Source organism: Nelumbo nucifera, chromosome 1 (genome assembly GCF_055504915.1).
Source record: "Nelumbo nucifera cultivar China Antique chromosome 1, China Antique-T2T, whole genome shotgun sequence".
Classification (NCBI taxonomy): Eukaryota; Viridiplantae; Streptophyta; class Magnoliopsida; order Proteales; family Nelumbonaceae; genus Nelumbo; species Nelumbo nucifera.
The window spans coordinates 58164515-58308693 of NC_142649.1; the positions used below are offsets into that span (position 1 = coordinate 58164515).

The 144179-nt window shown below is 37.5% G+C and overlaps 3 protein-coding genes and 1 long non-coding RNA gene across 4 annotated transcripts; 3 read left to right on the forward strand and 1 right to left on the reverse strand.

Moving 5' to 3' along the window:
- The first annotated feature begins 4042 nt into the window (after positions 1–4042).
- LOC104585832 (uncharacterized) lies at positions 4043–15387 on the forward strand. Its single transcript, XM_010242837.3, has 2 exons — positions 4043–4523; positions 13227–15387. The coding sequence occupies exon 2, from the start codon at positions 13508–13510 to the stop codon at positions 15290–15292; it is 1785 nt and encodes a 594-aa protein (XP_010241139.1). The 5' UTR covers positions 4043–4523; positions 13227–13507; the 3' UTR covers positions 15293–15387.
- Positions 15388–17890: 2503 nt separating this feature from the next.
- On the forward strand, positions 17891–31140 carry LOC148803315 (uncharacterized). Its single transcript, XR_016083827.1, has 4 exons — positions 17891–18153; positions 18532–18673; positions 19806–23568; positions 23637–31140. It is a non-coding gene; the product is annotated as an uncharacterized LOC148803315 (long non-coding RNA).
- A 537-nt stretch (positions 31141–31677) lies between these two features.
- Positions 31678–97618, reverse strand: CTF18 (P-loop containing nucleoside triphosphate hydrolases superfamily protein). Its single transcript, XM_010242838.3, has 23 exons — positions 96892–97618; positions 74944–75005; positions 71887–72024; positions 71461–71736; positions 71152–71238; positions 70351–70452; positions 70212–70277; positions 55240–55347; positions 55101–55162; positions 54878–54922; positions 54675–54748; positions 53489–53556; positions 53332–53400; positions 53137–53237; positions 52973–53054; positions 52731–52809; positions 52557–52644; positions 52320–52473; positions 48797–48988; positions 48645–48704; positions 33451–33761; positions 33070–33175; positions 31678–32027 (listed from the first exon to the last, which is right to left on the reverse strand). Exons 1-23 carry the CDS (start codon positions 97466–97468, stop codon positions 31974–31976), a joined length of 2961 nt encoding a protein of 986 aa, XP_010241140.1. The 5' UTR covers positions 97469–97618; the 3' UTR covers positions 31678–31973.
- Positions 97619–131921: 34303 nt separating this feature from the next.
- LOC104585834 (putative vesicle-associated membrane protein 726) lies at positions 131922–137924 on the forward strand. Its single transcript, XM_010242839.3, has 5 exons — positions 131922–132214; positions 136473–136614; positions 136705–136825; positions 137042–137104; positions 137519–137924. The coding sequence occupies exons 1-5, from the start codon at positions 132025–132027 to the stop codon at positions 137660–137662; spliced, it is 660 nt and encodes a 219-aa protein (XP_010241141.1). The 5' UTR covers positions 131922–132024; the 3' UTR covers positions 137663–137924.
- Positions 137925–144179: the final 6255 nt, after the last annotated feature.

A 144179-nucleotide genomic window follows, 5' to 3' on the forward strand; every position in this document is an offset into this window, starting at 1 on the left:
GCACACAGCTGCACCATCTTCAGTTGGAGGCTGATTTTGGATTTGATATTGGGCGTGAATTACCATTCTAGGAGCTGTACACTATGGTTTCTGTAACAGGTATAATCAATTTTAATTTGGGTTTCAAATCTAATTAGGTCCAGTGCAAGACTGACCTCGAATTAATTTCAGATTTCAAAATCACTAGGAAACTAGTTCCTTAGTTGGTTAAAAAATTTTAAAAATTCAGCCAACCACTGGATTTGGTTTAGTCATGTCTAAGACTTGGCTCATCCTCTATCTCCTTCCAACTTTTTTCAAACCATCTCCTCTCAGTGGCTTCAACTAGTGGAAGGAAAGAGAAATACCCCCTTAGAAGTTCGATTCAAGCACACAAATGATGAAAGCAGTTCATTATTCATGACTAAGAAAGCCAAAATAAGGTATTACAATTTGTTTTTGCAACTAGAGAGGCTTTAGAAGGTAGATTAATTAATATTGGGCCATTGGAATTTAAGGGTCTCAACATTGAAACTCATGGGATGCCCTAGTAAGATTCCAACAACCCATTTATCTCACTCTTGTTCGCCACTTCTATGCTAGTTTCTCCTTAAACCAGACATATAAGTTAGATTCTTTTGAAAAGGGTGTTAGGGTTCAGTTAACCATTGTAGAATTAGGACATCTTTTGGGGATTCCATGTAAAGGCCTCATTAAGGGAAGGCTTTCAGGCTACACCCCCCAACCATTGAGGCACGTGGCTTTTTCATTTAGACACATGGCATTTTCTGAGAAGTTGTTGTTAAAGTCCACAACTCATTACCACCATTCAAACAAATTGCCTTCTCATTTTCTAGAAAGCTAGACACGTGGCAATTTTTAAGAAATTCTACTAAAGCCCACAACCCATTACCAAGCTACAGCTCCCCACCATTCATACACATGACCTTCTCATTTTTTTTTTGGAAAACTAGACATGTGGTATTTTCTGAGAAGTTACCCACTACCACCATTTTCAATCCAATCTTAAAAAAATGTAGAAAATGCAAAAGTGGTTATCCACAACCAATTCTACCTACATTCTATCAATTTCAGTTAATCATTAACCCTCTACGTATCATAACAAAAGAAAACTATCCATATTATTCTAATAGTTATTGAAAAGCTAGTTTTTGAAATAAATATTTCTTGAAAGTTTAATAATTATTTAAAATATTAATAAATATAAATTTAACAGTATTGATTCTATAATGTAAATCTAACATTACTGATTCCTTGTTCTTAGTAAGGAGTCATTCACTAGTGGTATATGAAAAAGAGGGGTTGTTATCATTCTTAACTTTGAGGGTGTTAGTTATCATTCTTATAGACCCAATTTTGAAAAAGAGGGGTTCTCTTGTATGGAGTTGCTTCTGCTGTATTATATCAAGACTGGAAGGCTTGTTAATTTGCCATACATCATTATGATACACATGTTAGAAGCAACATTGAGCAACAGTAGTCCATTGCCCTATGTAATGATATTGACCAAAATCTTTACTCAACTTGCGGTGAGTTTGAGAAATAAACCCAAAATAGCCACTAAGGATTGTAAACTCATTAATATGAGGACGTTGAAAAATATGAATCTTATAAGAATGTTGTAGGAGTTTGAGTTGACATAGGAAGTAGAGAGGATTGGCCATAAGTGGATGAGGAGCATAGTGAACAAGATGATGTGCTTGAATGTTTACAAGACAACTCTTATAAGAGATTTTTAAGCAAAAAGAGTGTTATCTTTGTGAGAAATTAAAAGAAAAAGAGTGATTTGAGTTTGAATTGTTTCTCACAGCAATGAAACTTGAAATCTCCCTAATGCCTTAGCATATTGGTTTGGGATTTCCATTATTGTGTTATATGTTAACACATGTATGCTTTCTTTAGCATAAATTTGGAAATTATCAAGATATTGAAGAATGAGCAAAACAACTACACTGTTTATGTCTTAAATCTTAGTTCAACTTTATTCCTTCCTATTTTCTTAGTAGTGATTCTTTTTAGAGCTTTTGCATATAGAATAAAAATATATTATGAAAGAGGGTCTCCTTATCTTATCCCCTTAATTGACTTAAATTTATTTGTCAATGATCCATTTATCAGCATTAGCTCCATCATCTAGTTGATTCATTTTGTCTAAAACTTAGTTTAATTAGGACTTTTCTTATAAATTCTTATTAAATGGGATATTGGGAAAATTTAAGAGAGGTAATCTGCGGGTAGTGACACTTAAGGGTGGACTTAAGTGTTGATTTTTAAAAGTACAAGGCAACTCATTGTCCAAGTAAAAGTTGAAGGACCTCTAGCGTCACTACCATCCCTAAAGTATAGGGTACCTCCCTAATTTTCCTAGGCTGTGTTTGGTTGCAAAGCAAATAAATTTGCACTATGTAAAACTAAGGCGGTGCAAATGATTTGAGTGTAAATTCTTAACTAATTTTGTTTGATTGTAGTACAAATGAAGTAAATTAAGACCTGAAGCAGAATAAAGTAAAACCCAAAATACAATTAAACGAGAATTTGCATTCTTTTCATTTGCACTCCCATGCATTTGTACTAGTGCAAATAAAATTGCACTGCAACTAAACACAACCTTAGGCTCAATTTGGCAAGAGTACAAATACAAATATGTATCTATGCAAATGCAAAGTTGGTTTAATTTTGCATTGATAAATTTACTTTCTTGCCAAAAGATTTTTAATTGTAATGAGTATAAACACAAATTCTTAGGTTGGAATCTATCTTTGTTTTTTTGTTTTTATATTGACCAACTTTGAGTGAAAGTTTACATTCATTTTTTGGATGCAAACATGCCTTGAAATTTGTGAAAGCTCATCTTGAGAGGGCTTTTGCATTGGAGGTGAGGTGCATTAATTCAGTTGTGATGGTTGAGCATCCATGATTCAAAGAAGCTACCTGGAGTAGCTTCCCATTTTAGTTGTGTTTCTCACATCCAGAATACAATACAGTGATTGGCTTTCAAGATTTTCACCAAACATAGCTTCTAGCATTCTCATATGGGGCCCAGCTTGGAATGTCAGAATCTGCATCCCGAAAAACCTTTCAAACCGGTGCTAAATGCATTCTTACCAAACACTAGCAAAATTGAACCAGAGTGCATATATGCATTCAACCGGCATTTACACTCCTAAATGGAATAAAAACAGAAAGTTTTGCACTGTACATCTTTGTACTTACAATCTTCTTAAATGGAGCCTTAGGTGCAAACTTTGAAATGAGGATATCCATTTTCTCAGGCCCCAATGTATTATCAAGTTTTCAGTAATAATTTTATAAATTAAATTATAAAGGTCGATAAGTTTGAAATAATTTAGCTCATTTGGATTTTTATTTAGGGATTAATATAATGTACACTTTGTTCATCTCTCTATTCATTTTACATTTTTACCGGAGTGAAAGAATGCATGTACAACTTTTATAATTGTGTCTTGTACTATGTCCTAACACATTATGTTGTATTTTGTTCATTTTACTAGAGTGAAAGATTGATGCACAACTTTTATAATTGTGTCATGTACTATGTTATGTCCTAGGGGTGAGCAAATGAGTATATTTATCCAGAATTAAATGGAACCAACCTCGAATCAGTCTTGAATTAACCTATCTAATACACTACTGGGTAGGGTTTAGTTCCAAATTCATGGAACTGACCTCATCTAAGAGGATTCTAAGGTTTAAGGGTTTACCTACCCAAACTAATCCAAAAAATGGCCTAAATTGGCTTTGGTAGAACCGACCTTGAATCGAATTAATTAAATAAAATGGATAAGTGATTAATTAAATAAAATAAAAAATTTTAAATTTATAAAAAAAAAACAAATTAAAAACAATAACTTTGGTGAGGTTCTCCTAAATAATAACGACAATCAATAGAAAGGGTATTGGCGTTTGTGTTTGACATGTCACTGGCGCCTGTTTGCACCCAATAACTATCTGCCACGTGGCAAATCAGCAAACATACATTCAAGTGGTAACACTAACAGGAAGCAAGGGTTCTCCCCGGAGCAGGATGATGCAATGCAAGTATGCAACAGCAAAGACCTGGAGCTAATGCTAACGCCTGACGGTGGTCCTACGCTCCCAGAGATAACCAAAATAAACGTTACTTCTACACGTGCCGATCACACATGGTAACTGATAGCAGAGACAGAGAGCAGGGGCACTTTCGTAAATTAGAAATGCTCGGAACTTCGGATATGGTTTCCATCGTCTCGTCAACTGCTGAATTCTTTTCTCTCTTTCTGGATTTCCTCAAATGAAGGCAGAGAGGGTTTCATCGTTCAATCGAGAATCGTTCTTTCAAATAATGCTAACTGTGTTGTAAATTTGTTATACAAATAATAATTAATAAATAAAGCTCTGTTGCTGCGATCTGATCTGATCCGATCTCATCGAAATTTTCGAATTCGGATTTCTCGCTTGTAGTGGGAAGGCATCTATGCCCCAACTGGTTCTTATTCGTTCTATGATCGTTGGTTCAATAAGAGGTAAGCTTATTTGTTCGATTTCATTTGATTTGTTCGTTTGCACACCAGCTCGTTTGTAAAAGGAGTTTGATTCTGATTTGGTTAGGGTCTTGTGTTGGATGAAATAACGAGGTTAAAGCTTAGGGTTCAGTGTGTGCGTTTGATTGGTATTGTGTTAGAAAAATTGTATCTAAGTTGCGGTTTGAGCTGAATAGGTTTCATGGTTATTAGTTTTATTTGTATATTGTTTGTGAGGATCGGAATTGATTGATTGCTTACTTGCATGTATTGTAAAAGCCACTTAATTGATCACTTGTTCAGAAGCCACTTAATTCATCAAGTTGGTCGAGCTGAGATAACAAGGTGTGGTTGTTCTATATGTCTGAACATATTATGGTCTCATTGATCAATGGAACTTTCGTGTAGTTTGTTTTGTTTGTTCCTTGTAGGAGCAAGCATTTTTTGACCAAGATTGAAAAGTGCCCTGATAGTTCAGCTATGCACCTGCAAAGGCTGAGTTTGTCTTTCGAAATTCCGATCTTCCTATTTGTTTTTTTTTTTTTTCAAATTCCATGTTTTTTTTTTGGCTAACTGGAGTCTATTCGTAGTAGAAAGAAGTCAACTAGAGAGTCTTTTGAAGAGATGGCAATGAATCTACTACCTTGGGATAATAACTCCTCCGATATCCGTTAGCTTCAGTGATGAAGTAGCACCATTGATATTTATTTTTACCTGCCATTTCCTGTAGTTTGTAGTTGATATGTCTGTAAGCTCCTTATGCATACACATTTGCACTTCTCCATATTTCTGTCAGATTGAAACTCATCGTAGAAGCTTTTAAGAACTATAAAATACTTACGGTTCTCCTGGATAAGCTTTGGGTTGATAATTTTCCCGGAAACACTTCCTAGATGTTAAGTTACTCAAATCGAGAAATGTTCCAAAGAAACTGAACAACCTTAATTCCTTCAAAGATACATTTTGTGGTCCATACTAGATCCCATATTGCAAATATCTATGAAATTCAACGCTCCCTCATTTTAAACACCATGAAATGTTAGGTTTTCTTTTTATGCAATTTTACCAATCAGGAAAAAAGGGTTAATTACTTAAATGTACCCTGTGGTTTTTTGAAGCTACTTAAATATACCCTATGGTTTTCAAAGCTACTTAAATATACCTTGCTAAAGCATTTAACCATTAACAGTAACAGAAAAAAATTATAAGACTAAAATGTCCATAATTGTTTTTCAGATTTTCAAAACATGAGCTTAGATTGTCAACTGATGGAGTGCCCAACAAGTACAGAGAAGAACAAAACCTCAGACTGGATCTTCTTTCTCCTTCTCGTCCTTCCATTTCAATGGTAACCAGGGATTTTAACATTCCTGAATTAACAGATCTAATATGCCACAGAATCTATGCAAAGAGAGGATTGAATGGACATGCTGTTATTGAATAAGCCATGAGAACCTAGCATGTTAATCACGCATTGGTGACATATAATAACCCAAATGCATTTGTTAAATCAATTAACAGATTTGATATAAAAATGACCAAAAAACAAAGAAATCATAGATCTGATATCACACTGTATAGAGCTCAAAACCTCTTTGATTCTATTGATCGAAATAGGGGCATATAGGATTAACACCCTTAAGAACTACAACAGGAGAAAATTGCCTTTCTACATATCTCTCTCTTACATACATTAGCCCCAATTCCTCCACAACGGAAATGAAAGAATATAAACCCTATTAACAATTATGATAATCTCCAATTGATTTGATCTTCTTCCTAATGGTCCGTTTGGTTGCTGAGAAGGGATGAGATGAGAAGGGATGGGATGGGAAAGGATGGGATGAGAAGGGAAAATTTATTTTCTCATTTTGGCATTCCAGTGTTTGATTGCTGAGAAAACTTTTTGCTTGATTTTTTATATTTTGACAGAAATACCCTTTAAGGATACCCAAAATTATAAAAATACCCTTATTCAGGAAAACTAAGTTTTTCATTTGATTTATTATACTGCTTGTCGTCCTCCTTCGAACTCAAACCAGTGGCATGGATGAGGTGAGTTCCAATCTCCCCTTATTTCTCTCTCTCTCTCCCCTCTTTTTTTCGATTTATTATACTGTTCATTGTCTTCCTCCCTTCGAACTCAAAACTAGTGGCGTCGACAAGGTGAGTTCCAATCTCCCCTCATCTCTCTCTCTCTCTCCTCCTCTCCCTCTTTCTTTTTTTTCCTCTTCTTCTTCATCTTTTTCTTCGCTTGCCTCTGCTACTTGAACCAGTGACGATAGCAAGACTTTTGTCCCTCCCCTTTTACTTGATTTCAGCCACCCCTGTTTGCCGCCTCATCACTTGCGCCTCTACCGGACTATCATCACTTGCGCCTCCACCGGACCTCTCTCCATCTCTGACAGCGCCACTACTATTTCAATGCAACTGTTTCAGTGCGCCTCCACCGGATCTCGATCAGCTTGACTTGTATTTTTCGCGTGTTTGCCGCCTCATCACTTGCGCCTCTACTGGGCTATCATCACTTGTACCTCCATCAGACCTCTCTCCATCTCTGACGATGCTGCTACTATTTCAGTGCGACCGTTTCAGTGTGCCTTCACTGGACCTCGACTAGCTTGACCGTTTCAGTGCGACCCCGCGTTCCAAGTTTTGGGAAACCACGTCTCACTATTTCTCGGTCCGTCTCACAAAACAAACAAATGAAAATGGGAATCTAAGGAGAATATTCCCATTTTCTCTTCTCGGTCACACCAACCAAACAGACTGTAAGTTCCCTATATCGAAGTATAAGAATTCCTCAATTCTAAAGCCAACCCACAAATTGTTCAACAAGACTCCCCTACCATGGTCCATGGAATCCAGTTGGAGATGTGGAGTGGCAGGAACTGTTCCCAATGTTTGGCAAGCTTGATTCAGAGGGCTGAATACTCCAAGGTGTTTTCTTGAATAAAGATCCCCACCAAGATTCAATCTTGTCTCCAATGCAAAGGTACCTGTTCAAAGTCAAATAGAGCTTCAGCAGTTTCATACGTTCTTCCTCCCCAGGGAGCGGAAACTCAATCACCTTATCCATCCAGTCTGTGATGACGCTGTCAAGTCCTCACAGTGAAATTGAAGCTGGCACCTACAGTGCAGCAGTTTTTGGCCAAAGCCAAAAGGCAGTAAGTGGGTACTAGGGAATTGTGACTTCGAACTTAGATTGGAAGTACTCTTCTGACTATCTGTGCCGTTGAATCTTCACTTCCTGTTTGCCAAAAACAGGGAGTGGGAGCTTTGGGTCCCCTGCAACAGTCTGAGAAAGCCCAGGTCACACAATTGAAAACACCCTGGCATTTGTTGTTTAGTGGTACCTGTTGAAGTTCTGCAGCAGGTAATGAGAAGCAAGATAGAAAGAGAAGAATCTGCTTTGTTATTCTCTAAAAACAGAAACTTAGTAGTTCAGGTTGACGGAGAAAGCCATAGAAGATTCATTCGGTGGTCAGAGAAAGAGAACCCAAATAGTTTAAGTGGGGGTAAAACTGAAATTTTAATAAAATAAAAAATACATGTGATATCACATGCAAATGGCCAGAAACGTTTGAGTAACGGATGGCGTATTTGTGTCAAGTGGGGCCATCCCATTAGGTATACTTAAATAGTTTTTGAAACCACAGGGTATATATTCAAGTAGTTTAGGCTCAGTTTGGAAAGAGTACAAATACGAATATGTACAGTATAAATACATAAAAATAATAGAAAATACAAGATTTTGCACTCTATGTATTTGTATTTGTACTCCTTCCAAACTGAACTTTAGTGAAATCACAGGGTATATTTAAGTAATTAACCCCCAAAATAATCTTTAATTCTTAAATGAAGTTCTGTTTATTGTTATTGACAAAACATGAGGTGTAATGATCCCCCTCAACACACATAAAAAAGGTCAGTCAATCAAGATCTCTTAAATAATGTTATATTTGAAGAGGAGGTGTTAATTTTCACCTGGTTTTTTTGCATAGTCGATGCAATGTCATGAGTCAGGGTGCCAGGACCTTTAGATGTATGAGGCATAAACCTCAAGACATGGGCTTAAGCCTCTTGAGCTATAACTTTTTTAAGGGAAAAACATGAAACTAAGGAAAGGTCACTTCTTTCCAATTTAGGCATTTAACCCATTCCAGATCTCTTAGATAATGTTATATTTGAAGAGGAGGTGTTAATTTCCACCTGGTTCTTTGCATAGTGGATGCAGTGTCATGAGGCAAGGTGAAAAAAAACAAAACAAAATAAGGAATGCATAAAAATATAAATGAACAAAAGGTTACTTTGTAGGAATACAAGGAGTTTCAGATAAGTTCATCATATTTTTAGAAGCCACTTAATGACTAGTAAAGAGCTTTAAATGTAAAATGGTACCTCAAAACTTAGATATGTTGAAACATACATACATGCGTAGATATATTAACATACACACTCATACATTTAAGCATCCCAAGTTGTGAAGAATGTGCCCTATACTTACAAGTGTGAGCCTCAAGTTCAGCCTTGAAGTGTTTTCCTTGAGCCATGTCTCAGATGAGTCTCAAGGCATAAGTTTCATATAAGTCCATTACCCAAAGCATAAGCCTCATATGTTTTTTAGAATACTGACTGGATGTTGTGCCTCTATCACTTTATTCATTATGAAATCTTCAGTTCAAATTTACTATCATCTTTTCTACAAATATATCATCTGGGTTTATATGGAAGAACAACTTTACTATCATCTTTTCTACAAATCTTTAGTTCAATTTTTGAAAGCAAAAATCAATGAGTGGAATTTGGTGGAGTTTGGGAGGATAGGAAAAAGAAAGGGAGATCTACTGGATAAGATTGAAAGCCTTGACTCTAAAGAAGAAAGGGGAGAACTTGGAGAGGAAGACATTGAGCTCGGGAGAGATTTAAGAAGACAGTTAGAGGATTGCTTGCACAAGGAGGAAATTAGCTGGAGGCAAAAATATCAGTGTAAATGGGTGCAAGAGGGGGACAAAAACACTAGGTTTTTCCACTCTCTAGCAGAAGGCAGGAGAAAGAAGAACCTGATCTCCAAATTGGTAGTAGATGGAGTTGAGCTAGTGCATCAAGAGGAGATTGCCGGGGCTTGTGTGGAGCACTTCAAATCTATCCTAAGAAGGCCTGTGTGTAGAAGGGTGTGGGTAGAAGGTTTGGACTGGCCAGATGTAGGGGTGGAGAACATGAGAAGGTTGGAGAGAAGCTTTAGTTTAGAAAAGATCAAGGAGGCTGTATCTTCTATGGATAGAACAAAAGCCCCAGGGCCAGATGGGTTCACAATGGGTTTTTATCAGGAATGTTGGGACATTTTGAAATATGATCTTTTGCAGGTATTTGAGGAGTTTTACAGGTGAGGAATTGTCAATCCGGGTGTGAATTCCACATTTATAGCCTTAATTCCAAAAAAGAAAGATGCTTCCCACCCGAAGGATTTTAGGCCAATTAGCTTGGTTAATAGCTTGTATAAGATCATTGCAAAAGTGTTGTCTTTGAGGCTGAAGAAGGTTTTGCCAGATATCATTGCACGCTACCAAGGAGCTTTTGTGAATGGAAGACAAATCACTGATCAGATTTTAATTGCTAATGAGAGTGTGGAGAACTTTAAGAGGGATAAGAAGAGGGGAGTGGTTTGTAAGTTGGACTTGGAAAAGGCTTATGACTTGGTGGACTGGGAATTTTTGAGGAAAGTTTTGACTAAATTTGGGTTCGGGGCTAGATGGTGTAAGTGGATCATGGGTTGTGTCCGGAATTGTCATTACTCAATGCTAGTGAATGGGACAGTGGTGGACTTCTTTCCAGCCAGTAGGGGTATAAGACAAAGAGACCCCCTTTCTCCTTTCTTGTTCATTCTAATTGCGGAGGTTTTGGGGAAATTGATTCACAGAGCAGATTCTAGGGGGCTCATTAGAGGCTGGAGAGTTGGGAGGGCGGAAACCCCTCTTACTCACTTGCAGTTTGCTGACGACATGATTTTTTTTTGTGAAGGCGGTAATGTGAGCTTTATTAGGAATTTGAAATCGGTGATACAACTGTTTGAGCAAATATCTAACTTGAAAGTTAACCTTGGGAAAAGTTGTGTTGTGGGGGTGAATTTGGAGGAGGGAGAGATCTGGGAGAGTGCTGAAGTATTGGGGTGTGAAGTCTCGGGTTGGCCTTTGAACTACTTAGGGTTGCTTTTAGGGGATAATCCCATGAGAGAGAGCTTTTGGAACCCGGTGGTGGAAAGGTTCGAAAAAAGACTAGTGTCATGGAAAAAGAACTACCTCTCTCTTGGTGGGAGAATTACTCTTATTAAGGCCACGTTTGCTAATTTACCTATCTTTTTCCTGTTGGTGTTTAAAATCCCAGTGAAGGTTGCTAATAGATTGGAGAAGTTAATGAGAGATTTCCTGTGGGAACTGGGAGAGGAAAAGAGGGATCATAGAGTGAGCTGGGAGATAGCTTGTAGGAGTAAGACTTGTGGTGGCTTGGGGGTTGGGAATATTAGGAGAAGGAATATGACTCTGTTGTGAAAGTGGTTGTGGAGATTCCCATTAGAGAAGGAGAAGCTTTGGGCTAGAATAGTGGCAAGTATTCATGGGCTGGAGCATAATGGATGGGACGTTGGAATCAGAGCTAGGACCACAAGCAATTCTCCTTGGAAAGCCATTCATGACCTACTACCAGTTTTCTCCCCTAATATCAGCTATGATTTGAATTCCGGTAACTCCATAAAATTTTGGGAACAAACCTAGGTGGGGAGTGCCCCTCTAAAGGATCAGTTTACCACCCCGTCCTCTTCCATTTCTGGGATTGGGTGGAACTTGGGTCTAAGAAGGGATTTGAGGGACTCAGATTTTGACATTATTTTGAGCCTTATTGCAATTCTTGATAACGTTGTCTTAGACCCCACTAGGGCGGACTCTAGAATTTGGACACCTTCTCCCAATGGCATTTTTACTTGTGCTTCTTTCTTCAAGGTCTTAGGTCAGTCCACCAGTCCTACCTCCCCTCCTTTTCCTGTTGATGAGGTTTGGTGCAGAGCAATACCTCCTAGGGTTGGTAGTTTTTGTTGGGAAGCCTATCTGGAAAGAATCAATAATGGTGCTTTACTCCAAAAGAAGAGACCCAATACTTGTTTGTCACCTCAGTGGTGTGTTCTTTGTAAAGCGGATGGGGAGACTGGTTTTCACCTACTGGCGTCTTGCCATTTTGCGAGGTCAATTTGGGAATGGGCTTTGTCCCTATTTGGTTGTTGTTGGAACCCCCCATCAGACTTGCAAGGCCTTTTTTCCCCTTCTTTTTTCAGGTGGCGGATAAAAAGGGGAAGGACAATGTGGAGAGGACTAAGGGCTGCAGTATGTTGGACATTTTGGGAAGAAAGAAATTCCAGGATATTCTCAGAAGCTCAGAGAGGAGTAGCATATCTGAGGGCTATCATTCATATTAGGGCGGTACAGTGGCTGAAATCTTTGGAGCTTTTCACAAATTACACTGTGGATGACATGTTGAGGAAGTGGGGTGAAATTGCAAGTTGCACACAAACTAAGTCAGTAATGAGTGTGGCTTGGACCCCTCCACCTAGTGGATTCGTGAAATTAAATTTTGATGGGTGTAGCAAGGGAAATCCGGGACAATCGGGGATTGGGGGTGTTTTTAGGGATGAAAATGGGGTCATTTCTGCCATGCTCTCAGGCCCAATTGGAGTGGGTGACTCCCTTAGAGCTGAGATCTTTGCAGTTATGGAAGGAGTCCAAAAAGCTAAGGAGTTGAATATCAGGAAACTCTTAATTGAAGGGGATTCAGAGGTGGTGATAGGGTGGCTGCTTAAAGATCACAATGGCTTATGGAAGTACAATAATGAGAGGAGGAAATTCAAGTGGCTGGTGCGGGAGATGGAGGTTAAGATACGTTGGGTTAAAAGATCGGTTAATTCCCTAGCTGACGGTTTAGCTAAACAATGGGCAGAAAGGGATTCACTTTTTTGGGCCAAGCTGTAACTTTAGTGTGTTTTCTTTCTTTTCTCTTTCCTTTTTCCTTTTCTTGAGATTCTTTGTTGCTCTTGGAAGATAAGCGTGTTTGTCTTCCTTTTGTAAATCTTCTATTGATGAATTAATGAAAGTGTTATTGATAAAAAAAAAAAATATCATCTGGGTTTATTGGTAACGAAGCTTCCATTTCCATCATTCGTCAAAAAAGGAAAAATGCTTCCATTCTATCTGCCAATTGTGGCACTAACTTCCCGTAATCTGGAATCTGATATTCCATCTGACCTTTGCCACCCTTAAATTTGAGTTTGATTGTAAAACTTATTATATGTTTTGATTCATATCCACAACTATGAATGTATACTTTGTCTTTATGGAAGGATCATCCCTTGGATCCTCAGTCTCTATGAGGAAAAAAAGAATCATTCCTTCTCTCTTTGTGGTTCTTATTTTTTATCTTTTCTTTTTTTACAGGTTTTGTGTATTTGTTTAGTGTAGTGAATATACAAACCACTTGAGGCTTTTAAACCAACAATGGGATCTTTTTATGTTGGATGCCTTTTGACCATAAGCAAAAAAGTTTTATTTCATTTCAATATGGACCAACTAATCTATTTGGTATAATCCATGTTTCAGATTTCATTTATCTTGTTTATGTTGGCCTACTATTATCTTTTCTTAATTATTTACAATTATTTTGCAGCATTTTAACTTCACTCTTAGAATGAAACAAGACATGTGGCAATTTGTCAAAACTACACAAGTGCTCCAATTATCAGCAATGCCTTTTCCCCAAATTGTGGTTGACTTACAGACCAAAACTTCTCATTATCTACAACCTACACTAGGGATTGTCTCTCAAAGGGTGTATGCAGTAATTATACCCTAGAAGAGTGCACCTTGGGTAGCACACACTATCCGAAGATGGCATGAGTTCAATCTTTTGATTTGTTGAATACTGGAGCTGTTTATTTTATTGGATTTATGGCCAACCTTTCTTTAACTGGATCTGATCAGCAACTAGTTGCAGTTGACCATTCCTTAGTTATTGGACAAGAATTCCCTGATGTTGAAACATGTAGAAGGACACTCAAAGAGATAGCCATAGCCTTGCATTTTGATCTTCGGATTGTGAAATCAGACCGGAGCCGATTTATTGCCAAATGCTCCAAGGAAGGATGTCCATGGCGTGTCCATGTAGCAAAGTGCCCAGGTGTTTCAACGTTTTCAATCAGAACTTTGCATGCGGACCATACTTGTGAAGGAGTTCGCAACCTCCATCATCAACAAGCTTCAGTGGGTTGGGTTGCCAGATCCGTAGAAGCACGGCTTCGAGATAATCCGCAGTACAAACCAAAAGAAATATTGCAAGACATCCGTGAACAACATGGGGTTGCTGTTTCTTACATGCAAGCTTGGCGTGGAAAGGAACGCAGCATGGCTGCAGTTCATGGAACCTTTGAGGAAGGATATCGCCTCCTTCCTGCATATTGTGAACAAATCAGAAGGACGAATCCAGGAAGTATTGCATCAGTGTTTGCTACTGGGCAGGAGAATTGCTTCCAACGCTTATTTATTTCTTACCGAGCTTCAATCTATGGCTTTATAAATGCATGCAGGCCACTTTTGGAACTTGACAGAGCACATCTAAAAGGAAAATACCTAGGTACTTTACTCTGTGCTGCAGCCATTGATGCTGATGATTCATTGTTTCCACTGGCATTTGCCGTAGTTGATATGGAAAGCGATGAAAATTGGATGTGGTTCTTGTCTGAGTTGCGCAAACTTCTTGGGGTTAACACTGAAAACATGCCCAGGCTAACAATATTATCCGACAGACAAAAAGGCATCGTAGAGGCAGTAGAAACACATTTCCCAAGTGCTTTCCATGGATTTTGTTTGCGCCATGTCAGTGAAAATTTTCGTGATGAGTTTAAGAATACAAAATTGGTAAACATATTCTGGAATGCTGTGTATGCACTCACTGCTGCTGAATTTGAAGCCAAGATTGCTGAGATGGCAGAGATTTCACAAGATGTCCTGCAATGGCTTCAGCGTTTTCCTCCCCGCCAATGGGCAGTAGCATATTTTGAGGGGGTACGCTATGGTCACTTTACCTTGGGTGTCACAGAACTGTTGTACAACTGGGCCCTTGAAGGTCATGAGCTTCCTATTGTGCAGATGATGGAGCATATCCGTCATCAATTGACATCTTGGTTCAATGAGCGTCGTAACATGGGCATGACCTGGAACTCAATTCTTGTACCATCCGCCGAGAAGCACATTTTAGAAGCAATTGCAGATGCTCGTTGTTATCAAGTACTTCGCGCGAATGAAGTGGAATTTGAGATTGTCTCAACTGAGCGGACCAACATTGTGGATATACGCAGTCGCCAGTGTTCATGTCGCCGTTGGCAGATTTATGGTGTACCATGTGCACATGCTGTTGCTGCACTCATCTCTTGTGGCCAAAATGCCCATCTATTTGCCGAGCCTTGTTTCACAGTAGCAAGCTATCGTGAAGCCTACTCACAAATGGTAAATCCTATTCCAGACAGGAGTACCTGGAAAGATCCTGGTGAGGGAACAGAGGGTGGGGGTGCTAAAGTTGACATCACAATACGCCCACCCAAGACTCGTCGCCCACCTGGCCGACCCAAAAAGAAAGTCCTTCGCATAGACAACTTTAAGCGCCCAAAGAGGGTTGTTCAGTGTGGCCGTTGCCATATGTTGGGACATTCTCAAAAGAAATGCAGAATGCAAATTTGACATTAATTCCAACTAAATTTTGCTACTTGTTGAAAGTTTGTATTCTTTTTTGCAACTTTCCAGTGGCAATATAGAATCTATGGTGTGGCTTGTAATTCTTGTATTGTCTTTAATTGTTTTCTTGTGGTTTAGCCGAGCGTTTAGGATTTCCTCCATTTATGATCTTTATGCAATGGTAGCCACATTTGTTGCATATACTTGTCGTGTTGGCTTCTCCTGTGCAGGAAAGCTAGCTATAAAGGGAACAACACTTCATAACCAGACAAAAAGGAAGCTGGCATTGCAACTAGAAAAAGGTACAGGAGGCAATGGTGCCATATTTATAAATATGCATTGGTATTGAACAACACTAATACCCTTTGGTTTTATTATGGTTTAAAGATATCATATGTTTCTCAAAAATATTTTTCGAAAAAAATAAATATATTTCTCAATTTTTTTGATAGCTAGCAAAAATTTATTAATAGAATAAAAAGGATCAAAGTACAAAGATACAGGATGCCAAGATGGAATTATGTATACAAAAACATTCGCCTCAGAAAAGTGAAAAGGCTTGGGGAACCCATGGCCCTTGGGAATTGGGGGTGTTTCAAGGAATGCAAATGCCAGTATAGTTGCTTTGTTTTCAGGTCCCATTGGTGTGGGGGATTCTATTCGAATCAAAACTTGCTACAGAGTTGAACATTGATAGACCGTTAATCCAAGGGGATTCGAAGCTGAAAATTGGTTGGCTAAGGAATCTAAATACTGTTATATTTTTTTGGTATTCGGCTAATGGAGGGGATGTTTGGTATGACTTGCATTTATTTAAAAAATGTTTGTACTTGATTTGTCTTCAAAATCGAGAAAAAGTGGTTGGTAAATGTTTTTTTACTGTTTATTAACAGTTAGACGCCATTAGACGTCATTCAATGCCATTAAGTTCCACATAAGTGGAATAGTAAATAAACCTTGGTGTTGGAGAAAATATTAAAATGAAGTTTTCTCTAACGGTTTGCTTATACGCAAATCAAGATAAATGTTTATTGGATAAACAAACTTACTAAATAACATTTTAACATTTTAGTACAAACGCTTACATGGCAATGAGCTGGCACCGTTTATCAAAAAAATCCAAAGCCATACCAAACACCATTAAAATAGCTAACTCTTTAGCTAAGCAAGGAATACATCGGGATCATCTTTTCTGGGCTAATTGTAATGTAATGCTTTTTAGGAGGCTACATCTCACCCCTCCCCTCGGGAAATGATACTCCATTAATAAAATAATTTTTTATTATTGATAAAAAAAATCTCTTATTGTGTACTACTAAAAAAATAGAATTTCCATCTATTGAAAACCTTCAACTTGTCCGTACAAACTCCAAATCATTCCCGAGGAAGCCGGCCCTCTTTGCATCTTCATTTTGCCCTTCCTACTGCTTTCCACTACTCCTTTCCCCTCATATTCCCATTCTAATAGCTTTTGAGCTTCTCAGCATTCTCTATCCAGAGCAATCCTCTTCCTCTCCCTTACTTCTCCCCTCCCTCCCTGCAATATTCACCCTTCCCTAGACAAGCCTTTTTTCCCTTTGGTATTCCTTTCCTTTTTCTTTTTTTTTTGATAAATTTGGTAGTCCTTTCCTTAGAAGAAGCCCCTTGAGACACTTTAGTTGCCAGCTCTGCCTCTTACTTTTAGGGGGTGTTCTTTTTTTTTAGATTTTGAGAGGGGGAAAGTTGGTCAATAAGATTTTGGTTCCCATTAATCAAGAATCCTATGTTCATTTTTCAGATTTATGTGGGGACCAGGAAAAGTTTATTTTCCTGGGTATCACTTACCCGAATAAGTGATACCCATTTCCTAGGTGGGTAAATAACTTTCCCACGTAGGGGAAAGTTGCTAACACTTGAATGAGACAAAAATGCCTCTTTTAATAATAGATTTTTTTATGGTTAAAATGGTCATTACCTTATTTACCTAGGAAATAAAAGAACATGGGTAAATGCACTTATCCGAGTAAGTGTTTCCCATGAAAAACTTACCCAGGTAATTGCATTTACCCGCGTAAGTACCTTACTGAAAAGCGAATGGGGCCTTAATGTGGTCTCCTCCTTCACTCTTTAAAGTTTGATATTGGCTTTTCTTTCCTTGCTGTTCTCCTTGTCGTATTATTCAATCTCTACCTTCTGATCTCTTGAAACATTCCTTCATTTTTTTTTTTTTTTTTATCAATAACAATTCAAAATTTTATTAATGATCAAAGGTAGAAAGGAGTACACTCATCAAAAAAGGAAAAAAAAAGTAGTAAGGAATACAAGATCTGTATAGAAAGGAAGCTAGTCACCTGTTCTAATATCCCTCCATTTTTTGCTTCCCTACCCATGAACCCCCTCTCTTTTATTGCTTCATTACCAAGCTCCATACGTCTCACTATCTCAACCAATAATATGGGATTTACCAAGGTTTTAAAAACTGACCCAGAAATGGAACCGTTCTAGCCACCGGTTTTTGGGTCAGCATTTCGACCGTCCGGGTCAAACGGTTCAGACAGTTTGAATATTTTAACAGTGATATGTCATCTTACCCATTAGATTGAAATATTAGGGTAAGATGCATATAAATATAAGAGAAAATAAAGATGGAATGAGAGGTATTTGAGAAGTCGGCTGAAAGAGTTTAGAGGAAGAAGAAGATGAAGAAGGAAGAGGAGGAGGAGGAGGGCTTTGAAGGCTGCAGCGGCGACGACGGTGGCGACGGCGATGGCGGAAACAGCGGTGGCGATGGTGAAAAATTAGATCTGAGATTTCTCAGTCTCAGATCTCATTCTCTCTCTCACAGATCTGTCATCTAGAGTCTAAACTTCTCTCCCAGATCTCTAAATGTAAGATCTCTTCCACTGTCCCACACATCTCTCTTAGTAGATCTCAGATCTCAGATCTGAGAGACCTTTTTCCCTTTTCATTTTGTTGTGACAAGTTAATAAACCGCAAACCGTTTTCTGGGTCGAATGATTCACCGATCAAACTGTTCGGATCAATGATTCATTAACTAATTCAACGATTTTTTACCAGAGACCGGATTAGGATAAAACGGAACTGATTGCCTGAACAGTTTCAGGTCCGAACGATCCGATCATCTGGGTTAATGAAGTTTCGAAATTAAAACATTGGGGTTTACTATCCATTACCCCCTTTCTTTCTGGTCTTCCGTTTAATCCCATCTTCGTCATGTTCATCTTCTTTCTTATATATCCTAGCAGATGGTAACCCATCGAAAAGACTATATGCCATGGAAGGTATTGAAGGAGAGAAAAGCATGAAGACGTTCTAGCAGGCCATTTCTTATCATTTTAATTCTGTACAAAAGATCAGCTGCCCAGTACTTCACCGAAATCAAGACAGGTGCCACTTACAGCGGTTTTCCTGTTGCATCTTACTCTTTCATTCTTGAGTAATATATTTTCAACCATTTTTTTAATTTCTTTTTTTTTTTTAAGTTTTACAAGATTTGACTATCTAATTATGGATATAAATCTTAAGGAATGACTATGTGAAATTATTCAGATGCAAATTCAAAGTCTCATTCTGAGATGTTTGAAGTTAACGGGGAAACCACATTTATTAAACACTTTTTTGGTGAAAAAGATTAGTTTCTTATGCTTCAATTCTGTATCTTATGTAGGATTTTTTTACATATAGTTGGGCTCATTGTCAAAATGATTTATGATTCGAATCATGAATCCCGGTTTTGATTTGAACCTTATGCTTGAATCAATTTCTAAACAAATCTTATGGTCTATATTTAATGCCTGAATCAATTTCTGCGGTTTACTATGATTCAATTTTATCATTTTTTGTTCATATTTAGTTTTGTCAAGGGAGACTTGCTTTAAAGCCTTTACAAGAAAATTATTTATTTATATTATTTTCCATCAAATGCAGGTTAAAGAGCCATTACATATGAATTATTTCTGATTCAAATAAAGTCGATGAAGAATTAGTTTTCCACTTTGTCATTTTGTGTTTATATTTAGTTTTGTCAAATAGAGTAAGAAAATGATTTATTTACATTTTTTAAGACTAGCCATTGGCTTTATTTTCCACCATACATAGGTTAAAGAGCCATTGTATATGGATTATTTGACTTTCAAGCCAAACTTTATTATATCATCTTAGACTTCTATTGCAAGTGATAAATTTATATTAAACATAGATTAAAAATAGGATTAAATTACTTTCATATAATATATATATATATATTATCTTTTAACAAATTTATAAACATAAAAAAAATCTTATGATTTGCAATTTGATTTGATTCCACTTAACTTTTTATGTGTATGACACGATTACAATTTTCAGAACATTGGTTGGGAACTTGGGATAAGGCTTGGACGATGATAATTGATTTTTCTACTTGTTTCCTATAGCAAACAGTTGTAACTTTGGTGCTATAATTGACAAGATTAGCAATTGATATATAATTAAGAATGCTCATTGATGATGTCGTGCTTGGCTGGGTCGAGTTGTACAGGGCTGAGCTGGTGGATAGCCAAGCTGGTATGCGGATGATCGAGTTGAAGTATGCTAGAAGGAGAAGAGGATGAGAGTGCCCGAGCGTCTTTCACCCGGGGAGGGCACTCTGATGCTTAAGTCAGTAAGTATTTGAGAGTTCTCTAAGGGATTGAGAGAGCTTAGAGTACTTAGTGCACATACATTTCCAAGTGGAAATAGGTGCCTTTTATAGGCATCAGTGCTCAGGGCCCCCTTGGTAACAGGCCTAAGCTCTTCGCGGAACTGTTACCGTTTTGTCTGGTGCGTTAATGCGTCAGTTGCAAGTCCCCTGTGGAGGTTACGGTCTGCCCAATAAAATCAGGCGCGCAATATGACGAGCTGTTGTAACGGTCGAGATACCAGCGCTTTTGGTGACGCGCTGCTGGGCATGGTTAGCGACCTCTTCCTCGTAGGTAGCCTTGGACTCCTATAGCCCGGCGGGCTCCTAGGACAGGTCGTTACAGTCTTACAAGGTCTACTAGTTCGCCTTGAACGAGGTGGAGGTCGGCTTAGCCGAGGTGCTTCAAGCTAACTTATTGAGTTGTTTTGCTTATTAAGCGCCGAAGTGTCGTCTAAAGGCCACATGTTGCTATACAATTGGATGACCAAATTACCCCTCTTTAATTGCCCCCACTCTCGAGCCGACGTCAGCTCAGTGAAGAGAGTAGCTCTTAGTAAGGGTAAGTGGTTTGGCTAGTCCATGGGTCACTTGGCTTGCTTTATTAACTCGGTTCGAAGCTGAGTGAACCACGACTTCTCTTTCAAATTTCAAATCCGGAGAAAGAAGGGAGCGCGCGCTGGGGAATTTTCAAAAGTGGCACACGCATAGGGTGCATGCTAAGGGTGTTCACGGGTCGGGTTGGGTCGGTTTATTGGGATTTTCCCAACCAACCCGTCCTGGTTGGGTTAGCTAAGGTGGGAACCGAAACCGACCCACTGACAGGCCAAACCGACTTGGTCGGTTTGAGTCGGTTTGGGTCGGTTTCGGTTTTGCTCCTGTACAAAGCCAAATAATTAGTTGATAATTTGATATTCAAGAGTCCAAGATAAATCTAAATTTAATTCAGGTAAAGAATAAAATCAATAAATTCTTCATGTAAAACTGAAATATCTTTATTTAATAGTTTTAAATATAAAATATATTTAAATTAAAACCGAAATATATATTTAAATAGATTAGGTTTTTCATAAAAACTGAAAACTGAAGTTTTTATTTTTTAAGATATTTTCTGGAAATATATTTAAAACTGAAATATGTATTTTAAAATATATATATATAAACAAAAATGTACATACAAATAAAATATATTGGAAATTTGGAAAATATATTTTCTGGAAATATATATCTCATATATTTCAGAATATATATTTTTTAGATATGAAAATTTTCAGATATTTCAGTTTTTATGTAAAATTGAAATATCTTTATTTAATAGTTTTAAATATAAAATATATTTAAATTAAAACCGAAATATATACTTAAAATTTTAAATAGATTTGTTTTTTCATACAAAACTGAAGTTTTTTGTGCAAATATATCATCATTAACTGGATTTTTTTTCAAAGTTTAAACTTAAACAAAACACAAATAAAATATATCAACTTGTAACATGCATTAAATTAAAAAAAATAAATAAATACTAACCTTTGAATGACTGAAGCTGAGACTTTGAGTCTTTGAGAATGAGACTTGAGCAGTTGAGCTTGAGCTTGAGCTTGAGCAGAATGAGACCAACCAAGTTAGAGAATAGAAGATTTTAAGAGAAGACAAAAGTGGTCAATAAAATAAAAAATTAGAAACCTTCTAAATTCTAATCTAGGTAAAAAACTAAAAAAGGACACCTAATTGAATTCTAATTGTAATTGCCTAATGGGCCTTCTAGAGTTCTAGTTTTAGTAGAAGTCTAAAAGTAGAAGACTAGTAGGAATTAGGAAACTACTCAAACTAGGAAGTAAGAACTACCAAACTAGTAGAATACTAGTTCGGTTCGGGTCGGGTTGGTTTAAGTTTTCACGCAAGAAAATCAAAACCGACCCGAGATTTCGGTTTATGTATGTGCCCAACCCGAAACCGACCGGTACGGATGAAAACCCGGCCGACTCGGGTTGGGTCGGTCCGGGTTGGTCAGTTTGGTCGGGTTGGGCATTCTTATGAACAACCCTAGTGCATGCTAATTTCAAATTTGAAAAGAGGGCGCTCGGCAAGTGTACAAATTTGAGTTTAAAAACATCCCGTGTGCACTGCTAGTTGTAGCCTAGCTGTTGGCGCATCTACACTGCTCATCTTCTTACTTGGTGGATTATAAGTATGGGGTCCCCCACCGAGGTCCCCACGCACACTGTTCTTCTTTTGGAGCTTTCTGGGTGGTGTTTGGTCAGAGGAAGTTGCGAGCCAAGTTGGTCCGAGTTACGCTCTCTACCGGGATTCTGTAGTCGCCATCGCCAGTTTTCTTTTATTTTTCCAATGAGTATTCTGGTCTTCACAATGTCTCGTAGTTCATCTAGGGGTAGGTTGTCTGATCAGAGGTCGGACAATGAGGCAAGCTCCTCGAGGGAGGACTCATATGGAGAGTACTGTACTGGTTCTTTGGTGAGAAAGAGGCACGAGGTTGGGCGGGTTGTAACCATGTTTGGTCCGATCGAGCTATCTGGGGAGTGGATAGTCAAGCTGTGTCATAGGTACCAAATCCCTAGTTAGTACAACTGGATCAATCCGCACGCCAATCACTTTCCTTGGGACCATGACCGAGACGCGTTGTGTGTCTATGAGAAGGCGTTGGCCGCTAGTCTCAGCTTCCCCTTTCACCCTTTCATAGTTGTTGTTCTAAGGCGTTATGGTGTATCTCTGGGTCAGCTCGCCCCTAATGCGGTCTGAACTCTGGTGGGGCTGATCAGCTTGTGCCACCATCGTAACATCCCACTGAATCTCGAGGTCTTTTTTACTTTAGTTCACATGAAGAGAATCCCTGGTCCTTTCTACTTCTATCTCCCTTTTCGCAGCGGGTGCAAAGTGTTGGTCGACTTCCCCAATAAGGTTAAGGGGTGGAAGAATAAGTTTTTCTTTCTTGCTAAGGACGCTGGTTGGGGTATGGACACCGTCTGGTATAGCAACTCTCGAAGTTTTGTTGAGAGTGAGGATAGCGAGTTGCGGGTTGTGCTTCAGGAACTCGTTCGTGAAAAGGTCCAGGTAGAAAGGGTTTTGGCTGAGCCCATGCTTATACAGGCCGACCTGAGTCGTGTAGGTAGGTCAGCCATTGGGACATACGTGTCTACACTTTATATTTCCTTTGTATTTAGCTTGATAGCTCGGTTAACAGTTTTCCTTTTCTTCATATATGGCAAGCTTGGCTTCCATGCTGGCGGCTGACAAGGAGAAGAAGTTTTCCAGGAAGAAGTAGAGGGCAGTTCTTTGTTCTTCTATGGAGGGGACCTCGGCCAATGTTGAGGTGAGGTCGCCATACTCTGCTCCTCTCATCGTCGACCTTGAGGGGGGCGACGAGCTGATGTGCACTAATCAGTACCCAGCGAAACCTGTCGCCGCTCAACCTCAGGTCAGCCCCTATGTCTCAGACATCCCTCCCTTTGTTCCTAACGTCGTCAACATCTTGGTGATAGATCGCACAAACAACCCTCATGTAGCCCTTCGGGTAGCCAAGGGTATGCTCCTCCCTAAGGATGTGCTCTACTACAGCAACTTGGATCCCATTGATGTCAGAGCTCGAATGACCCAGTGCATCATTCAGGTTTGTCTTTCTACACATCCTTTTTCTTTGCTTTTGAAGTATCTCATTATGACTATGATTTTTTGTAGGTGAACGCCATCGGGCAAGTTTTGCTGGACCACGTTCATTTAGGCCATAAGGAGAGAGATAATATGCAGGCGAGCATCAACTTGCTTCAGGCTGAAATGCAAAAGCTTCAAGTCGTTTCTAAGGAGGACCGCCAACACTTCTATGAGGTGAACCAGAAAATGTAGCGTGAGCTGACCGAGGTTCAACACGGGCTAGCGGAGGCCCAAGCTTAGCTGGAGGAGAGGTAGTCAAAGTACGCTTAGGATATGCATCGAGCCGGGGAGGAAGCTGCTGCTCGCTTCTTAGAGTCCCCAGAGTATGAGAAGAAGAGAATGGAAGACAACATCCCTTTAATGAAGAGGGGCTTCGAGTTATGTCACCGCTATTTGAAGGCGCTGCATCCTTCCTTCGACTTTTGCTCTTTCTTCGTACGTGATGTGTCAGGCGACCTCGTTACATAGGTGGATGAGGAGCCCTTGACTTCCGAAGAAGAGGAGGAGGATGGTGAGGAAGGGGATGAAGAGAGCGGCAACGACAAGGTCCAGGTGGTGACGACGACGAGTAGCTCGGCTAGTCTGTTGGTGATTATCTTCTGGTGTTTCCGGGGACCTTTGTGCTCCTGTAAGTTTCTCTTGGGCCTGTATGCCCTATGTTCGAACTGATGAGATTGCCCCCTTTTTTTTGACATATATGTATGGCCACAGGCATTCTATTTCAATTTTTTAATGAAATGTAGTTTTTGCAACTATTTCTTCTTTTTCTAGATGGAGCTCTGTCTTGCATCTATCGCTTAGCTCGTCATACTTAGTCACGATTGTAGCTCGGCGAACTCGCACATGCAGCTTGAAATGCTTCTCTTCAAAGATAATACCTACGCAGGTTGTCTATGTTTCAAGCCCAGGGTACTACCTTCCCTTCGAATGTTTCGAGCTCGTATGTGTTTCTACCTATCACTTTAGATATCTTGTAGGGACCTTCTTAGTTCGGGCTGAGCTTTTCCACACCGGGCTCATGCATCATAACCTTCCTGAGTACCAGGTCACCAACTCTAAATTGGCATTTCTTGACTCGGGCGTTATAGTACCGAGCCACACGCTGCTGGTATGTTGCGGTTCGAATATAGGCCAAATCTCTTCTTCAAATCGGTTGAGATTTGCTCATAGGTCTTCTTCATTGGACTCTTTGTCGAATGCCTCAAATCGTAGTGTTGGTACTTCCATCTCAGTTGGTATCACTACCTCGGTTCCATATGTTAGATTAAAAGGCGTTCACCTATCATCGTTTTAATAGTTGTTGGGTAGGCCCATAGCACGTTGGGTAGCTCGTCCACCCACAAATCTTTAGCTTGGGAGAGTCGGGTTGGTGGAGGATGTTGGCATGTCACTGGCACTTGTCGCATTTCTGGACCAGCTCGATCGCGTCTGCTTTCATGGTGGGCCAATAGTACCCTTGTCATAAACCTTTCTGAGCGAGGGGCCTCCACAGAGCCCTTCATGGATCTCATGCAATACCTGCTCTTCTTCAGTTCAGTGTAGGCGCCGTAGGTAGGGCAACGTGAATGGCCTTCTGTAGGGTTGCTCGCCTATGATCACGTAGCGAGCTGCTTGTCTTTCTATTCGCCAAGCTGTGTTTCATTCTTTAGGCAATATGCCTTGGCATAGGTAGTCAACGAGCGGATTTACCCAGCTCGGCTCTATCGTTGTTATTTGGACGACCTCCTCTATAGTCTTTTCTATGGAAGGGTGAGGAGTCTTCTATACAGAACCGTTCTTTTGGTCGAGTCGATCATGCTAGCTAATCTGGAGAGAGCGTTGGCCTCTGTATTCTCCGATCATGGAACTTGTTGGAGATGCCAAGAACGGAAGCTAGGCAGAAGTTCCCTTACCTTAACCAGATAGGCCGACATGGCGGGTTCTCGTGCCTCATACTCACCATTCACTTAGTTTACCACGAGTTGTGAGTCACAGCAGACTACAAAATGCTTGGCCCTGACCTCCTTTGCCAATGATAGCTGGCTATAAGCGCCTCGTACCCAGCCTCATTATTTGAAGCTTGGAATAGAAATTGGAGCGCGTACTCCAGTTTCACCTCGCTGGGCCCGTGGAGTATCAACCTAGCTTTGCTTATACTCTGATTGGACGAGCCATCCACATGGAGTATCCATGTCTCCTCATCCCAACTCGCGATCTTGCGGATTGGGGCTGGCGCCGCACTAGTTGAAGCCTCCGATGTGGGCACAAGCTCGACAACTTTAGGGGTTGGTGAGCTGAAGGTGAAGTCGACAATGAAATCTTCTAGGACCTACACTTTTATTATTGGTCGTGGCTTGTAATGGATGTCATATTTGCTAACCTCTACTGCCCACTTTGTTAATCTCCCCGAGACCTCAGACTTCTGGAGAATCTGCTTAGAGAGTGTGGGTTTGGAAATAGGGCCTTAGTTTTCGGGCCGCCAACACAAGTGCAAAGGCAAGCTTCTCTATATCTAGGTACTTTGTCTCAGCAGCGTGCAGAACTTTGCTCATGTAGTATATAGGTCGCTGAACTTTATCTATTTCTCTTATCAGGACCAAGCTAACTATCTTGTCACTCGTACAGAGGTAGAGCTTGAGCTCGTCCCCAAGTTTGGGTCTAGTAAATAGGGGAGGCGAACTAAGGTATTTTTTCAGCTCGTCAAAGGCAAGATGACAGTCTTTGGTCCACTCAAAACCTTGGTTTTTCTTTATATCTTTAAAAAAGGGTAAGCACTTCCTAGCCAATTTAGACATAAATCGGTTTAGGGCAGCTATTCGGCTAGTTAGTTTTTGGGTTTCCTTAACCATGCTAGGAGGTCACATATCTAAGATTACCTAGACTTTTTCTAGGTTTGCCTCGACACCACGTTGACTGACGAAGTACCCAAGGAACTTACCCGAGGTTACACCGAAGGCACACTTGTTTGGATTAAGTTTTAAGTTATGTCGTCTTAAAACACTGAAAACGAGGTTAAGGTCGATGACTAAATCATTTGAAAAATGAGTTTTGACTACCATATCATCAACATAACACTCCATTTTATTTCCAATTAAGTCAGAAAGTACATGATTTACAAGCCATTGGAAAGTTTCTCTAGCGTTTTTTAGTCCAAAGGGCATGACTTTGTAGCAGTACAGGCCCATCTCAGTTACAAAGGCCTTTTTTTTTGGTTTGCTGGTTTCATTAGGATATGGTAGTAGCCGGAGTATGCATCCATGAAACTCAACAACTCAAACCCTGAGGTCGCATCCACCAGGCAATCTACCCAGGGTAGGGGAAACTGTCTTTGGGGCAAGCTCGATTTAGGTCTGTGTAGTTGACGCGCATGTGCCAGTTGCCATTGGCCTTTTTCACCAGCACCGGATTTGCTATCCAACTCGGGTACTGGACTTCCTTCACGAATTCCACAGCCAGCAGCTTCCCCACCTCTTCATCTATTACTTGCCATCTTTCCAGGGCGAGGTTCCTTTTCTTCTACCGGATTGGTCTAATTGTTGGGTCAACATTCAATCTATGAGTTATAAGTTCTGGGTCTATGTCGAGCATTTCTACAACCAACCAAGTGAACACATCTACATTATTAAGTAAAAAACTTACCAACTCAGAGTGCACTAGCTCTGTTAGGTGAGCTCCTATCTATAGTGTCTTTTCTGGCTCTGTTTTGGAGATTGGAACCAGAATGGTTTCTTCGGTGGGTCGAGTTTGCTCTTCTGTATTCTCAGGTGGTGGCTCTAGGTTGATGTTGACAGCAATCTTGCCCATTTCCTTCAAGGCTGCTACGTAGCACATGCGAGATTCCAGCTGGTCACCTCGCATTACTCCAATGCCTGTGTCCGTAGGGAACTTTACTGCTAAATGATATGTCGAGATGACAGCTCGTAGGGTATGTAAGATAGGTCGGCCTAATATGGCATTGTATGGGGAAGGGGTGGCAACCACAAGGAAGTCGTGATCAAACCACATTGTATGAGGAGGCAAGCCCGCCTCGACTAGGGGTGATCATTTCCGCCCAGCCCGAAAATTTTGGGCTTGGGCCTAGGTTTTGTGTTCAGGCCAGGCCTAGGCCCGGACCCACATCAAGCACGCAAATTTTAGGGTCGGGCTTGGGCTTAATACTTTAAGCCCGACCCACATATATTTTAACTTACACATTTTGTTTATAATGTATACATATGTATACATGTTATTTTACATTAGATTATATATTTTATATATAAATATTATAGCATGACATGTATAATTTATATTATATAATGTATAAAATAATTTTATATGCATGTTATGTCATTTAATATAAAATATTATAGATAAGTAATGTTTTATATATGGAAGACATTGGCCCAAAATTAAGCTCGGCCTGGCCCGGGTCCGTGTAAACCTAGGCTAGGGCTTATGTTTCAGGCCCGGAATCCCAGGCCGGGCCAGGTCCAACCCAGCCCATGATCGCCCCTAACCTTGACTGGTACTCTTACCTTAACAATAGGCCGAACTACCTCTCTGCTGAAGCCTATTAGAGGGATGTCAGCGGGCTGTAGATCATCTTTCTCGAGCTCCATGCGCTCAAAGGCCTCTAAGAACAAGATATCGGCCGAACTATCGGAGTCGACAAGAATTCATTTTACCCTGGAGTCGTTGATAAGTAACCTTACCACCAAAGCATTGGAATGCGGGTATTGAATTCTGCACATGTCGTCCTCAGTAAAGTAGATTACCTCTTCTCTTTTTGGGCGCTTCGATGGGTTGTTATCCTCTTGTTCCAATTCTCTGATTGAGTTTTTACCTACCGAGGTGGTGCATCCAGCGATGATCGATTCTCCTGTGATCATGTTGATGGTCCCTTGGACGGGTCGTTCTTGCTGTTGGTTCCTGGGAGCTCCTCCTGCTCCCGAGTGGTTTGGGGTGCTTCTCTGCCTTGATCTTTAGGTTGGCGTTCATCCTTGACGTACTGCTTTAGGTAACCCCATCTGATTAGGTCTTCTATTTCATTCTTAAGGTTCTAACAATTCTCAGTATCATGGCCAACATCGCGATGGAAGTGACAATATTTGTTGGGGTTCCTGGTGGTTGGGTAGCCCCTCATCCTAGGCGACGACTTTACATAGTCATTGGATTTTATTTGCATTAAAATTTCTCCCCTTTTTGAATTCAGGGGAGTGCAAGTTCTATTGTACAAGGGTGGGGTACAACTTTGTTGGGTCGAGCTCCGAGGTGGCGACTTGCTCTTCCTTTATGGCGAGCTGCTATGTTTGCTTTTCGGTGACCTGCTTCTCTTAGGAGACTTACTTCTCCTTTTGGTCTTGTTGTTGCTTGCCTCTTACTCAACCCACTTTCTCTTCCCAAACAGCTCAGACCTCGACCCCAGGGCCTCTTCGGCCTTAATGAACTTGTTTGCAATGGCGAGGAATTTCTCCATGGTGGTTGGTGGGTTCAATTCAATCTCCCAGCATAAGTTGGGGTGACGTATGCCATTTTTTGCCACAGTGAGATAAACAACTAGGTCTAAGTCTGGAATCTACAGGCGTTCCATATTAAACCTTTTTATATATTCTCTCAGTGTTTCATTTGACTTTTGGATTAAATTGAATAAACATGTGGCTGATTTAGAGTGTCTTTTACTGGTGGCAAACTGACTAACGAGAACATCTGGACGAACTGGTCCCAATTCTTGATGGATCCAGGGGCCTAGCTTGAGTACCAAAGCCAGGCCTCTTCTTTCAAAGTGGTGGGGAAGGCAATGCACATGCTCGCATCATTAGCTCTATGAAGCAGCAAGAGGGCTTGGAAGCTGTCGGCATGCTCAATTGGGTCTGTCTTACCTTTGTAGGTCTCGAGAGTCAATGCCCTAAAGTTCTTCGGTCTTGGGGCTTGGAGGATCTCCAGTTCCAATGGTGATTCACGGGTTAGGTGTGGTTGTTCAGACAGAACATCCGGCTTGCTTGTTGCTTTATTGTCCGCTCTTCTCTGGGTTACGCTCCTTGTTGGAGCGAGCTGGCTCTTTTTGGTGGCGCGGTGTGCACATCTCTTGCGCCTTCTTTTGGACTCTTCAAATGAGGTGGCCGCCTCAGTTCCAATAGCAGCTGTAGCTAGGCTTTTTACCGAGAGTTGGTTGTTGTTGTGGGCCACGTTGTCGATGTGGGGCTGGTTGTTGTCGTGCACGGGCACCCCATTGGAGACCTAAATCTGGTTGTGGACCTGGGGTGGAACCGGGTTGGCACGGCTGATCTGATTCAGACCGGTGTTCTGTTGAGGTACCCTGGGGACCTGCTGGGGAGGTACCTATTGCTGTTGTTGTTGTTGCTACTGCTGCCCCGCCACGGAGGAATATTTGCTTTCCCAGGACTTCATCTGCTCACTCATGCCCTATACACATCGCACCAGATTATAGAACTGGCGCGCGTTAACTGTTGTGGGAACCGCTGCTGGCTCGACCATAGAGGAGGCACGTTTACATTCTCTGGTGCAATGGCTGGATGCAAGGGAACATCTATTTGGCCAATGGTGACAATGGGGATTTGGCCGTTGGTGTTGTTATTTGTGGGCAAGTTGCTTGAAAATGTCATTTCTTAGCTTTCAAAGAAATAAGAGAGAACTTAACCTTTTGTCACAGTTTTCCCATAGACGGCGCCAATTGAGGTTGCACAATCTGGAAGCTCCTTTGTGTTTGATGACTCGGACTCCGACTTGGATGTTTGCTTGGTTGGGCTGAGCTGTACAGGGCCGAGCTGGTATACGGATGACCGAGTTGAAGTATGCTGCAAGGAGAAGAGGATGAGAGTGCCCAGGCGTATTTTACCCGGGGAGGGCACTCCAAAGCTTAAGTATTCGAGAGTTCTCTGAAGAATTGAGAGAGCTTAGAGTACTTAGTGCACGTACCTTTCCAAGTGGAAATAGGTGCCTTTTATAGGCATCAGTGCTCAAGGCCTCCTTGGTAATGGGCCCTGTAAAGTCGAGGCGTGCGGTACGGTGGGCTGTTCTAACGATCGAGATTCTGACACTTTTGGTGACGTGTTGTTGGGCATGGTTAGCGAGCTCTTCCTCGCAGGTAGCCTTGGACTCTTGTAGCTTGGCGGGCTCATAGGACAGGTTGCTGCAATCTTACGAGGTCTACTAGTTCGCCCTAGCCGAGGTGCTATTACAATTGGGAGGACCAAATTACCCCTCATCACTCATAAAGAATTAAGGAAATATGGGGCATTTAAAATGCTCAAATGAAAAATTTAGTAAAGTGTTTTTGTTATTCTGCTGTAGAATTGTATTTTATTAGTTTGGGTTATTTAAGGCTGTGTTTGGTTTGAAAGATAAGGCAGGGAAAGGAAAGGAAAGGTAGGGAAAATAGAATTTTCTAAGGACGTGATAGAGAGGGAATTTGGCCAAATAAGTTGGCCCATGGACCTAAAATTGTCTGCTCCTGTGGCCTGCTTTCAACTGGTATTAGGACTTGTACAACTGTGTAGGAGATCTTCCAAAATTACAAGAATGAAAAAAAGCACCAGTACAGAACTTTATCTTTTAATTTGAAGGCCTTGTTTCTGATTTGTTGAAACTATCCTGTTTTTAAAGGTTATGCATGCTTGAGTAAGGTTTAACTTAGAGGTCAGATGACAGGGTGAGAGCGCCAACCTACGACTTCAGATGCTACCAAAAACGACATCATTTCTCCATTCTTATTATTATTATTATTATTATTATTATTATTATTATTATTTTATTTTTTTTTTTATGTTTGGTGGTGCGCCTGTATCCCCATAGGGGCCGTTGAGCATACGTAGCCTTGAAAAGCAGGAAAGTTCCAACAAATCAGAAACATGGGTGAGAATGAAGTTCCCATCATGTTTTACTCCCTTAATAAACTGACCTGCATCTGGTAGAGGTACACAAAAAATGAGTCATTAATGTCAATTGGGCTTGGACCTACATCATAATTGGCTTGCATTGCTGCCATAAAGTTGCGTCTTCAAAGCTCCCAAATCATTTTAAAAGGAAAAAAAAAAAATGACAACGAAACATAGGCATTAATAGCATAGTAGCGAAAAAAAGAAACAGAATAAATGGAGAAGAAATCGTTTCTCTGTTGGAATAATTGCAAGGTTCATAGAAATTAGAAGAGAAAATGTCTTAACAGTTCCCAAATAGAATATATCAGGGTCTTAGACTCAAGTCACTCAACTATATATTATTACATCTGGCAATATACATTTGGGAATGCTACGTTTATACAATTGAATAATTACAAAGGCTAAACAATCAAGGGTGAGACTGAAGGATATCAAGAAACAAGATGGTACATCAAAAAATAAAGGTCAAGAATTCCACGAGTCCTAATTCTTAATAAACATGCCTTTGTCAAAGAAGCAATTCACGCATCCGCACTGGCCTTTTTATTGCATTCGTGAAGCCCTGACATTTGGAAAAGAGAAAAAGATGGCAAATATAAGTTCCTGTTCATTCTATCTATGAATTTGGCACATGTTTAGCAAAGAAAAAAAAAGCTTACATTCATACTCTTACATCATAGATTAGTGATACAAGGATTATGTGCTTTCATTCTCAAAGTCATCAACCGGCCAAAGGCCTTGTGATGATGCAACTAATCTCTTTCCTAACTCAAGCTGAGGGATTTAAAGTCGGCATTTATCAATTTAACAGTAGTTTCTTGCATGCCTGGACTTGTGGTATTTAATGAACCTATGGATCCATGTTCTGGGCACTATTTTTGCAGAGTCCATTCATCAATTGCAAGAACCGTCTTTTTCAATTGTATCAATCTGAGCCATTCATTTAGTATGCAGAGTGCTAGATTTCACTCATCACAAGCAATGGCAACTTGGTTGGCGCATGTTTGAGCTATGCCTTGTTTAACATTTGAAACAAAAACGGAATAGGTTAGATTATTGAATCAACCACAGTTACAACATGACACCACCGCTAACCAATGGCTCAAGACCATGTTTACAATAAGATAGTATGTATACACCAACTGAACTCCAGAATGCAATTACACAAGTCTATGCACAGACAGGGTGCTACAAAGAGTTTCAAGCATTCACTTGGCAGACCCGTTGGATTAATCAAATTTCGATATACACAGCACTGGAAAATAAGCAAGAAGTTTGAATTGCAGTGACAGAAAGTTGAAAATCAAGGATGGTGAAATGGATTATAGATTGTTGAAGAACAGAATTTAACATGCTAGCTTCAATTTTTAACAATTGTAAACTGAACATCATGTACTAGTTTTGGCACTAAAGCATGCTTAGCAGTAAACATAAAAATGAATTCCATACTTCCTATCATCTAACATTCTAACTTGCGTAACTCCATACTACTACTCTGTACCCATGCCATAGCTTTATGTGCATGGACATGCATGTGTTTTATGGGCATGATTTGCATCAAAATAAAGAATCAATCTCAACTATGATCTGGAAACAATAAATACCTCGTTAAACTTGAATAGAAGAGGATGTGCATCCCTCGCAAGTTTTGCTGGCATTTGTAAAGAATCATTAGCACTTTTTGGCACTTCATTTCTGGACTTTCTAAACCTAAATTGAGAGGAAATAGGATGTCAGAAAGATAACAAAGTTGAATTCAGATCAAATTTTATGTTCATCCAATTTACTTTGGTCTGAAGGTATCTTTTCCATTTGACTGAAAATAATGGAAATGGCTGTATTGCCTGAAGGGGATCTCATAAGGGCATCTATTCTCCCAAGTTCCATCACGAATTTTTCTATTTTTAGTTTGCATATCCTCTTTCCTTTGCAAAACCAAATGAAAATGATTTCTAAGAAATATGGCCACAAGAGCACAATATTACCTGTCAAAGAAGCTAGAAGAGCCACCAGATGGCCTCTTTACATCTTCAGAAGTAGCCAGTTTCATGCCTGATGTGGCACTTCTGTCAGAATCTAAGGCTGATGGACTTTTGGAAGTACTGAACTTCCACTGCGTCTTAGTCAACTTATCCTTTTCGTTTTCCATGTACTGGCATTCCACTGCACCATCTCTTTTGGAAGAGGGTGCCTTGTCACTTTGTTCTTGGTGTAAAGCCTGGTTTCTGCAATTGTTTCCATCATTTGAGGGTATTGATCTGATGACACTTTCTCTCAGAATCTTTTGCTTTTCAACCTGAAAATTCATTTATTCATATAACATCAAGCATCAAGATAAAGACACTGGATTAAAAAAATTAAGGAAATGTATGACAGCCCATGCTAAAAGAACATTGCAACAACTATCATCCTCAATATGCTGGAAATAATTTGAAGTAACTGAAGTTCAATCTTAAATAGGGCTCAACATAATTTTGAAACCAATGTTTATGATCATTACAACATCAATAGGAAATGATTTCAATCAACTCCGTAAGTCATGCACACTCATTTGTAACTGTATGAGAAAAAGACATACAGTAATTAAAATAAGCAATTGATGACATCAATTCAAAAGGCAATCATTTTCTCATATTTAAAGTTGTCTGCAGCAGGGTTAATATTATTGTAATTAAGAAATATCAACAAAAAACAATTGTTACATTTTCTCTTATACATACATGCATTGCATATACGGTGCAAAAACTATGATGCCACTAAAGGTATGCTACCAGAAGAACTTTGACCAATCAGACCCTCCTGCATGAATTTTGATGAATACCAGCTGATTGGTTGCCACTTTTATGATCCATTTGATTGGTTATAAGTTTTTTAGGTATTATGTCTTTCCAGTATAAATAGATACAACAAAGGGCCACTTTGTGCAGAAAAGGAAAAAAATTTCCAAAGGTTAGGTCTGTATCCATTCTCTATCCCAATACACAGATAGCTGTGACTATCATTGGGCAATAGCCTTTTTATAAACACATGCACACAGCCACACTCAGAAAAGATATGTCAAAAATAACATAAGATATCTAGATAGTATATTGCCTATAGCTGATGACCCAGCAGTCAAGATGGTTGCATCACACCCCCTCCATTTAGGAGACACAGGATCAAACCTGCAGAACTGCACGCTCTATGTGGTATGCCAGTGGGCCTCATGTGCATCCTGCTCTGGCCCACCCCTGATTCTCCTGTACCCAAAAAAATATTGCCTATAGACCTGGCATTATCAAAGAAATAAAAAAGCCTATCCATGTATCTAGAACGAAGTAATTCACATGTATTCATTTGATTCCATTTTTTTTTAATTTTCCATAAAATCTCAAGAAAAAAAAGACTGTTAATATCAATCTCATTTTATTAAAGATCCCATGGAGTTGTTATAAATATTGAATACATGTTAGGGAAAAAACAATAAGGCCTATGAGCCTATATTCATCTTGAGCATGTATTGGGTGAAAAGCAAGACCCACTTTTAGCAATGTTGTCAGACTTGGAATGGATATGAAACCATTTTTGGTCACTGGGTCATGGGTTGAACCTTTCAACAGTCCAGTTTGACCATTCAGCTCAGTCAAACAAGAAAATACAAAAAAAGATGAAAAAGGAAAATAGAAAATAGTTTCAGGTTATCTTGTACAGCTATATTACATCAAAATAATTTTAAAATAATAAATACTAGATGTTATAATACCCGTTAATACATGAATTCGGATTTGGGTTATGTTTGGCCAAGTCAACATTCTAAGAACCAGAACCCAAAAACCGTTTTGGCTGTGCTAGTTCCTAATTCAAATGATCCAACTCTCGGGTCTAGTCTGAATCTGACAACACTGGGGGCATGGAATATTAATTCTTTCCTTTAATTCATTTTGTGATATATTAAATATTAAAGGGTTGGTCAGTTTTGGTGTAATTGTCTAATGATGGGAGGGCCTTTAATGCTCAGAAATGGGAGAAATGAAGATCAGAAAGGGGCAGTGTTTTAACAGCGCAAGGCGCAAAAAAAACACAAAGGCCAATTTGCGCCTGAGGCGCAAGGCGCAGAATTACAAAAAAAAAAACTAAAAAATAAAAAAAAAATTGTCAGAAGATTCCAAAAAAATGCCAAAAAATGAAAAAAAATGCAAAAAAATTTAAAAAATATTAAACAAAATGTTAATAAAAATATAAAATTAAATTTTAAAATAAATGATTTTAAAAACCTATTATCTAAAATTAAAATACATATACATAGCATGTAAAGTGTATTCAAACGAAAATTTAAAAATAAAAGCAAACATATAAAGCATTTTCAAGCATGTAAAACCCACAATCTCTTTCTTTCCTTAATTGTATTGCTTCAAGTAGTTAATGTGATGTAAAACATATTGCATTTGTAGAGAAGATGGGCCGAATGGCCCATAGGCTGTTATTCTATGTTATATTTATGTTCTTTTCTGTAATGGGCCTTATTCTGGGCCCATCCTCTTCTATGCCGTGTTTTTTGTAATTTCTTGCCCAACCAGGGGCCTCTCTTGTAATTATTCAAGAATTAACTTAATAAAATTGTATTAGAGTGTTAAGAGGGGGAGATTAGTTCAAATCTCTCATCCTCTAACCCTTCTTGCCGCCAACTCTCTCTCCATCTTCACCAATCTTTTCAGCTGTTTGCCTTTTCTGGTTTTTCATCTAATCTTACACAGTCCCATACTTCGAAGGGCTGTTTTTCAACTTGGTATCAGAGCAGGCCTGAGCTTGGCATGACTCTCATGTGGGTATAGTCCTGCCGACTGCATGAGGGTGTTCTAGGGCTGGAAGTTTAGACTCATTCGCCTGATTCTTGGAGGTCATTGGAGGGTGCCCAAGACTCTAATCGCTTGGAGAATAGTTCGATGACCAGGAAGAATCAGAAAGAAGGATTGTTCGGCCTGATTTGGAGCTCGAATCAAAGATTGATGAAACTGTAAGTTGCTTCAGTTATTTCTGGGTTATATTTCTGATTTGGGGGGACTGTTAGAGTGTTCGAAATCCCTCTAAATCTGTTCAGCTGTTCAGCTGTGGTCAACCTGATTTAACTCAGAGATTTCTGGGTTGGTTTCTCATCTTGTTGGACTGTCAAGTGGCCGAAACTTTTTTGGACTCAGTGGCGCGAGTTCCTACTTCAGTTCAGTTGCTTCTTGGACCTATACTGACTGCTCCTGAAGTGGTTCTTACTTGGTGACAGTGGGGTGTTCACTGCTGCATACATAGTGTTCATAAAAAGGCCCCTTTAATTACTGTGGATTGTGTTTTGCTCTCTTTAAGGCACCTATTGTTGGGAACCTGGAATCCCTAACTAGGAAGCTACTCCAATCAAGTACACAGTGTTTGGAGGTCTGCTGGTTATCTCTTGAAGGCTGAATCAGGCCTTCTTCTTCTTGAAAGAGCTGCCACCAAGCTTGGTTCTCACGGCTGTCAGGTCTGAACTGGCCTTGTGAGTTGCTGTGTTTTGTTGCCAATTTAACCCAATCTGAGTTCATCAACATTCAGCACACTAGTAGAAGTTGACCGAAACCCTAATTGAAGTTTTTACATGATGAACTCCTCAGATATTGAGAGTAAGAATGTTGCTGAATATGGACATGCTTTGGGAACCTCAACTGATTCTTTGTTGACTGTGACCACGGTTAAACTGGATGGAACCAACTATCTGGCATGGTCACAATCTGTGAAAATTTATATTTGTAGTAGAGGAAAGTGGGGGTTTATCTCCAGGAGCAAGAAGGCTCCCCCAGAAGATGATCCCTCTTATGAGAAATGGATGCAAGAGAATTACACCGTTATTGGGTGGCTCGTGAATTCAATGCAGCTACAGATTAGTCAACGTTATCTATGGATGAACTCAGTTAAGGAAATTTGGGATAGTGTTGCAGAAACCTACTCCCAGAAACTAAATGTAGCCAGAGCCTATAAACTGAGGAGTGATGTGAAGAATTTAAGACAGGGGGAGAAATCCCTTGCTGTATACTTCTCAACCATGAAATCTCTGTGGCAAGAAATTGATCTAATAGAGGCTGTGACTTGGGACATTTCCAATGATGCAGAAACCTACAGGAAATTAGTTGAAAGGAACAGGGTTTCTGAGTTCCTAACTGGACTAAACGCTGAATATGACATCACAAAACAAAATATTTTATCCAAGGAAAGTGTCTCATTGTCACAAGCATATGCTTTGATCAGCAGTGAAGAAAGCAGAAGACAGGTATAGGTTCAAGGGGTTGGCACTAGTGATCACTTTGCAAATATGGGGGTTAAACCCAAAGGAGTTGTAGGGGCTCCTAGTGGCTTTGGAAAGAAGGACCAAAGACAAGTGCTGGAAATTACATCTTGGTCTTGTTCCTGTTCGATTCCAGAAGAAACATGATAGTAGAAAGACAGGGAGTGCAAATGTAGCCACTAGTACAGATACTGAAGTTGAGTCTGCCTGTGCACAGTTGGCGGCCATGAAAGTTGAGTATGAAAAATTTGGGAAGATGATCAGTCATCTCGAAGGTGTAACTTCATCTTCCAACCCTTCAGGAAGTCCAACCACCTCTGCATTTGCTCACTTAGGTATAAGAGCTTCTGCTAATCATGCAACCACCTCAGGTAATCTTAAGACCCCTTGGATCATCGACTTAGGTGCTTCTAATCACATGACCAACCTTTCTACTTTGTTTGCTTCATATGATTTGCTCCCTGGTCATGATAAAATCACCTTAGCCGATGGCTCTCTTGCCTCTATTTCTGGCAAAGGAATCGTCAAGGCTACAGACTCCTTACTCCTACCTTCCACTCTTCATGTACCTAGATTAAATACAAATTTGTTATCTGTAAGTAGCTTAACCAAGTCATTAAATTGTTGTGTAACCTTCTTTCCTTCCCACTGTGTTTTTCAGGATCTGGAGTCTCGGAAAGTGATTGGGAGTGGCCATGAAGCGAATGGAATATACTTGCTCGATACTCCTGGACAATGCCTTGATCAGCCTAGGAATGCTGCTTTTGGTTCTACCTCTTCAAAGTCAGACAGTCGAATTATGTTGAGTCATTGTCGTTTGGGTCATTTGCCTTTTTCTGCTTTAAGTCATCTATTCCCTGAATTGTTCAAGGGAACCAGTGTGTCCAGTCTTAATTGTGAATCATGTCAGTTATCAAAATATTGTAGAAACAATTACCCTTTGAGCAATAAAATATCTTCTTTTCCTTTTAATATTGTGCACTTTGATGTGTGGGGGCCTTACCACTTATCCTCTATAGGGGGCTGCAGATACTTCATCTTGTTTATTGATGATTTTTCTCGATTCACTTGGATATTCCTAATGAAATCTCGTGATGAAGTTCCAAGACTTGTGAGGCAATTACATGAATATGTTTTAACCCAGTTTGATACCAGGATTAAAATTTTCAGATCTGACAATGCAAAAGAATATTTTGAGAATAACTTATCCTCGTATCTCTCTAACATAGGGGTTATTCATCAAAGTTCCTGTGTTAGAACCCTTGAACAGAATGGAATTGTTGAAAGGAAAAATAGACATATTGTTGAAGTTGCAAGGAGCCTTTTGTTTGCCTCACATGTTCCTATAAGATTTTGGGGTGATGTTGTTCTCACTGCTACCTACCTCATAAACCGTATGCCATCCAGGGTTCTAGGGTTTAAATCACCCTTCAGTCTTCTTCATCCAGACAATGACCTCTTTCCTATTCCTCTTCGTGTGTTTGGCTACACCTGTTATGTACACATTCCAAGTGCCCAGAGACATAAATTTGAACCAAAAGCCCACAAGTGTATCTTCCTTGGTTATTCCCTATGAAAATTTGAGAGAAAAAATGAATTGATTGTATTGTCTTGGAAGGAGCATATACACAACTTTATATAGAATTACAGAGCTAATTTACAGGGTGATAAAATAGGAAACTAACTTTTCCTAAAAAACTAATTTCTATATCAGTGGGATTCTCCAATTAATATCCCATGATTCTAGGATATCCCATGATTCTAGGAAATTAAGTTTCCTAAACTGATGGACCTAAAATTATGGAGAATCAATCAAAGAGTCAATCTTCTACTTTCCAACACTCCCCCTCAAGCTGGTGAATATGCATCTTTCATTCCTAGCTTGGAGATAAGTCCTTGGAATGCCACACTGCAAAGCCCTTTTGTCAGCACATCTTCCAGTTGACCATTCGTTGAGACGTATGGAGTGCAAATTAATCCACTATCCAGCTTTTCTTTTATGAAATGCCTATCTATCTCAATGTGCTTTGTCCTGTCATGTTGGACGGGATTGTGAGCAATGTTAATAGCTGACTTGTTGTCACAGAATAATCTCATTGGACCTTCCCATCTGATCTTTAGGTCTTCCAAAATTATCTTGAGCCATAGTAATTCACATACTCCCTGAGCCATTGCCCTGAATTCTGCCTCCGCACTTGATCTAGTTACCACATTCTGCTTCTTACTCCTCCATGTCACAAGATTTCCTCCAAGGAACGTACAGTAACCTGTAGTGGACCGCCTATCCATGAGAGAGCCTACATAATCTGCATCGGTGTATGCCTCTAGGGTTAATCTAGTATTTCTTTTAAACAAGATTCCTTTGCCAAGATTAGCCTTTAGGTAATGTAGTATCCTATAGACCGCCTGTAGGTGAACCTCTTTCGGGTTGTGCATAAACTGGCTAGTCACGCTCACGGCATATGCTATGTCAGGCCTTGTATGGGCAAGATATATAAGTTTTCCTACTAATCTTTGGTACATTTCCCTATTCACGGCTAGATCTTCATTTGCTTCTCCCAATTTGTGATTTGGCTCAATCGGTGTGGAGGATGGTTTGCATGCTAACTTTCCTGTCTCTCTTAAAAGATCTGTTACATATTTCTGTTGTGAGATAAAGATGCCTTCTCTGGAATGAGCTACTTCAATCCCTAGAAAATACTTCAATCTCCCAAGTTCTTTTATTTCGAATTCTTTGACTAGGCATCTTCTCAAGGCTTCCTTCTCCTTTTCATCATTTCTTGTCACAATTATGTCATCGACATATACCAGAAGAGCCGTGACTCCCCCTGCATCCGAATGCTTTATAAAGAGTGTATGATCTCCTTGACTTTGTTTGTATCCGATGGCAAGCATAACTTTAGTAAATCTTCCAAACCACGCCCTAGGTGATTGCTTGAGACCATATAGTGCTTTCTTCAACCTGCAAACTTTATTTCCTTTTAGATTTCCTTTAAAGCCTGGAGGAATATCCATGTATATCTCCTCCTCTAAATTACCGTGAAGAAAAGCATTCTTTACATCAAATTGCTCCAAGTACCAGTCGAAGTTAGCTGCTAGTGACAACAAAATTCTTACCGTATTCATCTTAGCCACTGGAGCGAATGTCTCCTGATAGTCAACACCATAGGTTTGTGTATATCCTTTTGCCATGAGTCTTGCCTTGTATCTTTCTAGAGAGCCGTCTGACTTATACTTTACTGTGAAAACCCACTTGCAGCCCACCAGTTTCTTTCCTGGTGGTAGGTCAACAATTTCCCATGTTTGATTCTTATCTAGAGCCTGCATCTCTTCTCTCATAGCATCTTTCCATTTCTCATCAGATAATGCCTCAGATAAAGTATTAGGAATATGAATGGTGTTTAGACTAACTAGGAAACTCCTATGTGATGGTGAGAATTTTTTAAAGGACACAAAATTTGCTAAGGGATATAAGGGATGTTTAGTGCATTCTCTTGTGCCTTTCCTAAGAGCAATAGGAAGATCTTGGTCAGATGCTAATTCAGAAGAAATTTCTGGAACTGTATTTACCTCATTCTCAGGATTAGGAGTTGAATCTTGAACCTGCACAAGATTAGGATCCTGGTTTCTTCTTCTTGAATATACCTGCAATCTCATAGAGTCACAAAATTCATTATTCTCTGTCATGGGTCTGGTATGAATGGGTGAAGAAGTTGGTTTGGTTTGAGGTGGTTCGATAGGTGCAGATACGGATTGAACTGGTATAGATGCTGAGTTTGGGTGTTGAGAAACTGTAGGTAGACCAAGCGGGAACAATTCTCTGTCCTTATCTTCAATGAATGACAAAGACTCCCCCTGAAGATAAGGTTGAGTGAAATATGGTGTTTTTTCTTCAAAAGTGACATCAATAGAGACAAAGAATTTTTTAGTAGGTGGGTGGTAACACTTATAACCCTTTTGGGTGGACGAATAACCCACAAAAATACACTTGATGGCTCTTGGATCTAACTTCCCTCTATTATGGGTATGAACATGGACAAAAGCAGTGCATCCAAAGATTCTTGGGGTGAGATTATTTGTTGTACGTAGATCGGGATAAAATTGAGAAAGTGTTTCCATTGGTGTTTTAAATCCCAACACCCTCGAAGGTAATCGATTTATAATGTATGCGGCTGTAAGCACAACTTCCCCCCAATAGGTTTTTGGAACATGCTGGTGGAAAAGTAAGGCTCGGGTTGTAGCTAGTAGATGACCATTCTTCCTTTCTACTACTCCGTTTTGTTGTGGAGTATTAATGCAGGAGGATTCATGGATAATCCCTTCTTTTTGAAAATATGGGGATAAAGTTTGGTTGAAATAATCCCGTGCATTATCCGATCTAAATCTTTTGATTCTGACCCCAAACTGATTTTGGATTATGTTATGGAAATTTGGGAGTACACTACTTACATCTGATTTAGATTTAAGAAGAAAGATCCAAGAGACCCTAGTGCAATCATCAATAAAAGAGACGAACCATCGTGGGCCAGACACATTTGGAACTGTGGAGGGTCCCCATATATCACTATGGATCAAAAAGAATGGGACTGAACTTCTATTGTTACTGATTGGAAAGGGCACACGCTTGTGTTTTGCAAATTCACACACATCACAATGAAAATATTCAACACTCAATCCTTTAAACAAGGAGGGAAACATAGTTTTCAGAATTCCAAAAGATGGATGTCCTAGTCTAAAGTGATGAAGCCAAATGGTGTCTTTGTTGGATGATGAAAGGAATGACAGAGATAACTTATCATGGACAATATTTGATTTGCATGATTCTTCAAGATAGTAGAGTCCATTCTTCTCCTTAGCAAGTCCAATCCTCTTCCCTGAATCCTGGTCCTGAAATATACAGTAAGAAGGATAGAAAAGCACATTACAGTTCATGTCATGGGTGAGTTTTTGGATGGATATCAGGTTAGTGAACAATTTTGGAACATGAAGGACACTTTTTAGTGTAAGTGATGGATTAATATGGATATCCCCAAGGCCAGCTACGGTAGTAAGGGAACCGTCTGCAATGGCTATTTTTCGATTGCTTGGGCAGGGGGTGTAAGTGCTAAAATGTAGTGAGGAGTGAGTCATGTGATCTGTGGCTCCTGAGTCAATAACCCATAAATTCCTAATAGGTTCATCTGAGACATTTAGCCCGTGAGGAATAGAAAACTTACCTGAGATTGCAAGAGAGCCTGTACCACTAGGTTTCTCCAACGATCCCAGAAGCCCCCTTAACTTTTCGATCTCCTCCTTATTGAACTTGGTCTTGTCTGGAGGCTTTTCTTGGCTCGGCTGATTTGTGGTGAAGTTAGCTTGACTTCGACTCTTCTGTTGTCCTCCTCGATAGCCCCATTCCCTATTCGATGGTTTACCATTCAGCTTCCAACACTTCTCTTTGGTGTGCCTTGGTTTCTTGCAATAGGTACACCAAAGAGACTCCTTGTTGTCCCGTGCAGAGGACAAATCTGTCTTCATTCCTTCCAGTATTTTCGGTTGTTCCATCCTTGTAGTCATGGCTGAACCTTCTAGTACTTGGGGTTCAAGCATAACCCCCCTACGGCTTTCTTCAGCACGAATCAGAGAAATAATCTCATTTAGAGATGGTACCTCTTCTTTGCCGAGAATCTGGACCCTAACTTGATCAAATTCTGCGTTGAGTCCTGCAAGAAAGTCATAAACGTGATCTTTTTCGATAAAACTCTTTAGGATTGCTGCATCTGCTGCACATTTAGTCTCAATGCACCGATAATGATCGAGTTCTTGCCACAGGTTCTGCAGTAAATTTGCATACTCGGTAACTGTCTTGCTGCCTTGTTTAGTTGCTCTAGTCTTGACTTTGATTTCGTACACTTGTGCTGCATCACGTGCTTTTGAATATGTCTGTCGGACGGCATCCCAGATCTCTTTAGCCGTGGATAAAAACATACACGTGTCGCTGATTTCAGGGTTCATTGAATTCCATAACCATGACATGATCATGGAGTCAGCTTCGTCCCATGCATCAAATCTTGGATCTCCTTCCTTCGGTCCCGTCCCTAAGAGATGGCTAAGCTTTCCTTTTCCCTTTAAATATGTTCGAACAAACTGAGACCACTTCAAATAATTTTTCCCGTTCAACCTATATGCTGCCTGAATGTTTTGCAGGTCACCAGATGCTTGATGTGAGGAAACTTCTTCCGATTGTGCAGTGGTATTTGATACGGTGGCTTTTGACATATTGGGTGGGCTTCAAGAAAGAGAGAAAAACAGACAATGAAGGTCTGAAAAACTTAGTAAGGGTTGGCGATGAAGGCCTAAAGAATCTTTCAGCCAATGTAAAAAAAAAGGTAACTGTAATGCTCCACCAAACTGAAGAGTGGATCGAAACCACTCAAAATCAAAACTGATCCAAATGAAACCAAAGGGATTCAGTAAATCTGCTCTGGGCAACACCAGATCTAAGATTTCAGACTGATCTGATGTCTCTACAAAGAGATCCAAGAAAAAAGGATGAATCCGATGGCGCAACAGTCCAGAAGAAGCAAAAATGTAGAGTTCAGATCTGTAACCGATCTCGAAGAAGAATCAAGGACACTCAAGAACCTCCCAAATACTGTTTGAGAGTTCTTGAACCAGTAGCAGAGATGACCAAAGAGATGCTATGTGTGGATTAGGTCGTAACCTGGCTCTGATACCATGTGAAAATTTGAGAGAAAAAATGAATTGATTGTATTGTTTTGGAAGGAGCATATACACAACTTTATATAGAATTACAAAGCTAATCTACAGGGTGATAAAATAGGAAACTAACTTTTCCTAAAAAACTAATTTCTATATCAGTGGGATTCTCCAATTAATATCCCATGATTCTAGGATATCCCATGATTCCAAGAAATTAAGTTTCCTAAACTGATGGACCTAAAATTATGGAGAATCAATCAAAGAGTCAATCTTCTACTTTCCAACATTCCCCCAAACAGAAGGGTTACTGTTGTTTTGATCCAAAGACTGGCACTCAATATGTCCCAATGGATGTTACCTTTGATGAATTTTCTCCTTTTTATGGTTCCTCTCAGGAAGGACATTGTCCACAGGGGGAGAGTTTGTCACAAGTGTTTGCTCTTCCTCTCCCTGTCCCAGTTGAGTCTCATGATGAGCCTGTGTCCTCTCCAAATGAATCAAGGGAGGATCAGTCACTCCATTCTCCTTGTCCTAGTGTTCCTATCTCTTTACCTCCTCGTCCTACCCACAATCCTAAGGTGTATCAAAGGCAAAGATCTAGGAATGAGCAGGTTGTTTCCCTTCCAACAAGTGAACCTCATGCACTTCCAATCACAGATGAGACAACAGGTGCTGTTTCAACCCCTTTGGAACCATCTTTCCCGGATCTTGATGTTCCCATTGCTGTTAGGAAAGGAAAACGGAAGTGCACTGCACACTGCATTTCAAAACACCTTTCTTACAGTCTGCTTTCTCCTTCATACTTTTCTTATCTCTCTTCAGTTGCTTCTAATCCTATTCCTAGGTCTGTGTTAGAAACTCTTGAGATTCCAAAATGGAGAGATGCCATGAAATCTAAAATGGATGCCCTACACAAGAATGATACTTGGGAAGTGGTGGATTTGCCTGAAGGGAAGGATCCGGTTGGTTGCAAGTGGGTCTTTACCATTAAATACCGGGCTGATGGGACTATTGAGAGGTACAAGACCAGGCTAGTTGTAAAAGGCTACACACAGACGTATGGGATTGACTATCTGGAGGCCTTTGCACCTGTTGCTAAGATGACATCTGTGAGGCTTCTCTTATCTCTGGCAGCTCACTTTGACTGGCCCCTTTATCAGTTGGATGTAAAGAATGCATTTCTGAATGGTGACTTACATGAGGAGGTTTATATGTCTCTCCCTCCAGGAATGTACAGAAGTGATATGCAAGGAAAGGTATGCAAATTGAAGAAGTCCCTTTATAGCCTCAAACAGTCTCCTAGAGCCTGGTTTGAGAGATTTAGAGCAACACTTGTTAACTTCGGCTATGCTCAGACACAGTCTGATCATACTCTTTTTGTGAAGAGAAGTGAATCTCTGGCAGTATATCTCATTGTGTATGTTGATGATATTGTTGTGACTGGTAATGATGCTTCAGGAATTCGTGCTCTCAAGTCTCCTTTGTACAGAATTTGAGATTAAGGACCTGGGGGAGTTGAGATACTTCCTTGGCATAGAAGTTGCTAGATCCAAAGATGGGATCCTTATCTCCCAAAGAAAGTATGTCCTTGACTTGCTTTCTGAAACTAGGAAGATGGGTGCTAGACTAGCTGTAACTCCTATTGATACGAGTAACAAACTTTCTGCTTCAGATGGAACATTGTTGGAAGACAAAGGGGTCTTTCAGAGACTTCTTGGGAAACTCCTGTATCTGTGCATGACTCGGCCAGATATTGCATATGCTGTCAGTTGTATTAGCCAATTCATGCATGCTCCCCGAGATACTCATATGGCAGCCGCAGAACGAATTCTGTGTTATTTAAAAGGCTCTCCAGGAAAAGGAATTCTGTTTACCAAGCATGGCCATATGAAATTTGAAGCCTATACTGATGCTGACTAGGCTGGAAATATTGATGATAGAAGATCTACTTCAGGGTATTGCAGTTTGGTGGCTGGTAATGTTGTCTCTTGGAGGAGCAAGAAACAATCAGTTGTGGCTCGATCCTCAGCAGAAGCAAAATATAGGGCCATGGCACATGGAGTCTCTGAACTATTGTGGCTAAGGTCATTGATGGAGGAACTTGGGATTGAGTATGACAAGCCAATGATGTCGTACTGTGATAATCAGATCGCCATTAACATTGCCCACAACCCAATACAACATGATAGAACTAAGCATATTGAGGTTGATAGACACTTTATTCGAGAAAGAGTCTCTTCGGGTGAAGTGTGTCTTCCCTTCATCACTTCTGAAGGACAATTGGCAGATTTTCTCACCAAGGGCATTCCCAAGGCAAGGCTTCAGCATGACACTGGCAAGCTGGGCATGATTAACATCTATGCTCAGCTTGAAGGGGAGTGTAGAGAAGATGGGCCGAATGGCCCATAGGCTGTTATTCTATGTTATATTTATGTTCTTTTCTGTAATGGGCCTTATTCTGGGCCCATCCTCTTCTATGTTGTGTTTTTTGTAATTTCTTGCCCAACCAAGGGTCTCTTGTAATTATTCAAGAATTAACTTAATAAAATTGTATTAGAGTGTTAGAGGGGGAGATTAGTTCGAATCTCTCATCCTCTAACCCTCCTTGCCGCCAGCTCTCTCTCCATCTTCACCAATCTTTTCAGTTGTTTTCCTTTTCTGGTTTTTCATCTAATCTTACACAGTCCCATACTTCGAAGGGCTGTTTTTCAACTGCATTCTTGATTCTATGAGTTGCTTTTGTAGCACGCCCCTCGAGGCAAGCCTGAACAAGTCTATGTTAGGGTCTGAAATTCTTATTTATCACATAAAAAATAATAATTTTACAACTTTCATTGCCGTTTAAGAAGATATTTTATTGCAATGAATGAATGAACAACATAAGCAAATAGGGGGTGGCTAACAGCAAAAAAGCAAAAAGCGCAAAATTTTAAAAAGGCGCACGCCTGGGCTGAGGTGCAAGGTGCATCAGGCGCATGCCTAGGCGCACCAGGCGCACACCTTTTGAAAGAGGTGCACCTAGGACCTGGGCGAGGCGCATACCCCAAAATGCGCCTCTCCTGTGTGCGCCTTTTAAATCATTGGAAAGGGATCCAAATTATGTATTGTAACTTACCATATAATATCATAATTAACCTGTGGTAATTATGACAAGTACTAATATTATATGATATAAAACGATAAATTGAAGGAGTAGAAGGGCAAGGGCAGACCAAAGAGGACATAGATTGAGGTGGTAAGAAATGATTTAAATGCTCAAAATTTAACTCTGGACATGGAACTAACAAAACAGAATTCATGTAGCCAATTCCCTATAGTTGGGATAAGGCTTAGATGATGTCATAAGTCGCTATGTAACAATAAGTCGCAAATCTACAATACGTCCAGTTCCAGAGAGATATTTCATCTGTGTATTTTCTCATTTGCCACATGGTACAAATATGTAACATATGATACAGAACTATATGTTGTAATATTCTAAAACATTGTAAAAATTCATTTTAAAGAAACAACAATATTTTTGACATATTTTAACTACATGAATGGTTCTTCAAGCAACTAGGCCTCAATTTTCCATACTGATGAAAGAGCATTTTGTAATAAGAAAATATGAAACATGAAATACAAAATGAGGGAACGAGTAGCCACCTATAAAGAATAAATTGTTTCCATCTTCTTTCTGTTGCAGAATATGGATCAGTTAACTTATCTATAAAGCAAGATCTTTACTGTATAATGACAATACTTGCCTTGGCTTCACATCCAGGCCATAATAATTGAATCAGGATATTTTAATATAATCATATAATGTCAATGCTTGCAAACAGCAGTTCTCAATATACATAAAAAAATCAGTAATCCAAATATTTTTATCTGTAAGTCCAATCACCAAGTTAAAGCATTTAAAGAAATACAGTAAATAAATATTTCTAAATCTATGTCTTTTCATCTTTTTACCCTTTTATTATTTTTTTTACTTGGACATGCCCTTCTACTGGTTTCATTAAAATGGGCACAAATTTGGCTAGCCTAGAAATTAAAACCCGTATCATTTTGGTTAATCAAGAAATTAGCATTACATGCTAACAGTTTGGCTTTCACTTAACTGAGCTATTAACCATGGAAAACCGAGTGCTTAAAAATTGATTAATGTAAGAGAACAGTTAATTCTGCTATAGATTCATCATTTACCTCATGCACCAGAACTTGCTTCATGGGTAAAGGTAGTACATAATGTCCTGATGTATAGCCCTGTTTAACACCAGAAAAATGTTCAGTTCAAACAATCAATTTTATACATGTTATAATCACATGCACTGAAAGGTGAAATAAACAAGTTAAACCTTGAAGTTAATGAAGTCATGGATGGGAGGTTCAAAAGAAAGTTCTGAGGTATCCAACGATGTTTCATGTCTTGAGATAGCTGACAAAGGCTCAGGTTTAGTATTCTTGTACGTTATAGAATATGAGACCATTGTATCAACTAACTGAGCCAGATCATCCTTCTCTCTCTCTGACAGTAAGTGCAAGGCCACCTGAGAAGGAAAAATACCATTCCACAAACCCGAAGCAGAAACAGAATCACATTTAAGATGCTTGTTACATTGAACCAAAAAAAAAAAAAAGAAAAGAAAGAAAGAAAAAGTTCTCTGCCATAGACCATATGCAGCAAAAGCATAAAGAGAGGTATGATAAACTTGGTTTGCAGTCCTATCTGGAAATGGTAAAGATCATTCTTCTAGTCATTTTATGCCTCAGAGAACATCAAGTACAATACAGATTTCACAGGTTTCTATTCAATTTTGTACTTCTACAAGTCCATTTCTATTATATATCACATTAAATTTTCTACTCATGCACAATTTTCCTACCAGAGGTAATATCAAGATTTTTGTAGCATAGAAGCATATGGACTACTTGGATGCATGTATTATATGAAGCTTTCCAATGACAACCCATCACACAGTTCAGTTCCATGTATCAAGTACAATACAGATTGTTAGTTTAACTGAGCATCAACCAAGGATTAAAGCATCGGTATCAAGTATCGTATCGGATCAATTGGATACAGATACGGATACGAAAACACCTTGGAAACGCATGGATACGAATGAAAAAATATGGAAACGCTTGGATACACTAGGAAATGCATATAAATTCCACAAATATATTAATAACATTATATTTAAGGTCAAAATAACTATAATTAATGTATAGATATAAAGCAAATGTATATTCTAATGGTATATGTGAAGAGATACATTACAATTAATATTGCGGGATACATAGAAATCATACAATTTTGTTGATAATGTATCAATCAAGAGTGCTAGAACATATTATATATATTTTTGCAAATTAATACATGCACAAAAACTATTATTATATTATTTTCTATTGAAGTTGAAGGCACAAAACATATGCAACTATTATATGTGAAATATTATATCAATTACTTCCTATTTTACTATTTTTAGTTTTTAACATTAACAAAAAAGTCAAGTAAAATTAATTTTCAAATGTTTGGTAAACAATATTTTTATTTTTATAAACAATAAACATGTTACTATAAAATTTAATTAAATTTCAATTAATAATTTATAAAAATATATAATCTTAAAATATATCAAATATATTAAAATTTCTAAGATGCATATCATATGAAACTTCACAGCTTTTAATTACTAAACTAATTATTCTATTATTAATACTTTTATTTATATAAATTTTATGAAATAAAAAATCTTTTTGATGTGAAAATAAATTAGCGGATTTGACAAATTCAATTTATATTATATTCTCAAGTATTTCATAAATAATATTTTTATTTTTTGTAAATAATAAATATGTTGCTATTTAATGCAAATTAAAATATTAATTAATAATTTATAAAACTTTAAGATACATATCATGTTCAAATTTATAAATTTTAAGTACTAAAATAATTATTCTATTATTAATAATTTTTATTATATAAATTTCTTGACATTAAAACAACTTTTTGATATAAATGTGGATATGAGAAATTATTTATTCTATTAGTTTATAAAATAATAATTTTGAATTATATTTTTTTCATCTTTAGTTGATGTTAAACATAAATATAAGTTATTTGTTGGGATTACATTTAGATGTTTGAATTGATAAATGTTATTATCACAAGATCAAATTTGGCCTAGTGGGTGAAGTTTGTATTTAAGGTTTGTGTGCTGGGTAATTTGGGTTCAAATCATCCCACGTGCATATTTTAGATAAACGGAACAGTGGAAGTTGAAACACTCTCATTATTGTATTGTATCAACGCGTATCGGCTGATACAATATGATACAAGCCAATACAAGCACATATCAGAGCGATATGTACGATTCAAGGGATACAGGTTTAGTTGTAGCGTTTCCCATATCCCCCTTGACCAATATGGATATGATATGCCCCATATCGGGCGTATTGTGTCGATATTTAAATCCTTAGCATCAACTTTTGCAAGCAGATGTGCTTCTTATATATATAATAAATTAGGCCACATCTATAGAATTGTACATACAGTCCTAAGATTGTCAACATAATTATGATTGTAGTGACAGGGGCTTTGCACTCACAAAAAAAAATGTCAATGTAAAAATAGCCAAGGAAGATTCCAACTGTTCCAGAGCACCATATTTGGGTTTTACTCCAGAAATTCTGGATCACCAGCCCATAAACTCTACCCTTGTTATAATGTCTTTGTACATTAGCTTCAAGTAGGAAAACTTTAACAAAAAAATAGAAAGGAAATAAAATAAGATCCCTGATATTTATATTCTCTTATTCTAGTTATCAAAGTTGTCACTGTGATCATTCTTTTCAAAAGATAAAACTGTTGTAGAGCACCATATTTGTGTCGCACTCTAGAAACTATGAATCACCAGTCCATAAACTCTCCTTGTTATAATGCCTTGTACCTTAACTCAAGGAAAGCAGGAAATTTTACAGAAAAAGAAAGAAAAGGAAACAAAATAAGATCTACAACATTGATGTTCTCTAATTCTAGTTGTTAAAGATGACCCTGAGGTAATTCTTTTTTAAAGATTTGATATATTTATATTTTTTGGGTAAGATCTAAAATATTTATATGCAATCTACAGCTCCAAAGGAAGAAGTGATCTGTTGCAAGTTGAAGGGGCTAGAAGGACTAGAAGCAGACCAAAAAGGACATGGGTTGAAGTAGTTTATTGAAACTTCAAATCTGAATCCGATCCGAAATCCAATATATCAGATTACATCCGAATTGTGTTTTTTTCAACTTTATTGTGTTTAAAACAAAGAAAGATTAAATAAGTTTAAAAGATTAATTAGTTTTTAACTTATACATATATAATAAATTTAAATAAATATAAAATATTGAATTTATTAATTATAAACTTCATATAATAATATATAATATCTATATGCATATAGAAAATAAATTTTAATCAGACATGGATCTTAATTGGATAGGGTGGGGTCAAATCCACATCTGATCCGATTATTAAACGGATGCAGGTTCCAAGATCCAAATCTGAAATTGTCTGATTGGATGTCAGGTCGGATTTCAGACCTTCAAAGTCCATTCAGTAGTAGGTCAAACATGCTGACATAAAAACAACAAAAGGAAGTAATAGCGATGAAATCAAACAATATTGTGTGTTCTGTTTATATCCAGGAATCCCTCTATTTTTCTTTTTTTTTTTCCTTTTATCCAGGTAATTCAGGGATTTTTTGATTGGTGAGTTTAATGCAAGGAATTTGAAGGCTTCTTTATCATCTAAAACTCCCATTACCAATACAAAATAAAAGTGTCAAAAGAAATATGGAACAAGAAGAAATGAATAAAATTTCAGCAGTTACCGGCCTCAGAGTTGGTGGTGACAAAATATGTAACAATTGAGAAATGGCATCTTCTACAAAATACCCAGCTGACAAATGCCTTGAGATAGATGGTGAGATTTTGTGATGCCAAGACCTTAAAAGATCCCTCTTTTCCATGAACAATGCTCGGTATCTGAAAGAATGCATTGAGATGATAGCAATAAATAATTACGGTGTCACTGGCAATGAAGTTCATGTCTGTGGGAAGAGAAGTACCTTTGAAAAGATTTTGGCCACTCAATATTTGGTTTTTCAACCTGAGCTATTAAATTGTGTATTGCTATTGCAACAGAGGATTGGTAAACTGAAAAAGAAGATTTTGAGGAAGTTCCATTAACCAAATCATAAGTATTGGATAGTAAAAACTTAGAATGTGCTGCTTGCATTTACCTCGTAGTTGCATCTGTTGAGTCTGCATAACATACTGATGCATGAAATCAGAAACGCCAAGATTGTTTAAGCACTTGACCTTAAAATCATTACACAATAGTCAAAATATATATTCTTTAGTGGTCAAATGCCTTCTTTTTGATAATGCAAATTTTTGAGAAGCTAGACCATAATCACACACACACACCACATTGCACATGGAAAGAGAGAGAGAGAGAGATGCAACAGCACTGGGGACTCACAGTCTTTTGCATCAGTGGATCATGATAATGGAGCTGTAAAATGTTTTCATGAATCCCATCCATGGTCAATTCGTATTCACCACTGTACAGCAACATTCACATTGTGAGGGAACTAGAATACCACTTAAGTATGCAAAGTGAGATCACTGGAATTCCATACCTACCGGTTAGATATAAGGGAGTCCAGAAAGTCAAAATTACTTGACGTAGTTCTGAATCTATTCATGGATTTTCTTTCCTGTTTCACTTTCCTCTTTTGGAAAACCTTTAAGGAACAAATATCTTCAAAACTTAGCCACCAGATATGATAGTGAAGCAATCAAGAAAGGTGAGGAAAGGAATTACTAGTTTTAGATTACCTCCTTCCAGACATCAAAAGCGCTTCTTGACATATCCTTTCGGCCAACCACTTGACAGCTAAGCTCCAACTGAATACAAGCAGTAAATAAATTAAATGCTATAAAGTTCACAGGTTTATTTTAAAACACCATGCTTTAGGTGCACTTAATAGCATACCACATTAAGTGTTTCTTTCTTCTTGTTGAGAAACTGAAGTGTATTTAAGCATGAGCGTATATCACATTCTGGAAAAGATAAACAAACTGAGATAAATGAAAATAGCAGGGCACATAAAAAAAATTGTAAGTAATCCATAAGCAAATTCTTACAATTATTAAATACATAGCATTTCCATAATGTTGAAAGTAGTAGTAGAAGTGGAACTATTAGCTATTTTTAGTTGCTACTTTTCTTTTATTTAGTTTATGGGTTTATTGTTATTGGGCCACAGGTCTATTTTAGTTTTTACAGGTCCTTTATTAGGGGCACTTTTGTAATTTTTACATATTTACGGCAACAATATAAGAGATTGGGGGTTCATTATGAGAACTACGAACTGATTTTTTCCTCCTTTCTCTTATTCTTCTCTCTGTGATTTTCTTCTTTTAATACCATATTTATTTATTCTTTAATTGATTGTTGCTGATTTATTCAACATATAACCAAAGAGATAATCTACAAAACCAGAAAATATGTGATAAACCAACAAACTAAGGATTCCAAGTCTCTAAAAGGAAGAGGAAGTGAAAAGTGAGACCATAAATGATCAAAACCTACATGCAAGTGCTGGTTCTGTACAGCCCTGATGAATCAGCTGTATCCCCTTTCCAACCATCTCACAGTTGGACCAAAGGATAATCACCAGTTGTTACTGATTTAGATAGAGCTGTGTTCATGAAATTCCTGCCCCTTCCCGTTAATAAACGAGAACATCCTTGTGAAAGTTAAGAATGTATACAGCAAGGCAAATCAAGCAGTTGGTTTCCTCACCAGTCTCAAGCTATGAGATAAACTTCTACCTCATTGGTTTAGCTAGGATTGTCTTTGATGGTGTTCAAGGTTGCAACCCCTTTTTCCTGTTAGCCCTCATCTAAATTATGAAAACAAGAAATGAAAATCCTTTTTCTTTTCAGGAAATAGACTTTTTATATCAGATTAGAAAAAAAGTTTCTCATAACCAAAAGGAAATAACTGAGCAGATATTCCTGAATATTTCTTGGTTTTACTTGAAATACAATTCTATGTTTCAAGGACTCATTTGGCAAACCTTTTTCTTGTTCAAAGCTATAGTGAGAATTGCGAAAAGAGCAAACGAATTATTTACAGTAAATTTTCCCATGTGAAGAGGAAACTGCTAACTTACCAGTATACTCAGCAAGTGCAGTTAGTGCAATAGAACTTGTCCTGAACCCTTCCTTATTACAGATATGCTTAAGCCTACCATGACCACATTTGGAAAGGAATGTAAATATAGTCAGATGAAGTAATTATATACAAGGAGAGGTTCTTTGTCCTAAATGAAAATGTCAAACCCCCAAAATAGAAAATCAGTATCTGTTTTATTACCTATTCACCACACGGCTAATTGTTGGGTGAACAAATATATGCACCCTAGTAGAGCAAACAAATAACTTAATGTTATTAAATCAAAATACTTCCATGATTTCTAGTGTCTAAAAACTGAAATACAGGAAGTGTAACGCTTCCACTTGGACTAATACTACTAACCAACAATAAAAATTCAAAATAAAGTTGTATTAACATTTTGGGTGTACTGGTAAAAACTTACTTTGCTACCTGGCGCAATGGCCTCAAGGCAGGTGCAAAAAGATCATTGCAAATACAAATCACCTTCGTTTCAGATAGTAGATTCATCAGGTCATTGCAAAAGGCATAAGAAACAAAAATGCAGCTATTTGGAATCTTACAGGTCTTAACAGTGATGCAGTTTTACGTCCCTTTTTGGAGGAAGTCTTGCCTTGTTCCTCTTGAGCAATATTACCCTTTCCAATTGCAGATTTCTTTTCAGCAGCAATCTGCTTGAATTAAATAGTGTGTTTTAGTTGGACAAACAAGCTTTCTAATGGTAAGGAAATGCATAGCTCAAAACTACTACAGGAAAGAGGAAAAGAAATAGGACATCTCTTCCATTTAGAAACCAAGCAAAACAAGATAAATGCAAATTAGCATCAACACAGTAACAAAATCTATTTCATCAAGATACTGTCAGGACATGACTTCAAGGTGCCAGACATAAATTTAAACTAGGAATTGAAGTGTTTGACATGATAAGAGACCTATGTACAGGTACCATGATATCATATAATTAAATAGCATTGGTTTAAAAAAGAACTCTACATGATCAAACAAGCAGAGACTAGGCTGGAAAGCTAAACATCTTGTTTAACCTATATAGTCTGAGTCAGGAGGGTGGGCATTCCAAAGGTTGAATTTGTACTTATATAGATATCATGTACTGTGTAACCTAACTGTATAATAAGCAATCAGGGTAACACTTTGTTGAGTTGTTGAGTAGATATATCTTACACAGCCTAACAATTCAATATCATTGGTTCAGAAACAAAAAGTAAATATCAACTTCAAATTATAATAAAGTATTCACTTTCTCGTTCAAGCTTTTGATCCTTTTCTTAAATTCCACCTTTTTAATCACATGATTAGGGGTGTTCATAAAAATCCAAAAAGCCGATCCAAACCAAGAAAACCAAACCGAAAAATCCGGTTAATCGAACCAATCGATTCAGTTTCAGTTCAGTGCTTTTGAAAAACCGAAGGATCAGTTCAGTTTTCAGTTAGCCTAAAAAACCAGCAATTAACTGAACTGACTGGTATATATCATAGTTGTCAAGGTGACACCTAGGCGAAAAGGCACCCTTGAAGGCTCGCCTCACCTAATCGCCAAGCAGTTTTCTATGTTGTGTTATAAAATACTTTTATATTTTTAATATTTTGAGATTATAATTATAAAATAGACATTATTAAACTAAAATATTCATTTTGTGTTTATATACTAATTTATTTTTATTAATTTCTTATTTGTTAGTGTTTAATCAACACAGACATTGCTAACTGCTGTATTTTGAACCCTCAAAGGCTTCAAAACCTGAACCAATAAGCAAGGAAGAATTTGAAATTTTGTCTAATCAACACATTTTCTTCTCCCACATCTTCTTCTTCCACCTTTTCTTTTCTTCTTTTCCAATAACAAAAATAGGGGTTCAGCCCCTCTATTCTTTGAGTTTTCTTTCCTTTCTTTCTTTTTCTTCTCATGAATATGCTGATTTTCTATACTTTAACATGAAGCTTATATTTTTCTTATGAAAGTTATGTATAATTATTAAGGAAATATGGTTATGGAACCTAAGGAACTACCCTAGGATATATGTTCTTTCTTAAAAAAAAATCTATCACCTAAGCAACTAGGTGACAAGGCGCCTCCTATCATCTAGCCTTGCCTTGGCACCTTGAAAACTATATATATATATATATATATATATATATATATATATATATATATATATATATATATATAACATGCATTATATATAAATATATTATATTTATAATAATCTATTTTATAATATAATATAATATATATTTATACATTTATTTATACAATATATACTATAAATATAAAAAATTGACAAACCAAAGAACTTCACTCTCAAAAAACCAAAACTGGTAAACTGGTTAACTAGTAGATTCAGTTCCAGTTTGGGGATTTTCAAAAACCGGTAGGGAGTAAAGGAATGGAATAATATCTGATATGCTGAGAAAAGATAAGGAGTTATGCCAGATTAATTTTCCAAAGACATTTTAGGGTAGTTAGTAGTGTTTCTAGCAGGTCAAGAATCCCACCCATTAGAGCCCAAGCTATATTTGCTTCAAATCACCAAATGCCACAGCACCACGTTTTCCATTGGGAATCTCCAGAACCATTTTCCTAAAAGTGCAATGTTTTTTTGTCATTTATTCTCCCAATTCCAAGCCCCCTCCCTAATTTTGTCCATCAGTTTCCAACTTGCCAAATGATCCTTTTGTCATTCCCTAGGTCCCATAAGAAATCTAATTATCTTTTCAATCTCGTTCACTACCTTCTTTGAAGCCTACAATTTCAACAAAAAAAAATACAATAGGAGGTTTGAAATAGTCGATTTTATTAGAGTGATCCTCCCCACTTTTGATATGTAATTCTTATTCCATGCTGCCAAATTTTTTGAGAATATTTTAATAATGACTTCCCAAAAGGAACATCTCTCAAATTACCCCCCAAAGGAAGGCCCCAATATTTAAGGGGCCAAGCCTTTGCTTCACAGCCCAAAACTGCTGCACCCCTCTCCACCAAAGATGGTCCAAATGGATTACCACGAAGCAGCATTTTGAAAGATCAATTTTAAGTTCAAATACCTTTTCCACAATCTCCTATTGTTTTGACAATTTAGGAATAAGACTACAATAATGGAACCATATTATATATAAAATTCCATGCTACTTTCACCCATGTCCTCTTTGGTTTACTCGTAGCTGTTCCAAACCCTCTAACTTGCAATGGATCACTTCTTACTGGTGTCGCATATTCTAATGCACATGGCCAAACCATGTTAGTCTACTTCCTCTCATTTTATCACCTCTTGGGGTTATCCTAGATTCTAACAAATATGCACATTTCTTATCCTATCTATTCTAATTTCCCTACTCATCTCACCATCCACATCTCTGCCACAGTCATTATATCATGTTACTTGACTGCCCAACACTACCCAATACAACACTGCTGATCGAAAAAAAAGAAAGAAATAAAAAAAAGGAAGCTGTTGAAGTTTGACCTGCCATAGAATTCTGTCTTGTTCGTTGAGTGTAGAGTAAAGTAGACAGCAAGAAGTAGGAGAGGAAAGAAGAAAAGAGAGAAGAGAGAAAAGAGAGAAAGGCTGGTTCGAATTAGGGAAAAAAGTTAATCCCTTGATTCGGCCAGACCTGTTATTATATTATTAACTTATTGGAAAAGACTTGAGTGCCCTTCTTTAAGTAAGAGGCACTTGAACTAATATAACAGTACACATCAGCATTCTCAACAAGTACAAAGACTGAAATACCCCTTCACTAACACCACTAACACTCCCCCTCAAGCTGGTGAGTATATATCATATAATCCCAGCTTGTTACATATGTAGTCCACTCTCCCCCGACTCAAGCCTTTTGTAAACAAGTCTGCCCACTGGTTTCCCGTACTAACATATGCAGTTTCTATCACCCCATTCAGCACCTTCTCTCTCACAAAATGACAGTCAACTTCGATGTGCTTGGTTCTTTCATGAAACACTGGATTGGAAGAGATATGAACCGCTGCCTGATTGTCACAATAGAGCTTCATTGGAGTACTGATGTCATATCCTATCTCCTGTAGAAGGTTCCTCAGCCACACTAGTTCACAAGCAGTATGTGCCATGGCCCTATATTCTGCTTCTGCACTGCTTCTTGCCACAACTATTTGCTTCTTACTTTTCCATGTTACCAGGTTACCCCCCAGAAAGGTGCAATAGCCTGTGGTAGATCGTCTATCAGACATAGAACCTGCCCAATCAGCATCGGTGTATCCTTCTACTACCAATTTTCCACCACTTCTGTACAGCAAACCACGACCAGGAGCTCCTTTCAGATACCTCACAATCCTTAGCACTGCATTCCAATGTGGGACCAAAGGTTTCTGCATGAACTGACTCACCACACTAACCGCAAATGAAATATCTGGCCGAGTAATGGTTAGATAGTTTAGTTTGCCTACAAGTCGTCGGTATCTGCCAGGCTCTTCAAACACTTCACCTATATCACTGCTCAGCCTCGTATTTGTTTCCATAGGTGTCTCAGCCGGTTTGGTACCCAACAATCCTGTTTCTTCCAGTAAATCAAGCACATATTTCCTCTGGCACAAATTAATGCCATGCTTAGATCTTGCTACCTCTATGCCCAAAAAGTATTTCAACTTGCCAAGGTCCTTTGTCTGAAAGTGTTCCTGTAGGAATGCCTTCAATCTGTCAATGCCCATTTTATCATTCCCAGTCACAACGATATCATCCACATACACCACCAATATTATTTTACCTGCCGAAGAGTCAAGACTGAAGACAGAGTGATCAACTTGGCACTGTTTCATACCAAACTTCTTGACCACCTCACTGAACCTACCAAACCATGCTCAAGGGGACTGTTTAAGTCCATAAATAGCCTTCTTAAGTCTGCATACCTTACCATCCTCCCCCTGAGCAACAAACCCGGGTGGTTGCTCCATGTAGACCTCCTCGAGCAAATCCCCATGCAAAAAGGCATTTTTGATATCGAGCTGATGGAGAGGCCAATCAGACATAGCTGCAAGAGAGATGACGACACGAACTGACCCTATCTTAGCAACCGGGGAGAACGTCTCCGTGTAGTCAATGCCATAGGTTTGGGAGTACCCTTTGGCAACCAGCCGCGCCTTCAGGCGCTCAACACGACCATCTGGCAAGTACTTAACACTATACACCCACTTACAACCGACAGCCTGCTTCCCAGGAGGAAGAGCGGTGAGATCCCAAGTGTGATTATGATGCAAAGCAGAGAGCTCTTCTTCCATAGCACGGCACCACTCTGGAGAGGTAAGGGCTTCCTGGACATCCTTAGGAACAACCACGGAGGATAACAAAGATATGAACTGGCGATGGGAAGCGGAGAGGTGGGTAAGTGAAACAAAATTGGAAATAGGGTGAAGGGTGCAAGTACGTTTACCTTTCCGTAAGGCAACAGGAAGATCTAGGTCGGAGGCTAGTGTCGGAGCTGGAGCTGGATCTGTCGACGGTGATGAAGCTGGAGGAGCTGCAGCCGGTACACGTGGGCGATGTGTATACACGTGACGGATGGGTGGACGGTCAACCAATGGTGGCACCGGAGGCAAGGACGTAGGCATGACTGGAACCAGAGGAGGTGGATCAGCCACAGGAAGAGGAAGAGGAGGTGGTGATGTGGGGGAAGCAGCAGCACCGGACCCCACGAAGAACGGAGTAGACTCGAAGAATGTAACATCAGCACATACCAAGGAACGACAAGAACTAGGATGATAACACTTGTACCCTTTCTGAATTCGGGAATAACCAAGGAAGATACACTTCACGGAACGTGCATCTAACTTGTCAGTCCCGGGACTCAAATTATGAACGAAGCAGACACACCCAAATACCCGAGGAGAAAGCGGAAACGGAGACATGTTGGGGAATAAGACACTAAAAGGAGAATGACCATCAAGGATAGACGTGGGCATCCGATTAACTAAGAAACAAGAGGTGAGCATTGCATCGCTCCAAAAAGTTTTGGGAACATTCATGTGGTGCATGAGGGAGCGTGCCGTTTCTACAAGATGGCGGTTCTTTCTCTCAGCAACCCCATTTTGTTGCGGAGTATAGGTACATGAAGTTTGGTGTATAATGCCATGTTGGTCCAAGTATTCTCGAAAAGATGAAGACAAGTATTCACGACCATTATCAGAACGGAAAATTTTGATGTGAACACCAAATTGATTGCGGATCTCAGCATAAAATTTCTGGAAGATGGAAAATAATTCACTTTTTTCTTTCATTAAATAGAGCCACGTCATTCTTGAACAGTCATCAACAAAAATAACAAAATATCGGTATCCACTATATGACATCACTTTATAAGGACCCCAAACATCTGAATGAATTAAAGAAAAAAGACTCGACACATGGTTATCGACCCTAGAACGAAAGGGAACACGATGGTGTTTCCCAAATTGACAAGACTCACAATCTAAAACAGAAAGTTGACTCAATGAAGGGACTAAGGACTGCAACACTTTCAGCGAAGGATGACCAAATCTACAGTGCCACTGGAGAGGAGAAATGGATGACTGAAGAGCCGTTGACGTTCGTCCACCACCATCAAGATAATACAGTCCACCGGCTTCATGCCCTCCACCAATCTTCATCCCCGTCTTGAGATCCTGAAAAACACACATAGAAGGGTAAAAAGTGATGGAGCACTTAAGGGACTTGGTCAGCTTACTAACAGACATAAGATTAAATGGAAGCTTAGGTACATATAAAACAGAGGATAGGGATACAGGGTCTAGGTCAACATTACCAACACCACAGATAGATGACGTGGAGCCATTAGCAAGGGTAATAGATTGTGATGTTGAGCAATGAGTGAGAGATGAAAACACACCTGGAGTTCCCGTCATGTGATCGGAGGCTCCAGAGTCAATAATCCAGGGGTTGGGTGTGGATGCCAAACAAGCCATACCTGAGTGTGCAAAGGAAGCTGTGTTCTGCTGCGACTTGGATTGAACAAACCTCTCATACTCATCACGAGGAACACTCACCATCTCCTTGCCTGGACCATCCGAGGGAGTAGAAGGCATCGGGTCAGCTGACCGTTTCTCCTGTGTAGAGCTGAAACTGGTGTCACTAGTCATGGCATGGTTGGCCCACGTCGAGGGAGGACCATGTAAGTCATAGCAGTAGTTAATGGTATGTCCATCCAAACCACAGTGAGTACACTTCCGTGGACCCGAGCCACGTCCTCTACCACGAGCTCCCCCTGAATCTCTGCCTCCAGTACGACCACCACCACGGATATGTGTAGATCCACCACTACCACTCCTGCCAGGCTGGGTTCCTCGAGTCCCACTTCTGCCACCTCAGCCTCTTGACACTGCAAATGCTGATTTATCGGAGACATTAGAGTCCATAGATCCAATGGAAGCTCTCCGAAGACGAGCAAACACCTCCTCTAAAGATGGAAGAGCAGATCCCCCTAGTATCTGGGCTCGTACTGGTTCATACTCAGACTTCAGCCCCACCAGAAACCGTGTCACATCAAGCTGCTCTCGCTGTTGCTGTTGAACTTTGACATCTGAAGTGAGAGGATGATAGACATTTAACTCATTACGGATATTCCTCACATTGGCATAGTACTCCTCAAGGCTCTGATTTCCCTATTGCAGATTGAAGTATTCCTGATACAGTTGATATACCCTAGTGGTATTATCCTGACCTGAATACAGTTTCTTAGCATGATCCCACACCTCTTTGGCTGTGTCAAGAAACATGAAGTTCACACTGATTTTGGGTTCCATACTGTTCCACAACCATGTAATGATCTGTGCATCTTCCTGTTCCCAGTCTTCATATTCCTGAGAATTAGTAGGGGGTTTCTCCTCTCTTATATGCTTCACTTTCTTCTTCGCCTTCAGAAAAACCTCTACAGACTTGGCCCAAGGGACATAATTCTCTCCATTCAGTTTAATGGAGGTCATTTGGACATTCAGGTAGTCAGTAGATATCATGACACTAGGTTTACTATCACTGTTATCTGCCATTGCCGAACTCCCTTAATTCTGAGCACTGAATTAGGAGCACTACACACTACACACTACACACAGACACTTCACCGAAATCTGCACACTGATTTCAACAGCTGAGAACTGCAACACCACAAACCCTACTCACCGAAATCTGTACACTGATTTCAGCAGTATTAAATGCTGAAAGCTACAACACCACAACCCCTACTCACCAAGGTCTACACACTGATTTCAGCGATATCAAAAGCTGAAAACCACACTTGTAACACCACCAACATTAATCCACAACTATAGGAAGCTTCACCATTCAGTAGACACTATTGCCATTCGAATCACACACAAACCAGAATAAACCCTAGCATAAACCCTAGCATACTGCAATCTGAAAACCCATCATGCGAACTGTACTACACCTCTCATGTATTCCATAACAAAAAAATATATATAAAAAAACTTTACCTCATCGCCTGAAGGCCAACCATACGAAGGGCTGAGACACCACTGCACCACACGTACCAGCCCTAACTAGGGCTTAGAAACCACAGCAACCAATCACCAACGACACAATCGGAGGCATAGAGACCTCCTAGGGAAGAGGGCGATCACTCCTTTTCAGCCCTTTTCCCAGTCTCCAACTCACAACTGAGAACCCCAAGTGAAACCCTAATTCGAATGCGCAGAAGGCAGAATTCTAGCAAGTCTGATTTGGTGAACCTAGCTCTGATACCATGTTGAAGTTTGACCTGCCATAGAATTCTGTCTTGTTCATTGACTGTAGAGTAAAGTAGACAGCAAGAAGTAGGAGAGGAAAGAAGAAAAGAGAGAAGAGAGAAAAGAGAGAAAGGCTGGTTCGAATTAGGGAAAAAAGTTAATCCCTTGATTCGGCCAGACCTGTTATTATATTATTAACTTATTGGAAAAGACTTGAGTGCCCTTCTTTAAGTAAGAGGCACTTGAACTAATATAACAGTACACATCAGCATTCTCAACAAGTACAAAGACTGAAATACCCCTTCACTAACACCACTAACAGAAGCCATTCTATTAAATTTTCCTTTTACCTAAGCGGCATTCTCCAATCATACAAAACTCAGGATGCACCTCTACATTTCACCCATCCCACTCTAATTCTATGGAAAAAGTTATCCTCATTCTCTCTCTTATTAGAAACTATTGAACTAATGAAACGTAAACTGAGGCATCCATAGGTCTCCAATTTGCATCCCACTTCTCACCCCTACTATTATTAAATTAACATTGCATATAGTCCATTTTAGTCCTACTTATCTTTAAACATCTTGATTCAAGAATATTCCTCCATAAATCTAATATCTATTTTAATTGCATTCTATTTTTGGCAATTAATATTATCTCATAAATAAACAGAATAGACCATGGAACATCCTCCTCAACAGTCCTAGTCAATTTATCCATGGCTAGTGCGAAAATATAAATGCTAAATGCTAACCTTGATGAAGATGTGGTTACCCACAATTAACCAAATGCTTGATCTTAGGTTTCCCCAATTTGTTGGACTTGAATTTCACCCTTAAAAGCCATCTTCCACCATACAACTTAAAATTTTATTACCTACTAATAGATTCTATGATCCTTCTATCCCTGAAAATTGATCCTATTTAGATGGATTATATTCTCTTTGGTTTTGTCTTTTTTTGATCACCCAAAGCATGGATTTTATTTTACCACTAACAGATCACAGCAAAGGGTCATTACCCAATGTTGGTCTCAGCTCTAGGATCATGGAGGGTTGGACTAGACAGGATAAATGCCTAACCTTTGGGTGGATTTTTACATGATGTTGCTGCTCTCAGACTGGAACCTGCATTCTCACACTTGTCAGCCCAAGATTCTGTAATTGCACCAAGCAATTACCCCTTGTTAACAGATTACAAAATATTTTATTAATTCATGAAGAGAAAGAAATAAATGAAATCAATTAATCAAAAACCAGACTAAACATTGGAGTGGAGCAGATAGGGCCCTAGTTTATGGTTCAATCCTTTCAAACTCTGACATCAAAAAGACATCATAAATAAGTAAATTTTAAGATATAAAAATACAAAATATAAAGCAAGGTTCAAAGTATTGATATGTATCCGCCGATACGGGCCGATACGTATCGTGCCGATGGCTTACCAATATGCCCTTCCAGGGGTTGTATCAGGTCAGCCACCGGTTCAGAGGGTAGCCAGGCCTTAAACCGACCCCTCTGAACCAGTTTTGAAAAAAATAAATAAAACTAAAAAAATGTACCAAGGCGTATCGGCCGGTGTCGATATTTGGAACCTTGATATAAAGAAACCCAACTCAACCAGATCTTGGCCAAAGTCAGTCTTTTGCTATATCCCTGGTGGTTAATATTTCAGATCTGGAAATGGTCCAATTTCTAGTTGGACTTGGTTCAACCAGGTGATGCTGTCTAGTCCAGTTTCAGAACATGAAACACAGCAGGAATACAGAATCCTAGCTTGTCAAATAATAATGCAGTTGAGCCATCTGGCTCAATAACCCCATTTAATGCTACACACAAATCCACTCTGCCTACATTAGGTTGGAAGGTCTACCAAAGAGTTGATGCAGGAGACAACAAGCCAAATATGGAGTTTTCTGCATTTTTATGTATTTTTTGTCATTTTAGATGTATGTGCAATCCTGCCTTAAGTAGGTTTTTTTAGTTATATTTTAAAGTTTCAGAACCAGTGGGTAAGTAGTTAACAGTAATTCAATTTTCTAAGGACAGTGGCAATTATGTAAGTTTTAGTTTCCTAGTTCTAGGATTGGCCACCCCAATAGCATCTATATGCATGTATATGTGTAGAGTCAAAAACATGGAGACAGATATTGGAGTGCTATTTGGATGTTTTTTCTGCATGTCATCATCATCTAAGCCTTATCCCAACTATATTGGGTAGGCTACATGAACCCTGTTTTGCCATTCTATTCTGTTTGTTACCATATCCATTGTTAAATTATGAGAACGTTTTTGATCAATTTGTTAAATTATGAGCATTTAAATCATTTCTTGCTACATTGGCCCATATCCTTTTGGTCCACCCCTAGCCCTTCTGGCCCTCCAACTTGCAACAGATCACTCCTCACAGGTTCTATCAATGGTCTTCTATGCATGTGACCAAACCATCTTAGTCTACTTCCACTCATTTTATCACATACTGGAGCTACGGTTCCTTCGAATGGCTTCTTTTCTGATCCTACCCTTTCTAGTTTTACCACTCATCCATCTCAGCATATATATATTTCCATAACACTCATTTTTGGGCATGTCCTTGCTTGACTGCCCAACACTCTGCCCCATGACAGCACAGTTTTCTGCATATTATGCTTGTGGTGAGTCATTCCCACACCTTAGGGTGATTCTACATTCCTAGTACCCTGTTCAGTGATTCTCAGTTTTCTCTCTCTACTTTCCCTTTAATCTCTTTTGTCATGAATTATTTTCTCTTTAACCTTTCAAGAGGTCATTAGGCTATCCATCCATAAGTTCTTCATTGAAAGGTATTCATTCAACATCCCCAGAGGACTGAAAAACTGGTTAAGTTACCTTTGAAATTTCATCAAAACCTGAAATTTTCCTATTCTGGCCATTTTTTTCTTTTTGCTAAAACCTTCTCCAATCACTCCCATTCTTTAAGATAATCAAAGAAAAGGAACTTCATTAAAGAAAAAAGAGAGTACATTAGGAAGGTGATAAGACATCACCCAAGAGAAGAAAACTAAACACCAAAAACACAACTCAAAGGCCTTTTGTAGATTGATTTAAAGTGATCCACAAGGATTCTTGAAATCTCATCTTGAATCTCGAACACCTCCCCATTCATTTCCATCTTAGTCACCAAATTCCTTTTTTCTACCATTGGCCAATCCGTGGAAAAATTTAATGTTTCCATCTCCCTCCTTAATCCACTTATGTCTTGACTTTTGCCTCCAACCAATCTCCTCTCTAAGAAGATTTTGTTCTAGCTCCTTCCTCAAGTTCCACCTCAATTGTCTCTCTTGTTCATTATGGTTCCCTTGGTGCTCTTTTTTTGATAGATCTCCCTTGGTGCCCTTTCTCATCTAATTCCTCAATCCAGGAACTCAAACTAAGCTTTTATTGTTCTAACCTCCCAAAATGATCCTTGTTTCACTCTGTTATTTTGGACCTAAGCCTTTGTACTTTCTTTTGAAATTTAACCCCCTTCCACTTTACCCCCCTTAAATGTGTAGAAGAGATGAAAAGATCAAGGCAAGAAGGTTTTGTGTATAAATTGGACCTTGAGAAAGCCTATGACTTGGTGGTTTGGTCTTTCCTTCTAGAGGTGCTGAGTAACTATGGCTTTGTAAGGAGATGATGTAATTGGATGAATTGTTGTATCAGCTCTTGTCATTACTCTATCTTGGTCAATGGAATGGTCGGGACTTTTTCCCAGCTTGTAAAGGATTATGACAAGGTGATCCCTTATCACCTTTCCTATTCACTCTTGTAACAGATGTATTTAGAAGGTTAATTTCAAAAGCTGATGGGGAAGAGTTGATAAGAGGTTGGAAAGTTAGAAAAAATGAGATTCTAGTTGCCCATCTTCAATTTGTAGATGATACTACAATCTTCTGTGAAGAGGGAGACATTAAGAAGGCTAGGAACCTAAAGGAGTTAATTAGGTTTTTTGAGAGGATCTCTTCTGAAAATCAATCTTGAGAAGAGTTGCATTGCATGTGTTAATTTGGAGGAAAGGATTTTAGAATCTTTAGTGGATTGTCTAGACTCTAGAATGCTCTACACCTCTTGGCCTTTGACTTACTTAGGTCTTCCCCTAGGAGCTAACCCTAAGAGAGCAGATTTTGGAACCCGATCTTGAGAAGACTAAAAAGAGACTGGCTGCTTGGAAAAAGAATTATATCTCTTTGGGAGGTAGAATTACATTGATAAGAGCCATTCTTGCTAATTTGCCTATTTATTTCCTTTCTGTCTTTAGGATCCCTCCTAGGGAGGCAAAGAAGCTAGAGAAAGTCAGGAGGGATTTTTTGTGGGAGTTGGGAGAAGTAAAAAAGATCATCTAATCAAGTGGGGGATTGTTTGCAAGAGTAAGGAGGGTGGCTTGGGGATAGGGAATGTGGTCCAAAAGAATGCAGCCTTGTTAGGACAGTGGTTGTAGAGATGGGCTTTAGAAAGGGAGAGATTGTGGCATGAGGTGGTCCCAAGTATTCATGGTAGTGTTTTAAAAGCGCAAGGGCCAATTTGCACCTAAGGCACAAGGCACAAAAATACAAAAAAAAATGCTAAAAAACAAATGTCAGAAAATTCAAAAAAATCCAAAAAAAAATTCAAAAAATGCAAAATATAAAAAATATATATATTAAACATAATATTAATAAAAAATATAAACTTAAATTTTAAAATAAATGTTTTATAAAACCTATTATCTAAAATTAAAATACATAAACATAACATGTAAAGAGTTTTAAATGAAAATTTAAAAATAAAATCAAACATATAAAGCATTTTCAAGCATGTAAAACCCATAATCTCTTTTCTTTCTTCAATTGCATTACTTCAAGTAGTTAAAGTGATGTAAAACATATTGCACTCCTAATTCTATAAGCTGCCTTTGTACTACACCCCTTGAGGCAAGTCCAAACAAGTCCATGTTAGGGTTTGCCTCGAGGGGCGTGGTCGGGGGTCCAGGGGTGGAGGCCTTGGCATAGCCGCTAGGTTAAAAAAAAAAAGCAAAAAGCGTAAAATTCTAAAAGGACGCATGCCTGGGCTGAGGCGCAAGGCACATAAGTCATGCACCTTTTGAAAGGGTTGCGCCTAGGACCTTGGTGAGGCGCATACCCTAAAATGCACCTCGCCTGTGTGCCTACGCACGCCTTTTAAATCACTGATTCATGGTTAACTAAAAATGGATGGGATGCTAGTGTGTCTCATTAGGCTACTTTGGCAACTCCTTGAAAGGAAATCCATGGCTTGCTTCCTCAGTTTCTTAGGTTTGTTAGGTATGATGTGTGTTCTAGAAACTTTGTTTATTTCTAGGAGGATGTTTGGGTTGGTAACTCTGCTCTTAGGGATCTCTTCCCCTCTTTTGTACTCTGTTTCCCTTTATTAAAAAGTAGGTTGTCTCAAAAGCCCTTACACCTCTTGTTACTCCATTGGGGATGAATTGGGATTTTGGTTTCCGTAGAGGGTTAAGGGAGGAGATTGATGCCATAAATGGGTTCTTGAATTCACTTTCTAATGTTTACTTGGATCCCCTTTCTTCAAATAAAAGGGTTTGGTCTCCTCATCCTAAGGGCTCTTTTTTGTGTGCTTCCTTCCTCAAGTCCCTTTGTCAATCCTCTAAGGCTCACGTATTTCCCTTCAAGGAAGTTTGGTGCAGGCCTGTCCCCTAAAGTTATTGCTTTTTGCTGGGAAGTGTTCTATGGGAAGGGTAAACACATTGGACAACTTGCAAAAGAGAAGACCCTCTCTGTGTTTATCCCTGCACTGCTGTACTCTTTGCAAATCTAATGGTGAAGATTATTAACACTTATTTATTTCTTGTCTTGATGCTGCAGAATTATGGGATTGGTTTTGCTCTGTTTAGGTGCAGGTGGAATTTGCCCTCAGAGATAAGCCTACTATTTGACCTGTACAAGGGCTGAACTGATTTGGTCTATTTGGGAAGACAGAAATGTATGAATTTTTCATGAGAAGGAAAAAAGTTTACAAGAACTCAAGGAGTGTGCGTTGACCAGAAAAATACATGGTGAAAAACCTTGGACTACTTTCATCAGTTTTCTTTTAATGATATTTAGAGAAACTGAGCTGCGATAGAGCAAGCATAGTCTGGACACCACTGCTAGAAACTTATTTGAAGTTGAACTTTGACAGTAGTCAAGGAAACCCAGGCCCCTCTGAAATAGGAGGGTTGGTGAGAGACAAGGATGGTCTTATTTTTGCACTTTACTCAGGCCTGGTGTGGAAGGTAATTTCTACAAGGGCTGAACTGCTTGCTACACTACAAGGAATCCAGATTAAAAGCAGCTAAGTGTGGAGAAGTTAATAATTGAAGGAGATTCCAAGGTGGTGGTAAGGTGGCTGCAAGATCCGAACTCTGTCACTTGGTGGTATAGAGATGAAATCAAGAAATTCAAGTGCCAAACAAGGGACTAATAGGGAAATGTTGTACTGAGCTCAGTTATAATTGGCTTTCTTGTTTAATTTGTTTTTACCTTTGTTATGGGAGAAGTTGCAACTCACACCTCTCTAATGGTTGTTTGTACTGACCTCACCCTTGAACTAATCATTTATCAAAAAAAAAAAATTCTATTTCACACCCCTAGTTTGTTTCTGCAATTGTCTTTACTCTTCCGCCTTTTTCTTCTTTTGCCAACCAATACGTTACCTCTTTGATGGTGTGTGTGTGTGTGGAATAAAATAAAAGCATTTACTACCAAGACTACTTAGTATATGCACCTAGTACCATCCAACAAAACAATATTCATCATTTAAGAAAGCATATCGCTTACCATCTTTAGAATAACCTCAACAGCACCCTTTCCTTCACCAAGAGCTCCATCTATTTCATCAATTACCTGTAATAATATAATAAAATCATTACTCATTCTAGAGACAAATTTATCATGGAACATTGAAAATGAAACCCACCAAGCACTTGGGTTTTGAATCAGCTATGACAGAATTCATCTGAACTACATCAAGGATTTTTGCTTCAATTGTTGATGATGACCGATCATCACTAGCATTAATCTGTGCAAAAAAAAAATGATGAGTTCTCCAAAGCCTTTTTTTTGGAATGGATAAAAGATATTAAGCCACTCAACGGAAAAAATGAAGAAAACAGCAAACATATATATACATATTAAACAGACTAAGGATGAGAATCTGGTTGGGCCATACTGGGAAGGGATGAACGATGATTTCACTTTGTGCTGCTAAAGGCTGCATTGGAAATTGGTTTTCTCCCATACATAAACACCTTTAAACTTCACCTTTTCCCTTCTTTTAACAACATTCTTCTATTTTCAGCACCCACCAAGTGTTAGTGGGAAGGTCTATTATCAACCCTACATCAAGATCAGTCCAGCCCAAGGCCCAAACTGAAACTTCAAGCTAAAGCTGGGCAAGGACTGGTGCCAGGTCCGAGCATAGCCCAATCTCATACTTCATGCCTCCGGCCAAGCTATACTTAGGTTATAAACAGTACCACCTGAACCACAAACACGTCACAGTTGATGTACAAAGCATGATATATACCTGTCCATGAGATTGTCTCCTGGACATTGGTCCACCAAGAGAATTTTGGTGTGATAAAATTTTACCTTCTAATGAATCAATCATGACATTGAGAAGCAACAAAAAGACAATGACAAAAAAATACAATACCATGAAATAAAATAGTTATACAGATGCAAGAAGAAAAAATGGATAGAAAGAAAGATCTGACACCTCTACAACACGGTAGCCACAGTGTTTAGCAGCTACATGTGCAAGTGTTGTCTTTCCAAGACCTGGGGGACCACAAAGTAAAAGAACCTGCAAAAAGGAACATGTTCAGTTAATAACCATGGGATAGAGAAGCTTGCAATTATTAATATCAGACAACATCCAAACGGTTAAACAAGTTCAGAACATAGAAACACTATATATTGGACTAATGGCTTAACCAACCATATGCATCAGTTTCTGTTGCAGTAAAATGAAAATGAACTGAAATTCATTGATTTCTGTTCAACATAAATAATTCACACAGCTCACCTTCTGCTCTGGTGGACCATTAAACCTTGACTTCTTGTTCCAGAATTCCCGGATGTCCTCTAAATTGGTATTTTCTCCCTCCAAATGGTTCAAATGTTTAAATGTTCTATTGCTCAAATGGAATCCTTTATTCTTTCCATTAGGAACCATGTTAGAGGGTTTTTTTTGTTGAGTACGTGAAGAGTGTCTTCTCAAAGCAGACAATACATCATCTGTAGTGCTCCTAATTTCAGATCCAAATACACAGGAATCCCATTGCTTCAACCATAGGAGGACCTAGAAGACAGAAACAATGTACCATGAACTATTGAAGCCCAAACAAACAAATAGCATTATTAGATAACTCCAAAAAATAAAGAAGCCCCTAAATTTTTACTTGAAAGGAGTTTCAGCATAGCATTGCAAATTGTCAAGAAATCCATGTACCTCACGATTTGTCTGTTCATCACTTAGAAGCTCAGTAAACGAATTTGGAGCATATTTATCCACCCAAAGTTGTTCAGTAACGACTGGCATTTCAGGAAGGATAGAATCACCAGGAGATGCAGAGCTTACTTGCAAAGCCTTCAACACCACAACCATGATCGATTAGGGAATGTCTAATACACATAAGTAAAGGTACCTACTCCCTGTGCAGCTTTCAAATATAAACTTCAAAATGCTGTTTACAGTTTACCATCAAATAATCCTTTACAGTTTTATGAATGTATCAACTAGTCAACCAACTAGTCAGTTGAGGGCCAGAGAGCTGCATCACTAACTAGTTGGTTGATGATGCAGTCACTTAGGATGACTAAGTGTCAACTACGTTTACTAGTCAACCACAAAGTCATTTTAAAGCTTTATGTGTTTGTTTTATACTCTAAATTATTTGTGTTGGAACATGATTGGAGGATGATATATAAAATAGAAAAAAGCATAAAACAAAACAAGGCAGCAAAGGAGTTCTTTTTAAGTTTTCTTCCAATCAGTGGCATGTTAGCATGGAGTTGCCACAAATAAAAAACATAGCCAAAGTTGTACTCTTTCTTTGGAAAACAAAGGTTGTGATTCCCTATCCAGCCTAGCTTTTTCCTTTGTTTGCAAAACAAAGGCTGTAAACTAAATGCCCAATATCATTCTTTTTCTTGCACCATTGTAGTCTATATTAACTTGTTTATGAGATTGCATCAATATCTTAATTTTTTTTTGATGAATGAATATAATTTATTAAATCAGAAATATGAAGAAATACAAGAGACCCAAGAGGAGGCATGAGTTGTTACCTCTTCTAACAAGTATTACATCAAGTTAAAACAGAATTGACCAGAATTAACCAGAACCAAAATTACAGAGCAGCCCAAAATAAATGTTCTCTTGAAGCCCCTTGCTTAGCTAACCCATCCACTAAGGAATTTGCTGATCTTCCCACCCAAAGAAAGGTAACAGTCATGTTTCTTGTGGTCCAGTTGACTTTCCTTAACATATCTCTATGTCGCCACATAGCTGAAGCTCGTTCTGTCAGCCATCCCACAACAATCTCAGAGTCCCCTTCAACTACCAAGTGCTGAACTCCTAATTGTTCTGCAATCTCAGTGCCTTGTACCACCGCTAACATCTATGCTCTATTGGAGTCTCTTATTCCCACAGGGCCTGAAAACAATGCCAATATTCTGCTTTCATTATCCCTCAGCACCCCTCCTATCCCCGATGGGCCTGGGTTTCCTTGGCTGCTTCCATCAAAATTCAGCTTTACCCATCCTTCAGGTGGAGGCATCCACACTACAGATTTCCTGTCCTTCCTTGCATGGCTGTTAGCCACCGCTATCCAGTTTCCCCAAAAATCATCAAAGGAGAATGTATGAAATAAGTCCATAGTTCTTAACCAATGAATGGCCCTAATTAAGATACAGTCCTCAACAGCTAGAGTGCTTCTTTCCTCCTCCTTAAATACCCTTGCATTCCTTTCTTCCCAGATTGTCCACAAGGTGGCTACTCTAAGACATCTCCACATTAAATTTAGAACATATCTTTTTTTATTGAAAAATCAGTGCCTAGGCACTGACTATTGAATCAACCAAAGAAGACAAAATGACTAGTCATCACTTTCACCACATTGACAACACTGATCTTTTAATCATATATTAATGTAACAAATTGAAATTTGACCAATATTCAGTTCCAAGAAGTAAAACAGGCAAAGCTTAAAAAGGTTAATGTATTTTGTACTTGCAATTTTTTCCTCAATAAAGGATCAACTGTTGATGCTTTTGAAGGGATAACTCATGATTTTTTCACTGTAAACTTTTGTTAATTCATCGCATCATTCAGACTTTAGTGGACTGAAATTTGAAGCTTCTATTGTTGAGTATATTACTTTACTAATTTGGCTCCATATATTACCTCATAAAACCTATTTGAATTTGTTCTTTTTGTTTTTTATAGATAGAAATATTAAAGAGAAAGGAGAAAAGCAATATAAAGAAAGGGACCGGAAGAAAGCAAAACAAAAACAACCAAGGGAACCACCTCCTAAAAACAAGACTGCTTAGGGCAAAGCAACAAAGCACCTAAAACCCCAAAAAGAAAATGCCGAAGTTAAACCCTAAGTTCCACCACTCAAAGACCAAAAAGAAAAACAAATGGACTAATGGTAAGAAAATGCAACTTTCCTCAACAAACCACATGTCACCAACCAAGAAGCCTTCACTGAGTACCATCCAACAGCCTTGCAGAACCATCATCGAAATACAAAAGGCACCTGGGCAATAATAAACTCATCTTGACGATGAGACAGTCCCTTTCTTCCCCACACTCTCCCTCTTCTACTGTTTATCTTTCAAATGCTACATCTCTCAAACTCCATTCTAGTAAATTTTTAACTTCCCTGAAATTATAACCTCTCATTTCTAGATCCTCAGTGCTACAAACCTAAAACCCCTTCCCTAACCTCTTCTTTCCTCATCTTCATAGACTCCCTATCAATTCCTAAGCATTCCATCTTCTGTCCTTCTAGAGCTTCATTCAAGGCCCCTTAGGTCCTTACCCATCCCATTTATTTACATCAAGGAATAAATCACCAACAAATGCATTCCCTTCTAGAGTATTTGTATAAGACATAATTTCCTATTACCTTCTTCCAAGTTCTAATACTTGCCTACCTCCACTTCATACAAAAGGAGAAGATTAGTTGGATCTTACTGATGAGATGAGTGACTAAGATTTTGATCAAATCTCCTTGGACAATGGAACATATAAATCAACAAGAAAGAAACTTTTATTTCCTGATCAGGAGAAAAATAAATATAGAAATTGTTTCAGGGGTGTAACCAGTATTTGTGATTAAGCAAGGACCAACAACAAAAGTTTGGACAGCGGTTTGGAATATTGTGGGAAGTGTCTCTCAAAGATGAATTGGAGTGTAATTTTCTAAACTTTTATCTCCTTGCATGCATATTTTAGATGGTTCTCAACATGTTTCTTAGATTTACGTGAACTGTATACCTTTGTGAAAGCCTCTTGTTCTGCTCTTTCCATTAGAATACCAATTGGCTCCAAAGTCAGACCTGCATAAAGTACAAGTTGAAAAAACAAAATTCATATCTAAACAAATTGTTCTACCAAATAGTAATTGGAGGATCATGATTAAGCTATGGCAAGGTGATTAGCATGGATTGAAATACTTTGCACAAAAGGTGCATTGCTAAGTAATGGAAGGCAACACTGAGAAGAATTGACAATTAAAGTTCAATAATATACCTTCTTTACATAATTGTCAAGGTATAAAGGTGATTGTGAGACACTATCACCTAGACACAAGGATTACGAGGGAAGAAAACTAAATTATTGGTGAACTCCCTAGTTTTATATGCCAATCAACATGCATACAAATTGGAAAATTAATGCTACTTTTTACTAACAATATTGATTTTCCTCCTAAAACATGACAAATCATCATATCTAGAAATCAATAGCATCTTAAATCTATTACTTTATATATTTCAAACACAAGACTATAAAATAGTAAAGATTTAGCAAAGCAATCACAATTTAGCTTCACAACCCCCTCCTGATGTGGAGGCGGCCCCAGTGGGAGGGACAGACTTTTATGAGAAGAGTAAAGACAGATACATTTCTCTACAAGTCAGTCATAGAGATCTCTTTGAACCACCCAGAATTCACACTCAACATGTTGCAAAGGTGAGTTATGTGAAATCAGCTCTTCAACCAATCTAGCCTTGTTATAAAAAATTTGGTTGTTTCTTTCATCCCAAACACCCCATGTAACAGCATGGGTCACTGTTGTCCAATGAAGTTGTCCTCTTCTACTGAGCCCCCTACCTTGCCATTGCCAAAGATAGTCCCTGGAGCAACCCAGCTACAACCAAAGAGGTTTAACAAATGATTCCAAATTTTGTGTTTCCTAACAGCGTATTAATATATGATCTACAAATTCTCCAGTCCAGAGGCACAGAATACAAGTATAGAGCAAAAAATACAGTTAGCCACCATTCTTATTTTGTATTAGGTCTAAAGTGTTGATTCTCTTCAAAGCAAGCTTCCCAAACACAAACAAACTCCAGGGGGAATGTGAGAGAACCAAATCTTCTTTGCAGGAAAGTGGGAGTTAAGCTCTTCAGTAATCAATACCTTAAAGAAAGGACTTGGTTGAGAAATTACCAGTAAGGTGAAGGTTCCAAACACGTTGGTTGGGTGTCAAAGGTGAAATAAGACCTCCCTTGAGGATTGGAGGAGGTTAGTCACCTCAGCAATTTCCACATCCCTTAAGGGCCTTCTAAGGTACGGGTTCCAGTTGTTTGATTGTTTCCTTGGGAAGGAGAGGAAACATAGGCCAAGATAGTGGCTTCTTCGTTGAGGGAAAGGTTGAAAATCCTAGGGAATGAAGCTGCCAAAGTAGACTCACCCCACCCTAAATCAGTCCAAAGCTTTATTCTATTCCAATTGCCGACTCTGTATCTAATGAATGGAAAAAAGGTGTTAAAGATATAAGTTATCACTTTCCAGGGATTGGTTGCTTTTACCTGATTCAAGGAGTCTTGCTATCCAATCATTAGCCTCCTTCTCATACTTGCTATTGATGACTACAATCATTAGGGCATTAGCTTCTAGAGGGAACCTCCACAACCACTTGCCAAGAAAGGGAAATATTCCTTTTTTTAATGCGACCAAGACCCAAACCACTAAACTCCTTGGATTTACTCACTTAATCCCAACTCACCAAATGACAACCCTTCTCACCACCACCTTCCCAAAGGAATCATATTGAATCTTCTCAATCTGTTTTTTTTTTTCTTTTTTATTTACTTTTATTGGGATCTAGAACACAGAAAGGTAATAAATAGGCAGATTGGCAAGGAATGCTTTAACAAAGGTGAGCCTGCCCCCCTTTCAGAGATTAGAGATTGAATTGTTTTACCTTTTTATTGGAAACAAATAAAAAAGAAAATTCATTGAATTAAAAAAGGATATAACAAGGTGATAAGATAGCATCCAACAAGAGAAAACAAACAAACCCAAATACTACTAACCTCCTCTAAGGTCCAAAGATACCAGCTTCCCAAAATCAACAATACAAGACACCCAAAACAGAAACCCATCATCCTAATAGCATCAAAACCTTGATGACACATGAATAATCCTCCCCTAATACAACAAATTGCCAGAAGAACCAAACTACAAAACCATCAAAAATTCACCAAAGAAAAGACCTTCCGAAGAAGAAGAAGAAGAAGAAGAAAGTTTCAGGAGAATAGGGTGTGTTACAGTTCACACCCAGAAAGTTCCCTTTTAACTTAATAACGAAAATTACATCCATACCCCTGAATGGGCGCCCAAATACAATAAAATAGAAAGACAATAATGCCCCTGGCCACAATACATAGCCTCAACACTCCTCAAGTTGAGCATAGATATCTATCATGCCTAGCTTGCCTAGGTTTCTATCTAGCTTCAGCTTGTGGAGACCCTTGGTAAGACAATTAGCAAGTTGATCTTTTGACTTCACAAAAGGCACATGTTAAAATAATTTAGTTGTTGATGTTAGGGTCTGTTTGGCTAGTTAAAGTGTTTCTCTTATTTCGTTTTTTCATTTCTGTTATGTCTGTTATTGTACTCAGGGGCACAAGGGTCTTTTCTCTTGTTATTTTTGCCACCCTATATATATTATAATAAAGGCTGGCGCCGCCAGCACTGTTACATTGCAAATCCCTTCTCTCTTCTCTCTTCTCTCTTCTCTTCTCTTCCCCTTATTTCTGGCCGGCCATACTGTCAAGATGGTATCAGAGCGGGAATACTGATTAAAGAGAGCAGATCGAACAACCTTTACTAAGAGAACAGATCGAACAGATTTGCTGAACCTGGGCGGAACAGAAATCTGAATCTGGACTGAGAAAAACAGCTCTACAACTGGTACAGTTCTTCCATTTTCTCTTCTTTACCCTCCTTGGTCGTGTACCGAGTGAAAAACCAAATGAATCTGGGCTGCTGAATGCTGTCAGATCTGTATACCCCTGTTTTTTTGGATCGTGTGATCCTGTTCATGTGTTAAGACGACTGTAGGTCAAGGATGACCTGTCATTTCAATAATTTGATTTGATTATAAGTGATAAGGATCTCTCCTGCTGATTAATGGCTTTTAGACATTCTGGAATTCTGGTAGGTTGGGACTGGTAAAACTGTACAGGTCTGAAATCTGCCGAATATTACCTCTGTTTTGTCATGAATTTGGTACTGTTTGTGCTCAGACTGGTTTTAAATCCAAGTGTGTGGGTGTGGACTGAGTGGAGCATTGTTTTGTAGAGTAAGGAGGGGTCCTAAGTCCGGTGTTTGGGACTGATTATCTGTTTGACCATGTCATCTGAGAATTCTACTACTTCAGAGATTTCAGGGAGCCACAATGGAGTGAGTGGGGGAATGGATATGAGCTTTCCCATGGCTGTTATTCCCTTTGATGGTCTGAACTACCTTGAGTGGTTTAGGGGAATAAAACTCTACATCACTGCTAGAGGGAAAATAGGATACATCAATGGGAGAGTGAAGGAACCGAAGTATGGAAGTGCTGAATATGATAGGTGGAACCAAGAGAATAGTATGGTGATGTCTTGGCTCTTGGTTTCCATGCTGCCACAAGTAAGGAAGACTTTTATGTGGGCTGAAACTGCTTGTGAGATATGGGGACAAGCGAAGTCCACCTATTCAGAGCAGAGACACTATGCCAAGATATATCAACCGCAAGCTGAATCCTCTACTTGCAACCAGGGGGAGAGGAGTCTCTCGATGTACTATTCTGATTTGACATCGATATGGAAAGAACTTGATCACTATCAGAATGTGAATTGGAAGTGTGAAGAAGATGCAAAGGCATATAAGTCACTTGTATCTCAGCAACGAGTTTTTGCCTTCCTCCTAAGGCTGAATCCTTCGTATGAGTCCATCAGGGTGCAGATCTTGGGTAGTAAAGACTTGCCATCAGTTCAGGAGGTGTATGCCTTGGTGCAGTCAGAAGAAAGTAGAAGAAGTGTGATGAATGGTGTAGAAGGGGAGTCAGTTGCCCTAGTTGTTCGGGGAAATTCAGATACAAATGTCGGAGGTGGTTTTAAAAAGGGTGACACTTAGAAAAAAACAGATGATAAGAGCAAACATTGGTGCACTCACTGCCAGAAGACATGACACATGAGAGATACATGTTGGGATCTCCATGGAAAACCTAAATGGGCACGGGATTTGGGTAAGAAGTCAACACCTAATCCGGGCAAGAAACCAGGCCAGCAGAATCAAAAAAGGTATAACTCAGCTAATATGGCGTCGACAGAGACTAGTCCTTTGGTAACTCAGGAGAGGCATCCCAATTCTGACCCTAAGGAAGATATTATCAACTCCTTTCGTGAACATTTGGAATTGTATGGTAGGACTCTCCACCAGATGGATTCTGGTCCTACTCCCTCTACCTCGTTTGCGTCTACATCAGGTAATGCTGTCACAACCTTCCATGTGTCATCTCATACTACTGACTCTCCTTGGATTATTGACTCCGGAGCTTCAAACCACATGACCGGTAAGTCAATTTTGTTTCAGACATATAACCTTCTCTCTGGGATAGATAAGGTAAGACTAGCTGATGGTTCTTTTTCTACCATAGCTGGCTGAGGTACCATACCTCTCCCACTTGGCCTTACCCTTCCTAATGTACTGCATGTTCCGAAATTACCTATTAATTTGTTGTCCATTAGTAGTCTAACTCACTCCTTGAACTGCTCAGTCACTTTTTTCCGTCTTCATGTGTTTCAGGATTTGGCCTCGGGGAAGACGATTGGTAGAGGAAGCATGGTGGATGGTCTCTACGTGTTGGAGAATAATGCTGGTCTTGTGGCTACAGAGTTCATGAGTTCGTCAAGTGAGAGTCAAGCCTATTTATGGCATAGTCGTCTAGGTCATCTTTCTTTTGAGTCGTTAAAAGTTATGTTTCCAAAGTTGTTTGAGTCCTTGTTAGTGAGTCAGTTACAGTGTCAGACTTGTTAATTGAGTAAGCACCGTAGAAGTTCTTTACCTTTGCGAAATAAAAGATCTGAATTTCCATTTCATATTGTTTATGCTGATGTTTGGGGCCCTGCTACTCTACCTACTGAGGTTGGCTATAAGTACTTCATTGCCTTGATTGATGATTATTCTAGATACACTTGGGTTTACCCTATGCAATCTCGAGATGAAGTGCCACAAATTGTGAAAGATTTTCAACGCATGGTGTTCACTCAGTTCCAAACGGAAATCCATATCTTCCAGTCGGACAATGCGAAGGAATATTTCCATAGTGATCTCACGAAGTTTTTTGCTTCGAGTGGGTCACTTCAGCGAAGCTCTTGTGCCAGGACACCCCAACAAAATGGTGTGGCTGAACGGAAGAACCGCCACCTTCTCGAAGTCGCTCGTGGCTTATTAATTCATATGAATGTGCCAAAACGGTTTTGGATGGATGCAGTCTTGTGTGCTACGTATATCATCAATCGCATGCCCTCTCGGCGACTAGAGTATAAGGCCCCACATCAGCTTTTGTTCCCTATAGCCCCGTTTGTCCACCATTCCGATGCATATTTTTGGGTGTTGTTGCTTTGTCCATAACCTGTTCCCTACTCGTGGTAAGCTTGATCCTCGGGCTATTCCTTGTGTCTTTCTTGGTTACCCTTTATCTCAAAAGGGGTATCACTGCTATGATCCCACATCTCGCAAGTACTATGTCTCCATTGATGTCTCATTCTTTGAGAATCAACCTTTTTTCTCGGTTTCTCCTCAGGGGGAGAGTAGGGTTGAGGAGAAACAGGCGACTCAAACTCAACTACCGCCTTTACCCGATCCTCCTCAATTCCGGGTTTTTCATTGTTGCCATAAGCGCTAGCAAAGTTCAAGAGCCGTGGAACCTGACACTATGCAACCAACACCATCGGATTCACCCGAGGCAGATCCGTCTCCTCAGCCAGGTATACTTGCTCCTATTGATATGTCTATTCCTCTAAATGTTGATTCACCTGTCATCAATGATCTTAATATTCCTATTGTTAAGAGAAAGGGTGTTAGGTCTTGTACCACTAATCATCCTATCTCTAATTTTGGGTCCTATGAGCATGTTTCACCTTCATACCGTGCCTTCCTCTCTTCTGTGGACAGTGTCCCCGTTCCTAAGACTGTGGCAGAAGCTTTGTCTAAACCTGAATGGACAGATGCAATGCAGGAAGAAATTGATGCTTTACACAAAAATGGCACTTAGGAGTTGGTAGACCTTCCTGAAGGGAAGGAACCAGTGGGTGTTCACGGTGAAACACAAGGCTGATGGAACTGTTGAAAGGTACAAGGCTAGACTGATAGCAAGAGGCTTTACACAGGTATATGGAGTGGACTATGCAGAGACTTTTGCTCCAGTAGCCAAGATGAACTCTATTAGGATTCTTCTTTCATTGGCAGCAAATCTTGAATAGGAACTTCACCAATTGGACATCAAAAATGCTTTCTTGAATGGTGACTTGGAAGAGGAAGTATACATGACCCAACCCCCAGGGTTCTGTGCCAAAGGTAGTGAACAAAAGGTGTGCAGGTTAAAAAAATCTCTATATGGGTTGAAACAATCACCTCGGGCTTGGTTCAGTAAGTTCCATTTAGCAGTTCAACAGATGGGGTTCAAACAATGCCAGTCAGATCATACTCTATTTGTGAAAAGAGGTGAAGGTAAAATTGCAACTCTTATTGTGTATGTGGATGACATAGTGATCACAGGAGATTGGGAGGCTGAAATACAGAGACTAAAAAAATTCTTAGCCACTCAATTTGAGGTGAAGAATCTAGGCCCCTTACGTTACTTCCTTGGAATTGAAGTTGCCCGCTCTCACAAGGGCATCTTTATTTCCCAACGGAAATATGTACTAGATCTACTAGAAGATACAGGCAAGTTGGGGGTAAAACCAATTGATTCACCAATTGAATCTAATCATCATCTAGGAGACAGTCAGGGAGAATTTTTGAAAGATGTAAAGAAGTTCCAGAGACTCGTGGGGAGACTTTTGTATTTGTCTATGACCAGGCCTGATATTGCCTATGCAGTGGGTGTCCTCAGTCAATTCATGCACAACCCTAGGACAACTCACTTTGAAGCTACAGAGAGGATCTTGAGATATCTCAAGAAGTTTCCCGGAGCTGGTTTGTTGTTCCAGAAACATAGTCACTTAAAGGTGGAAGTATATACTGATGCGGATTGGGTAGGAGCAGTCAATGACCGAAAGTCTACCAGTGGGTATTGTGCCTTTGTAGGAGGAAACCTGGTCACATGGAGAAGTAAAAAACAAAGTGTGGTGGTTAGATCTAGTGCTGAAGCAGAGTATAGAGCGATGGCTCATGGCGTTGCGGAAATCATGTGGATAAGAAATCTGTTAGGTGAACTGGGTTTCGCAGTGAGCAATCCTATGTCACTCTACTGTGGCAATAAAGCTGCCATCAATATTGCTGCTAATCCAGTCCTGCATGAAAGGACGAAACACATTGAAGTGGACAAGCATTTTATTAGAGAGAAACTTGAAAATGGAGAAGTGTGTACACCATACGTCAACTCAGAAGAACAACTTGCAGATATCTTCACCAAAGGTCTTCATCATGTGCGGCACAAAGATTTGTGTGACAAGTTGGGCATGATTGACATCTATGCTCCAACTTGAGGGGGAGTGTTAAAATAATTTAGTTGTTGATGTTAGGGTCTGTTTGGCTAGTTAAAGTGTTTCTTTTATTTCGTTTTTTCATTTCTGTTATGTCTGTTATTGTACTCAGGGGCACAAGGGTCTTTTCCCTTGTTATTTCTGCCGCCCTATCTATATTATAATAAAGGCTGGCGCCGCCAGCACTGTTACATTGCAAATCCCTTCTCTCTTCTCTCTTCTTCTCCTCTTCTCTTCTCTTCTCTTCTCTTCCTCTTATTTCTGGCCGGCCATACTGTCAAGAGCACACATATTTCTCCACTGGCTATCCTTTCTCTAATAAAGTAAATATCAACCTCAATGTGTTTTGTGTGATCATGTTGGAGTGGACTATGGGCAATGTTTATAACAGCTTGTTTATCACAATACAGCCTTATTGGAACTTCATCTTGGATTCCAATCTCAAATAACAAAGTCTCTAACTAGAGTATTTCCAATACACCACGAGCTACAGCTCTATATTCTTCTTTTACACTAGATCGAGATACAATTTATTACTTTTTTACTTCTCCAAGATACAACATTACCTCCCACCAACACATAGTAACTAGAGGTGGATCTCTTATAATCCATAGAACTTGCCCAATCAACATTAGTATAAGCCTCAACCTTGAGATGTCTATGGTTAGAGTACAACATTCCTTTGCCTAAACACTCCTTTAAGTAGGAAAGAATCCTATTAACTACCTGCATATGTGAAGTTCTAGGACTATGCATATATTAGCTCACCACACTTTTTTTTTATCGATAATATCAAAGTTTTATTAACAAAACATTAATTGATTGTACAAAGCATAAAAACAATAGTGAAAATGGTAAAAGGACAGTGACAACAAAAAACACTTGTCTCTCCCCACACCCACGTTCCTGGTTTACAACTATGCCCAAAACAATGTCTCTCTTCCCACCCCTGGTTTGGCTAAAGCATCAATTACAAACTTAGCACATCACTTTATCCAATTAAAAGAGATTTCCATTTCTCGTCAACCACCTAAGTTTCTTCTTTTCATTGTTGTAATTCCCATTTTCATTTCTTCACATTGTATCCAACTCACTACCAATTTCAAATCTCCCTCAATCATCAGTTTTCTAATGCTCAATTCTTTCACCCTTTGTATACTCTCCATCAATGCTAAAACTTCTCTCTAAAAGAATCTCCCTCCCTAACTGGTCCAGAATAAAGAGTAATTATCTTTCCCTCCTCATCTCTGAACACTACGCCAATACCTGATCTTCCTAACTAACCACACTTATGGCATACGATATATCAGGTTTGGTCAAGCACAAGTAGAGAAGCCGACCAACTAGTCTTTGGTAGACATCCTTGTCTAGAAGAATGTCTCCATCATCAACACTTGGTTTATGATTGGGGTCAATAGAAGTTTCAATTGGCTTGCACTCCAACTTGCCAACCTCATGAAGGAGGTCAAGCACATACTTTTACGAAGTGAATATACTTCCTTTGACCTTGCCACCTCAATCCCAAGAAAGTATTTGAGACTCCCAAGATCTTTGATCTCAAATTTAGAAGCAAGAAATAACTTTAATTGAACTATTCCAAAGTTATCATCTCCAGTGACAACAATATCATCAACATACACTATCAACAGAGTCACTAAGCCATTAACCCTTCTTATCAAAAGAATATGATCTGCCAATGATTGAGTGAATCCAATTTTAAGAACAACATTTCTGAGTTTGTCAAACCAAGCTCTAAGAGACAATTTGAGACCAAAAAAGGATTTCTTCATACAATAAACCTTCCTTTTACTGTTAGGGAAGAATACTCCTAGGGGACGATCCATGTAGACCTCCCCTTGAAGATCTCCATTAAGGAAGGCATTCTTTACATCCATTTGGTATGGCGGTCATAAATGGTGAGCAACAAGAGACATAATCACTTGGATAGAGTTCATTTTGCCCACAAGTGCAAAGGTCTCCTAATAGTCAATCCCACACGTTTGGGTGTACCCTTTTGTCACCAACCTAGCTTTGTATCTTTCAATTGAGACATCAACCCAATATTTAATTGTATACACCCACTTGCAACCCACTAGAACCTTACCCTCAGGAAGTGAAACAATCTCCCAAGTTTAGTTATTTACGAAGGCCTCCATCTCTTGATTCATAGCATCCTTCCACTGAGGGGACTGCACTGCATTTGTAACATTAGGAAGAATAGAAATAAAGAAAATGGCAGAAATATAGACATAGTAGGAAGGTGAAAGCGCATCATAAGAAACATAGTTAGTGATGGGATAGGTAGTGCATTTCCATTTTCCTTTTTGAACTGTAATGGGAAGGTCAAGGTTAGATTGTGAGATATGAGGCTTATTAAAAGTAGGAATAGGAAGTTCAAATTCAACAGGAGTCTTAGGTTCAGGGTTGCTTTTAGAATTACCTAGAGTCGGGTGATCAAATTGTTGTGGGCCTTCAACCTTAGGAGTAACCTTCCATCTACGCCTTATGAACCACTATTGCCAAGGACCATTGCTGAGGAAGTGGGAGGAGGAAGAGGAGCAAGACTATCACTACAAGTGGAAAGTAGGGATAGGGAGACAAAACAGAGTCCGATGTTCACTAACACTCTCCCCTTGAAGAGAAGGATGAGGTGACTGAAAAGAAAAAGAGTAGACTCAAGAAATGTAACATCCTTATACACATACCGTCAGCTAGAGTAAGGATCAAAGCACTTGTACCCCATTTGGACTAAGAGTAACTCAAAAAAAAACACATTTGATGGATTTAGGATCATTTGAGGCGAGAAGGTTCAAATCATGAACAAAGCAACAACAACCAAAGACTTTGAGAGGAAGACAAAAAATGGGATCATTAGGAAAAATAAGCTGATGAGGAGATTGAAGGTGAAGAGTCTATAAAGGAAGTCTTTTAATGAAATACACTACTACTTCAACTATATCTCTCCAAAAGCAAGTGGGCACATGCATCTAGAAAAGTAGTCCTTTGGCAACATCAACCACACATCTATTTTTTCTCTCCGCTACACCATTCTACTACGGAGTATGGGAACATGAACTTTGATAAATAATCCCTTTTTCTTCAAAAAAGAGTTGTAGATGCTTTGCAAAGTACTCCTTAGCATTGTAAGACCTTATTATCTTGATGTTTTTCTCAAATTGAGTTTTCACCATTCTAAAGAAGTTCTGAAAAATGGAGGGAACTTCACCTCTACAGCTCTACTCTTCATCAAATATTTTTTATAATAAAATTTCATTAAAAGAAAAGAAAAAAGATACACCATACCCAGGTGTTAAGGCAACACCCAACTTTAGTGAGAAATACAATATAACCTTTCAATTACACATCAAAACAAGCTATTCAAATTTCCATTTGAAAAGTCAAAACCTCCACAAGTTTTTCCCTAGGGTCCTCACTAGAACTTATCTAGACTCTGGTAATACAAAGACCTAATCTGCAACAAATCAGATAAAGCCATGTGTATTAAGAATAATCATCAATGAACAGGATAAAGTATTCACAACCACCCATACAAGGAATAGAATATGGGCCCCAAAGCCCAAATTTCAAAAATAAATAAAATACAAAAGTATAGAAAATAAAGAAAATTTGTAGAAAATTTTGAATGCATATTATATAGTCATATTAAACAAAAAAAAGTATGATAAATAAGAAGTATTTTCAATAAAGAAGTTCTAAACAATGGAGGGAACTTCATCTCTACTCTTCGTTAGATATAGCCATGTGTATCAAGAGCAAACATCAATGAACAGAATAAAGTATTTATAGCCACCCATACAAGTAAGAATATGGGCCCCAAGGCCCAAACATCAATATGTATCAAATTGAAAGCAACACCATTTTTTCTAGTAGTCACAAGATATGTAGTTCTATGTTGCTATGATAGACTTCACATTGCAAACTCAAATTGGACACAAACTAACACGTCTTTGTAAACAAAAACTTAATGGACTTAAAAGACACATGATCAAGACAACAACAACACAACTTCAAAAGACTTAGATTTTCACTTTGACATGACTCGATTTGGTATAGTAATCCTTACTCAAGGGCTTGATTAAAAAGGTAAACTCCACTAGCTTCATGTCCAGTTCCAACCATCCTCCCCATGCTCAGGTCTTGAAAAACACAATGTGAAGGGAAAAATGTCACTAAACAGTTATGGGATTTAATAAGAGAGCTAACAAATAAAAGATTTTTGTGCAATTGAAAACATGAAGGATGGAGATCAAGGAAAGGTTATGAGTAAGCTTGACTTCACCCAGACCCGAGATTGAAGTCTAAGTCCATCAACTACAATGATCTTACCTTTCCCTAGAGTTAGTTTATAAGAAGTGAAGTGGGAAGGCATACCAGTCATGTTTGCACTAGCTCCAACGTCCACAATCCAGGAGGAAGATTGACAAGCAAGTGCAATATCTAATTTAGCAAAAGCATTGGACAGATTACTAGAGCTAGCTAAGGTAGAGGATCCAAACTTCTCACATTGGGCCAATAGGCTCCTGAGCTTCTTCATCACATAAGAGGAATCATGTGAAGGAGTCTGAACACTAGAAGATGGACAATCGACTCCCATGGTAGAAAGATGATCATTTTCCTTCTTGCAATATTCACACACCACCTCATTAGTCTTCTCATTTACACTTTGCTTGGGTTTAGTGGACGTGTAAGTCGAATGCTCAACTACTGAAGTCTTGATCATAGTACGCCTCCTACTCTTCTCTCCCTATATCAAGGAGTATGTAGTGGCAAACTTGCCAGGTAAAATCGATAGTCAAGATCTGTTGTCAGGTAAAATCATACTTTGCATTCAAACTTGCCAAGAAATCAACCACTCAGTTCTTCTCAACATATTTTCAGTATCGTTCACCATCCTCAAGATTCTTCCATTCCAAGACCTTTAGATGGTCCATTTCTTCCCAAAGAGATTGTAAGGAAGAGAAGTACATAGCCACAGTCCTTTCCCCTAACACATTGTAGGCTTCTCTTTGGAGTTGGCAGACTCAAGTTATATTTCTTACCTGGGAGTACATGGTAGTAACACGACCCCAAATATCCTTGGCAATGGAGAGAATCATGTAGTTGTAAGCAATATGTGGTTGCACCGAACAAACCAGCCATGACATAACCAATGAATTTTCTTGTAGGCTTCTCATTCTTCCGATGGTAAGCTTGGCTGATAAAGACCACTCTAGAAAGTTGGTTCCATCAAGTTTTATAGTGGTTATCATACCACTAGAAGCATCAACATTAGGGGTGATCATGGGCCAAACTGGGCTTAGCACCAATGATAACAGCTTTAAGCCAGGTCTAGGCCTGGCTCGGCTTACACCCTAGGCCTAGATTGTAAGCCCAAGCCTAGCCCTACACGGGCCCAGGCTGGGCTTACGTACTTTTCGGGCCTAATGAGTAATGACTTTGGGCCCATGATATCAAATAATAAAAATTTAATTATTTAAATTTTTTAATAAATAATATGTAAATGTAATACATACAAAAAATTACATAAGCCAGTTAAATTGGGCTTAGCTAGGTTTTAGCCTTATGGCACAAAAATAAAGGCAAGGCCTTCATTCCCATTCTTGAGCAATGTGGGACTTGGAACAACACTAAATAGTCAATGCAACCATTGACTATTTTCCCAAGTCTCTGTTGGGACACATACTAAAGAAATACAAGGGTACAAGAAAAGGCCACGACAGCCTTTAAAGATTGTAACTAACAGCCAACCACTAGATCAAAGATTGTAACAAACTAGACAAGTGGCCTGACAAGTGGAGAGACTGGTACAACAGAACTGTAACAGCTGTATAACAGCAGTGTATAAATAACAACAAGCTATAATTGAATGGGATTATTGATTTGGGAATACAAGCTCTCTTTCTTTCTATCTCTCTCTCTCTCTCTCTCATTCTGGAGGCAGGCTCCCTCGAAAGAGTCCCTGAGTTAGGCAATTCCTAACAAGTTGGTATCAGAGCCAATTCAGAGCCAAGATGCCAAGCACAAGATCATCAGCAATGGAAAACAGAGTCGATTACATGGAAGGAGAAATGCAAAGAATATCAGCATATGTCAAAGAAATCAAAGAAAGCTTTGCATCCTTGCTGGAAAGACTGGCACAGGCACCACCTGCGCAAATTCAGGAAGAACACAATGACACCAGTCATCGAAGTGGATCAAGAACTACAAGAATCGAGTTTCCCATCTTCATAGGAGGAGATCCCACTTCCTGGCTTCTGCGAACAGAAAGATACTTCGATTACCACAACACACAAGGCCCTGATCGTGTTCCACTAGCCTCTGCACACCTGGAAGGAGAGGCGATCGTCTGGTACCAATGGTACCGGCGACGACACCCAAGGGCCACATGGGCCGACTTCACTGACGCCTTAACCATGCGATTTGGGGTCTCAGCCTTTGAGAATTATGACGAAAGCCTCGCTAAGCTACGACAGACCGGCTCCGTCCAAGATTATCAGATGGCGTTTGAAAGATTGGCAATGTGCGTGCAAGGCTGGCCAGAAAACGCGCTTGTCAGCAGTTTTGTTGGAGAACTTAAGGAGGAATTGCGGCTGGAGGTAAAAGCCATGCAGCCCACCACCATTCTTGAAGCAGCAGCAATAGCCCGATTACATGAAGACAAAATAAACCAGGCAAGAAGGATCAGCCGACCCCTGGGAGCTGCGATCAGACCTGGTGTACCCAACCAAGAACCTAGAATCTTGGGTAAACCAGAGCCCAGATCAGGAGTAGTAATCACAGGCAAGGATGCCAGCTCTGGTTCAGGCCCCGGCTCAGCCAAGAGGTTAACCTGGGCTGAGATGCAAGCCCGACAAGAAAAGGGCCTTTGCTACGCATGTGGAGAAAAATTCGGGCCGGGCCATCGCTGTAAGGTCCCGCAAGTTTTCTTCCTGCAACCTGAAACTGAATATGCCGAGCAATCAACCGACATTGAGGAGCCAAGGGATGACCAAGAATGGGTACCAGGGACAAAGGAATACCCGGAAGTATCCCTGCAAGCCTTGACCGGTCTTGCTTCTTCTCAAACGATGCAAGTAACCGGACTGATACAGGGGCGCCATGTATCGGTTCTGATAGACAGTGGCATCACCCAAACCTTGGTCAGGCAACTAGGGGTTCCAGTCCAACCATGTGCAGCCTTTCGGGTGCACGTAGCTAATGGGAGCAACCTAGTATGTGACAGTACGTGCACAGAATTAAAGATAAGGATACAAGGCCATGAGTTCGAGGTGGATCTGCACCCCCTGGAAATCAGTGGAGCAGATGTCGTTCTCGGAGTCCAATGGTTAAGGCAACTAGGGCCAGTGATATGTGATTGGGCCCGCCTCACCATGGATTTCCAAATGGGCAGCTCACAGGTACATATTCAAGGGCAACGATCTAAGGGCCCAGGACCTATCAGCCTCGCCTCCCTAAGGAAGCAAGCAGTAGACCCAGCCCACATCGTTTTAATGCAGATAGACTCCCACACAAATGGCCCCATTCTAGTCCAAGAAAGCAGATCCGAAGAGGGCTGCACACAACTACAGCAGCTCCTTCAGAAGTTCTCAGTGATCTTCCAAGAACCTAAGGAACTACCACCAAAGCATGCCCATGACCATCACATCCCCTTGCTGCCCGGGGCAAGTGCAAGATATGCTTGATAGAAAAATCATACAACCCAACCAAAGCCCATTTTCCTCGCCAGTATCACTTGTGAAAAAGAAGGATGGGACGTGGCGGTTTTGCATAGACTATAGGGCCCTGAACAGTATCACTGTGAAGGATCGGTTTCCGATACCAGTAATCGATGATTCGGTCCAAAAATTCATAGCCGAATGCGTCATTTGCCAGAAAAATAAGGCGGATACCCAGTCTCCAGCGGGACTGCTACAACCACTCCCAATCCCGACACAAGTATGGGCAGATATATCCATGGACTTTATAACGGGACTTCCCCTTTCCTATGGCAAGTCCGCCATTCTCGTAGCAGTTGATAGATTCACCAAATACGGCCATTTTCTCCCTCTGCCCCACCCCTTCACAGCCTCCATGGTGGCTGAAATTTTTACTAAGGAGGTGGCACGACTGCATGGTACCCCCAACTCTATTGTCTCCGACCGTGACCCTATCTTTATGAGTCAATTCTGGGCAGAACTTTTTCGACTACAAGGAGTGCAACTCTTAAAATCTACCAGCTACCACCCTCAAACAGATGGACAGACTGAAGTGGTCAACCGGAGTTTGGAAACCTACCTAAGGTGCTATGCAGGGGAAAGGTCCCGCCAGTGGCTCAAGTGGCTTCATTGGGCAGAATGGTGGTACAATACCACGTATCACAGTGCAGTCGGAATCAATCCCTTCCGGGCTCTATATGGTCGGGACCCACCTCCCCTACTTCCCTATGAGAAGGGGTCTACAGCAGTAGCCGCAATAGAAGACTAACTCCTCCAACGAGATAGGGTGTTACAAGATCTCAAATCCCACCTCCAGCGAGCCCAACAAAGGATGGCGGACTCCTACAACAAAAGACATAGGCCTACCCAGTACCAAGTCGGGGAGCAAGTCTTCCTTAAATTACAACCATACAAGCAGGCTTCAGTAGCAGGTCACCGGTGGAACAAACTGAGCCCGAGGTACTTCGGCCCATTTCGGATTGTGGAGCGCATCGGATCAGTGGTATACAGGCTGGACCTCCCAGCAACATCAAAATTACACCCTGTATTCCATGTATCCCTATTAAAGAAATGGCCAAAAACAGGAGCAATAACAACAACCACCCTCCCATCATTCTCGGAAGAGGGCCAAGTTCAAACTGAGCCCACTCAGATAACAGATTTCAGGTGGATACGCAAAGTAAATCACATCGAACCAGAAGCCTTGGTGGTATGGTCAGGCCTCCCAATTGAGGATGCAACTTGACCTTGAGGGCAAGGTCGAATTCAAGGGGGGAGGGACTGTTGGGACACATACTAAAGAAATACAAGGGTGCAAGAAAAGGCCACGACAGCCACAACTGTTCCCATTACTTCTCACGGGCCCTACATGCTCCATCATGGGACAGCTAAGGGAGGAAGCTGAAAGGCACCCACAACTGTGCAAGCTGCGCGCAGAGATCCAAGAAGACCCTACTAGCCACCCAGGGTACACAATGGAAAACAACTTGCTACTATATAAACGCCGAATGGTGATACCACAGGATTCAGCCCACATTGCTTAGGGAATGAAAATGAAGGCTTTGTCTTCATCTATATAAGGCCTTGCTTAGGAGGACAATTCTCATACTTGAATTTATTCAAGTGTTGACACGTTTTAATTCATAAATATTTATTTATATGTTAAAATAAAACTTAAAACTTTTGTATTTTATATAAAATAATAAACATTTAATATAAAATAAAATATACTGGCAGGTCAAGTCGGGCCTAGGCCAAGCTTAAAGTATTAAGCCCAAGCCTGGCCCTGAATTTTCTAGGCTTGATGTGGGCCCGAGCCCAGGCCAAGCCTACACACAAATGTTTGAGCCCAGGCCCGGAAAGTTGTACGTTGGGTCAGGCCAAGAATGATCACCCCTAATCAACATTGCCCAAGAGCACTCCAGAAACAATTTGTATTTAGATGATTCCATTAGACTTGGACTAGCAACTCTATTAGCCCTACAACACTCCAACAACCAACCAGCACACAACAGACCCACCAAAATAGGTCAACACTTGGTTGGGAGCCAACAGGAGGCTAAAACCCAAGTTTGCAACAATATAAAGGAGAATAAAATTAAATTCTCCCAAAAAAAAAAAACCAGGGTTCATAAAATGTGGAACCACTTCCCATACCTCCAAAAAGTAAAACAACCTGAGGATAAGAGATTAGGCATGGCAATTTTCCCAATCCTAACGAGGACCCAACTTCCCTAACTCAATGGGGTCCAAGATGGGGATTGCTTTGGCGAGATAGGGATGAGGATGGGGATTGAGGTCCCCGCCCCACCCCGACCCTGATATATATATATATATATATATATATATATATATATATATATATTTTAAATATTATTTGTATGAGATATATATTATTATATATGATATTATTTATATATATATATCAAAATATATTTAAAACATTATTTATATTTTAAAATTTTTATTTATTTTAAGTAAACTTATTTTTCAAAAAATAATGTTATCTAAAAAAATTTGAGGATCAGCGATGGAGGACAACTTTTATCCCCATCGGGGATCGGGGACGGGGATGGGGATTAATTTCAAAATCGGAGTCGAGGATGGGGAATATGACCCCCAAGCCCATTGTCATTCCTACAAGAGATCTCAAGCAGGGAGCAACCTCATATGGGAAGAGAAAATCCCAAACATCGAACATGTATTTTTCTAGAATTTTTTACTGAAAAATCCAATCAAAACAATGGAAGCGGAGATAAGACCCATATCAAAATCTTCCAAAAATCAGAGCACTAAACAGATCTAGATTCAAGGGTTGTCACTAGCACCTATACGGACTATTGACGTCAACCGGCAACAATCTAACATCGATAGTTCTTCCCAGGTTCGAGGGTTGATAAAGGAAGCTCTTCCAAGGTCCCAACCTACTCTGATACCAAGTTGTAAATGAAGAGTTTGGGAGGAAGAGAAAGTTTCAAGAGAATAAGGTGTGTTACAATTCATACCCAAAAAGTTCTCTTTTAACTTAATAATGAAAATTACATTCATGCCCCTAAATGGGTGTCCAAGTACAAATAAAATAGGAAGACAATAATGCCCCTACCCTCAATACATAATCTCAACATTACCAAAACCCACTTTGCTTCTCTTAATGGTTTTTTAAGGGCCCCATTCCAAATAAATCTCTTCTCAATCTAGCAAAAACTTTTGACACTTAGACAGTTTGTCAACTCTTCTAACTTACGAAACATTTTATTATGTTAAGGATTTTCTCAAGAACCTATGAATGGAATGATCAATGATACTTTCCAACTCCAAAGTGCATTATTCTCAAAAGTCCTCTCTACTACCAGCTCACCATCCTCATGGATATCAGTCCCTATATTTCCAGGCGAACCTAGTCCAATTTCGTCATCTTCAACCCTTGCAATAGAGCTTGTCTAACTAGGATCCAAACTATCTTTGTTTCTTTCCTCTAGAGGCATAGGGTACCTTTCCTCCAATTACTTGATGCTTTTCCTTGCAAATCGCCCCCCCCCCCCCCCCCCGCAAGAAAAACCAAACCCAAAGATTTATTTACCTCCACCTTTGTTCACTACTATCTCCAAGTCAACTATTTTCCTAATGACATAAGTCTTATCAATGAAAACTTCATCTTCACCTCTATTCTCATCCTCTTTTGTTACCATCGTTCTGTATTTCTTTTTCCTCTCATACAATTTTCCCCCTATCTCCCTGCAACCATTGTTCCTAGGCTCCTCTTCACCCTCATGATTATGTACCCTTCTCTCCTTATTTATTGTTTTTTCTTCCTCTTCAAAATTCCAAACTCCTTTAACCTCCAAAGCTGCTCTCAAAGGTCCATTAGAGATACTCAACTTTACTTCCCCTGCACAACTTCCCTACAAGCCTACCACATCAATAGCAAAGTCAGATTCCAATGGAGCTAAAGCTTCCACCACAAAGTCCCCTTCTCTAACCAAGCCTGTAACATCAAAAGTGCCTCCCAGAGAGTTTTCCAAAGAGGTCATTATCTCCCTTTCTAGCATTTCACTTGGCTTACCCAAATTCTCTGTGTAAGTTCATGTAGATCAGCATTGCAGGGGTTGCGACGAGGATCATGATGATACAAAGGTGATCACCATAGAACCTGCGATGAGCATTGCGCTTGTCAACAAATTTGCAGAGCAAACACAACCGCAGACCTTGGCGATGACTAAGAATCACTTCAAAGTGAGTGACAAACGCGATCGTTTACGCCTGTTATGTCCTATACACATCGCCCATAGCCACTTGAAGCCAATGTTTTGAAAATCGTAATCGTATCGTAAATCGTAGAGAAGTTTGAATTGAATCGAATCGTGAATCGTATCATAAATCGTAAGATTATTTCTATTTCATACAAACTTGTCAAAAAAATTAAATATAGATATGTTAAAAGGCTAAATATATATAGGAAAGTGATTTTGTCCTATTTTTTTATCTATATCTACCATATATGTACTTAAAACAAGAGAATTTATCACTTATACAATAGAAGCCTAAGATGATATAATCATGTTTTGACTTGAAAATCAAACAAATCTAAATACAATGGCCCTTTAACTTACATATGATAGAAAATAAACTCAATTTCTAGTCTTGAATAATGTAAATACATCATTTTCTAGTATAGGCTTTAAAAAAAGTCTCCCATGGCAAAACTAAACATAAACAAGAAAAGAAAAAAACAAAGTAGAGAATTAGCTTTTAATTGAATTTATTTGAATCATAGTGAATCGTAAAAATCGTAAGATTTATGAATCAAATCGTAGGATTCAAACAAAAATCGTAAGATTTTTGTAGAAAAGGATTCAGACATAAGATTTGAATCAAAACCCTTGGGATTCATGAATCAAATCATGAATCATATCATAAATCATAAGATTTTGACAACATTGCTTGACGCTCCAACATATAGAGTTTGTCTCATGCTTAAGTACATGTCCTGCAACAATTCACCTATCACAATGGGCCATGTCACCAAGACATGTCATCACCCCAAGAGCTTTGTTCAAGGGAAGGGGAATCCCAATCCCAAACAATCCTCACTAGACACGTGGCAAAACCCTGATAAGGCTTACCCGCTAGGTTCCAAAAGAATCGTAATCCACTTTCCCAACGAAAAAGGTCCTTATTTGTATGTTTCTCGTTATAGACTCAGCAATCTCCCTATATAAGGGAGAGACTCGAAAGTCTTTGGGAGAGATCAGTCTCGAGAGCCTTAAGAGAGCCCTTGCTTCCTAACCTTCCTTCCCTCCTTTGTGATACCCTATCTCCTTCACTAAGACTCCCTCACTTACATAGACCTCCAATCATCCTCTGTTTTTTAGGGATGACCACCCTCAACTGCCTTACCACCCTACCTGCACTCCGTTTTTTTATCCACAATAGTTGTCCCAACTTTTATTGTGCAACTCTTCTCATCATCCATCGAACGACTTGACTCTTTCTTCTTGTCAAACCTTGTAACTACCCATTCCCAAATCTCCTTATTTGTTTCCTCACCCCTGAACCTTTTTCCTCTAGGATGCTTTTTGAACACCACTCCTTTTCTCCACTTCAAAGTGCCAAGAACAAAGCTCCTCCACCCTCTTAACCCTTTGCTCATGTGCTGCTTCCAAAAATCAGCGATTTTGAAGCAACCATCAGAAATGAAATGAATGTCACCTTTCGATCTTTATTAATCTCCACTACAGGATTCTTAGAAATCAACCCCTGCCACTTAGATAAGTCTTGCCCAATAGGAACAGTTTCGCTTGAAGCTGGTTCAGTAAGGAACAATGACAGATCGTCCAAAAGGATAAGTCTTGCCAAATTCTCTTACCTTTTTTTATCAGTTTGCCAAATTCTCTTACTTTGTGTTATTTGTTTCCTTTTCTTTTTTGTCTCTCATTGTATTTTTCTTTAACCAACCTCCTGCATGAGAAATTCCGCATATAGGGAAGAAGATAACTTACTCCTGCATGCAGAGTTTCTCATGCTGTTTATAATTAACTTCTCTGATCGTTGTTATACGAAGAGAATTACTCATTGTTGCACTTTGACTTAGAATGATTAACAAATTTACTTAATTTGGCAATCGGCAAACTAAGCTTGAAAGTCTAGCATTACATACCAAAATGATTAGCATCCGTTGATTTAAAAATGAATTATGCATGTTACGACATCATGTATCATTTTCTTTTCTTTTAGACTAATTACAACATAGTTATCTATAAAATGTCAAATTAAACATCAAGTTATTCTAACACCAAACCCATATCTAACTTCAACTCAACTCAACAAAGCCTTATGCCACAACTATAAGGGATCGACTTATACAGTTAAAACCCACAGTTATGCTTGAATTCATAATTCTTTCTTCGCTAATTAAGAAATTGCACCAACAAGCAAGAATAATTACTAAAGCAAATATATACCATATAAATTGTACACGGAATATTTTCTGAAAAGGGGGAGGGGAAAATGATGTCTGACTGCCCTACCGTTCGCATGTCCGTCTATGCTTAACCTTTTGACATCATTTGTCTCGAAACGATTAATCTTAGCATAAACCCTGTCGCCGGAAGGTCCAGTTATCGAAATGCAGTCTCCCTCAATCTCCGATGCAAACCGAGAAATAAACTTCTCCTGTTCAACAACCGCCGGTGCCACATCGGCTCTCTCCTTCGACGGCGAATACCGAAGCCAACCCTCGTCCATTCCAGGCTCATGAGGAGCAACTCTATTCCGTTTCTCTTCTGATGGCGCCTTGCCGGTAGACGATGCATCCGTGCCGTCCGCTCCAGCCCACTGCCGCTTCTTGCCGTTGATCTGGTTTTCGGGAAGTGCAGAGTGATTGGCAACGGAGCTTGATTTAGACAGGGAGGTAGCAATTGATGTATTGGGTGGAGACGTTTGAGAAGGCTCTGGAGGTCTCTGTTGCTGTTTCTGTGGAAGTTGTTCTTGCTCATCTTCTTCTTCTTCAGGGTAGTAGAAGTCTTCTTCGTCTTCTTCTTGAAAAGCTTGATTTTCGAGCCATTCCATCTCTTCAGGGAGGGGAATGTCCATTTCCATGTCCATACCTACTGATAGAGTGGAAAAGAAGTTCCTGCTTAGCAGAAGAGATCGGAGATCGGAGAACGGAGCTACCGGAACGGAAGAGAGGAAGGAAATGCGGCGAGAGAGGTCTTGGCGGGAAATAGAGAAAGGAAAGAGCGGGTAACACAGGTCCGAGATGAAATTACTAATCTATCCTTCTCAGGAAGTAGTATGATTATCGTCCTTCAGTCCCTCCTTGTCCTTGGTCCTTGCAAACTCGTAATCTTGTATTCGCATAGCCATGGCACGGGATCCCGAGGATTCCAATCGAACGGTTGAGGTTATGATTAAATTGGATGAGGGTGATATGGGCCTAGTCCCAAACTCATTACCGTCCCTCGAGCCAACTATGCAGCCCAAGCCCATTTCATTACCGAGCCAACCTAATTGGTAGCCCCTGTAAAGAGCCAAAGAGGCGCATTGTCATCACCATCTGGAGTCTTGACAAGGATAGAAACAATATTAGGGATGAAAATAGGGTGGGTTGGGTTGGATTGATGCAACCCAAGCTTAAAGATGCAAACCTCGGGTTTGGGCCTAGCTCAACCTGAGGTCAGGCCCAAAATTATCAACCCAAGCTTAAGCCAACATAACTCTGGTAAGCTCAGGCCATGCTTTCGTCGGTCCTGGTTGGGTTGGTTGGTTTTTAATGAATTTATAAATAAAATTTTGTACAGACATATTTTATTGGGCTTTATAGCCCAATTTAAAAATATAAATATTTGTAGTCAGAACCCGTGCTATGCACGGGATTTGTTATGAGTAAATGAGTTAGAAGAAGTCTTATTTCATTCCTAACTGTGTTAAGTCATATTAAATCCATCCAAATCATTATTTTAGCGGTGTATATTGTTTCACACAACTATATTAATTTTCATTAAAATTTTATTTTTGATAATGTTTATTAAGGTTGATTATAAAGTGTTATCTATTATATAAAATATAGGGAAAATTCTCGATAGGTACACTGTACTTTAGGCTGAGTACCAATTTAGTACCCGAATTTTCATTTTGTGGCAATCTAATACCTACCGTTAATGGACCATCAGTTATGTATATCACATGACCTCATGTGCAATTTAAGACTTTTGAAAATACCAAAATTACCCTTCAAAATAAAACACACTATTCATCATCTTCTTTCTCAAGAAAATGAAATGGAGCCCAAGACAAGCTCTCAACAGTCCAGGGTTCGCTATTGGCCGCCACCATGACCAGTGGGAGGGGTGGTGTTTTCAGTTCACCACTATAGTTGCCACCATGGCCCACGCTTGACGCTCCTAATCGAGAGAGAGAAAGAGAATGCAGCAACGTCTTTGAATCCTGAGAATCTGGAGATGAGGCGGAAGAAAATGCAGACGAGGAAGAAGATGAAGGTCTATTGTATTGGTCATGAAAATCTGGATCTGAAATCATCTTAAGCTCCATCCAAGCATGTCGTTCGTGGATCTGAGGTAGAAGAGAATGCAGACCATGAAATCGTCTTGAACCCTGAGAATCTGGATCTAGCATGCAAGATGCAACCTTTGAAATGTCCGCCCAAGCACACCGTGCGTGGTGTTGACTTTGCTGTACTAGCCAACCTCTATTCCCACTCCATTGCCTTCCTTCCAACTTCTCTACAGCAATCGGAGTCACCGCCGGCATGCGACCTCTGAAACGTCCACCAAGCACGTCATGCATGGTTTTGACTTTGTTGCACTGGCCAACCTCTATTCCCACTCCATCGCCTTCCTTCCAACTTCTCTACAACAATCAGAGTCACCACTCGCATGCGACCTCTAAAACGTCGGTTGATGCTTCCCAAGCAAAGTGAACATACTCACTGGAATGCCAATGGCCATCCCACACGCACCCAAACCTAGGAAGTGGGTTACATGACTCAGACCATTGACCGGTGCAGGTTTCTCAAGACATACAGCTAGAATGGAACTATAATCTGGGCCGACCCACCTCACTGCCACATTCACATATCCTTCCCCTCTTGATCCGTCTTTATCCCACACACGGTAGTTGATCTCTGCGTTTAATTTCTTTTTTATACTTTTTTAAATTTCAAAAATTTATGAAAATATAATGGGGCAAGTACGCCTTTTAATTTTATCACACAAGTGAACCGAGGCATCCAAGCGAACTACAACATGTTCCAGTCTGGGTTGGTTAGTGAGAAGTTGGGATCGTATAGAAGGTTGATAAAGAAAATTAGATGACACTTGAAGGGTATTTATGTCTTTTCCCATAACACTTAACGGATGGTTAACAGTAGGTACTAAATTGTCACATTTTAGAAGTTCGCATACTAGATTGTCACGTTTTAAAGTTTGGGTACTAAATTGGCATTTGGCCTAAAGTACAGAGTGCCTATCGGGAATTTTCCCTAAAATATATTTTATACAATATATAATATAAAATATTATATATAATATGTATTATAGGTGTCATATTATAATATCAATAAAATTATTTATTGGGGGTTAGGGCTAGATTGGGGTGAAATACCACCCCACCCTGTCCCCGATCATTAGAGTTTGGGTTACCCTAAAACCCGCTCTGAACTCAATCAACAATCAAAAAAAAAATTGCCCTGATCAAGGTGGGGTAAGTCGGAGCCCCAACAGAGGTGGGTTAAATTGCCATCTTTACTTGAGTGTTTAAATGCATTATAAAAAATAAAATAAAATAACCAAAAAATGGAAGAACCAAACTAGTCAAAAACCACACCAATCAATTGGTTAACTGATTAGTTTTGGTTCAATTTTAGTTTATAGTTTCCAAAAAATACTGTACCGGTTTGATTTAAAAAAAAAAGTGTCATAGCTCAGTTAACCAAACTGTGAGCACCTCTATTAAGCATGGATTGTCTTCTAACTTGAACTTGTGTTCGTTCGCATCATGCTTTTGTCTAAATTGGATTAGCTGAACACGATGGCTATTTAATGAGCTATGGAACCAATGGGTTGTGAAACCAATGATAATGCTCTACACCAATCAAGTTCAAATTAGCCCCCCACAACGTCCCATAGCACATCCCCGCCGTGTATTGGGAACATCTCCGGATGATGACGGGATTATCATATGGAGATGTTCCCAATACACGGTGGGAATGTGTTGTGGGATGTTGTTGGGGGGCAATCTTGTGGGGGCTGATTTGGCCTCACACCAGCCACAAAATACATGGGCCCACAAGTGAGAGATTGAATGATGTGGGTCCCATGTATTTTCTCATTGGTGGTGTGGGGCGTTATTATTGATTCTACTGCTTATTCAGCTAATCTAATATTGAGTTTGTCATCTGATCATCCCAAGATTTTACCATTGTACTAAGAAATGCCCCCCAATTATGTTAATATTTCTTACGTGTAATTTAACTACCAATTGAAATAGTTCACATCAAAAGCAACTTGCCATGTGTAGAATAAACTTAGGGCCTATTGGTTTGCTCTAAAGTCTAACATCTGAAAGTGCAATAATTACATTAAGAGGTATATTGACACCGATGAACTTTTCTTTCCTCTGAACTCTGAATGTAGAGAATGCTGTTCTAAATTTTGAATTCTGAATTTTGAAAATTATCAAATATCCATTTTGACCCCATATATGAGAGTTTTTGTTTGTCTTTTTGGGGGTATCATTGGAAAATAAAAAGTTGTATGATTGCACTTTAAGAGATAAGAGGAAATGAACAATCATTTTTTCTTAAAGTTAAAAGATTCCTCCTAAGATATAAGAGTTCAGAGGAAATGAACAGGTCCTTAATATACTTGATGATAGACTCAACGGTGCTAAAAATCCTTGTTGTCTTCTTTGTTACAATCCCGAGACTCCTCACGTATCCCCTGTTGTTTGTGTTGTACAATCACCTACATTTGAGATTCGTAAGCCTAAAAGTTGCGATTCATACCCAATAGAGCTGCAACTAGACATGTTCATGGGTCAGGCTTTGTCTCTACATTAACATAATACATTTAAGTTTAAGCTCGAGTTCACCCTGACCATTGGATTTAGATCTAGAGTTCGAGCCTAACCCTCATATAAAAATCTTAATAACAAAACTGATTTTTTTACATCAAAAGACCTCAAAACCCAAAAATAATGAAAGATCTCATTATGGATTTACAAAAGAGAAGATGAGTAACGAAAGCAACATACTATATATATATATATATATATATATATATATATATATATATATATAATCATTATGGCTCAAGCCAACCTTTTTAGAGAAAGCCCAAGCCCAACCAAAAAAAAAAGTCAAGCCTAACAGAGTGCATAGTCTATGACAATTCTTTTAAGATATCATCAGAGGTTGTAGGCTACAGCTAAGACAGGGTGGCCCTAAACTTAGTTGGTGATTTTACTAACCATTGGTATAGTTGTAGGTGGGGAAATATGGGCAATCTCTACTAGAAAGCTATTATGCATGCAATGATGTGGTGCATCTAGGAAGAGCTTATGTATGTTATGATTAAATCTTGGATGTTGACCAACAAGATACATTAAGGCATCTAATGGAAATCTAGACAAAAATATCATTCTAGTTCTACATTGTTCTTATTTTGAACCCCCTATCAAACCTACCTGGAACCATTGGCTTTACTTTCTCTTTTGGTTTTGGTAAAAGTCCTTGGCCATATTGACTTTGTACTTTAAATTGATGGTAGCTATGGTGTTTTTGGAAGCGCGTTGTTAAAAACTTTGGAACACCAATTTAAATATTTATAAATTTACTGTTTCTCACGATAACTATAAACATAGTAAATGGTGAGAACGGGTCATATCCACAGGGAAGCAAGGGAAAAATAATTATGTGCATAGATCCGGGAGAAGAGAACACAAGTGGGAGTTGTAGAAATAAAAAATTAATAAATTAAAAAATGGAATTCATTAAAACCACATTCGAATAGTATTGAGAATAACAACTGCATAAGAATAAATAAATAACAAAGATAAATAAATAACAGGAACAAAATAAAAATGTCTGAGAATATGATCAGAGGTCGCAGTCTTTGGATCTCTCCTTCAACCCTCGAACTTCTCAAGCCAGACCTTCCGTCTTACTTGGCTGAATTTCAGATCTGCAGAAAAGAAATGAAACATAAATTAAATCTAATAAAAATAAATTTGCAGGAAGGAAAAAAAATTAAATTGGAAATTAAAGAACATAAAGTAATTCTAAAACTGAAGAAAAAATGGTTGGGATTCAAATCCAGAGGTGGCAGTAGTGGTGTTGGCGAACTACAAGTAGGAACCCCTCTTGCCTGGATGTCCTCCTCTTCCTCTACCCTTGAACTTCTCAAGATCAGCCTTCCTTCTTACTTGGGTGAATTGACCAACCCCTTCTATAGGGCCCCTGTGACCCTTTTTATAGATAAGGGTGGACACAACTGGAAATAGGGAGAAAGATGAGGGGCGGCAGTTGGGATTTAGCAAAGTTAGGGATGCCCTAGGGTTTCTAATTGATGGCTAAGATGGTTTTGGGGTGATCCTATGACTAAAAATAAAAGGAGATGGCGCCCAATATTATGTAGGGCTGAGATTTGGGCACCCAGAAATGGAGGGTGTAGATTAGAACATTTAGGGTTGAAGGGTTAAGATTAAAAGGATAGGTGGTGCCCAAGATTGAATGGTTGGGATATAAGATGGAGGGAGTGGCTAAGATTTGGAGGTGAGGGGTTGAATGGTGAGGATTAGCAGAATAGGTGGCGCCCTAGGGTTTAAAAGCTATAAAGGAGAGCCCTAAAATGAGTGGTTGAGATTAAAAGAGGTGGAGGGTGGAGATTAAACACCTAGGGGCGGCTAGGGTTTGGAAAGAGTGAAAAGATTAGGTTAAAAAGGCCCCCTAGGGTTTAATAAGGAGAGGGGAGCATGGTAATACAATAGAATGGGCGCCAACTAGGTTTAGCAGATAGGAGGCACCTTCCTATCCTCAGTTTTTTACAAAAACACCCCTCTCTCAACTGGTCTTTACACCACCTTCCCAAAAACTGCACTTTAGCCTAGAAAACTTCCCAATTTTCTACATAATTTGCATAGATACCCTTAGAGGTCACATAATTGATTTTAACCAGGAAAATTGTACATTTTGACTAATCTAAGGCCGAAAATACCCCTAAATTGATGCCCTTAAGGCATTAAAAAGCAGGGTTATCACACCCCTAACTTAAACATTGCTAGTCCCTTAACAATGATGCCTTAAAATTACACTGAGTATATAGATCTTTCCCATTACAAGGTCATCCCTAGCAGAATTAATCAAGCATCCTGATTCTAACAGTCTCAGACTTTGTATAAATTGGTATTGGACTTTAGGGGTAAAATTGTTATTTTGAATATTACCAAAACATGGCTTAAAAATCTTATTTACCCTTCTATTTGCAAACTGTCTTGATAAGATGAGATTGATTTTAAAATCAAACAGGTATTCTTTTTATTATTTTAACAGCGGATTTCTACCCCTGAACTTATTTTAATTGTTACTTTTCACTGTTTTACGCGAATCTCGACACTTGACTTAGGTGAAGAGACTCGGTTACTAAGTCTAGGGTGTCCATTAACTTTTTATTCTCTCTCTCTCTCTCTCTTTTGCAACACTATTCAGGGTAGTCCACTGTCTCTTAACAATTTGAAGAATTTTGTCTAATTTCTCTATCTTTCTCTTCCTATCTTGACAAGGGCAAACTTGGGAGTATTTTCTAATTTCTAAACGGTTTCGACAATATTCAAACAAGACCAATTTCTGACTCTATCACTTGCTACCAATTTCTATAGAATTCAATATTCTTTTATTAGTTTCCTTAACTTTTTCTGTTTGGGAATCTCTTTTAATGGAAAATTTTAAAAATTTCAATAAAATTTCAATTCTCCATTTTTAAAGGCTTAGCTTCACAATTTTTTTTTCAAAATTTCTCTCTCTTTCCTTACCCCCAACTTAAATGCCATTGTCCCTAATGGCATGACTAGAATGATGCAAAGAAGATTTTGGCCAAAGGGAACAACGAGTAGGGTTTTCCTAAGGGGTTCAAGGTATGCCATCTGGTCTTGAATCAAGAAAATAAAATAAAAAACTCTAATCCTAAAATTAACTAAAAAATGTTATGTTGGGTTGCCTCCCAACCAACGCTAAGTTTAACGTCTTCAGCCAGACGCATTTACTCATCTCTCTCATCCAAACTCTCATACTCACTTTCGTTTTTATACCAACCAGGACTAGATCGGGCTAACCAAGGGGTAGGTAGGTCATTCATGAGATTGTCCACTATGCCCATACTGCCTTTATCTTCCCCTAGGTTTGGATGCTTAGAGGCATTAAAAACATCCAATTGGACCTTCTACTCCCCAAATGAGATGTCCATTTCCCCCAATTTACAATTGATATTTGCATTAGCTGTTGCTAAAAACGGTCGTGCTAAGATTATCAGGTTGTGGTTCAGTTCTTTGGTTGAGGTCATGTCTAGGACAACAAAATCTATAGGGAAATAACAATTTTCTATCCTGACAATGACATCATTAATAACACTTCGAGGAGTGTTGACTGACCCATTAACGAGTTGCAGAATTATTGGGGTTGATTTTAACTCACCGATCCTGAACCTATCATAAATGGATAGAAGCAGATTTATACTGGCCCTAAGATCTACTAGTGCCCTATCAAAGGTGATTCCAGAAATTATATAGCTAATAAGAGGAGCACCTGGGTCTTTCATTTTCCGGGGAAGTTGGTTCAGGAGGACCGCACTCACATCTACTGAGAGCATCACTTTTTGTGGGACCGATCGTGGCTCCCTCTTTTGGGTGCATAGCTCTTTCAAAAACTTTGCATAAGCCGGGACATGTTGAATTGCATCGAGGAGAGGGATGTGAATGTATACTTGTTTGAAAAGTTCCCTGATCTCCTTATTGCGAATCTCTTTCTTTATTTGTGATGGCCTGGCTGTGAGTGTGGTAGGAAAGGGGACTACAGATTGGTTCACTTTAGGCTCTTTTTCTAAGTTTTCCCTTTCTTCTTCTCCCTCCCCCCAACTTAGGGTTTTCTGATTCCTTTTCTTCTTCTTTACTTTCATTCTCATACGGGTCTTCCAAAATTCTCCCACTCCTTAAAGTTGTTATAGTTTTAGCATTTTCAAATTGGGGATTCTGAGGAGGTGGTTGAATTTGCTAAGAAAAACCCGGTGGCTGATTCCTAGGGTTTGCAACTAGTTGACTCGGTAGTTGCCACACTGCCCTCCTTGCATTAGCTTCAGCTACCTGTCCTATTTGGCTTTCTAACCTAGCAATGGACTATTGTTGATTTAGTATCAACTGTTGCAGCTATATAAATTGATCATTTACTGATTGGGATTGAGGGGGTTGTGAGTAGCCCTGATATGGTTGGGCCGGTTGACTCCTAGGGTACACATATTGGAACTGGTTTTGTACTACTGGCCTCTGAAACTGTTGGGCCATGAAATTGGACGGATGTTGATGGGACTATACATTGGGTTGATGTGTCCTCCAAGAAAAGTTAGGATGGTTTCTCCACCCAGGGTTATAAGTAGTAGAATATGGATCATTATTGGGTCTTGAGAAACTCTGGGCCGCCTGAACTTGTTCTTTGATAAAAGGTGGAAACTGGGCCGCAGTAGGACAGTCATCAACCAGGTGGGTCGGGCTGGCACAAATGGAACATACTTCGGGATAAAGAGGTAGATGGGCCCGATTGCTAATTAAGAGTGAAAAACAAGTCGAGTTTCTGGGCCAGAATGTCTACCCTATCCAACTTTCTAGAAATGGCATTCAAGTCCATTTTTGCCTCAAGCTCTATATTATTTCTCACCTCATAGAGCCCTGCCCTTTTTGAGGGTCCCATACCTTTCATAGGAATACAAAGACGCATTATTGATAGAATTCTCACTCAAGGTTTTGAAAAGATTATAAGCTTCATCCTCGCTCTTGCTCATAAATGCCCCTCCACATGATGTATCTACCATCTTCCTGTATTGATCTGTCAGGCCTTCATAGAAGGCGCAGACAATTTGCCACTAGGACAGGCCATGGTGTGGGCATTTTCTCATTAACTATTTCATCATCTCCCAAGCCTCATGAATTTGTTCACCCGGTGTTTGGGTGAATCTTGTGATAGCTCTCCTCATGGTATTGGTTCTGCCTATAGGATAGAAGTTCCTAAGGAATTCTTATTGCATTTCTGCCAAAGTCCTAATGAGTCTCCTTATAGTCCCTAACCAATGCTTGACCTTATCCTTCAAAGAGAAGGGGAAAAGAGTCAATCTAAGGGCATAATCATTGAAGTTCTGAATCCTTACAGTTGAACATGTTTCCAGAAACTCATCTATGTGCTTGTATGGGTCCTCACTTGGGTTCCCATAAAAGGATGGAAGCATCTAGATTGTACTTGACTTAATTTCATATTGTAAGGCCTGGGTATCAGGTAACTGGATACAGGATGAAGGGTTGTATTGTGTTGGAGTGAAGTATTCGTTTAACTTTCTAGGTTGGGCATCATTGATTTCAGCCATTTGATTTCGATGTTGATGATGGAGGCATCTCTCTATTTTAGGTATAGGTTTTATAGTTTCTCTCCTTAGAGATCTTCTTCCCAGCATACAACACAGAAGTCCCTTTTCTTCTTATTAAAATTTTGAGTTTAATTTCAAATGTGGATTTTGAAATTTGAACTCTGAAATTTAAACTCAACTTTTGAAACTTTCTCTTTTTTTTTCTGAAATTTAAATTCAAACTTAGCCTTTGAAATTTAAATTCCTAAAATCTAAATTCAAGTTGGAATTTTTAATTTTTTTCTGTTTTTTTTTAAAGGCAAACAAATCAATCACACGACCTAGGGTTTCCTAAACTAGTGGTTCAACCAATGTGAATCCTCTTAGGTTCACTTGAAATTACACCACTTCCTTTGGTTAGTCAGGTAAGAGGTGGGGATGTGGGAGACTCCCCTTGCTCTCGCAAGGACCTAATTAAGTAACTACAAAACTCGCTTTGGCGTAGTCGTTTAAACTTTTTCCTTAGACACCAACTGCCGGTTATGGAAAGTAATTACAAGCTTTCCTAAAATTCAACACACCTTTGAACCAAGTGTGAGGCTTCCCTAACAGATCTTGCTATCCAAATTTTAAATTAGGGTTTAGGGTAAACCGCACGTGAAGGGTGGTGATTTTTGGGCCAAGGAAGGGTCTTATTTTGGTTGGATGCCCTTAAATGAATTAACGGAAAGACAAAATAAATACAACAAAATGCAACTAACTACAATGCATGAACAATTATTTCTAAGATGCAATTCAACAATTAAACATAAAAGAATAAATTAAACTAACCAGAGAAGTAATTAAAATAATAAAAAGAAGGAAAACCTAACACATTCACAACTAGCTATGGTAATCAATTAAATAAACCTATATGATGCATGCTCTAGAATAAGAAACCCTAAATGTTGGAATGCAAAAATTAGATTAATTTTTTTTCCATTTTTTTATTTTTATATATATTATATATTTTTAAAATTTTTTGTTTGAAATTCGAAAATTTAAATTTAAATTTTGAAATTTGGAATTCAAACTCAAATTTAAATTCAGATTTGAAATTTAAACTCAAATTCAAAAATTTCAACAATTTCCTATTTAACAATTAATTATTCAATTAAACAACTAAAAGAAAAGAAACTAAATAAAGCAACAAATAATGATTGCGAACAGAAAATAAAACAAGAAAATTATGCAAGAAATAGATAAAATAAAAGAAAAAATACAAGTAAAAAAAACTAAACCAAAAATAAAATAAACAAAAGAAAAAGATATGCTGAATTTTTTTTTATATTTTTTTCGTTTTTTTATAAAAGAAAAACACAAATCTAAAAATTAATATGAAAATAAAATTAACTAAAGAAAAATATGCTGCAAAAATAAATAAAATAAAATAAACGATTTTTTTATTTCTTTTATTTTGTTATTTTATTGTTTTTTTATCTGAAATAAGAGAAAAAATGAATTTAAAATTTAAACCGAAAATAAAATAAAATAAAATATTTTTTGTTTTCTTTTTTTTTGAAATTTGAAATAAAAGTAAAACACAAACCTAATAAAGCAAAAAAAAGTTGAACAAGAAATTAAAATAAAAAAAGAAGAATAGATCTAGAAACAAAATGGAAGTAAAATAATATAAAAAATAAATCAGATTTTAAAAAATTAACTAAAAATTCAAAAATCACTATTCTACCAAATAAAGAGTTTGAAAATAAAAATAAGAAAATTAAAAAGAAAATGGAATGACTACACCTGAAATGCAATCCAATTTCTCTTCTCTTCTCTTTCGTCCCGCAGTCCCGCAATGCTCCGGTACCCCACCTTTCGCTATTCCGTCCTGTAGAATCAAAGAGAAACAAGAACTAAACTAAGATAGCAGATCAAGTAATAAAACGAAAAAGAAAAATAATGAAACAGATCCGGAAAAAGTAAATAAAAATTTTTCTCCGTGCTTCCCCGAAAACGGTACCAAAAACTTGGTGTTTTCGGAAGCGCGTCGTTAAGCACTTCGGAACACCAGTTTAAATATTTATAAATTTACCGTTTCTCACAACAACTATAAACGTAGTAAATGGTGAGAACGGGTCGTATCCATAGGGAAGCATGGGAAAAATAATTATGTACTTAGATCCGGGAGAAGAGAACACAAGTGGGAGTTGCAAAAATAAAAAAATTAATTAATTAAAAAATGGAATTTATTAAATCCATATTCGAACAGTACTGAGAATAACAACTGCATAAGAATAAATAAATAACAAGAACAAAATAAAAATGTCTGAGAATCCAATCAGAGGAAGCCGTCTCTGGATCTCTCCTTTGACCTTCGAACTTCTTGAGCTAGGCCTTTCGTCTTACTTGGCTGAATTTCAGATCTATAGAAAAGAAATGAAACACAAATTAAATCTAATAAAAATAAATTTGTAGGAAGGAAAAAATTAAACTAGAAATTAAAGAACAGAAAGTAATTATAAAACTGAAGAAAAAATGGTTAGGATTCAAATACGGAGGTGGCAATAATGGTGTTGGTGAACTGCAAGTAGGAACCCCTCCTCTTGCCTGGATGCCCTCCTCTTCCTCTACCCTTGAACTTCTCAAGATCAACCTTCCTTCTTACTTGGGTGAATTGACCAACCCCTTCTACAGGGCCCCTAGGATTTCTAATGGATGACTAAGATGGTTTTGGGGTGATCCTATGGCTGAAAATAAAAGGAGAGGGCGCCCAATATTATGTAGGTGGTGCCCTACATTGAATAGGTTGGGATATAAGATGGAGGGAGTGGTTGAGATTTGGAGGTGAGGGGCTGATTGGTGAGGATTAGCAGAATAGGTGGCACCCTAGAGTTTAAAAACTATAAAGGAGAGCCCTAAAATGAGTGGTTGAGATTAAAAGAGGTAGAGGGTGGAGATTAAACACCTAGGGGCGGCTAGGGTTTCCTAAGAGTGAAAAGATTAGTTTAAAAAGGCTCCATAGGGTTTGTTGAGGAGAGGAGAGCATGGTAATACAACAGGATGGGCGTCAACTAGGTTTAGCAAATAGGAGGCGCCCTCCTATCCTCGGTTCTTTACAAAAACACCCCATCTCTCAACTGGTCTGCACACAAGTTTCCCAAAAACTGCACTTCAGCCTAGAAAACTTCCCAGTTTTCTACATAATTTGCACAGAAATCATTAGAGGTCACATAATTGATTTTAACTGGAAAAAAGGTACACTTTGACTAATCTAAGGCTGAAAATACCCTGAATTGATGCCCTTAAGGCATCAAAATGCAGGGTTATCAAGCTACGGTAGATTTGACTCTCTGGCATCTAATGTACAACTAACATTATGTGGAAAATTCCATGATCATTCAAGCATCAACTTTTCCCTGATTATGGTTCTATATACTCATGAGAAGTTCCTTTTGCTACTCTTGTATGTAATTCATAAAGAAGACACCACAAAAGTAAGTGAAGAACAAAAATAACTAACAAAAACAAGAAATATTTATCTCTTTGAGTAAATTTTTACTTATTTCAAGTTTTCAAATTCAAAAAATGGTGAAGAAATTTTTAGCATACACTTTTTCAGCATTTTCAGTTGTACTTGTGATCTATTTGATTCTCTAAGTCAATTCTAATTTGCTTCTCGAAGAATGACTAACTTTTTGAATATTTAACCACGTTGATTTATGTGGTTAGAATAGAAAAATTTAGAACCAATAGGTATCTTTCTTATAAGTATAGATTTGTTTCCAAAATCAAATAAAAGAAGAATAAACTGAAATTCAATTATACCAATAACCTTGGTTGAAGACACTTCCTTGCAATAAATAAATAAATAAAACAAATTGAAAGAACCCAGTTGTAACATTCATGGAAAATCTAAGGTTCAAACTTCAAACATGCAACAAAAATTGCAAGAAACTCACACTATCATTCTAGATTCATACATGAACCATTGAAAGGAAGCTAAAAAAATTAAACCTTATTCAATTTAAAATTCCATGTTACTTCCCATAATATATATTCCAGAATTTATTGAATGAAAGAAGATGACCAACCTAAAGACTCAAGTAACAAAAAATCCTTGCTTCCATTAATGAACAAAAAATACAAAGCCAAAAAATTCAAAAACCTCACAAAAAATACTATTAAAGTGAACAGACGAAGTGTTAGAGAGGCAAATCTGCATCGATCCAAGAGTTTGGGTGTTAGTGGAAACCCAACGACTAGAGATTGAATGTGTCACTGAGCTTGAAGGAGTCCATAACTAGTTGACTACTTGAGTAGAGAGCTCAAGAGGAAGATGCTTTAGAACCTTGGGTGTAATTGTAGTATTCAAGGGATTCCATATATAGTTCATACGAAATATTTGCATGAATGATTGTTGTAAAATGATAAAGAAAGTAGAATGAAACTTATTGGTAATCGTTATCCAAATAGGAATTTGCAAGAGTGTGTTGTTGTAGAATTTCGAAACTGGGAATTGTAGAGAGAAGGAGGGTTGAGTCATGCCACTTGGTCACTCTCCTTAAAACCGCATTTTCCCCCTACGGTGCAGTCGAGTGATCGCAAATAGGTCACCAAGATAAAACAACCCATAGGCCACTAGTAGGCGTGCACTCACTTACCAGACCTTCGCGAACCATAGAGAGTTTATGCTCAGATTGTCAGAAAATACAGAGAAGAGAAGACAGTCGAGAACAATGTTGTTGTGTGTAAACTAGGTTGACCAATGCCCTTTTTATAGATTGGTCTCAGACCCGAATGGACACAAAGGTGTCTTTTCATATAGGGACTTTTTCAGAATAGTGCGCCTGTTCGAAGAGACACAGAAATGAGGAAACACGAACAGGAAAAGAAAAATGTTTAAAAATAAATTCAAAATTAAAATTTAAAAGATTAATTCGGTTAAAAGAAAAAATAATTTGGTGTAGCGCACGTACGCATACACACACCTACACCCCGACCTGGCTTGGCTCAGCGTGCACGTGTGAAAAGCACCCCCAACACCCCTCACATGCATGAAATATCTATAGTGCTCTCCTCCTATGAGTCCCTACCCATAGAGAGAGTAAAACTATAGATATACTCGACTTCAACTCCTTTTCCAAGTAATGTGGGATAAGGAATCTTCCATGCACTCAAGAGTGGGAAGAGGAAAGGGCAAAAAAGAAAGAGGAGGAGAGAGATTCTTGAAATTTTGAATCTCCCTCCAACAATCCCCCACAAGATTCAAAATTACAAGAAAATTGAACAATCTGAGCATCGCGGTGAGAAAAGTATTCATGGTGATGCCTTTTGGACTTTAATCAACACTTAGGTATGACAGGCTATGTCATAGAGTATGGGTGGAGTTAGACTCCTTCAACCTTTCCTCTTTTTCATAACTAGCTAACCAACCAACCAACTCAACTCACCAGTTCTTTAGTGGTTCTTTTGTTTTGGAACATTTTAGCCTTGTTGCCCTCTTAGAATTATGAGTGTTTTAGAGAGTTAACCCAAAATTTCTCTTAGAAGCGGTCACACTTCACACTCACTTAGGTCAGTTATTAGCATGCACTGCATACACCATTCTTAACTGATTAAGAGCCTCATGCTCAACTTCTTTAAACTGTAGTGAGCATTATCTTACCTCGTCATCTAAAGTGGAACACAAACGATAGTGCTTTCCCAAGTCATCTAGTGACTCGTTTTCATTCAACCTAATTCCAGGGGTCTCCTTTCACATGGGTTGGGTGTCCATCACTAATGACTTTATAACGGGCTTCAACCCCATTCCTACCAATGCCTTATAAACCACCTTAGAAGTTTGTGGTTTGGTTAACGAATCTGTAAGGTTTTTTTCTGATCTTACAAAGTTCAGAGTGATTGTACGTTTGCTGAGGTATTGTCTTACTAGGTTATGCCTTAAGCAGATGTGCCTTCTTTTTCCGTTGTACGTTTGGTTCTTGGCTCTGGCTATTGCTGTTTGGCTATCATAATGGAGAGATATAGACAAAATCGGCCATGGCCAAAGTGGTATATCTTCCAATAAATTCCTTAGCCACTCTACCTTAGACCCCACCAATTCTAGTGCAATAAACTCAGCCTCCATTATTGAACTTGTATTGCATAACTACTTTACAGATTTCCATGATACTGCTCATTTACCTAGAGTAAACACATATCCATTGGTGGAAGTACTATCATTTGAATCTGAAATCCAATTTGCATCAGTAAAGCCTTCTAAAACAGGAGGAAAACCTAAGTAGTTTAAACCAAAATTTATGGTTCCGTTTAAATATTTTAATAATCTTACTAGAGCTTCCTAATGTTCACTTCTAGGATTATGAGTATGCTGATTTAATTTCCCATGGCTATAGCTATATTTGGTCTTGTACAATTCATTAAATAAGACATAAATCCAATTATACTTGCATACTCCTTTTGTGAAACAGGTTCTCCTACATGTTTCCTTAAGTGAATACTACAGTTAAGAGGTATTTTAACCGGTTTATACTCATAGTGTCCAAATTTTCTATTAATACTTTCTACATAGTGTGATTGGGAGAGAAAAGATTTCCTTGTTGTTTATGGATTTTAATCCCCAAAATTACATCAGCCTCACCCAAGTACTTGGTAGCAAATTTGGACATTAGAAATTGTTTTGTTTCTTTTACTACCTCTAGATTTGTTTCCATTATTATCATATCATCAACATATAGATAGATCATGACTCCTTTATCATTTATAAATTTGATGTAGACACATCTATTAGAATCATTTTTGTTATATCCACTAGTTATTAATACATTATCAAATTTTTCATGCCATTGTTTGGGAGCTTATTTTAAGCCATACAGAAACTTAATTAATTTACATTATTTTTTTTGCATTGGCACTATGAAGCCTTTAGGTTGCTTAATATATATTTCTTCCTCTAATTCCCTATTTAAAAATGCTATTTTTACATCAATTTGATGAACTACTAGTTTGTAAATGGATGCTATGGCAAACAAGATTCTAGTGGTAGTTAACCTTACAACTGGGGAGTAGGTGTCAAAGAAGTCTACATCTTTCTTTTGTCTAAACCCTTTAGTAATTAATGTGGCCTTGAATTTATCTATTGTATCATCTGGTTTTAACTTTTTCTTAAAAATCCATTTACAATCCAAAGCCTTAGTTCTAGGTGGAAGATCTACAAGTTCCCAGGTGTGATTAGTGACTAAAGAGTCTATCTCACTTTTTATGGCTTCTTGCCAAAATACTACATTAGATGAGGTAACAACTTCTTGATAGGTTATTAGGTCCTTGTCCACCAGAAATGTGAACATTTCGTTACCCAAGTTTGTTTATTTCCTTTGTTTTTTATTTCTCCTTATGTTTGGTTCTTGATTCTTAGAATCGGGGTTGTCTTGACTAAGAGAAGTACTGATTCCTTGAGCACTTAATTGTTCTTGGTTTCTGATTTGGTTTTGAGAAGGTTCCCTATTTATTATTTCTTTTCTCCAAAGAAAGATGTGTTCAAAGAACTCTGTATCTCGTGACTCTATTATCGTGTTATTTTCTACAACATTATCAATTGTTTTGTTTACAAGGAATCGATAAGCCGCACTATTTTGTGCATATCCAATGAACACACAATCACAGGTGTTTGGTCCTAATTTCTTTCTTTTAGGTTCAGGTATTCTAACCTTGATAGTCAGCCCCAAACTTTTAGGTAGTTCAAACTAGGTTTTTTGTTATGCTAAAGTTCAAAAGGTATTTGTCCTTTCTTCTTGGGTGGTATTCTATTATATAAGTGATAAGCTGTTAGGATTGTTTGACCCCACAAATTTAGAAGTGCATCTGAACTAATTAGCATTGCATTCCTTATCTCTTTTAGTGTTTTGTTAAGTTTTTCCTGCAATTCCATTAGATTTAGGTTGATAGGGGGTTGTGGTTTCATGTATGATTCCGTTTTCTTCAAAGAATTTTCTAATGGTTTGTCCATCATATTCAGTCCCTTATCTGTTGTAAGTCTTTTTATTTTCTTTCCTAATTGGTTTTCTACTTCAATTTTGTAATTTATGAAAGTTTGATCAACCTCATCTTTTGATCTAAGTAGAACTAATTTTGCATATCTAGAAAAGTCATTTATAAAAGTTATATAGTATCTTTTTCCTCCTCTAATTTCATAACATTTAAGGTCTCTTAGATCACTGTGTATAAGTTATAATAATTCAGTTTCTCTTTATACACTTTTATGAGGTTTCATAGTGAATTTTGCTTCTACACATACTTGGCATTTTTCATTTGTAAAGTTAATAGGATCATTCAAAACTCCTAATTTATATAATCGTTTTAAATAAGGAGCACTACGATGTCATAGTCTAGCATGCCAAATATCAAAAGATTCAACAATATAAACATAAGAAGAAACATTTTTATTCATAACAATATTAGAAATATTCAGTACAAACAACCCTCTAGCATTGTATCTTTTTCCAATATAAAACATTATTTTTTGTTAACACGGCTTTGTATGTTTCAAATGCGAGATTTAGTCCTATTTTGTTGAGAGTGCTCCCAATACCAAGTTTCATCGGATTTATAGCATATGCAATACATTATTCAACATTAGAATTTTTTCTGAAGTCAGTTTCAGGAGCACATTTTCTTTGCCGATGACCTTCGAAGTTTGTGAGTTTCCCATGAAGACTTGCTTTCTTTTAGACTGAGTTGTATATTCATAAAAGGAGCTACGGTCCCCACATATGTGCTTGGTAGCACCAGTGTTTAGTACCCACTCCTTCGGCTTATAAACTAAGTTCGCCTTAGTTACCATGGCTGCGATAACATCCTCAATCAAATTGACTTTTGGTTTCCTAGAGTCTTTTTTCTTTCAATATGACAAATCCTTCTTGTAATGTCCGAATTTGCCACATACATAGCAATTTCTTTTCTTTTGTTGCTTCTTGAATTTCTGATCATTTTTCACATTCAGATTCCTTTTGAATTTTGTAGATTTTTCCTCAACTAGATTGGTTTTGGAAAACTGATCATCATCTTTCTTTCTGTTCTTTTCTTCTATCTTACTTTGGATCACTACTTGGTCCAAAGTAGTGTCCTTCCTCTTATGCTTTATACTAGTTTTGAAATCATTCCATGTATGTGGCAATTTCTCTATGAAAGAACCGGCAATGAATTCATCTAGCAGCATCATGCTTTCTTTTGCTAGTTCCCTCACAAGAACCTAAAACTCATCTATTTGGGCAGATACATCCATTTCTTCTTTCATGGTGAAGTGCAGGAAGTTGACAATTACATATTTTTTATTTCTAACATTTTCCAGAGCATACTTGTTGTCCAAAGCATTCTAGATTTCATAGACATAATTGTAGGAAGAGTAGACATTATAAAGCTCATTGGACAGATAGTTGAGGATATGGTTGGTGCAAAGGTGGTCGGCTGTAGTCCAGTGTTCTACGACAATAGAATGGGCTGGTTCCTCCCTGTTTAACGGGTTCGGTTCGGTCAGAGCAAAGGCTACCCCTAATTGCTAAAAGGCAAATAGTAGGTGTTGTATCCAACGCTTGTAGTTGGTTCCATTGAAAGGTTCAATTTTAGAGAAATTGGGAACTGTTGACAGTATCCAATTCCTCATGAAGGGGTTAGTAGAATAGGTTCCATAAGTGTGGTTTTAAGATTATTGTAAAATGATAAAGAAAATAGAATGGAACTTATCGGTAATCGCTATCCAAATCGGAACTTGTAGGAGTGTGTTGTTGTAGAATCTTGAAACTGGGAATTGTAGAGAGAATGACGGCTGAGTTGTGCCACTTGGTCACTCTCCTTAAAACTACATTTGCCTCCTACGGTGTAGCCGGGTGATTACAAATTGGTCGCCAAGATAAAACAACCCACAGGCCACTAGTAGGCATGCACTCGCTTACTAGACCTTCACGAACCACAAAGAGTTGATGCTCAGATTGTTAGAAAATACAGATAAGAGAAGACAATCGAGACACGAACAGGAAAAGAAAATTGTTCAAAAATAAATTCAAAATTAAAATTTAAAAGATTAATTCAGTTAAAAGAAAAAACGATTTGGTGTAGCACCCGCGCCCCAACCCGGCTCAGCGTGTGCATGTGAAAAGCACCCCCAACCCCCCCACATGCATGGAATATCTATACTGCTCTCCTATGGGTCCCTACCCATAGAGAGAGCAAAATTATAGATATAATCTACTTCCACTCCTTTCCCAAGCAATGTTGGACAAAGAGTCTTCCCATACACTCAAGAATGAAAAGAAGAAAAAACAAAAAACAAGAGAGGAAGGAGAGAGATTCTTGAAATTTTGAATCTCCCTCCAACAATGAGAGCATGTGGCAAACATACTTCTCAAAGGATTTTATGTTTCTACATTTTATTAGAATAGAAAATCAGGGTGTTTTGATGATGACATTTTATCATTATTGTTTCTATTACTAGTGGGGACCGTGAGACGCATAGGATTTGTCATGGGAAAGTGATAATTTTTTCAAAGAAATTAAAATTTAATAATATAAATATCATTTGAAATAGTGGAAATTGTTAGAGAGAAAATAATTGATAAAAATAATAAAAAATAAATGTTTTTTAATAAAATAAATAATTTAATAATTTAACAAATTATTCTAATTTGATAACTTAAAATTTAATATAAATAATTCCATTAAAACATGAATGTATTTTTGAAATTTTTGAAAAATAAGTTCATTTAATTTCTAGAAAGTATTATTTATTCTAATTTAGTAAATATACTAAAAATTAGTTTTTTGAAGTTGGATTTTTGTAATTATTGAATAATTATTGATTTTTCTTACAACTATTGTTATTTTCGGTAATTGTTGAATAGTTAATTCTGAATAATCATTGGTAATTATTAATTGTAATTTTTAATAATTATTGACTAAATTCAATATTTTTTGATAATTATGTGGAATAATTTTTGACATTTAGTAATTTCAATATTTTCTTGATAATTATTGTTAGCTTTTGGTAAATTTAATAATTTTAGGTAATCTATATTAATTATTAAATTGTTATAATTAATAACTATATTTATATTGAATAATTATTGTTAATTTTGGTAATTATTGAATAACTAATTCTGAATAATCATTGGTAATTAGTAATTATAATTTTCAAATATTATTTATTAATTTCAATATTTTTTAATAATTATGTGGAATAATTTTTGGCATTTGGTAATTTTAGTTTTTTATAATTATCGTTAATTTTTTGGTAAATTTAATAACATTAGATAATCTATATTATTAACTATAATTATTTTTTATAATTAATAATTATATTTATATTGAATAATTATTTTTCGATAATTATTATTATTTTTGGTAATTATTGAATCATTAATTCTGAATAATCATTGGTAATTATTAATTATAATTTAGAATAATTGTTGATAAATTTCAATATTTTTTATAAATATGTGGAATAATTTTTGACATTTGGTAATTTCAATATAGTTAACTTTTGGTAATTAATAATTTTAGTTAATATAGTTAACTTTTGGTAGTTTCAATAATTTTTCATAGTTGAACTTAGATTTTCGTAGTTTTGTATGTAGTTTTACGCCAAACTTGCTGTTTGAAAGCTTAGAGTCATTGCTTGTCTTAAACTTATGTTCCTTCTTACCTAGACTTTGACGTTGTGATTATTTTTTTCTTTATCCAGTAGAAATGAATCATTATATCAGTAGCTGATTGAAAAGCCTAAAAAACATTTGATAACATTGGATATTGACTAGAATCTGATAGTTCCCCTGCCCCCCACCCCCCAAGTTTTTTTTAATATTATTTTTATTTTTCATGTTTTAATGGGAGTTGGTTGTGTACTATTTCTAGGTTGGGAGTTAAGTTGTCCACAATTTGTACTTTGCTTTCTCTCTAATTTTCTTCCTTTTAATATATCTATTTCTTTCTCATTGACAATAGACAACCTGGTACTGGTACAACTATTGAAAATGACCTTCTACAAAAGAACAGTGGAAAACTTTTTATCCCCCCCCCCCCATGCTTGCTTTTATGCTTCTGTGATGGGGAATCAGCTGATCACCTTCTCCACTAGCGGGAAACAAGAAAAATCTTGTTCGACTTTCTTAATCTTATAGGTTAAAGTAGGGCTGCTACCAAGAAACATTGTGGAGTTCCTTTGGCAGTGGCAAGGCAAAAGCCCAAGCAGTAGAGGTAATATTGGCACTGTTGTTCATGTGGTGAGGTGGGGTGTTTGGGATGAGAGACAATTGCATCTTTAACAATAAGGCCAAATCTCAGGAGGAATTGATCTCTCACATAACTTAGTTGTAATTTGTGGGGAAACAACTCTGAAACTTTTAAAGGTATCTCTGCTAGTGATCTTAACAGGAACAAACCTTTTAATCTCCTCCCCCATGCATCTCACCCTCCTAAGAGGCCTAAGTACAAGAGAAGGGGTTGATTGTGTTAATTTTGATGGAAGTGCTGTAGAACCTGGTGAAGCTGGGATTGGAGTGATAAGAGGAAGAGATGGCACTATCTGTTGGGTTTTCGGTTGTCCTATTGGAACCACTAATTCTATAAAAGCAAAGGTTCTAGCTGCTCTCGCAAGTATCCGCATTGCTAGAGATGTGGGCATATTAAACCTAACCACTGAAGGTAAAAAATTCTTGGCTTTAGCTTCTAGCCTACTACCATTAATGCTTTGAACGCTGTGGCTGTGGGGCATCCAACTTGGTGGTGAGTGTTCAAGGCATTGATACATGGTAGCTAGCCAGCTAAAGGCAAGAAGCTTGCCACTAGCTTTTCTTTCATCCTATAATTTTTTGCCAACATTTAGCTTATGAACTGTAGAACTAAGAGGGATTATAATGTTCTCTAGTTTAGGTCATGATCATAAAATATAGGGAATATTGGTAAATGCGCATGCATTGCAGCAAAGTACCAAGAATAGGGAAGAAGGGTATGTTTTATTAATAAAATAGCCCATAATAGCTCTACTTTGTTGCTTAAGTTGCAACCCTCTTAGTGTAGCTTAGAGATAATATAAAGAAACAAAAGACCACATTCAAGTGATTAGAGTTTATTTGCAAGAAGAGTTGCAGCTTGAGACTAGATTAATTTGGAAGGCCAAACAAGAGGTGCAATTTCACAAATACTCAACTAATGCCACCCATGGTTGGGACTTGGGAAGCAATATTTATTTGAAATAACACATAATGCAATTAATGAAGCAAGAACACTAGAGATCTCTATCTCAGATACAACCCCCTTTTGCATTTGGAGGTTTTTATTGGATTGAATCTGTTTCTAGCCTCAGATTTTGCAATGGCAACCTTGAGGGATCTCTTTTTCAAATGATTCAAAGGAGGAATGAAGAATCTTCTTTTTTTAGAAAGGGGGGCTAAACATACAGAGAGAAATATGACAAAAGAAAGGATTTTCAGTTATATACTTGTTGTTCTTTTAAGAAAAGAGGATATCATAATTCTATCTAAATTATAGAAAAAGTAGTCATTTTGTATGCTTTAGTTATAAACAATCTATTTGGGATGGATGACTTTAGATGCTTTATTAGCAATATTTATTAATTTTGAGGTTAAATGACTCGAATACAGAAGAGAAAAAGAACTTTGAGCTAATGGATTAATAATGAAGTAAATAAATAGCCAATCTACATGATTAGTCCAACAAAAAGAAAACAACAATAAAAACCCATATGATGTCTCAATACTTTGAATTCGTTCTATCATTCCACAACAAAGCTTATAAAAGAGAGAACATCTATAGTAGAATTTTGATCATGTTATAATCCAGAACATATTAGGTATAACACTCTTGAATTCCTAGAACAAAGTTTTTTGAATATACTTTATTGGGAAATTCCCTTCTTATGTAGAATTTTCTAAGAGTTTGTTCTATTTTTTGTTCTTATAGCTTGCCATTGTTCATTTTGTCTTATTGTCCAACTTTGTTTTTTTTCCTTGTACTTAGGTTTCAGAAGAGGATTAAAAAGTTTAGAAAGTGGTTTGATAGGTTGGCAAAGGTAACAAGGTTCTAGCATTTTCATGCATTTTTTTTGCAAAATTATTGTAATTACTGCATTTTTCTGATTTTCTTCCAATTGTCTGCAATTTCTGCAAAATTTCAGGTATTTTCATGCATTTTTCTGCAATTTCCTGCAAATTTTCTATAATTTCTATACTTTTCTGCAAAATTATTGTAATTTCTGCATTTTTCTACAACGTAAATGATATTTTCTGTAATTTCTATAATTTTCAGGTAATTTCTGCATTTTCATGCAATTTTTGTGTTTTCTGCAAAATTCCTGATATACTTATGCATTTTTCTGAAAATTTCTGCAAAATTATTGTAATTTCTGCATCTTTATGATTTTCTTGCAATTTTTGCAAAATTTCAGGTATTTTCAAGCAATTTACAGCAAAATTCCTGATATTTTCATGCATTTTTCCGAATGTTTCTGCAAAATTATTGTAATTTCTGCATTTTTCTTATTTTCTTGCATTTTTTGCAGCATTTCAGGTATTTTTATGCATTTTTTTTGCAATTTACTGCAATATTTCTGTAATTTCTATAATTTTCTGCAAAATTGTTGTAATTTCTGCATTTTCTTGTAGCTTTTGCAATTTCTACAAAATTCCTGATATGTTCATGCATTTTCTGAAATTTTCTGCAAAATTATTGAAATTTTTGTAATTTTCTGATTTTCTTGCAATTTCTACAAAATTGCAGGTATTTTCATGCATTTTTCTGCAATTTCCTGCAAAATTTCGGTAATTTCTATAATTTTCTACAAAATTGTTGTAATTTCTGCATTTTCCTGCAACTTTTGCAATTTCTACAAAATTCCTGATATTTTCATTAATTTTTCTGATTGTTTTTGCAAAATTATTGTAATTCCTGCAATTTTTTATTTTCTTGCAATTTCCTACAAAATTTCTAGTATTTTCATGCATTTTCTGAATTTTCTGCAAAATTGTTGTAATGTCTGCATTTTTCCTGCAAAATTTCTACATTTTTTTTTGCAATTTCTGCAAAATTTGAGTATTTTCATACGTTTTCTGAATTTTCTGCAAAACTATTGTAATTTCTGCATTTTCCTACAAAATTTCTGCAATTTCTGCATTTGTTGGTATTTTCATGCATTTTCTGATTTTTTATTTTTATTAGGGGCAAAATTGGAAATAATGGTTGATTCCAATTCCAGTCTCTTCATGAACCAAGCAGCATCAATCGGAATTCGAATCCGATTCCTGTCTGAACCACACAGGTAGGGGGAATAGACTATTCCGATTCTGATTCGAAGGGATTCCCATTCCGATTCCGATTCTGATTCCGATCGTGAACCAAAAAGACCCTTAGTAGTTATTGAATAGTTAGTTCCGAATAATTATTGGTAATTATTAACTATAATTTTCAAAAATAATTGATAAATTTCAGTATCTTTTGATAATTATGTGGAATATCTTTTGATATTATAAATAATTCACATTTATTGTCAAGAATAATATTAGTTATTGTAAAGTTACAAAATTAATTAATTAATTAATTTCCCAAAAATAATTTAAAGAGAAAATTCCTGATTAGTACCCTATACTTTGGGCATAGTACCACTTTGGTTCCCAAAGAATAATATTCTCACATTCTTCTTCCCAGACCCACTATTGAATGCCCTTGTTTTGAGATTTACGCCCCTGTTTAGAGAAATCCTACCAAGTGCCTCAGTTTAATTCTTTTGAATAGTATTACTTGCTCTATTGCACATTTTTTGAGACATACCACATCCACTTGAGCGCTCATCAGCTGTTTGTAAATTGTACCAGCTTTAATCGTTGTTTCAGGTATGCTTTGTTTTAATCCTTCAATCCTTTATTTTAGAGTTTAATCGGTTTTTAATGGTTAAATAAAGTTTTAATGGGTTCAATGGGATGTAAGTATGTAACAGATATTCGGGTCAATAAGGTGACCAAATCTGTGCCATCGGGTCAGGTTTGAATCTAATATCTGGTTTTAATTGATTTTCCAATATTTTCTCAATCAATTTTATTAATTTGTTAGTAATTAAACTTTCATTAAAACAATAATTTCTCAATAATTGGTTTCTTTGATATTTTTATTAAGCAATAATTTAATTATTTTTTGAAAATTAATTTCAAATTCAGTAATTTGGGAAGATTAATTTCAATTTTAGTAATTTGGAAAATTAATTTCAATGATGATTAGTTATTCATATTTTCACTAATTTCTTAAAATTAATTCCAATAAGATAATTGATATTTTCAGATATTATTGAATAATTATTTTTTAGTAATTATACCAATTTATATTTGACATTTTCAGTTATTTTAGAAAAATATCATTCTATTTTGATATTAGTTTCGAAATACTTACTTAATGAAAAATTAATAATTACTGATATTTACTGAAAATTTTCAATAATTACTGAAAAATAATTAGTTAGCCAATTAAGAATCAATATTTACTAAAGCATTATTTATTGATACTTTCAGATATTTGATGAAAATTTTTATTAATTATTTATTGCAAAATTAAGTTCAATAAATATCAATTTATATTTGAAATTTTCAGTAATTTAGGAAAATTAAATTGAAAAAAAAATCATTTTATTTTGATATTAGGTTCAATAAATATCAATTTACTTTGATATTATTTTCAGAAATAATTAATTATTGATATTTTTTAGTAATTTTGGAATATTAAAATAAAAAATATCATTTTGTTTGGATATTAGTTTCAATAAATTAATATCAATTTATTCTGATATTTTTCATAATTTTGTTTGATATCTTATCAATAAATATCAATTTATTTTTGCCATTTTTGTAAATTTGATATTTTCAATAATAATTAGTCATTGATATTTTTATTAATTTTTGAAAACTAAATACAATTTCATTAATTTTGGATTTTTTTCAGTAAATACCAATTTTCAGTTAATTTCAACACTTAAAACATTAATTTTCAAAAAATTTATTGATATCTATAATTGCTCAGAATATCAATAATTAATGAAAAGATTAATAATCACTGATATTTACTAAAAACTTTAAATAATTACTTAGATAGTTAGTTATTGATATTTATCGGAGAAGAATTACTAATAATTAATTACTGAAATTAATTTTTAAAAATATAATTTTAACTGGTGTTCAAAACATTCTATTAAAAAACCAAAAAGCGATGATTAACTTTTTCTATTACATTGAAATCTGGTGAGGGCTCTGTTATTGACCTTGAGATGTCGTTGTATTCATTCTTTTGTGCAAACATTGTAGCGCCTAATCGGGTCAAGAAGAAGACATTTTTGGGTCGTATTTTCATGTTATCTGAATCTCTTTTACCCATATTGGTCATCAATAATAACATTTTGAAAATATTATTGAATTAATAGAAAAATTCATGAAATAGTTTTTAATTAATAGAAAATCAAAGTCATTTTTATTATTTTTTGTTTATATTGTTCTCTTAATATTTTCTTCTAAATATTAATATAATAGAAAATGCATAGAATAATATTAAATTAACAAAAAAATTAAATGCCTTTTATTGTATCGGTCCATAGTACTTAAAACCCCCAACCCAGCACATGGCCCAGGGGTTTGGATAGAGTTCAGATCCGCCCCACAGTATCCCACAGCACATCCCTACCGTATATTGAGAACATCTCTCAATGATAACATCATTAAGACTGATACGATCACAGGGAAATGTTCCCAATGTACGACGGAGATGTGGTGTGGGACGTTGTGGGGTGGCCCCCTTGTGGGGCACAGATGTAAACTCGTTTGGACAGTGCCTAACATGACCCATTTGCTACAGTAATTGGGCCGCAAGTGGCCTGGCCCACACCATCCACATTACAGCTATATTCCTGTGGAACATCTTTCTTTTTTGTATCAATAGAAGGGCAAACAATGTAAGGGTTTTTCAAGAGGTTGACGAAACTGCTCCTGCTAAGTCTACAGTTAAATCCCGTAAGTTTTATCCACGTGGCATGTTGTTATTGGTTGGCCCAGGAAATTTGCTGGACCAACGGTCCAGATGAATATCTACCAATTGAATTTGCATTCCCATGCTTTTCTTACGTATCTTATATCTAACAAGAAATTTCAACGATGTCAAATTAAATGAAGGAAAGTCATACCTTCGGTTTTTGACCAATTCTATTTGTATATTAACGTCTTATGTATTTGCTCAAGTCTAATAAAATTACAAACAGGCATCTATAAATGCTCACGGTTGAGGAGTTCCTTGACAATTGTTTGAAGGATAAGATAGGGAATGGAAGAGAGAGATAGGAAAACCTAGGTTTGAAAAGGTTTGCCTACCTTTTCTTTCCTTTTTCTATTTTTTCTCACAATTTTAAGTTATGTTTGGTTTGAAGGAAAAGGCATTCCTTACCCTACCTTTTCCTTCAAACCAAATACAGCCTTAGTGTAGGGAAATTTTCTGTTAAGACCGAGCTCATGGTCATCATTGATTCGGTCTAGGAGGGCTTAATCTTCTGTTGAGTAGTTTACCTCATCTGCTTTTGAAGAAGCTATATAAATGGTTGAAAAAATCCATCTCAATGCCCATATTTTCAATGATGAATGCTTAACTTATAAGTTATCGTTGATGATGAATAGTCTATCATTTTCTGGAGTCTTGGATGGTCAGAGGTTGCATGAACCGGTTTAGGGAGTTCACTGCAAGACTGTGTGATCAGAGATGGGCTCTTAAAAGCAAAAACGGTACGAACACCCTCCCTGGATGCACTTGCATGCAGCCACAAGTGGGAAATAAGATGCATGTTACACTCTTAAGGTGTTTGCCCGTTTTTGTTTTCAAAAGATCCGGACTTGTATGGCCAAGGCATCATAAGGGGCCAAAAATCCTACATTGCCATTTCTACGCCCTTTCACCACATGGCAAGTTTTAATTTAATGAAATCACCTTATATATAGAATTTTATGACATGTGTCACAATATTGGTGATATAAATTATAAGAGATGTTCTTGATGTATGGTTGGATGAAAATGGCCAGTAGATCCAGGGGGTGGTGGAGGGGAGTCATGGCCCCTATGCCTAGAGTGTAAATCGGGTTGTGCCGCTTGCGGCCTGGCACGATTTTGAGCCGACCTGACCTTGCCTAGCCCAATGGTTTACAGGCCGTGCCGCAGCCGGGCATGATTGTATGGGCCAATAGGTTGTATCGGGCTTGGGGTTTCAGGTCAGCAGGCCAGGCCAGCATAGCTCACACTGGCCAATTGTATACATAAACAATTTTTTTTTAATTTTATTATACTATTTTATTTAATTATTGTATATATAAACAATTGTATACATCAAAATTCATATAAAATTAAAATTTTATACTTTTTTTCAAATTTTTAAATAAATAACTTTGGCCTAGTCCACGGCCTAGCCTGGTTCAAGGCTTAGCCCATGGACCAGCCTGTGCGGGCTTGGGTTGTGGGCAGTGTTAGACCAACCCTCCAAAATATCCCAAGGGAGGGAGGCCTGGCCTGCATTTTTCATGGGCCACACACGGGCCATGCCGTACCGGCCCAGTGCAGCCCATTTTACACCTCTACCCATGCCTTGAAAATCTCCACGGCAGTCACTTAAATCCAACATATATTCGAGTCCCCCTTTTCATGTTTAATAGCTTTTGGCACGCTCAGCGATAAATCATAGATCCGAGCTCCTTTAATTGGTCATTTGACATCCCTCCTCCAATTAAGGTTGAATTTGGTACTATTGTTGTTTCTACCTAAAAAATTCATGTATAGGAGGTTGTTTGTAGAAATATCAAATTGATGTTTCAAATAGAGACAACCATGGTACTAATCATTCTAGATGAAGTGACTCTCATTTGTAATGTGTCAGCACATTTCTCTCACCATTTCATTTAAAAGCCTAAAAACATTTCAAGTAGAAACAGCAAAACACAACCTCAAGAAGCATGAGTTCAAACCAATAGAAGGCCGGAATCTCTATATTGTGAATGCCAATCTACATCATTGCTACCACTACCCCCTGATTAGGTTTTTATGTTTTCTGGTAAATGAGCTATACAACAAGGGTAGCCTCCCTATAACCCCTGGACTCCCAACCCAGGTGAAGACAAGACTTGATCTCAAGTCACCGCTGCAACCAATTAGAGATTTTACTAGCAGGTTAGTTGACACTTTCAACCGCTATTAGGTTTAATGTGTAGCAAAACGAGATAGGATTAATTGAATGCAATGATCAGTGTTTTTGAACTGCTGTTGACTTGGATGGTTAGACCGTTCGGCTTGGGAACCATTTAGATAATTGGTTCTGTTTTACTCAAACCTGGTCCCTGACAAAAAATTGTTGAATTGGTTAATGATTCATTGACCTATACAGTCAAACAGTTGTTCCATTCGACCCATTCAACGGTTTTGGCCGCTTATTCTATTTTAATTATTATTATTTTTATTTTTTGTCAGAATAGACTGTCCATTTGAACCGGACGATTGAACCATCAACCTGAAAACCTTTAATACATTGGCAATAGACTTGTTCATGGGCCGGGCCAGGCTTTCACTCTGTATTAACAGATTTTTCTAAGGCCCGAGCCCGGCCCGACCATCGGGCCTACAGCTTGGGCTCGAGCCCGGCCCTCATAAAAAGCCTGAAGCCCGGGCCTGGGCCCGAGCCCGGAATTTATCCCATGTTGTTACTACTGCTGAAGTGGTTGAATAGAGAGGGAGAGAGTGAGAGAAATTATAAAGAAAAAAATAAAAAAAATGTATATATTAAATTATAAATAAATATATATATATATATATTTCAATAAATATTATATTATTTATATATTTTATATTATATATAAAATACATATTATGTATTTTATAAAATATATAATGTTGAGTCAGGCCGGGCCGGGTTTTTTTAACAAATCCCGAGCCCGACCCACAACACAATTGGACTTACTGTGTTAGGCCCGAGATCAGACCCACGAGCCTAATTACATGACCAAGCCCAACCGGAGTGTGGGCCGAGCCGGGCCATCGGACTACCCAACCCATAAACAGGTCTAATTGACAATGACTATAAAGTGAGCTGTGGAACCAATAGTAACACCCAACACCACTCAAAAATTGCATGTCCCACAATCACTCAATCTCTAACTTAGCATTTATGATTGGGATGGGACATTATCATTGGCGCAAGGCATTCTATGACAGTCATAAATTGCATTGGTGTGGGGCATTATCTTTCGTAAATTTTCAGCACCATGAGAATTTCCATTAGATTTTTTTTATTTCTTGAATTCCCTCAGGTTGATTTCATTGCATCAACAAACTACTAAGGTCTTCTTGGAGATTAGGACCAACAAATAACATGAGACAAATATATGATAATGGCCCATTGACCTTAGAGACCCTATTTGAATTCCCTCACGGCTGGCAACCTAGCTAAGAGAAAATTTAGAAGGAACCGAAGAGAAAATATTTTTATTTTCCAAATTTGAATAGAAAAAGTCAAGTACATGGTTAGAGAGCAGAGGACACGGCTGGCAACTGAAGAGAAAATCTAGTAGGAGATGGCCAGAAAATATGATATCCGAGAAACAGCATTAGAAAAGGAAAGTAAAGTAGTTGATCATGTCTTCTTGTCCATTAATCAAATAAAAGGGTCCACTAAGAAGAAGTATTGTTCGACGCGTAAGTGGGCCGTTGTACGTAAGTGTGTCAATGGACTCAAAATCAATTTGGACGGATTGGACACACCAACAAGATATATTAAATTGGATCAATTTGATCCAAAATATTTATTAAATTGGATTGGACCTGATCTGTCTATAATAAATTTATATTATGTTAGGTTGGATTAAGCTAATATATAGTTAATTAATATGCAATAAGAATATAGGTGTTAATGAACTGAATTTAAGTTGAATCAATCTAAATTAAAATAAATTTGAACAGATTGAATGATCCAAACATTGAATTGGATGGATCCAAAATGATCCAAAATATTTATGAATTGAATTAGACCTAATCCATTTGTAATGAACTCACATTGGACTGGATCAAATTGGACCAAATCCAGTCCAATTGACACCCCTAGTTGTATGGGCCCACCAAAGTGTTGTTTGACATGTTATTAAATGGGCTATGATTTAGGAATTAGTCTATCACTTTTGTTTAATTAAAGAAGAAGACAATGTTATCCTTTGATTTGATTGGACCTGTAAATGGGTCGGGTCAAACCAAATCATTTATTCCGATTCTAATTTCAAGTTTTCTTTATTTCCATTATAATTATGTCGGGGCCATTTTTTGTGTTCCAAACCAATTAAGACCATGTAATTTAAAATATGTACAAGTTTTTTTGTTTTTTGTTTATTTTTTTTGTAATTGTTGTTATATTTTTTTCTAATCTCATTGATAGTATATAAAATAATTATGGTTAAAACACTTTTTTATCAACATATAAACATTTATATTAATTAAGGCTACGTTTGTTTGGGGTGGAAAATCGAACCGGGGTAAACTTTACACCCCGGTTCGATTTTACTGGCGTTTGGTAAACATGTAATTTTATATCGGAAATCGGTGTAAAATTTCATTTTGAATTTTATTTACATCGACGATCGATGTAATATATACATCAAAATTATCGATGTAAAATAGCCGGTCTTTCTTCCTCTCTCTTCTTCTTCTTCTTCTTCTTCTCCTTCTCTCTCTCTCTCTCTCTCTTTCTTCTCCTTCTCTCTTCTTCTTCTTCCCCCCCTTTTTTTCTCTTTTTGTCACCGTCGAACAAAGTAGTCCAGTTGGCCCCTTTTCTCTTCTTTTTCTTCTTCTTCTTCTTCTTCCCCTGCTTCCCTCATCCTCTGTAGATTGTCTTCTCCTCCTCTGCACCATCTCATCGAATTTATACCTTGACAACCAAATAAAGTAGGTGTAAATTTTCAAAATCAACCGGTTTTAAATTCCACCGATCATTAAATTGATTCATTTTTTCCATGGTGTAAAACTTGAATTTACACCTCAAACAAATGCAGCCGAAGTGATTATAGATATAGGTATAATAAGGTTTAATCGGATTAGACCGGATTATCCTGATTAATAATAAGTTCAATTATGGGTTTATTTTAGGCTGCGTTTGGAAACAATGCAAATAAGTGTGAATGCAAATATGTAGAGTGTAAAATGGTTCATATAAATTGCAAAATTGGGTTAGTTTTGCACTGACAAACTTACCTTCTTACCAAACAGACTTTTAGCTGTAATGGATGCAAACATGAATTTCAATAAAGCATATGCATTTTTTTTTTATCAAAAGCCCACTTAAATGCAAATTTAATTATTTTTTACTGATGTACTTTTACATCTTATTATCAATGTAAATATGCATTGGTTTGTCATTTGTCAATGCATAAATGTAATGTTACCAAACATAGTCAGAAGTGAATCAAAGTGCAAATTTACCCTGAACCGGGACTTATACTCCATTTGCATTATTTCCAAATGTAGCCTTATTAATTTAGATGAATGGGATGGTTGTGTAATGGGCTGTGAAACCAATGATAAAATGATAACATCCCACATATAGGTGATAAAATCATGGGCCTACATGAAAGGTTGAATGGTTGTGAGCCCTATATATCAAAAGACTGGTGTGGGTGTTATCATTGGTCCCACAACCTAATGAACAATTGTCGTACTAATTTATAGAAATGAATAATAATTGGTTGGGCAAAATTAGATTAAGTGAACAAAGCAATCAGGTTTGATCTAAACCATTGACTTTTTCTAATTAACCCCAATGATGATCCATTGAAAGTAGGGATCAAAGTTCAAAGTATCGACACGTATTAGCCTGTATCGGCCGACATGTATTGTTTCGAGAGCTCCCCGATACGCCCCTACAGAGGGTGTATCGGGGTTTTGACTGGTTCAGAGGGTGGAGGAGCCTTAAACCGGCCCTCTAAACCTGTTTTGAAAAAAAATAAAAAAAACAATACCGATATAGCCCGATATACCCCTACCAGCTTATCGATATTTTGAACCTTAGTAGGAATGCAAATGGATCAGATTGGATTCGAAAAAAGGTATATCCGAATTTGATATGATGAACTGTAGGTCTAATTCAATCCAATTGGATCTCACAAATATTGAATTGGATTCAAATCCAATAAAGGCATTGGATATCCAAATATGATCCGATCCGATTTAATTAAAAAAGAAATAATAAATTATTAAAAAAAGAAAATATAATATTTTAATTATATATATTTTATAAAAAATTTACAAAAAAATACAATATACAATACAAATAACATACTTATAAATAGATAAATAAATAACATATCCATATTTGGATCCGACAAAATAATAGCAGAATTCGGATATGATCCGATAGCCATAGCTGAAAGTAAAAATCAAAACACACGTAGCGTGAAGCGTCGTAAGGTTCCCGGTTACCCTCGACGAGGAATGAGGAATGTTCTCATGTAGGACCCATATCACCGTTCATAAAGAACACTTTGTGGGACCCACCGCACTTAATGTTCTGCATGAAATCGGATGGTGATCTGAATTCCGAGGCAAGGGAAGGCCCACACGCCATCTTGGCTGTAGTCTTGGCAATTCTCTAATCAATCCTTATTATTTAGATTAGGTGCCACGTCACGCGATAGATAAACCATCTGAATGGTGTTATCGTAATTATATGCCAAGAAGAATGGCAATTGTTGCTGTTGAACTAAATGGAAGAAAAGGAGCATTTTGTCCTCACGCTCCAATCCATTTTAAACAAAACATTTTTCTATATAAAAATAATTCTCCTATCTCGGCGAACATTTCGCTCCAACCCGTCCTTCTCCGATCGTCTCTCTTCATCTCTCTCCCTCCCTCATCCCCCTCATCCCCCTCTTTTCTCTTTCTCTCTTCCTCTCTCTATCTTCGTCTCTGACATCCTTCTCTCTCTCTCTCTGAAACTCCTGCTGCGTTAGGAGTTGCGAGATGGGGCAACAGTCTTTGATCTACAGCTTTGTGGCTCGAGGAACGGTGATCCTCGCCGAATACACCGAGTTCAAAGGGAATTTCACCAGCGTCGCTTCTCAATGTCTTCAAAAGCTCCCCGCCAGCAACAACAAGTTTACGTACAACTGCGATAACCACACATTCAACTATCTCGTTGAAAATGGTTTCAGTAAGTCTAATGATATTTGGATGTTCTCTTCTTTATTTTCATATAGATTTTTTCTTCTTTTTTCCTTATTCCTTTTGATATGTTTCCCGTGTGATTCATGTTTGGTTTGCTTGATTTTTATATTTCCTTGTTGATGATCTGTCCTTTCGTCGTAGGAGTTAACATTTTTTAAAGCCAGATTTAGATGTAGTATTTGTTTTATTTACTTATTTAAATTTTCATCTGCTGATGAAGGCCTCTTTTCCGTCTGATTTTGGTTCATTCGGTGCATGTTCTGGTTGATTTGGATAATTTTTATTACGTAGCTCATTGAATTCACTGTTTATGTGCATTCCCGGTGTCTTTGATATTGTTAATCTGAAGGAGGACTACAATAATCTGGTTTAGATCCATTGCTCTTTTCTGTTTACGTCGTTTTCAATATCGTCGCCTTCGGAATTGGGATTATTTTTCTGACATTCTGACTGGTGGACTAAGTCAACAAAACATCCTGTAAAGATAATTAGACGTAGATTGTTGAAGATGCATTAACTTATCCATTTATGCTCATTTGTTATTGATATATAAAGCATGGAAGAGGTTACACCACACGAAGTTTACATCCGAATGAGGAGAACAAACGATGGTTGTTATTAAGCTGGTTATTGTTGTTATAACATATTGGGTATTATATTAGACAACTTGTATGTTGATATTAATATGAATATGTCTTATAAATGCATGGATATAGATGAAAAATATGGAAATATTTGGATATATTAGGGAAATACATACAAATTTCATAGATATATTAATAACACTAAATTTAAAGTTAAAATATCCACAAATAATATATAAATACATAAGAAATGTGAATTTTAATGATATATTAATATATCAGGATGCATAAATCTCATATAATTTTATTGATTCATCAATCAAGTGTCCGATACACATGTTATATACATTTTTACAAATTAATACATTCACATGGCCATTATTTTGTTTTTTCTATTTAAATCCAAGGCACAAAATATATGCAATTATTATATCAATTATTTTTTATTATACTATTTTTACTTTTTATCATCAACAAAAAATTCATCTAAAATATGGGTTACAAAAAATTCAATTATTTGTAAGCCTGCAAAGTGTGATAAGGTAGTGGTGGTCAAGCCTCCGAAGGTCTAGAGGAGAACGACAATGGGAGGGGTCGGTGATTGCCAGGAGAGAGGAAAAGAGGAGAGAGAAAGTATGGGTTACTCCTTCATAATGGGTTTGATAAAGGTCTTAATAATGGATCCTATATGGATATGGGCCCCTATTTATAATGTTTTGGACCTCCCACTTTCTAGAATCTTCCTATATCTTGTCTTTTCGTATTTTGTCCTTCAGTTATTATTCTAGAAAGCTATGGTATTTAAATTGATGCAAATTAAGTGATCAATCAGTTTGAACCAGTTCAATCTAACTTGGGTTTACACCGGATCGACTATGTTAATGCACTATATAAATCCACTTTCTTATACATCATATGCAAATTCATAATTTTTAATAACTAAAATAATTATTCCGTTATTAATATTTTATTTCTATAATTTTTTCTGAAATAAAAACATTTTTTGATATAGATTTTGATTAGTGTATTTGATATATCCAATTTAATATTATATTCTCAAATATTTTGTGAACAATATTTTTGTTTCTTGTGAATAATAAATGGTCATTTACTAAAACACCCCCTATAGTTTGCAACCTATTTTGACTTTCACTAAGAAGTGTTTGTTTTGCCATTTGAAAATAGTAACATGATCACCTAAACTAAATGAAAAATGTTTAATGACATGGGCCCATGATTGTTTATTTCCAAAATTACCCTTAACACTTCTTTCTATAGAAAACAAAATCAACCAAATAGAGCCAAATAGAATGGTTGCTCATGTCTTACTAGCGGCAAAAATGGTACTCTCATTTTTATTTTCCTTTCATTAATTTATTCAAATGGATGTTAGGGTCAAAACTACCACCATCCTCTGTTATCTAATGAAAAGTCAATTAAGTAAAATGATTATAGGGGTGTTTTAATAAAACAAAAACTAAAGGGTAGGTTTGTGTAAATCAATGAAACTATAGAGGGCGCTTTAGCGAATGACCCAATAATAAATATGTTGTTATTTAATGTAAACTAAAATAATAATTTATAAAAATATATAAAAATTTTAAGACACTTATCAAGGAAAATTTATAAATTTTAAGTTATAAAATAATAATTCTATTATTAATAATTAGTGTATAATTTTGTTGAGATTAAAAATCATTTTTAAATATAAATGTGGATTGGATGTACTATTTATTTCATCAGTTTATAAAATATCAAATTTGAATATTATTCTTTTTATTTTAGTTAGAATTGTTCAATATAAATATATTTTATTTATTTGGATTGCATGTAGACACAAAAGTTAATAAAAGTTATAATATATTTCACTTATTATCGCAAGAATTCAGACACCCCATATCAAGCATATCGACATTTCAATCATTGATTGTTATTAGTTTTCTTTTTCCTGTTTCAGTGCACCTTATATTGCTCTTAAGTGTCTGAATTGTTGACCATTCTGGAAAGAAGTTTTTGATGTCCAAAGCATCTGATCATCTTTGGATAATTGTAATCGATGAAGGATAATGCTTGCAGCTTCTGTCATGAACAGTAAATGTTTATCTTTTTCGATATGAATTGCTATTCAGGCGTTTTAATCAAGCGGCGATTAGTTTTCTGGTTTAAACTACATCTTCGTGACACAAAATGTTATAGTTTATCGCTAGTTTGAGTTAGTTTTGTACTTCATGACTCACTACTACGTTCATATTAATCTGGTTCAATTGTTATTGGAGTGTTAGTTGATTAACTAATTTGCTATGCTTTTCAATCATAAAAACCTCCTCTGAGGTTTCATTTTCCCAAAAACCTCTCCTGTTTCACAAAAACCTGTAATTATCTCCTGTCCATCTTTGTTTCAGTAATGAAGACTTCAAAGTTACGAAATTACTCTTATAGCTTAGTAGGGAATCTTTCAATATAACTCAAAATGCTAGATTTTTCCTTCTAAACTTCACTAGACCTAAAGTTTTTATAGAGTAAAATTACTTTATTCTTTTCAATCTAACTCAAGGATTTTTTAATTAAAAGTGAAAAATTCTTTTAGGGGTATTTTAATAAATTTCCATCTGAATTGATAGATATAAGGATAAAATGGATACTTTTGAAAAACTAACGCATTAGGAAAAGGAGGTAACTACAGGTTTTTTCAATACTACAGGGGAGGTTTTTATAATTGTCAAAAACCTCAGGGGATATTTTTGTATTTCACACAAAAAAATCTACATGAGTAGTTATGCATGTAATAGGAATCTAAGTGTGTTAGATGTCTTATTTCAAGCAGTTTCTTTAATATAATCCTGGTTTACAATCTAATTTATTTATTTCAAACATTTCTCATTCCAAAATCTAACAAGTACTGATTTACAATCTAATCCTGATTTATGAGTCATCAAACAAATTAGGTAAATATGGGTCAGACCAATGGACGTCCTGGATTTGGAATTCAACATTTGGAAACAGAGGTTCAATTGGTATTTGTAATTTGAGATGGCAGTTTCCAAAGATTGTCTCAGAATTTAAATATTTTGAGCTAGTTATATCTATAATAACAATCTGAAGATGTAGCCTGTAGGGTCTGGGAAGCGTGATAAAGGTCTGGAACTCCTACACTTTTTTACTAGACTTGTATTCAGTGTAACATGTGTCTTCTCATAGGTATGGGTATTTTTACTTGTATAAGGAGATACTTGTCAGTTGTCACAGACTGAATGGAAGTGCAAGAAAAGAATGGAGATCCAGATGCACACAGTTTCTTAAGTCAACTATCAATGTAGTAGGACTTGTATATTATATACTTTGGGATGTCAGTTCCTCTTAGACAACTTAGGGAGGAGCCATTTATCAAATATCTTTATTTGAACTTAGGGAGGAGCCATTTCCTTAGCCTAATAACAATGTCGTAAGATCTGTAATGGTCATGACTTGTCCTGAGGATGGGGGTCCTGAAGTAATAAGAAGCTGAATTATCAGTTTTAGTATCTATTTTGTTCTACTAATTTAGTTGTTTATTGATGTGATGTAGGAGTGCTCATTTGAGCAGTATTTTAATATTTGATTACTATAAATTTTTCCTTGACCATTGCATAGTTCTGATTTTTATTGTCTTGGATCCTGCAGCTTACTGTGTGGTGGCAGTTGAGTCTGCTGGCAGACAAATTCCCATTGCCTTTCTTGAACGAGTGAAGGATGATTTCAGCAAGAGATATGGAGGAGGAAAGGGTACTACTGCTTCAGCCAAAAGTCTGAACAAGGAGTTTGGGTATTCTGCTTATCTCTAGCCTTTTGACAATATTTGTTATCAAGGGATTATATGATAGAAATGACAATACTTCTTCATCAATGTCATTAGGCCAAAACTCAAGCAGCACATGCAATACTGTGTTGATCATCCAGAAGAGATAAGTAAGCTAGCAAAAGTGAAGGCCCAGGTTACAGAAGTTAAGGGAGTGATGATGGAAAATATTGAGAAGGCAAGTCAAAATAATTTCTTGTAATTTTTTCTTTTTCTCCTGAAAAGTTCTTCTGTTCACCTGATTTTTCCACATTGCTGCTAAATATCATTATCATGCTTCAGTCAGAGATTAGTTGGAACATAATTTGCACTGCTTTTTCCAATTGAAAAAAAAAATGCTGTTTCATGGTTTGGGATGTGTTGAATGCTTAATTAAGAATCTTATCATGTACAGGTTCTTGACCGAGGTGAGAAAATAGAGCTTCTGGTGGACAAAACAGAGAACCTCAGGTCGCAGGTTAGTTGAAGCATTTGCCATGTATTAACAGTGACTTGATAGCTGGTGAAATGTTTAATGTTGGAATTTGACCAGAACCTATTTTTTGTTTCATTTGGATTGTATTCCTAAGGCTCAGTTTGGAAGGAGTACAAATGCAAATATGTAGAGTGCAAAACCTTATATTTTGCATTATTTTGTATGTATTTGCACAGTACATATTTGCATTTGTATTCTTTCCAAACTCAGCCTAAGTGAACACTACTGACAAAAATATGGAGATTATTTCCATTTCCCAGATGAGGATTATGGATTTTATCCTAGCTCTGATCTTCATGCCATCCCTTTTCTCATATTTTCTCTCATCCCTGTACATATTTTCTTCTGTTTGTACAATGAGTGATATCTATATACATTTTTTTATCATTGTTTCAGGCACAAGATTTCCGGCAGCAAGGAACCAAATTAAAGAGGAAGATGTGGTGGGAGAACATGAAGATAAAGCTTATTGTTTTGGGTATTTTCGTCGCTTTGGTTCTCATCATCGTCTTGTCTATTTGCCATGGTTTCAATTGCTGATCAAGCACAGTTGCTCTGTTTCGCTTCCTGTAATGCTTGATTAGAGTTATCTTACTAGATTGGTCCTGGTCAATTGTCATCCTCTGTGAATGAGTTTCTTCTCTTGCTTATTTTGCTCTTTTCCCTTGACCTTTTTGGTTACTCACCCCTTCTTGTCAGCTAGCATTTGGGGATGGGAATGGTTATACTTTTGAGGACATTGCATGTATAGAGAGTACGAATGAATTCTTTATATGTAATTAGAAGTCTTTTGATGCCGGAAGCATTTTGCTCAACAATGCTGGGAATATTTGTTACAAAATTCCTTTTTGTTACTATGGATTACTCGGTTCCAAAATGGTCCATGTGTGCAAGAAAATTTTAAATGAGATTTTGCAGATAAAGGAAGAATAATAGGTGATATATATATAATTTATTGGTTTTGAAACACATCTATGCTATAAACTTCATAGTCTGATTTTAATTAACCATTTAATTTGAATTTATTCTTTTCAAATAAAATCTAGATTTGATCATTTTCAGTAATTATTTTTTATTGATAATAGTTGGAATTGTATTCATTGAGGAAATCTCAAAAAACAATATACATCTATCTATTTATACTACTTATAAAAGTGTGAATGAGGAGGTATTAGGAATGGCAACGGGGCGGGGCAGGGACGGGGAGCCTCTCCCCATCCCCATCTCCATCCCCGTCCCCGTCCCCATTAAGGGGATAAGGTTATCTGCATCCCATCCCCATCCCTGCGAGAATTCCCATTCCCCGTGATTTTTTATAATATTAACCATTTTGTTTTTGATTTTTATTTTATTTAAAAACATAAAAATAAAATAATTAAAATTTATGATCCTATTAAAAAAGATTCAAATATATTCAACCATATTTTAAAAAATACTAATATATAGATGTATGTGTGCATATATACATATATGCATATATATTAGTGGGGATCCCACAGGGCGGGGATCGGGGTCCCCGCGGAGCGGGGATTGCTCTCCCTGTCCCCGCTAATGGGGATGAAAATTTCCCCATCCCCATCCCCGTAGGGGGAAATTCATCCCCATCCCCGCCCCATTCGGGGCAGATCGGGGAAATGGGGAAAATTGCCATCCCTAGGAGGTATTGGCTTCTGGAAAATTTCTTTACTAAAATACCCCTTCTCTTGAATTTAATTCATCTCCATTGAAAGGGCAGAAAATGTAATTAAAAGAATACCATTAAGTAAATTTAATTACCTCTCATTAAGTCTTACATTTAAGTCATTAAATAAATCACATTCTCTCTCACTGAATCCAACATTTATACTTTTGTTTATCATTATTAAATTCCACTAATAAATCTATACACAATAATTATTAATAGAATGTAATTTTATATTTTTAAAATAAACCTAGAAATGAAATCATATTTTCCATCTAGGTCGTGGGTAAGTATTTCAACCATTTGGGTCAAATGGATAATTTCATGATGTCACAAGTAAATAATGCAAATTTAGAAATATAAAAAATGCAAAAAATATAGAAAAAAGAAATTTGGAAAAAAATTGGACACATTTCTATTATTATATATTTGTCATTAAAAAATAAATATGATAAAATAGACATACTTTTATTAATGATGGACATCAAATATACAACTTAGAACCAATGGGAAATTAAACCATCTTCCTATCTAGGGGTGGGTTAGTGGTTCAACCTTTCAGGTCAAATATGTTAGCTCATGATGTATAATTAAAAATAATTTTTTAAAATAGAATAGTACAAAAAAATATAAAACAATTTTGGACACATCTATAATATTATATACTAATAATATAAACAAAAATAAGAATGATAAATAATAATTATTTTATCAATGATATAAATGAAATGCAAAATTTAAAACCAATTTGAAAATGAAACCATTTCCATATCTAGATGGTAAGTAGGTCAATGATCTAACATTCCGGGTCAAATGGGTCAATCTATGATGTCATAACTAAGTAACGAATATTAAATACATACATACATACATACATATGTATATATATATATATATATATATATATATATATATATATTGATACAGTTCTATTGTTATATATTCATCATATTAAACAAAATAAATGTGAAAATAAGAATTACTTTTGTCGATGATGAAAATGGAATACATGATTTTAAATTAATCGAAAAAGCAAAATGGTTTTTCCATCCAAGTGGTGGGTTAGTGGTTAAACTATCCATGTCAAATGGATCAACACATAATGTTATTATTAAATAATAAAATACATAAAATTCTAGAAAATGTAGAAATTTATTGATAATTTTGGGTACATTCTATAATATTATATATTCATCATCTAAAAATGTGTGATTAATGAGAATCATTTTCATTAATGAAAGAAATGGGATAAAAATTAGAATAAAAATAAAGCGCATTAATGTCTAACACATGACCCAACTAACCATGTCCAATGGTTCAATAATTCAATTAGGTAGGTCATCATAGGCAAGTGGTTTGGTAGGGATGCAAACATATTAGATCAGATTTGTGTTCAAATATGATCTGATCCAAAGATTCGATCGGATTTCATAAAAATATTGATTCAAATCCAAATTTGATCAAGATGTCGGATATACGAGTATGATATGATCTGATTTATTTAAAACAAAAAAAAATATTAAAAGAAAAAGAAAATATAATAGTTGAAATACATATATAAAAGTATTTAACTATTTCCATCATATAAAAAGTTTACAAAAATGCAATATAGATAACATATTTATATATAAATAACACATAGCATATATATTATATACAAATACTATATATATAAATAATTGATTTGACAACAATATTAAAAACCAATGTTCAAAAAATATATTGGAATTGCATTTCCTCTTGCTAAATAAGTAATTTTTATTATCTCATAAATTAAATAATAAAAAAAATATAGATTTTTTATCAAAAAAATTGAGCATACATTAATATTATATATTCTTCATATTAAACAAAAATATATTTGAAAAAATAATAATTATTGTTAGTAAAGACAGAAATGGCTAAAATACAAAGAAAAAAAATGAATTAGTGTCTTAATCATAGTCCATTTTTTTGGTTAAATAGGTTTACGATTCAACTAGTAAGGTCATTTGGTTGCTGATTATTATTATCATCATCATTTGATATTGCCATGTGCAAAAATAAATGCAAAAATAAGAATTACTTTTATTGATGATGAAAATGTAATACATAATTTAAAATCAATCGAAAAAGAAAAAAAATGGTTTTTCCATCCAAGTGGTGGGTTAGTGGTTCAATTATCCATGTCAAATGGATCAACACATGATGTTATTATTATATAATAAAATACATAAAATTATAGAAAATGTAGAAATTTGTAGATAATTTTGGGTACATTCTATAATATTATATATTCATCATATAAAAAACTATGATTAATGAGAATTATTTTCATTAATGATAGAAATTGGATGAAAAATAAGGAACATTAATGTCTAACACATGACCCCACTAACCATGTTAAATGGTTCAATGATTTAATTAGCTAGGTCATTGTAGGAAAGTGGTTTGGTAGGGATGCAAACAGATCAGATCAAATTTGAATTAGGGTATATTTGAATTCGATTAGATCTAAAGATCTTATCGGATCTGATAAATATTGATTCAAATTTGAATCCGATCAAGATGTTGGATATCTGAATCTGATACAATCCAATTTAATTTAAAAAATTATAAATTATTAAAAGGAAAAGAAAATATAATAGTTGAAATAAAGGAAAATAAAAAATATAAGTATTTTTCAACTATTTTCACCATATAAGAAGTTTACAAAAATGCAATATAAATAATACATTTATAAATAAATAATAAATAACATATATTATATATAAATGGTATACATATATAATTGATTTGACCACAATATTAAAAACAAATATTCAAACAATATACTGCAATCGCATTTCCTCTTGGTAAATAAGTAATTTTTATTATCTCATAAATTAAATAATAAAAAATAAAAATATAGAATTTTTTATAAATTTTATAAAAAAATTTGAATATGCATTAATATTATATATTCTTCATATTAAACAAAAATATGTTTGAAAAATAAGAATTATTGTTAGTAAAGGTAAAAATGGCTAAAATACAAAGAGAAAAAAATGAATTAATGTCTTAATTATCATCATTTGATATTGCCATGCGCAATGCGGGTGCACTTTTACTAGTTGACTAGAAACGTGAATAAAGGCAATATCACACGATAATATGAGTGTCTCGTACAACTTTGCATTAGACACTATAGCTATATTTGGTTTGAAGGAAATGGTAGGGATAGGAAGGAAAAGTCAAAGAAACCTATACAAGGTTTGTAAAGGTTTCCCTGCCTTTTCCTTCCTTTCCCTGCATTTTCCTTCAAAACAAACATAGCCTACAAGAAAGTGATTTCGTAGAAACTAGTCAAAGGTAACCTCATAGTATTGTATTGGCAAGAGCACAAGGTCACCAAACCGAATGAGGTATGGTAGTAGAGGACCTCGTGGCAAAGAGAACTTTAGAGGAGTGAGATCTAGATATATGCTTACATTGCGGGCATGATATGAAGAGGTAACCTTGCGAGTGTGAAAGATTTGTCTTATAGAAAACCCCACACAAGAAAAACCTCGTAATCCCACTAGTGTTGATCTCATGGAGACTAAATGGGACCTTGTTGTAGCTAAGGGTGTCAAAGGACCAGTTTGGGATTGGACCCTGTCCAGTCCAAAATCAATTTGGATGGATTGAATGGACCAACAAGACTTCGTTTGGACCATTCCGATCCAAAATGTTTATTAGATTGGATTGGACCTGGTCCATCCATATTAAATTTATATTGGATTGGGTTGGATTAAGTCAATATATGGTCCGTTGAATAAGATAAGAATATATATATATCAATGGATAGGGTTTGGATTGAAACCAATCTAAATCAAAGTGAATTTGAATAGATTGGACGGTCCAAACATTAAATTGGACCGGTCTAAATTGGTCCAAAACATTCATTGGATTGGATTGGACCTGGTTCATTTATAATGGTTTCACATTGGATTGGATTGGATTGAACCAAATCTAATCCAATTGACACCCCTAGTTGTAGCCTTCGTAGGGCAAGATGCTTAATCGCCTTAGGGAAGCCATGATTGTTTGTACCTGATGTTTGTAAGGACACTGGTGTTATCCGTAGCACATCGTTAAACACTCCAGAAGACCAATTTAAACATTTATAATTTTTACCGTTTCTCAAACAACTACTGACGTAGTAAATGGGTGAGAACAGGTCGTATCCACCGGGAAGCAAGTGAAAAATTAGTATATACTTAGATCCGGACAAGAGAATGCAATCGGGATTGGCAAAAAATACGAAAATAAAATCTATTATTGCTGAAATTAAATGTTTTGAATTTAAACAAGATAATGAATAAAAATCAGAATTTAATAAAGTATGGGAATCAACAAAAGAAATAAAAGAAATAAATAAAGAAAAATGATCCAGAATTCGGATCCGATGGCGGTAGCTGCAGATCGGCCAGACAACTTGCAGAAACCCCTCCTGACAAGAACCGGGCGTCCGTCCTTTCTACAACCCTTGAACCCCTTGAGACACTTTAGCATCAAAGAGAACGAATTCAGATCTGCAAAACAGAGAAACGAACAAGAATTAATTCTAAAAGATTGCAGAAATAAAAATAACAGAAAAGAAAATAAAGAAATGAAAAGAATGGTTGATCAGATCCAATGGCGGTAGTTTCAAAATGGTTGAACAGCTTGCATGAACCCCTCTTGACAAGATTTGGGCGTCCTTCCCCTCTACAACACTTGAACTCCTCAAGAAACCTTAGCCTTGTTAAGTGGATGAATTGACCAACCCCTTCTCCAAGGCCTTCTCTATAAAAAGGACCCCTGCTTTTAGTTTTCCACAAAAACACCCCCTCTCTTAACTGGACTTCACACCAACTTCCCAAAATTTGCATTTCAACTATGAAAACTTCCCAGTTTTCCCCAAAATTTGCATAGAGACCCTTAGAGGCCACAACATTGCATTTAACTGGAAAAAGTGCATATCTTGACTATTCTAAGGCCGAAAATACCCCTGAATTGATGCCCTTAAGGCATCAAAATGCAGAGTTATCACACCCCAACTTAAACATTGGTAGTCCCTTAGCAATGCAGCCTTAAAATTACATTGATCATAGAGATATTTGCCATCTCAAGATCCTCCCTGACAGAATTAGTTAAGCATCCTGATTCCAACATTTTCAAACTCTATATAGATCGGTATTGAGTTTTAGGGGTAAAATCGTCTTACTTTGAATATTACAGAAACTTGGCTTAAAAATCTTATATACCCTTCTATTTGCAGACTGTTTTGATAAGCTGAGATTGATTTTTTGAAATCAGGTAGGTATTCTTCTTATCATTTTTTATAGTAGATTTCTACCCCTGAACTTGATATGCATACTTATTTTTTTTGTT

What these genes read in the sequence shown, in the direction of transcription:
- LOC104585834 (XM_010242839.3), top strand. Translation starts at nt 132,025, where the DNA reads ATGGGGCAACAGTCTTTGATCTACAGCTTTGTGGCTCGAGGAACGGTG. An exon ending in TGATGGAAAATATTGAGAAG is followed by an intron (nt 136,826 to 137,041) that starts GCAAGTCAAAAT and finishes TATCATGTACAG; the next exon opens with GTTCTTGACCGAGGTGAGAA. An exon ending in CAGAGAACCTCAGGTCGCAG is followed by an intron (nt 137,105 to 137,518) that starts GTTAGTTGAAGC and finishes TCATTGTTTCAG; the next exon opens with GCACAAGATTTCCGGCAGCA.
- LOC104585832 (XM_010242837.3), top strand. Translation starts at nt 13,508, where the DNA reads ATGGCCAACCTTTCTTTAACTGGATCTGATCAGCAACTAGTTGCAGTT.
- CTF18 (XM_010242838.3), bottom strand. Translation starts at nt 97,468, where the DNA reads ATGGACATGGAAATGGACATTCCCCTCCCTGAAGAGATGGAATGGCTC. An exon ending in ATGGTCCACCAGAGCAGAAG is followed by an intron (nt 71,239 to 71,460) that starts GTGAGCTGTGTG and finishes TCCTTTTTGCAG; the next exon opens with GTTCTTTTACTTTGTGGTCC. An exon ending in AGCAAGTTCTGGTGCATGAG is followed by an intron (nt 33,762 to 48,644) that starts GTAAATGATGAA and finishes ATGAATTTTCAG; the next exon opens with GTTGAAAAGCAAAAGATTCT.